The sequence below is a fragment of the Eurosta solidaginis genome, chromosome 5 (assembly GCF_040869045.1).
Source record: "Eurosta solidaginis isolate ZX-2024a chromosome 5, ASM4086904v1, whole genome shotgun sequence".
NCBI lineage: Eukaryota > Metazoa > Arthropoda > Insecta > Diptera > Tephritidae > Eurosta > Eurosta solidaginis.
Window position 1 is genome coordinate 172,746,540 of NC_090323.1, and position 121,896 is coordinate 172,868,435.

At 38.1% G+C, this 121,896-nt stretch overlaps 1 protein-coding gene across 1 annotated transcript; it reads right to left on the reverse strand.

Moving 5' to 3' along the window:
- Nucleotides 1-84,297: 84,297 nt before the first annotated feature.
- ppk26 (pickpocket 26) lies at nucleotides 84,298-120,227 on the reverse strand. Its single transcript, XM_067791085.1, has 9 exons — nucleotides 120,076-120,227; nucleotides 119,653-119,862; nucleotides 106,086-106,346; nucleotides 105,732-105,995; nucleotides 87,926-88,130; nucleotides 87,717-87,856; nucleotides 85,495-85,625; nucleotides 85,160-85,418; nucleotides 84,298-85,033 (listed from the first exon to the last, which is right to left on the reverse strand). The coding sequence occupies exons 1-9, from the start codon at nucleotides 120,147-120,149 to the stop codon at nucleotides 84,781-84,783; spliced, it is 1,797 nt and encodes a 598-aa protein (XP_067647186.1). The 5' UTR covers nucleotides 120,150-120,227; the 3' UTR covers nucleotides 84,298-84,780.
- Nucleotides 120,228-121,896: the final 1,669 nt, after the last annotated feature.

Genomic DNA, 121,896 nt, shown 5'->3' on the forward strand with positions numbered 1-121,896 from the left:
GTATTTCTTGCACCATGTTGCCTCGATTATTTTTGAGCTACTCATATAGATTTTAGTTACACTATCATTGTCGAAGTTGTTGTTGTTGTATTAACGATAAAGACACTCCTCGAAGGTTTTGGGGGATTGTTATCTATGTTGATGGCCCTTTGCCGGATATAGATCCGGTACGTTCCGGTAACAAATCACCATTATGGTACTAGCCCGACCATTTCGGCAACGATTAATATGAACAAATTAAACCTTCTAGGCCAAACCCGCCCTCCCCACCTCCTAGCCAGAGCCTCGCCTGCTAGATATGTGTATGACACATTCATATTTGCAGCAGGATTCCCCTCGGGTAGGTGAGGTTGACAATTAGGTTGCGGAAGTTTTGAAGCTATATAGCTTTGTATTGCACTTATCAACCCTTTGAGTCCCATTATTGTCGAAGTCGTTCTCTCACTCTACCCAGATGTTAATTTACATTCCGCACATAGAAATCGATTATTAATGTTACATAGTCCTTCTCAGATTTTAGGTCAGTTTAGTACCATTTAGTCGAACCCTTGTCATGTCGTATAATATCCTTGGGAGTCCGTAATAAGCTGATTTCTACATGTTGGTTTCTTTCAACATAACAACACATTTATCTCCGTCGAATAATGCAAGGAGCGAACTAACTCCTAATCGTAAAGACAAACTAAATTCCTTCATATATTCGCCTCTCCATTTTTAATATTTGAACAATTAAAACTGTACAGTTTTGCTTTATTTCAAGTGCCATTTACATACTAAAAACTTACGAAACACTACAACGTTAGGCTTCAGATTTTCAGTGAACTCTTCAAGTCATCGACACTCATAAATCGAAGTGAATTTAAATCCGTGCCACTATGACTACAAAAACAACAGTAATAACTTTTCTAACAATGACATATAACAACAATGCGCAGAATGTCAATCATTTGCAAGAAATACCACAAAACGTATAATGAAGAAGCAGCAGTACAAAATAAAAACCCTCTCAAACGAAGAAAAATAAAATTAAAAAACTACTTAATAGTTGGCAAAAAAATCACTGTCAAACCGCCAACAATGACAACTGAAACCACTGACACCACTCTGACGGTCGTACACGACAATCGATAGCAGATACGGCCAACTGAGTTAAGTGCAATCGCATTGGGTATTTGTATGGGTTAAACGATTGGTAGAGAGGCTCGAATTGAAATCGAGTCCTCAGCAGGGCCCGCGCAGGAAAAATATGCAGCGTGGGCATATCAAGTCATACAACAGTCGCTACTTCCACCCACATTTTTTACTTACCGAGTATGTTGCTGTATATATATATATGTGTTTGTGTGCAGATTTTCTGAGTTTTTGCTACAAAAAGGTATCGAGAACAACGAAAAAAATTGGGAGTCATGAATCCCTTTATGCACACATAAATATGTACGTATTTATGTGAATATAGCATGCATTGTTTCTGCTTTTGCCCTTTGTGTTCATTGTTTCACATTTGCTCTGTTGTTGCCAACAACAGCAATCACTATCGATATCAGCAATTGCTTTTGGTGTATATTAAGTGACAGCAATTGACACTTTCCAATGAATTTTTAATTTTCATATATGCTTTGCCGCGCACTGTGAATGAAGGACGTTCTTTACGCAGAGGCGATTTTTGCAGGGAAAGATTTTGCTTCCAGGTCAAACAATTTATTGACGTAGTTTTTTTAGGCAACACGTCACTACACCCTGAATTAAAAATTTTCGCTGAAACAAAAAAAGAAAATACATAGGCTGATAGAGGTTAACAACATTTAACTGCCACCAAATTAATCACTCCTTCGAATGCTCCACGATCCCTGGTAATCGAACTGAAATGGCAGTCCTGACTGTAGAATTTGAGGTCTACTGCAACCGTCGGTGAATATACCGACACAATCTACTTTCCGTTACCAGACGTTTTCACATCAGGGGAGCTACCAACGGTCGGCATTTTTCTGGTACATTTCTTAAGGCTATCCTAGTTCGTTTTCAATCTTTAATACTCTAGTTAACGATTTTGTCCCTTTTTTATATCAGGCAAACTATATATGTATATAGCGAGTTCGCAAAATAATTTCGCGCTGCCTCAAAAAATGGAAGTTGCTGATAAGGCCCTGCTGGGTATGGACGTGGCAACGCGCGATATAATGGAGCGCTATTGCTAAGCAAAGAAGGATGTGAAACCTATTAGGAAGAAAAAAAAGTGAAGAAGAACGACGTGAGTGAGGGGAGCATCAGATGCTGGCTGAGGAATAATGCGCAAAAAAATCGGAACGATGAAGGAAGTTTTCAGCACCAGGGCAGATTACTGTAGGAATTATAAAGCCGACTTAAGTTGTACAGGGAGCATTTATCCTTATCATCCTTATCCAGCTCGCGAGGGATAAGGCCAACCCTATACCCTTTTGCTGAAGCAAATTCCAGTACCCGACTATTATGAAGTGAGAATGGCATCATCCCGGCTAAAAAAAAAATAACAAGATGCCGTGCTGTCACGAACTCCCTGCTGAACTGTTCAGAGACGGAAACGAAGACTTCGAAAATGGCAAGTATTAGGTTAGGTTGGGGTGGCTGCCCGAGGGCACACTTAGGCCAGTAGTACTAGGCCCGTTGTGATACCACGAAAAACACCGTTACCTCTCCTCTTCGAACCATTTTGAGGACCTGATGAAATCTACCAGGTCCTTGACGTAATGCTCCACAACCTGACTCATAGTATCAAGAACTGGAGCTCCCAGAAAGCGCTGCCGTGCTCCGCTTAGCGCTGGGCAGTTGCAAATGAGGTGAACCACCGTTTCCTCCTCCTCATCTTCTTTACAACTCCTACAGCAAAGACGGTAAGGCGCTCCTAGCCTTTCTGCATGCCTACCTATGAGGCAATGACCCGTTAGTGCCCCTACAAGTGTGGAAATTGTATCTCTTGTTAGGTTGTAAACGTGACGGGACCTTTTAGGATCCCATTTAGGCCAGGTTTCTTTCGACGTTCGACATCCCGGTGTTTGTAGCCATCTTTCGTCGGCTTGACGGTAGATGTGCTCTTTTAGCATTAGCTTGCATGTGGACAGGGGAATACCTAAGCGTTCTTGTCCAGGAAGAACCTGCTTGGTTGTACCCTGCCTAGCGAGTTCATCTGCAATACAGTTTTCCTCGATATCCCTATGTCCATGGACCCATGTGAGGTGTACACGGTTCTGTTGAGCCATCTCTTGAAGAGATCGGCGACAGTTTAGTGCTAGTTCAGAACTGAACGAGTGGGAGCCCAGAGATTTTATGGCAGCTTGGCTGTCGCTGAAGATAAAAATTTCTTTGCCGACAATGTATGTCCCTATCCTAGCTGCGGCTTCTATTATGGCTGCAACTTCTGCCTGAAATACACTGCAGTGGTCGGGTAGTCTGAATGAGAGCTGGAGGTCAAGGTCCCTTGAGTATACTCCACCCCCAACTCTCCCGTTTAGCTTGGAGCCGTCTGTGTATATGGAAATGCTGTTGCCCATAGCAAAGCACTTGTCCGACTCCGTCCAGTCATCCCTGCTGGGTATGTTTATCTTAAAGTTGGTTTCCGCAACTGTTGTGGTCGCACAGCGATCCGTGCTAGGAGGGAGAAAACTGTATTTGTTTAGTATACTTGAGTGTCCTGTGGTCCTGTTGTTCCAGCACGACAACTCCCTTAGACGCAGGGCTGACGTTGCCGCTGCTCGATGACCAACCAGATCCAGTGGAAAGATGTCAAGAATGACCTGAAGAGCTTCGCTAGGCGTTGTTCTTAGAGCCCCGCTTATGCTTATCATGCTGGATCTGTGAACTTTACCCAACAAGTTTAGGTTTGACGCCTTGCTCAAGGCTGGCCACCATACGACTACCCCATACAGCAGTATGGGTCTGATAATCGCGGTATAAATCCATCTGCATATGTTGGGGGTGAGTCCCCATTTTTTGCCAATGGCTCTTTTACACGTATATAATGCAATGTACGCTTTCTTTTGTCGCTGGATAACGTTGTCCTTCCAGTTCAGCTTTTTGTCTAAAACTACGCCTAAAAATTTGGCTTTATCTGCCAGGCTTAGGCGCACCCCATTTAGTTCAGGTAGGTTCAACGATGGTATTTTGTATCGTTTGGTATATAAGACAAGCTCTACTTTATCGGAGTTGACGCTGAGTCCACATCGGGAAGCCCACAAGGAAACAAGTCGCACAAAGTTTGAGGAAACTTGCCTCTGTAGATAATCGCTAGGTCATCAGCATATGCCACGACCTTCCCGCTCCCCCAACTAGTATCTCTTAATAGCGAGTTTACCGTTAGGTTCCATAGTAAGGGGGAAAGGACACCACCCTGGTGCGTGCCCCTTGCGACAAATCGTGTTACCTCAACCTTCCCCAGTGAGGAGAGCACTTTCCTTCCCCTGAGCAGTTGATCAATTAGTCCCACTAGGGGTCTATTTACGTCCAGATCAGTTAAAGCAATGTTAACGGCGTCTGGACTTATGTTGTTGAACGCTCCTTCAATGTCTAGGAAGGCCACAAGACAAAAATCCTTTTCGAACAAGGATGTTTCTATAGTAGAGACTAGGCTGTGTAGCGCAGTCTCCGTAGATTTACCTTTGGTGTACGCGTGTTGATAGTCCGAAATGAGATTCCTATCAATGCTTGTAGTGAGAAAATCGCTAACTATTCTCTCTAGGGTCTTGAGTACGAAGGATGAAAGACTGATAGGTCTATAGTCCTTCGGCTCGTAATGAGAGGCTTTGCCTGCCTTAGGAATGAATATGACCGTGGCGCTCCTCCATGCACACGGAATATAGTTCATAGCCAAAGAAGCGGTATATATGTGCCGCAGCCAGTTGGCTGATACCTCCAAAGAGTAGATAAGTTGAGCGGGTACAATCCCGTCTGGTCCAGCAGCCTTAAAAGGTTTAAATCTTTTGACTGCCCTCCTCACTCTCTCCTCAGTGATGGGTATATTCAAAGCTTGGTTTGCTGCAGGTACTTCCGGTGCGTTTCTCATATTTCCCGGGAAATATGTGTCCAGGAGCAGCTCTAGAGTTTCCCCTTCTGTGCTGGTCCAGGTACCATTCGGTCTCCGCAGAAAGCTAATAGCTGTTTGCGTCTTAGAAAGCACGCACCGTAGCCTGGATGTGTCCACGACACTTTCGACTCCAGTGCAGAAGTTTCTCCATGAAGTTCTCTTCGCTTGTCTCAGGACTTTTTTGTAGGTTCTTAGTTTGTCCTTGTATTCTAGCCATTGTGACCCGTTATCAAAGAATTTGGCTTTGTTAAACTGTTCTCTACAGGATTTACGAAGTAGGTCCAGATCATGGGACCACCAGTGAGGTTTACGCTTACCGCGCGGTTTTGGCAATGGACAGGCCTGTTCTAAGGCTTTTGAGAAAGCCGATGTGAAGGTTTCTACCAGACCCTCTAGCTCCATCGTTGATGAGAGGCTTTGTGGGGGCAGTTCTGGTAGTTCTCTTGCTAACAGCTCATTATGTAGTTTCCAGTTTGTATTACGTGGGTTACGTCTCGCAATGGGCTGATCGACGAAGAACTCTAACATTACTTCAATATAGCGGTGGTCTGAAAAGGAATGTTCCTCAAGAACACGCCATTTTTTAACCCACCCATAAACGCTTTCGCTACAAATAGTGAGGTCAATAACCTCTCTACGGTTTTTAGTAATAAAAGTTGGTTCATTACCTACATTGCAAACTACAAGGTTAGTTGTTAAAAGGTACTCAAAAAGTGACTCACCCCGAGTGTTTATGTCGGAACTACCCCACTGCTCGTGGTGGGCGTTTGCGTCTGTCCCAATTAACAGATGGCCTTTGCTTGAGTCGGCCACCAAATCCTTTACCGTCTTTTGCGGAGGAGGTTCCTCTGCGTCGTACGGCATATAAACGGAGGCTAGCGTTAATTGGGTGCCTCCGCTTGACAAACTGGCCGCTGTGACGTCACCATTGCTATAATTAGGCAACAGAAAGATATTTAGCTCAGACTTTACTAAAATGCATGTTCTCACTTTACCTTCATCTGCAGCTCGGATGAGCTTAAACCCAGTGGCCCCCAATCCGCAAATCCTTGAGTTGTTCACCCAGGGTTCTTGGATAAGGACCACTTCGACGTCGCCTTTAGAAAGGCGACTGATGAGAGCAGTCGAGGCTGCCTTACTTTTGTGCAGGTTTATCTGGAGCAACCTCAGCATGAGCTTGCTCAGACTCCCCTGCCTCCATCACCGTGATGTTGGGATCCTCTCCGTCGCTATCCAGCAGAGCATCCTCCATCGACAAATTGCCCAGAGCCCCTGCGCAATTTGACGTGGCGGAAACCAGGCTTTCGGCGTCGGAGATTTCCGCTTCCACTTCGGGTGCCTCAATGTCCGTGTCCAAAGAGGCACTCGAAAGGGATGCGCGCTGTGCGTCCCCACGATATACGTGAATTACGACCTCCCCGAGGCCGTAAAACACTCTTCCTTTGCTCCGTCTAAGGGGCTCGAGAGCTTCCTTATTCAGGGCTAACACGACCTGTCTCCTAGGTCCTACAGCGTCCTCGACTTGGATGACACTCCAGTCCTGCGTTGGGAGAGCCGGGTTCATCAGTTGCAGCATCCTGAGAATTCTCTCAGGTTCTGCTGGAACCGCTGGAACCCATGCCCTGGCCCTTGGCCGAGCCGGAATGTCCTTCCAGTCAACGACCTCGATAATCGCCCCGGGATAAACTTGTCCCAGCTTTGCGGCTGCTGCCTTGTACAGCGCAATAGACTTTGCGTCCTCGCAAGCGAGTACCTTGATTTGGCCCTGGTACCATCCGGCATCAGAACCTCGCGGCGGACTACCCGGAGACTCCATCAGCACGTCGAGAACGGCGTTGCCGATTTCATTCCGGACGTACGGCCATTGGTCTTTAGGGATTGCACCACGGTCATTCCCTCGGTCCAGGATTCCTATAAGGATCCGGCCCTTGGCTACCTCGGCAAAGCTGGGTTTGGCTACCGCGGGGTGATTCTGGTGCCTTTTCGGCGGTGGTTTGATATCCTCATCGGACCTTTGACGTTTATATGGGGTTGCGCTTGTTGGCAGAGAACCCCGAAAATTCGGCAGTAGAGCTCGCGCCCTTTACACCGAATTCCTGGCGTTCTCTGACAGCGTTTCCAGCGGAACACCCTCATACCTTGACAGGACTTTTGCAGCCCTTCTTTTGTTCCTGTGGAACGATCCCTTGTGGGAATCTTCTTGAGAAGGGGTCCGACCCGTAGTTGCCCTCGCGGTCGTACCCCCGGATGATGTCTTCATTATGGCTCCTTTCTCCTTTGACTCAGTGTGACCAGATCGTGGGACCCCTGTCACAGCCGTGGGGAGAATAGTCGCCATACCGGCGTCAGACGGGCGCCCAGCATCAGCAGGCGCGTCAGTGTTCGCCGTTGCCAGCGCAACTACCTTCGCCGCCATACTGGTGCTTGCCCCCGTCCGATCACCTAAGACTGTGTTGACTGAGGTTGCCCTCTTTTCGTCCATGGGGAGCCGACCAGTCGTTTCCAACGCAGTCGCTCCCCCGGTTAAAATAGCTGTTGCGGCCCCGTTTTCCCTTGGCTCGGAGTGGCCAGGTCCAGAGACCCCTGCCACAGCCGTGGGAAAAAAGGTTGCTGTTCCGGCGCTTGGTCGGTGTCCGACAACAGCAGGCGCGTCAGGGTTCGCCGTTACCAGCGCAACTCCCTTCGCCGCCATACTATTGCCGCCCCCCACCAAGTCGCTCTTCACTTTAGCGTTGGTAGCATTGGTAGCCCTCCCTCGTTCACTAGGGCGTATGGATGCCAATGCTGTTGTCCTTCTCCCTGTGGAGGAGAACGGATTTTCATTTACTTGTTTTTTTTTTTATTTTTGTTGTTCATCTTGTTCGTACGACCCCTTGCTAGACGAGGCCAGCTTAGGGTCACCTTATTGAAAGGGGGAAAAGTGTCGTCCGCCGCGGCAGAGGCCCTTACCGCGGTAAGACCATTTTTACTCTCTGAGGCGGCCCGGTGTCAGAGAGGCTCCGTACAAATACAGCCAGATTAACCTCCCGGCTGCAAACCATCCAATGGGCACGGTGCCGCATAACACCCTGGATTGGGAGGGGACAGATCTTGGTCATCGCTCACCCCAGGACTAGGCCACCGCAGCCATGGAGATCCATGTGAACCTGCATCCTACTGGGTGGCATAGTCCCGTGGTCAGCGACTAAGCCCTCGCATCGCGGCAAGATGTCTGCCCTTCGCGAGGGTGGCAAGTATTAAATCCTATACAAAATATGGTCAGACGAGCGCATGCCTCCAGATTTTGACTTAAATGTGCTTTCCCAATCTACGAAAGAAGCAATGCCGCGAATCACTCTAACAGCGGAATCAGCCTGCTTAACGAAATAATTGGAACTTATCAGTATGATTTCAGACCTGGTAAATATACTTTCGATCTGATCTTCACGCCAGATGCTGGAGAAGTCTCTCGATAAGGGAATCGAAAAACATCATCTTATTATACACTTGAAAGTGGCCTTTGAAAGCGCGAAAATAAGTACGCTGCTGCATTTGAATTTAAGCTATCTTCAAAGTTAATATCTAAGGCTTTGCCAAATTGGGATGAGCAACACCGCCAGCTCCATAAGGATTGGGACGGACCTCTCTATGCCATTCGAAACTAAACGAGGCATTAGACAAGGCCTTATGCTGGAGAAGATAACTTTAGCAACAGAACTACACCATGATAGCACAATATATTATAAGAACGTACATTTAATGACATATGATGATAATATTGATAAAATCGGTATGAAGTTCTGCCCCTCTTTATTGGATAAAAAGGCAAAAAAGTGGGTCTTGCGGTAGATGAGGACAAGCAAAGTACTTGCTGTCATCCAACAAAGAATTGGCACATGTGCGATTTGGCAGTCACGCCGCTGTGAGATTAATTCGATACCGTGAATGACTTTATCTATATAGAAGCCAGCATTAACTTGACTCTCGACAACAAGTGGTTTCTCGGACTAAGTAATAAATTGAAAATAAAAACCTCTATCGATTAATAGGGAACAAGCCCTACAACTCCTTTTATATGACTCGGAATCATGAACAGCGCCGAGAGAAGTTCACATGGCTCTTAGAGTAATCGAGAGAAAATTTCTCGGAAAGATTTATGGTCCTGCCCAGCCTCCACACTTTCCAATGGATTGAGGTTGATCAACTATGCCGCGGATCGAGATATGGCCATCTGTTGTAAAAGGTTCTAGCGTAAAAAAATTCGCTAATCTTTCTTCTCTCCGAAGGAAATAGAATCATATAAATTGTATTTATTTTATTTACGAGTATACATCTATTTACTAAACCTGTTGGGTGTTTGGGTTTGTTTTTCACGTGAAGTCAGAACAAATAAGCTTTCATGCCTAAAATATCCACGACTAAAATATCCAAGTGATTCAAGAAGTTATGTAGCGTAGCCTTTCAAGGGGTTGCCAGCGCAATTTGTAGTTTCTTCAACTCAATTGTCAACCTCACCTACCCGTGGCGAATCCCGTTTCCGTAGCAACCTTGGCTCTGACCACCCCAAGTTCCATGAAACTAGAGCGTGGGGGAAGAGATGGCCTAAAAGGTTCAATGTGGTCATATTAAATCGTTACCGAGATGCTCGGGGTTGAACCTTAATGGTGCTTTGTTGCCGGAACGTACTGGATCTATATCCGGTAATTGACCATCAACATCGTTAATACTCACCAAAACCTTCGAACAACAACAACCTTAAGGGAGGAAAAATCCTTTACCTTTTGATGTTATTTATACCGGTAATTGATGATTACCTCGAAATCATGGCGGCCAATACTTCTTCAGGCTTGCGAGTCATTTGTTTTGTGTTATTTCTCGAGCTTGAAGCTGAGGAGAATGGTAAAAGGAACGATCTAATGCGAGAGCATGTTATTGTTGTCATACTTGCCCTCCCTTTGAAGAAGCCAAAATTTCTTAGGCGGATGTTCTAGGCACATAGGTGTCCTAAAGTAAAATTATAATAAATAAGATTGCGGCTTTCACTCAGACCCCCTTACCGTAAGCCACTGATCACCTATACACTAAGATATGCCACAAGTGTATACGAGAGCGAGTTTGAAGGAGACTTCACTTAGATGTATGCTAAACACTGTACCTTACAGATTCCTATGACATATTTTTTGTTTTTTTGGAACAATGAATCGTAGTACTTGCTAAGTAAAAAAAGATTTTGTCCCTATATTATCTACTCAAAACTGCAATTTCTCTCTGTGTTAAGTTGTAACTCTGCCTTTGAACATTTCCAACTTCACTTCCACGCTATGAGTTCTTTAGCCATATATTGATAAATGATTCTCTTCTTACAAAATTGATCAAATGAAATTAACCTTGTTAGCTTGTTGAACAGAAATGTCAGCTCGTTTGCTCAATTTATTTGCAATATTTCTATGTCGCGCAGTCGCCTGCTGCATCCAAACTGACTCATGTACTCGCATACCCACCAAACAAGTCATTAATTTATGTTTTTTTTTCACTGAAGCTGAAAGAACACGTCAATAAATCTGTTTCGCTGAATGAAATTACATACATCAGCGTAGATACGTCAGGGTACACATGTATTAGATTTGCTAAGCAATTTATTACGCTCTGCGAGTTCTTCAATTTTATTTTATTGCGCTTGCCAAAGCTACGACTTCGAGAACGAGCTTAGCAACCTTACAAAAAGTTAAGAAAAGAAGACACATTTAGTCCTTCAGACGCGCAAGGCATCCCACTGAAGATGCTTCGTGAGCATTCTTACAAAACTTGACTTCGTACCAGACAAGACAGATTTTTGCAACTCCCCCACTGTGCAGGCTTCACAATATCATCCTTTGCAGAGAGGAGTATGAAAAGGAACTAAAACGCAACAGTGAACTGGTAAACTGGTTTTCAAATTGAAAGAAGTTGGACGGAAAGGCAGGGTGATTAGCTTTCTATCATGAGCTCGCTTTAGGCAACAAGTTTAACTTGTCCGATCATTGCATCGCCTTACAAGCAGAGGTTGCCGCAATTAAGGATGGGGGGATAGGATACTGTTCAGTAATACTACTTTTACAGAATTCGACATCTGATCCGATAGCGGCTATCAAAGTCCAAGGTCAACTGCGGTGGTACGAGGGTACTATGGGAATGTTTGGCCTCACTTGCGGTTGCGTCGAACTTTTTTTAATAACAATAGAATCTGAATCTCATCTGTAAATCGTGAAGGGTTTTTGTTGTTGTTGAAGCGCTGTTAACACAACAGCAGCAACAACAAAAGGGGTTTCACAGGTCTTTGTCTAATGGGAGTTATGAGATTTGTTTCGACATGCTGTAAAACCCCTTTTGCTGCAGCTGCATCGATAATGACGTAGTAGAATCACCACTACTTGCTTGACTGACGAGATTTTGCCAGAACTAAGCGCATGTATTTCGGTCTCGACTCACAAGAATATCCGAAGGAATTATCTATCTTATTGAAGATTAATTTGTATAACCGTCAACACTTGTGGTAACGTCTACCCTCTTGATCCTGCCTTTGCTAAAGAGGTCAATATCATACCTTGGCTTCGCGGGAATTACCTCAACTTCCCGCCTTTTACCTTACATTTTAGGCTTGAAACAGCTCCGACTATCCACACTATCAACTAACCCCCTTTATATCAACCAGCTTAATAGAAGGATTATCAGTTTTCTCACAACATCCTCATAATGACGCTAAAAGTCTTTCTAGAGATCTCCACCTTCGGCAGATGCTTGCTTACAGGTATTGCTGGTATTAATTAACGCCACGTGCAGGGACTGATACCTCTTATTGTTGTTGTTGTATTAAGGATAAAGACACTCCCCAAAGGTTTTGGGGGGTGTTATCGATGTTGAAGGTCCTTTGCCGCACATAGATCGGTACGTTCTGGTAAGTAACAAACCACACTTAAGGAACTAGCCCCACCATCTCGGGACCGGTTAATATGAAGACATTAAACCTTCTAGGCCATCCCGCCTCCCGCCCCCTAGTTCCATGAGGAATTTGGGGTTGCCAGAGCCTCGCCTGCTAAATATGTGTATGATACATTCATATTTGTAACAGGATTCCCCTCGCGTAGGTGTGGTTGAAAATTGGGTTGCGTAAGCTTTAAAGTTATAAAATTTTGTATTTCGCTTATCAACCCCTTGAATCTCTGATACCCCTTGTCATTCATCTTTTCGGAGATAATCAGAGTCAGAGCATTACATCCCTTTATCATCTCCCAGAAAGCCGGGCTTTGAATTAAGCTTCATTTTGCTTATCATTCACCTCACTATTCTCTGCTGTTGGCATATCAGCACTATTTCCAGCTCCTTCTTACATACAAATTTCGGGGTTGTTGTTTTTTCTTCATTGAACTCTTTGCCGATGCATCTGGCTGGCCTCTCAGCCTGGAGACTGAGTTATATACCGATTACTGCCTCTTCTTTTTTATTGAATTTTGTGGTTGGTGAGTGAGACTCATTTGTGTTGCAATGGATTTGATTGCATTGCGCAATGACCTTGAAACAGTAGGTCACAGCATGCCGGGTTGGTTGATGAACTGTTGTGGTAGGTACCGCGTGATACTAATTAGAGCAGCTGCGTAGTTTTGATACCGCAGTTCGTCAAAAAGTCAATAAGCGCTTGCCGTACAAAAGAAAAAAAAAACAGGTTAAGTAAAGCTAGCAAGATCTTGGAAACAGGGCAAACAAGCTGTTAAAAAGAAATTCAAATATTTGATGTGTGCGTAGCTCAAACAAATACAAGCTGAATAATCACTTCGGAATAACAATAAAACAAACGTTATATTTATCACACACTTCGAGTATAATGCCCATTGTGCCCTTAACCAGGGAACGTAGAGTTTAAGACTTTTATTGATAAAGTCAAGATTCAGCATATATTTTTCTGTTACAAAGTAAAATTTCTTTACTTGTTGTCATATGTAATGTAAGGCGCGATAAACTCCTATGGGAATTTAGGCCGAGCTTCTCTTGTTATCATATTCGTAGCTAACATATTTATTGTTCACAAAACACTGACATTTGCATCTTTTGCTTTAGAACAGAGGTGCACTCGAGAGCATCGTAGGATTTCGAAAAACTATTGAGCGTTCACCTGCATATCATTTGATAGAGTTTCAGTAAAGCAAGCCACCAATCAGTTTAAGCTTGCATTTCAAACAGTAAGCATCTCATGCGTGAGTTCTGAGTTCAGAAATTCTTCATGTAAACACATACTACTACAAAAATTTGTGTTTGTTTTCGAAGCTCTGTTTGGCGTTATGAGCCATTGCCTCAGAAGTAAAGTCTTACCTCGTTTGCTTTGTAAGTCCTCTGCTTAAATCGAACATGCAAATCTGCTTGTTTACAATATGTTTTACCAATCAACCAATACACAAACCAGCTTCTGTCCCAACCCTCACACTTCTGCCACATTTTATGCTGCATTCAATCGACATTTTTCTCTTTTTTTTTTTTTTGAAACGCGATCTTCATTCTTTACCTTGGAAATTCGGCAATTGCAACTGCTTTTCAACTACAAAGTGCATTTGACCATAAAACAATTTGATTTTTTGTTATTCTGTTTTTATTTGTTTTTTTTTTTTTTCAAAAATTTTTCTATTGGCATCTTTAAACTTGTTTGTTAGTCAACAATCCAACGAATTTGAATATCAATAAACACTTCAATTGGAACAAATAAACGTTGAGGTAATAAGAATGAATATGCAGAACAAACAGGAAAAAGTTTAACTCAACTTTTGGGTAGGAGGTAATGTGTGATATTTAAAGGGTAAACCGGTTGATACTTTATACCAGTCATCAACAAAATTTAAGTTGAGACTGTATTGGTGAGAGTACAACCATCGTAGTAGCGGTGTTTGATACGCTGATTAACGTGCAATGTGGTAAGACATATAAACGTATATTTGTAAACTTTGAACGCAAATAAACAGCAGACTCATACATTTATATCGGGTCCCAGGGCATATGGGGATAGAAGGGAATGAAAAAGCGGATGAACTAGCTAAAAAGGGCGCATCCCTTGAAGCATGCTCCGTAGACGTCCCTATTAGATTCGGCGAGATTAAGCGAAGGCGAGAGGTGCACATGATAGACCAAGCAGGAAAGGCGTGAGTTCAAGCGCGGGGCTATAAAGTGTCGAAGATTATGTGTAGGTCTTACAACCTATGAATAACAAAGTTGTTTCTATCATTAAAAAGAGAGGACTGTAGACTCATGACGGGTATTCTGACTTGACACTGCCTTCTGGCGTCACATGCCTTTAAATTAGGCTTGGTCAGTGATAGCAGATGTAGGAAGTGCGGGTTGGAGGAGGAAACGATGGAGCATGTTCTGTGCTCGTGCCTTGCGTTTGCCAGGCTAAGACTCCAGCTATTAGGAGTGATACAGCTGTCAGATGTAGGAGCAGCAAGTGGCTTAAGTCATAGGAAGCTTCTAGTATTTGCCAAGATGACGGAGTTATTTTATAACACAGGTCCTGGTTTTTGATAGGGGTTTTCAGTTTGGTCGTTAAAACAAACTTCTGGTAACACTACGGACTTATTCAGCCTATGTGAGGTCCTCATGGACCGGCCAGTTCAACCTAACCTTCCACTCTTACTTAAGCTCATCAGAAAAGTGCTTATTGCTGTCGTTCTTTGCAGGTTCCCTTCATGTTCCTACGACGTTTACTCAGCGACTAGTTAACGAAAGAGAATATTAATATTTGTAAAGGGAGTGAGAGTAATTATTTCACTAGCTGACGACCTCTGTTCTAAAGAAACCTATGATAATGTTGACCTAATAAACAAATTATGATGTACTTTTGTTATATTCTCTAGACAAGATCTTTTCTATGAAGATTCTAGAGAGACTCGAATGGAATGAGATCGCTACTCTAGCCCCATGTTCCACGGCCGCTATTGCAGTAGGTAGTGTGGCAGCTGTTCAGTAAGGCACATCACATATGTTGGTCCATGGTGTTACCACATGTCATTAACCGAATCGCTGCGTGGCATAGAAAAGACAAGAAAAAAATCACAGTTTTATCTTGTACACCGAGATATTTACGCCTCGATTTCGCAAAAACTGGTTAGCCTAGCATTAACTGCCTGCTAGATTCCAGCTCGTCATCCTTACACACACAGCTCGGTATTACAAAGTCTCCACTGCCAGACGGGATGATTTTGCCAGTACGCTATTGTGCCTATAGTTCGGTATGGTAGTTGGCAGGGATATCTTTATGCACTAGCACTCAGATAATTTTTATCATAAAGTAGTTAGATGCCACCAAAGGTGAGGTAAAGCAATCTCTAATAGACCTTTCATGATGGCGCACAATAGTCTGTTCTGCCAGAGATGAAGTCTAAGTCAGTCATAATAATAAATAAATAGAGTGCTATGTAGAGGTGTTTAGTGCTCATTGCCACACAAGGATGCCTTTGAAGAGGTTCGGCTCGCCCAAAGAGAGAGCCCCCAGCATTTGTCAACTGCCCACGACAGAAGCATTAGCCAACAGCTTGCTGTCAAGAAAACTCTCAAGGTTCTTAATCCTGAAAGACAGCACCAGCAGTACTCCCTCATAGAGGGTGGTCTAAATACAGAAATTTTCGTGTTAAAAAAGCGAGCTTCATTCTTCTAGGAACGATAGTTCATCTGCATGATTCAGACCACCATGTCATGAGGCTCAGGGTACCGCGTTGAACGACCCGCAGTTTATTCACAATTTCGACCCTGACAAGAATTTCCAGGTCATCGGAAAAGCCACCACTTAGCAGCCCCTTTCCCCCTCCGGCCCTCGGCACTCCACCCTTTCACACCTTTATCTGAGCCGTCATCAATTAGGTTTCTTTGATCAGTAGAAAGTACAATACCTTGATTGAGTTTTTTAAGTTTTAACCCGGTACTACAGGTGACATATATGTATATGCAAATTGAGAAATGTTGACCAAATGAAGGACCTAATGCTCTATCCCTGCTCACTAAGGCAGTAAATGGTAAAATTATGATATTAATGTCATGGCGTAGGCAACCATCATATCTTTCTTCAAATTTATTATAAAACAAATAAGGAATACTGAGTTCGGATGTAACCGAACATTATATACTCAGCGTGAGCTTCAATTGTACATTTCATTTCTTCTTACAATAAAAATTGATAAGTGACATATCATTGATTCAAAACTATTTTTTGCTAAGTTATAGCTTATTATTCTGCTCTACGACACTTTTAAACTTATTTTATTTCTAATTTGCCGTGGCCTTTAACCGATCCCGTCCATTTTTACAAGAAAAATTTTCTGTTATAAGGAAAATATGTGTACACAATTTTGTTATGATATGTAAATTTTTCGTCGAGATCCCGAAATATAGAAAATTGCTTAGTCATAAAAGGGGCGGTGCCACACCCATTTTCAAAAATTTTAGTGTTTTCCAATTTAATGTTATAATTTAATTTAGAAAGTAAAATTCTATTGATACGAAGCTCTTTTTCGTAAAGATATAGCTTATAATTTTCGTCTGCGACCCTTTTAAAATTCTTTTATATAAGAGTGGGCGTGGTCTTTAACCGAGTTCGCTAATTTTTCTTCAAAGCATTCCTTATAGTTCAGGAAACCTCTCTGCCAAACTTTGTTACGATAGGTTAAACGATTTTTGATTTATGATTAATAGATTTTATCACAAGAGGGCGGTGCCACGACCATTTTTTTAATTTTTTTCAAATTTGTATTAAGAGTCTCAATATCAGTCCACACGTCAAATTGCAACATTCTAGGTGTATTATTTACTAAATTATCAGGGTTTCTGTGTCTTCCAAAATTTTATATATATAAAAAGTGGGCGTGGTTATCATCCCATTTCGCTCATTTTCAATACCAATCTATCCTGGGTCCAGATAAACTCGTGTACCAACTTTGGTGAAAATAGCTATCATCTGGTGGCAAAATCCTGAGCCAGATAAATAATTTTGCACGTAAATGCAACAACAACGATTTGAGCCAGATAAATAGGTCTCTTAAGCTAGCCCAACCTTTTCAGCCCAATCAAAAAACGAGACCGTACTAAATTGCACAACATTTATTACTAATTTAGTACCGATTAATTAAATTTATTACCCTTGTATTTTAAAAAATATCGAGGTTTGGGCTAGCTTAAGTTTAAGCCAGCCCAACCCATATGCACAATCAAAAAACGAGACCGTAATAAACTGCAAAACATTTATTACTAATTTAGTACCGGTTAATTAAATTTATTACCCTTGTATTTTAAAAAATATCGAGGGTTGGGCTAGCTTAAATTTAAGCCAGCCCAACCCATATGCACAATCAAAAAACGAGACCGTACTAAATTGCACAACATATATTACTAATTTAGTACCGATTAATTAAATTTATTACCCTTGTATTTTAAAAAATATCGAGGGTTGGGCTAGCTTAAGTTTAAGCCAACCCAACCCATATGCACAATCAAAAAACGAGACCGTACTAAACTGCAAAACATTTATTACTAATTTAGTACCGGCTAATTAAATTTATTACCTTTGTATTTTAAAAAATATCGAGGGTTGGGCTAGCTTAAGTTTAAGCCAACCCAACTAATATGCACAATCAAAAAACGAGACCGTACTTAACTGCAAAACATTTATTACTAATTTAGTACCGGTTAATTAAATTTATTACCCTTGTATTTTAAAAAATATCGAGGGTTGGGCTAGCTTAAGTTTAAGCCAACCCAACCCATATGCACAATCAAAAAACGAGGCCGTACTAAACTGCAAAACATTTATTACTAATTTAGTACCGGTTAATTAAATTTATTACCCTTGTATTTTAAAAAATATCAAAAAACGAGGCCGTACTAAACTGCAAAACATTTATTACTAATTTAGTACCGGTTAATTAAATTTATTACCCTTGTATTTTAAAAAATATCGAGGGTTGGGCTAGCTTAAGTTTAAGCCAACCCAACCCATATGCACAATCAAAAAACGAGACCGTACTAAACTGCAAAACATTTATTACTAATTTAGTACCGGTTAATTAAATTTATTACCCTTGTATTTTAAAAAATATCGATGCTTAAACTTAAGCTAGCCCAACCCTCGATATTTTTTAAAATACAAGGGTAATAAATTTAATTAATCGGTACTAAATTAGTAATAAATGTTGTGCAATTTAGTACGGTCTCGTTTTTTGATTGGGCTGAAAAGGTTGGGCTAGCTTAAGAGACCTCAGATAAATCCAGATAGAAGTCTAGTTCAATTTGTGAGCCAGATAATTTGTTAATTACTTCTTTTTAGGTTGGCAACGCGGCCTTTAATATACTTACTTTTTCAGAAATAGATGTCGCTGCTTCGCCTTCCGCCGTATGAGTTAAAAGAAAAACAGCGGCGACATCTGCCTATAACATTTCACGTGTGCGAAAATTTCACGACTTCTGATTCTTAAGTCTCTCAATGATCCAGAGCATTCCCGTGAGAATTGAGAGTGAGCCGGAGCTGTAAAACTCACTTAAAGACGGCAAATATCTCAATATTTACTCAAGTTATCGTGTTAACGGACGGACGGACGTACGTACATGGCTCAATCAAACTTTTTTTCGATACTGATGATTTTGATATATGGAAGTCTATATCTATCTCGATTCCTTTATACCTGTACAACCAACCGTAGCCCTCGTGAATTTTCGGTCCCGAACTCTAGGCAATTATGTGTTTCCGGACTTGAGGGCGGTGTCAAACTGCCGAATCAAGGACATCGGTGGGTTTATTGATCTAACCAAGTAGTTTGAGTAAAACTGTAGCAGGGTACATCAATCCAAAACGTAATTGGTTCCAGGAGGAAGTGCATCAAAATGGCGCCTAGAGCGCTACTTGCGCCCGGCTCTATAGCCGGGCAGCACAGCAACCAACCAGCCAACAACCAACCGTTATCCAATCAACGTTAATACACTCTGTGTGCAAATCACGCTGAGTATAAAAAAAGAGTCTCTATCCACTGCAGGCGCGTCTTCTGTAGCTGCATCGGCACATATAAAACGTATGCAAAAAAATCCCTTTGATGTGAATACCTGCGAGATGTTCGTTCATAGGCACGAGTGATAGTGATTTTTTTGAAGTCTATATTCCAGCACAAATCTGAAACAACGATTAAGCCTTCCCGAATTTTTCTCTCTGGCCACTGTAATAGGTATCACAGGGTCGTATTGTTTAAATGTCTTGCTCCATTCCCTTCATTTCCAGCACGGCTGCTTGGGGATAGCAACCACAGGTGCGGTGGTAATTGCGGCAGTTGCACAGCTCAAAACCAGCACACAATCCAGATATGGTATTGGTAATAATTCCATTATAAGCTCCCTATTGCAGCCGCGCCACATAAAGTTCAGACGCTGTAAAGTTTAGTGAGTAGAGTACAGCGGCGTACTTAAAAAAAAATAAAATAACTGTAAGGCGCGATAATCTCCGAATAGATCTAAGGCCGAGCTTCTCTCCAATTTGCGTCGTGCTCCTCTTGATTTTCCTACAAATTGGCCGGACGGGACCTACATGTTTTATGCCGGCTCCGAACGGCATCTGCAAGGCAGATGAGTTTTCACTGAGAGCTTTTCATGGCAGAAATACAGCCGGAGCGCTTGCCAAACACTGCCGAGGGGCGACCCCACTTAGAAAAATTGTCTTCTAATTTAAAAACTTTATTTCTAAAATTTTGATGTTGCTTTGTCCGGGATGTGAACCCAAGGCATACGGTGTGGTAGGCGGAGCACGCTACCATCACACCACGGTGGCCGCCGCTTACCTTAACTTTAGCTTCATTGCTCACACAGTTCACCGTTTCTTAGAGCTGAACTCGCACTGGCTTCCCAGCGACACGACTACAGATCATTAATTTCTTTCTACAAGGAAAATATATCTAGTTCAGTGTTCAAATGAGACGAATCATTGCAAAAATAATTTAAATAAAAAAAGGAGGAGTCACCCTGTATTTTCAATATATAATCCGATAAGTGAAAGGCAGCGACAGCATGCAAAACTAGAACGTTATTGCGAAAAATAAAAATAGCAAAAATATAGAAATAAATATAAATCAGCTAGAATTGCAATTGAAATTCGACTTGAAGTTGAGCAAAGTGTGAGACACAGCAAGCAACAAAGAAATAGAATATTCGAAGGCGAAGGATTATAATGTTTTATAGCTGTCTGTTCTCTACAATTCAAAGTCTACATAACCAGTATAAAGGATATGTGCGCTATGGTTATTATATTGAATGTAGGTGTATGTGCTTGTGTGCTTGCTTTTGAGCAAATTGGATAAATATTCAAGGACATTTGCATACTTTCACAACACATGGTATGTCCAGTCAACTTTAACAACTAGAGTTAGCTCAGCAATAGATTTTTTTCAGACCATACCGCTTTACATATCTACAAATTATACAAAAAACATATTTTTGTTCATATGCATATTTTCTGTTAGAGATATATGGGCAATTCCATTGAGATGTAAGTCTAAGATATGCATTTCGTATAGTCAAATATGAGCTTGCATACAGGGCTTGGTAAACAGGTCTATCGGGAGAAAGTTCAGCTTTACCTCAAGGGCTGTTATAGTGGCGAAGTTGAATGGTCTTGATATAAGTATTGCGATTTACCGCTGTCCTTTGCTCATCCTACAGACAGTGCTAATTCTTTCGAGTGACCGTCATCGAACCGTAATGCTATGGAATAACGCGTATTTAATGACCGTGATGTATAACCAACGCTTTACGTTCAGCTTAAAGCTCTACATTCTTCCCACTACGGCTATAGAAACGAAAAGTATACTTAAGGTCATACCGGAACTGTTAGCAATGTATTTAATAAAAAAATGGCAATGTTTAACATAACTCCGATGTAATTAACCTCTGGAGAAAGAAAGATGAAAGAGGACGAAACGCTTCTCTTCGCAAAGTTATTTGGACTTGTGTGTAAACTCCGCTCACCTGTGAATGAAGACTATCTTTACTACGTTCAATCTTTTCTGACTGGGGTAAGGTTTAGATTCGGAAGTATGAGACAGATGGTTCAGTTAGGATAGATTTTATCAGAAACTTAAAGGAAGTGGTGGTTGAGCGGGCAGTGGCACCCGTATCGGGCTCTTTGATCCAGCCGCGAAAAAACGTGTCGTTTAAAACTTCCAACACTTCGCCACTAGAAGACGTCATAGATTGACTCGGCTTCTATATATGTGTATGTAGCTTGGTACATTTGAAAGTTTTGTGAAAGGGAGAGGAAAGGAAAGCAAGGGGAATTAAAAGAAAGGAAAAATTAGAAATTAAAACTGAAAGCGGGACTGAAATCGTGCGACGCGTTATTAATTTGTTATCGAATTGTTAGCGGTATATAATAAGTTATTGGTTTTTTATCGAAAACTTATGCACTTGTTATCAATTGATTACGACGATTTACGGTTTTGTAATCGGTGTGTTATCGACGAGGTATGGACGTGTTAAATGTTTCTTACAGAAATGTTATAAACTTGTATCGATAACCAAGTAACAAACTGGTTTCGACGATTTATCGGTTTTTTATAGAAAAACTATCGATATATCCTCAAAAAAAATGTATATGTTTTAAAAAAATTATCGAATTAGTATCAAAAGGTTATCGATTTGTTATCGCAATAACTTGGATTTTCATTTAAAAGTGAATGATTCGATATCAGAAAGCTAGCTATTTCTTATCAGAGTATTACAAATTTGTTTTGCGACGTTCTGTCGATTTGTAATCGACGACTTATCAGTAAGTTGTCAAGCAAATACTGACAGTACTTCAATATAGAATCAATGATACACCTGTAAAGTGTCTATAAAAGCAACTCGATAAAAAATAGTTTATACTTAATTAACGCTTATTCGTTCAAACGGTTATGTCCAGCACGGAGTTCCAGTTGCCTCTTCGCTGTACTAACTGGCGCCAATTTGTCACAACAAGGAAATATACATACTTTATACCTGGTCCTTCCAGCGGGATGAGGGTCGCCATGTTCCCCTGCTTTCGTAGGCAAGTTCCGATAAAACTTAATTATTAGCCGGAGCTTCATCTTTCATTCGCACAACATGGCCCTCCAGCGTAGCTGCTGTGTTTTAACGCGTTGGACTATGTTGATGTCTGCGTAATACTCGTATAGCTAATTATTCATCATCTTGTTCGGTACTCGCCGTCGCCATTGTGTAGAGGTTTGTAAATCTTTCGAAGAACCTTTCTTTCAAACACTTAGTGACATGTAGAACATGTTTCGCTTGCCGGAAGTCGATTTCAAAATTTTGCCTGCCAAGGCGCAAATGCGCTGACTCATTCACCATCGAACCCATCTTTTTCGCTTTTCAGTTTGCAGTAAGCAGAACTTACTGCGCAGGTATTCAGGCCGCTGATACTAATGTCGTCAGCGCAGGTATTCAGGCCGCTGATACTAATGTCGTCAGCATGTGCCAGTAATTGCACGCGTTTATGGATTATTGTTCCAGAGCGGTCAAGTTCTGCAGCTTGAAATGGGATCATCCTGTCTGAAACCTTGTTAAGTTTCGTACGGTTCCGAGAGATTCTTCCCAATTTTTTGAGCTGATGCTGTTGCTTAAGGTCATTTTGCACAGCCATATAAGTTTTGCTGGTAAACCATATAAGCAGCTCCTTTTGATACTGTCGAAGGCGGATTTAAAAGCGGCGCATGGGTGATGTGTGCCAATGCTTTATTCGCGGATTTTTTCCAAGATTTGGCGCATAGTGAAAATCTGGTCGATGATAGATTTGCTAGGTCTGAAGCACAACTGATAAGATCCAATCAGCTGATTCACAATGGGTTTCAATTTTTATATGCGATATAAAGAAAGTTGATTTTGCTATAGTTGCCGCAGTTTGCAGAATCCGCCTTCTTGTGGACTGTGCAAAGAACACAATCGTCAGCTATGCACTCGTCGGAATATATTTTATATGCAAAGAAGCTGATGCATGCATCAAACCAACTTCTCGCCGCCGTATATGAATAGCTTTGCAGGCAATGCATCAGCGCGTGTGGTTTTGTTGTGTCTTAATCCGGTTACTGCTATTCTTACCCCTGTGCGATACATAGTTGTCTCCATTTCGGAGAGTAGCTAAGTGTTCCCTCCAGTTAAAAATTTTGGTATATAATTTTAAGTCCTAGATTTCAAGCATGTAAATGTATACTTATGTGGAATTACCCATGAATAAAGTTGACCTTAAATTTGTGGTCATTTATACAAAATATAGCACATAGATATATATGTCCTTAAAACTTTGAAACTTCGAGCTTTCTACACTCTGTCGCCAAAAAATAAAATACGAAAAAAGATGGAAAAAATAATCCAAAAACTGTTGGTCAATTGTTTCATGCTTACCATAAAAAGGGTTATTTTGCCTCATTAAACTTTATGCAGCAATTTCCATTAGTCACTTCAACATTCTCCCAGCGCGTTGATGCTCTCCATCGGAAAGCAACAAAGCAAACCTTACACCACTTTTTGAAAGTTTTTCTAAATATTTTACCATTAAATTGTGTTAAATTGTAAAATAGAAACAAAAACACATTACATTACATGTCTTCACTCAAAAAAGGGGAAGGCGGGAGTATGCTCAAGTCGTCTTATTAGTCGCTCATCTTGTGCTATTTTTCACATCGAAATTCTGTCACCACATACGCCCCATTAAACGCTAAGTAAACTGTCGTTTTCCGCTTTTAGGTAAGAGCTAAACATTTATGCATGTGTGTGTGTATGTTGGTTCCTAGCAACCGCACCAACTTTCAACACCTTTTTCAATTACATATAAATTTATGGTTAAATGAATGTGCGTATGTTTCTGAAACCCTCTCTGCAACTTCTTGCACGTAAATTTTGAACTTTTTCAGTTAGTCTACATTTGGCTTTGTATTATTGTTGTTGGCTCATATTTTATTCCTCCATTTGCTGCTTCTACGCATTTCCATCTCATTTCAGTTGCTGTTTTGTGGTTTTGTTGTTGTTTTTTGTGGTACTAATGTATGCTCCCAAAAGTACCTAAGTGTTTTTTAGTTAACCATATATGAAATAAATTTGTTTGTTGTTGTTGTTGGGTTTATGATGTGCAATTGGAAACGTGCCAGTTGTACCACATATTACGTAAGTACGTACTTCTGAGTCTATTTAGTAACATACTTTCTTTTTATAAAAAATGTAGGTGTGCTTGAGTGGCTCTGTTGAAATGTTTCAACTTCATCATATTTATTATTTGGTTGAGCCCAAAAATTAAGATTCATGTTTGTTTACACTGCTCCCACGTCACAAAGGTTGGTATTTCTATGCCTACGTAATTACATACATTCAAGGATAAAAAATAAATATATTGAAATATTGTATATAATACCCATTGGGCATTACTCTATTTATATCTTGCAGACATTTGTACATTTATATGTGGGAAGGTGAAAGGTACCGCTGCCCGGCTTTCTGACGTCCTTGTGAATACCTTGTGACTTCTATCACGGTGGTTAGCATGTAGAAGATAGGAAGAATGTGAAAGAGTGAATACTCGGTGTTAACTTTGTGGCAGAAAAAAATATTGTGCTCATCGGCATCAAGTTAAATGACTGTCCCCCAATCGAAACACACGCAATCAGATCGAACACGTTGTGACAGAAAAACGGTATGCCAGTGATTTTGGTGACCGCAGGATTCGGAAACCTTATATCGACTCGGATTACTATCTGGGTGTAGCTACACTCAAAAAAAATTTTCCTAAAACTGAGGAAAATAGCTATCAAACTGAGAAAAAACAGGTATGATTTTGCGCCATTGAAAAGTTCTCCTCAATCAAGTTAAGTAATTTTCTTAAAAATGAAGATATTTTTTTTCCACGGTTTTAGGAAAATTATCTAAGGAAAGAAAAAATGTGTTAATAAAATAAGGACATAACTGTATAGAATTTATGAAAGTATTTTCCTTAAAATTAATAATAAATTAGTTAAAAATAGGAAAAAAGTATTTGTTTCATTGAAAAGCATTTCTTCAAAAGGAATAGGGATTATCGTAAGAAAGAGAAGAGGCTTTCTTACAATATGAAAATATTTGTATTGAATTTTTAGAAGTTTTTTCTTTAAAATGACTAATATTTTACTAAAAAATACTAAAAATTGCTCAGTTTCGAGAAAAAAAATCCTAAGAATGAGTTCTATTTTTCCGGTATTTGGAGAAAATATTTTTCAAAATGGGTAATGCTTTACTTGAAAGTAGCAAACATTTCTTACTTTCGAGAAAAAAAATCCTAAAAATTAGTTAAATTTTTCCAGCCTTTGGAGAAAATAGTTCTTTAAATCTGGGGTAGATTAAAAACAAAATATTTCCTCGGGTTTTCTTTAATTAGTTTTATTATTATATTTATTTCAGGATTAAACAAGACAGTAAAAATTACATAACTATGAAACATATGGTATATTTCAATTTTATTCGTGTACTAAATACCAAGTTTACTTTTTCTTTAACGCCTTTTTACATTTAAACGGAAACTGTTTAATATCTTTTGCACTTAATACTTTTTTAATGTAATACTAGGGTGCAATTTACAAAAAACGGTTTCCAGGTGAAATCATTGTTTAAATTGCCTTGGATATAACGGACAGCCCAAACAATCCATTTACATCCATAATTAATATTACACATAATAATATACATAGTAATTATAACAAAAATAAAAATTTATTTGTAAATATATATCGATATTAAAAGAACTGCTTTGGTCTCAAAAACATTCGATTTTGAACTGTTAAAGATGAATTGGTGGATTTTTTAAGTTATCTGCGTTAAAAAGTTTAAATTCTGACGATTTCCCACCAACCTCGTACGATAAAAAATGTGCATTATATGTTAGAATACTAATTTTTCCACAAAACATGAAAGTTTTATTATCCTTTATGAAAATCTCAAGTATTTGGCAAGCGGAAAAATTGGCATCATAAAAAAATATAATAAAATTCCGTTTATAAAATGTATTATACCTTTTGAAACTTAAATAACATACAAATTTTTCCAGTGTTTCATTATTAAACATACTCTGTAAATGCGTCCAATACAAAGAACATTGTAGCAAACCTATTTTTTTACCAAGTAAAATCTCAATATTTTCGAAATTATTTACAGTTTCCGAAAATACTATTGCAAACTTAATGGCTAAAGACCATGTTAAGTTTTTTCTTGATGTAATATTTTTAGCATATTCTTTCAACTGTATATGCTTTGATTCAAAAGGTAGTGTCTAAAGCAATTTCAAGGGACCCGAATGTTCAAGCACTCTACAGTAGTGGATGAGAAGATGATGCTTTGGTTTCAAAGTATCATAAAAAATGATTGGGTAATGCCTGTTATGAGTTTGTATATGAGATTTTAAATTTATCATATCTAAGCTCGTGTACTCAGACAATAACAACAAGTCCAATAGCTCTATAAAATTCAAAACAAATTTCCATACGATATCATCTCTTTCTACTACATCTCCAACAATCAAAGTAAAAAAATGAGCAAATGTTAGCATTTCTCGACCAGAAAGCTTCAAGTTAAATGATTTTATATGATGCAACTGCAGAGAAGGTGATTTGTTCCCATTTTCAGTTTCACCATAGTCAAAATTTTGTTTCCGAAGATTAAGAAATTCCAATTCAAAAGTTTTCGTATTGATATAATGTAGGATAATATTACAAAAACCATATTTCAATACGCCCTCTAGGATATCATGTAATATATCAACATAATAGTTTTCAGTAACATTAAAATTATGTATTTTATTAAAAATAAAATTTTCAGTAATCCCTGTGTTTCCGAAATCATTTTGTACAATATCCTGCTCATAACTAAGTTTATTTCGCAACTTGTCAAATTCTTCTGTAAATGCTGACTTTGTGTCTATTTTATTAGCTTTACAAAATCTACAAAAATAGTTTGAGGAAAATTATCTAGAAAACCCGAGAATATTATTTAATGCTAAGTTGTCTCCTTCTACTAAACCCAAGCAAGGAAAAATTGATAGCTGATCACAGTTGTAGATAATAATTTACGGTATTTCGATGTAAGATTTTGTTTGTTTTCGTAGAACTTTAGGATTTGTTTTCCACTAGCTGTTACATTGAAATATCTTCTACAGATTTCTGTTACAAGTTTTAAAAATGCTATACAAAACAGTTGTAAATACTGTATACAAATTAAGTGATCTGTTTAGGTGATCACCCCTGGTGCAGTCAAATAACGCCCGAAGGCTTTATTTTTTTTATACAATAAAATTAATAAAAGGAAAATGTATTTTTTGATTTAATTAAATTAAAATAATAAAATAATACTGATACTCCCAGTCCTACCACCCAATTACATTCCTAGTTCTACTTCCAATCCTAGTCCTACTACTATTCCAATTCCATTCCCATCCATACAACAACTCCTATCTTGTTCTTACTCCCACTTCCACTTCCATTCCTGCGCCTGCACCTGCTCCCATCCCTTTCTTACTACTACTACTCCAATCCCATTCCAACTTCCACTTCCACTCCCATTCCTCCCAGTCCTACTCCCAATCCTAGTACTACTCCTACTCCATTTCCATTCCCATTCATACTACCACTCCCATCTTGTTCTTACTCCCACTTCCACTTCCATTCCTGCGCCTGCACCTTCTCCCATCCCTTTCTTACTACTACTACTCCAATCCCATTCCTACTCCCACTCCCCCTCCCGCAAAGTCAAGACGAACTTGGCACTGATTTTCATTTTCTAGCAGCAAGTACACTTACATCCTAAAAACGTCTGATACCACTGTTGAAACTTGAGGCTGGTGGCATGGGTTCCGATAAACAATGTGTCTCTGTAGTACCTCCTTCACCCTGTGAACAAAAATTATTTTAAATATTTTATGATTAAAAATGTTATGTTTTATTACTTCTTCCGCTTTCCATTTTAAAAGATTTCTCTCAAATAATACGCGCTGTCCAAACATAGATTTGTCAATTAGGGTATCCAAATGATTTGGTTTCAAATGACGCAAGCTTTCAATTGTAAGGCCATTATCTTTTTTTTAAAGTCTTAAATAAGCATAACAACTATAGAATATAAAGCAATAAGTTACCTTTGAGAAATTCAAAAAATACTCCTCTTTGCAGTTTCTCCACTAGATTTTTTAATTATTCTGCCATTGCGCACACAATCGGATAAATGTATTTGTAAACACCCTAATGAAAAAATTAAACAATGCATCAATATGTAAAAGTTTAGCAAAGGATTAATATATGCTTTATTTACTTACAAATGCTTTATTTGCGACGATTTGACCGTGGATCGCAATTTTTCCGCTATTTTATTGGCAAAGAAACAGAACCTTTTTAAATCTTACCAAGAAGCGCAACTAACAGCTGATCGGTGAAAATTCGCACATTCACGCTGCTTGGCGTTGCGTTATTGCGCTCATACTGAGAGTGGCGCTGATACATAAATTCGGAACATATCGCAATGGCGCCAGTGATGCCAATAACACTTTTTACGTGTATTTTTTATAGACAGCTGTACTTGTACACAGGGTATTATAACTTTGATTGGATAACGAATGGTATAAAGAAATCGAGATAGATATACATCAATGTGTCAAATTTCAGTGTAGTCTCATAAAACGTCAATACAAAAAATTGCATCAGGAAGTATTCTATGCAAAGACACTATTAAAAAAATCTTTTCATGCGATTTCATTAAGACATTGCGCTGATATCAAACTTAATGTTACTTACTTACTTAATTGGCGCTTAACCGTCTAAACGGTTATGGCTGTTGGACGGCCAGTCGCTCCTTCGCTCCGCCAACTGGCGCCAATTGGTCACACCAAGGGAGTTTAAATCGTTTTCCACCTGGCCCTTCCAACGGAGTGGGGGCCCCCTCTACCTCTGCTTCCATAGGCGGGTTCCGATAGAAACACTTTCTTGGCCGGAGCATCATCTTTCATTCGCATAACATGGCCTAGCCAGCGCAGCCGCTGCGTTTTAATTCGCTGGACTATGTTGATGTCTGTGTATAGCTCGTACAGCTCATCATTAAATCTTCTTCGGTACTCGCCATCGCCAACGCGTAGAGGTCCATAAATCTTTCGAAGAACTTTTCTCTCGAACACTCCCAAAGCCGCTTCATCTGCTGTTGTCATGGTCCATGCTTCTGCCCCATATAGCAGGACGGGTACGATAAGTGACTTGTAGAGTATGATTTTCGTTCGCCGAGAGAGGACTTTACTTTTCAATTGCCTACCTAGTCCAAAGTAGCATTTATTGGCAAGATTGATTCTTCGCTGGATTTCAGTGCTGATGTTGTTGCTAGTGTTGATGCTGGTTCCCAAATAAACGAAGTCTTTTACTATTTCGAAATTATGGCTGCCAACAGTAGCATGGTTGCCAAGGCGCATATGCGCTGACTCTTTGCTCGATGACAGCAGGTACTTCGTTTTGTCCTCATTCACCATCAAACCCATCAAGCTTAATGTTGGCCTCAGGATATCAGCGCATGAAGATTGACGCCAATACTTACCCCTGCAAGTTTGCAGCAGATGCCACATTGTTACAAATTTAAATTAAGATATTTTTTTATTATTTTTGGTTATTTACCTACGACCGGAAAATGGCTCATTCGTACTGCATGCGTTGCTCCAGCTCAACTACGTAGCAGTATGCACGTGGCAACAAGCAATAACATTGCGTTCCTGGTACTTGCACCTGCTATCATACAAGTTTTCACGACTTTTGCTCAAAATAGCTAAAGTTTTTCATTTGCAACAAAATAATTTTTTGGTTTTGTTACCTATAATGATTTATCTGAATCAAACATTTTGGAAAAAATAGCCAAACTGGAAAACGCCTCAAAAATGTATTTGGCTCTTATTGCCTGTTGCATCAGATGTACTGCTAAAGGGCTTATTAATGGTGACTTAACCTTAATCACCAAGCTGATCGAACAAACTGTATGAAAATCAATGAAATCGATTAATGGTGACATACCATAACGCTAACGCCTTAACTATACCATATCCAACGAATTGTTTTTTGGTTTTCTGCCATATCCATAAACACCTGATTGCCATTTTTGTGTTATTGAACATTTTTGTGTTTGCTTGTATTTGGTTTTTCGAAATTAAAATTATATTTTTCGTGAAAAAGCGGAAAACAAAATATAAATGTCTCTCAAGAGATATTTGCAACAAACGCGAAATGAGGCATCGTTTAAGCTGTTTAAGGTTATGGCACCATTAATGGATCACATTGGAGACGGTTAAGGGGATGTTTAATAAAACTTTTGTGGCGCGTTGCGTGACATTTAATTTTTGACAGCTAAGATAAATGCTGGTAATTAAACGCAACATGTATCATAAATGATATTTTTGAAGAAAAATCCACGCAAGTGGGCGAAATGCGGTCGTGCTTTTATTACGCGCATATGCGTTTGCGCCTAAATTTTGTATGAAGAGATAAGCGCCCAAATCTCTCCATGCGAATATTAAGCGCAAACGCATATGCGTAAAAAACACGACCAAAGTTCGTTAACATATTTAGAAAGGGTGGCAGCATTTTATTTCGGTTTTCAGAAACAAAGATAAATCTCTCCTCAAATTAATGGCAGGTTTTATACAGAAATAGAAAAATTTAACTCAATTCATAGAATATTTCTTCAATCTATAGACATTTTTTTTAGGAAGTGATTTCCTCATTTTAGGGAAGAGCTTTTTTCTGAGTGTAAAACACCCGTCAAAAAGCTGCAATCGCAACACACTTCTCATGGTTTCGCAACTCGACACTCACACCTGCTCTCTGAGAGTACAATTGAAAGTGACGGAATACAGGAGCAGTGGGAGCGTAGCTCTAGAGTAATTTGCAACGCTGCCAAAGGAAAAAATTAATTACCGGCGACTTCGAAAAATAATGCTGTGCCGCAACCGAAAAAAAAGGCTGCCGACAGAGCTACTTGAAAAGCGAATCCAACAGGAAGAGTATGTGAACGTTACCGTGAGCTGTACAAGAAGGCGAAACACTTTTATAGGAAGAAAAAAATAGATGCAGAATGGTGTAAGTGCGAGCAGCTTCATCTTCCAGTCACCATGAATAAAGCCCTCAAATGTCACCAAACAATTTGACGATAAGAGGAAGATTGTAACCCCGAGGCAAACTCCTATAAGGTCGAAAGCGCCTACCTGGTAACCACTGTCCAGAGAGTACTTAAATTATGTAGGGAACACTTGTATGTGCTCCTAAAAAGAGATGGAAATAAAACGACTAGGGATGATGAAGAGCCCCAGCCCGCAGTCGATGATGATGACTTAAATGTACCCCACCCGAAGAGGGCGAATAGCAAAAATCAGACAAAAAAGGACCGAGGTCGTTGATGGATTGCTAGTTGAGTTGCTCAAATGCGGCATCGAGGAATTGAAAATGCACATGAATCAACTTACATGCGCAGCTCGGCAGCAAGAGTGCATACATGATGAATGGAATCTAAGTGCTCTTTGAACCGTGAAAATTTAACTGATATAAGTTCCTATTCGTAGTGTCGCTTAGACAGATTTTGAATTTCTCACAAAGCGTATACGGCCCATTCAAAATGACGCTCAGGAACACCATCAGTTCACGACATTGACATAAGCTGCCTGCTTACTCAAACTTGAGGAAGAAACAGAAAAGATGGGTCTAATGATCAAGGAAGACAAAAGGAACTAACAGCTGTTGTAAAGCAAAGAGTAAGCGTATTCGCGTTTTGGTAATCACATCGCTGTAGACGGATATAAAATCTTAGCTTTGAAGGATTTTGGCTATCGGAGAACTAGTATTAACATCGAAAACTATGTTAGCTTATAAGTCAAACGGAGAACAACTTTGATCAATAAATGCTACCTTAAAATGAATAGACAAGTGAAAAATAAGGTCCTCCCTAGATGAATGAAAACCATGGTCTACAAGTCCATCGGATCCATCTTGCTAAAAGGTGCAGAAGCAGGGATCATAACGATATCAGTGGGAGTGTTCGAGAGAAAAGTTCTTCGAATTATTCGTGGTCCTCTACGAGTCGGCGACTGCAAGTGCCGAAAACAAATTAATGACAAGTTGTACAAGCTTTATGCGGACATTAAAATAGCTCAGCCTAGGTGAACTAGAATCCGCATATATAACGAAATTCTACGTTAGGGAAATCGCTGGCTTAGCTTCATGAGTGTATGAACCACTTTCTGCAGGTAGGACACAATGGTTATCTTATGCGAATAAAAGATTATGCAAAGAAAATATGTCTACTACTAGTCTTACGTCAGAGTTTCAAGGAAAAGTCGCCCGTCAATAATTTTAGCATGAAACAGGCAGCTGACGAATTCTTGGTGATACAAGCAGTTGTAAGTGCGATGAATTTAAAATGTATTATAATAGCAACAATCGATAGGTATAACTGTTGCCAATTAGGAGAATATTGTAAAATCAAAAGCTCGACTCTTTCTTCGACACCCTCCTTTTTTATTACGAAATTCCGCTAACCAAACTGTACATACTCCGATGGCATCATAAGAAAGGCCACATACTTTCTCCCAAGGATTTCCTTTCGAGCTCCTCATGAGACACTGCATCTTCTTTTGATATCGTTTATAATGCAGATACATGTACTCCGGCTTGTTGACAGGCTTCGCAGTGGTGTGGGGGTAACGTGCTCTCCTATCACACCGAAACTCGTGGGTTCAAGTACGGACAAAAGGAACACTAAAATATTTCTTTAAGTAGACAAAGTGCTTCCAAGTGGGGTCGCCCCTAGCCAGTGGTTTGACAATCCTTTCGATTGTATTTGTGCCTTCAAGAGCTTCTCAACGAAAATTCATCTGCCATGCTTTTGCCATTCGGAGTTCTGTTTCGCCAATATGTGCTAACCTTTAAATAATAAAAAATTTGCAAAGAAGTTGTTTCAATATGGAAAGTGTTTTGTTAAGCGGCGTCGCCCTTCGGCAGGGATTTGGCAAATACTCCGAGTGTACTTCTGCCATGAAAACTTATCTGAATGGAGTTCCATTCCGCAATACCAACATTCACTTTGTGCAATTGCGTAAATTAGATGAGTAGCTCGCCTTAAATGTCCAATGTGGTATATCACCCAATAGAATAGTTATCGATGATTTATTGATTTATGTATATCGACGAGTGTTATCGATGAGCTGTCCATTTATATTGATGAGTTGTCGATTTATATCGATGAGTTATTTATTTATATCAAAGAATTATCTGTTTTTTCTCAAAACGTCATCGTTTTATTTTCAATTTGCTATCGAAAAATATCGATTTGTTATCAGAGTGTTATTAGTTTGTTATAGATTTCTTATCCAAAAGCTATCATTTTTTTAACAAAATTTATCAACTTGTTATCGAAGAAATTTCAGTTTGTTGCCGAAATACTCTCGATTTCTCATCCAAAATGTATGGGTTTGTTATAGATTTACTATCGAAAATATATCGACTAACTATCGAAAATGCATCTATGTGTTTGATGTAAGCTATCTATTTGTTATCGAGAAAGTTATCGATTTTTTGTTGGAGTTTTACAAATTTGTTATCGGCGTGTTATCGAAAAATTATCGAAAAGTTATCGATTTCGTATAGGACTATTACCAGTTTATGATCATGAAATTGTAAATAACGACTGATTGTATTTTTATGAAACAAATACCGTCAAAACTGCAATATAAAACTTATGGCACATAACAAACTGATTATCCGATGATAATAATTGGCTATCGATAATAAGCCGACGATGCTCCTCTCATAAAGCCCAAAATTGTTTGTTTCTGGTAAAGTTACCTCTCTTAAGCCCTGGGCGAGCTCTGGTTAATTTAAAAATATTAGTTTTTTTAACGCAAACCTGAATGTTTACACATCGAATTTGAAGAGTGCTTCGTACTCACACCTTTCTTTAACCTTCTTTTTCTATTTGTAAAAAAGAATTCATATTCATTAGTGCTAATTTCAGTAGCCTATTTTCTAATCTATCTTCCTCTGTTACCCATCTCTGTGTTTGGAAATTCTTATTCACTACCGCTGACGCTTTGTATATACATTAGGGTTGCCAGATTTTTATTTCGGTTTCCCGGCACAAACCTCAAATTTGAGCCATATTACCAGGATTTTTAAAACTTTCCCGGGACATTTGAAAAATAAGAAATCCCTATATATTTGTATGGGTTCCTCATTCGGCAAAATAATTTTTAGATAGAATTAAATTTTTAAACCCTTTTATTAACACGCTTTTATAAGCATGGCCTGTATGTAACGAATTCTTTGAGCTTAATTTTCACCGGTTTCTAGAAGTCTGATTAATTTGAAACTTTGCATACGTATCAACGACCTACGACAATGCATTAATGTTGTGGTGTGGTGACATAAGGTCAACGGCCATAAGGTCAATTGGCCTTATTACCACTTTGAATGGCCATAAGTTTGATTGAAACTTTGCACAAGTATCAAGGCTCGATGACAATGCATTAATGTGATGGTGTGGAGACATACGGTCAACGGCCATAAGGTCAATTGCCTTATTACCAATTTGAATGGCCATGAGTTTGATTAAAACTTTGCACACGTATCAAGGCTCGATGACAATGCATTAATGTGATGGTGTGGAGACATACGGTCAACGGCCATAAGGTCAATTGGCCTTATTACCACTTTGAATGGCCATAGGTTTGATTGAAACTTTGCACACGTATCAAGTTTCGATGACAATGCAATAATGTGATGGTGGGGTGACATAAGGTTAACGGACATAAGGTCAATTGAACTTGTGACCACCCCGAATGAACATAGATTTGAGACCTTGCACATAATGCGAAAAACGCATCCTTTCCTACTCTTTTCCTACGAAAGAGCATACTGGAGCTCTTTTTAACACGCTTTTATTAGCTTGGACTGTATCTATCTATGTATCTATGTATCCATGTATGTATGTAACGGAATCTGGAGTGGAGCGAGAGCCCCGGTAATGCAGAGCTCCGAACTCCGTTGCACCTTTTGAAGCATTTTAAGATAGGTACTTTTAGCTAGTGCAGGCCACCAGACCAAGGCACCATAAAGAAGAATCGGGCGCACAATGGCTGTGTAAATCCAGTAGGTCACCTTAGGGGAGAATCCCCAGGAGGCACCAATTGCCCTCTTGCAGGTGAAAAGCTCTGCTGCTGCCTTCTTGGAACGCTCCACTATATTGTCACTTCATAATAGCTTCCACTACCTTGAGGCGCGCGCCCGGATATACCACCCCTGTCAGCGTGACGGCGGCCCTATAGAGGTTTACCGACCTGGCGTCGTCACAGGAAATTAGCTTGATATTGCCCTGGAACCACCCTGCACCGGTGTAAGATGGCGGTTGACCAGGGTTGTCTTTCTTAACCTTAACGGCCACCGTTGCGAGCGCGGCCTCGATCCACTTCAACTGTTGTTTCAGGATCCTGCCATATTCGCTGCTCTCGTCCATAATGCCAATGATCTGCCGACCCTTGGCAATTTCGACGAAAGACCGCGTCCAGCCTCCCTGCGTCTTGGCCCTTTTCGGTACCGTGGGGTTGGATTCATCCCTGGAGCGCTGGCGTTTCGAGGTTTCATCACTCTCGACTAAAACTTTTAAAATTACTTGAACTAAAAAATTAAAAATAAATAATAGTTTAAAAAAACACACTTTATAGCTCAACGAACTAAAAAATAGAAAATAATTTTCAATTAAAAAGAGTTTATATAACAGTAGTAGAAGGTCAAACAATCATTTATAGTTAATCAACTCAAATAAAATTATAATAAAATTTAAGTTATTAACAGAATAATTTAATTCACAGTAAAAAGCGTGGGGTGCTTGATATTGAATGTTACAATCATTCTATTGGCAACTATCTGAGGGGAAAGATATGAAATGTAGTCAAATGCACCCCACGCTTTTTAATCTGAATTAAAGTATTCTGTTAATAACTTAAATTTTATTATAATTTTATTTTGAGGTGGTTAACTATAAATGCTTGTTTGACCTTGTACTACTGTTATATAAGCTCTTTTTAATTGAAAATTATTTTTTTTTTTTAGTTCGTTGAGCTATAAAGCGTGTTTTTTTTAGTTTTTTTAAACTATTATTTATTTATACCTAGCTTTATCCTGCGTACATTGTAACGTCCGAGATCGAATGGATGTTGTGTTATTTTTTCTGTTTTGTTTGTTGATAATTTAATTTATTGTTCTGTAAATTGAATTGAATTTTGTACGCATATTTGGTGAAATTTTCTGTTAAAACATTTTATTCTTGCATTTCATTTTAATGCATGTGGGTACATCATTTTTGGTTTTTTCGTTCGGTGCAAAGATAAACAAATTTTTTGGCGTTCCAACTCTAGAGCAAGCAACATATAGCTGGCCATGGGAAAATCACGAACTCTCTAAATTTAAGCCTGCAACAGTAAGCGATTGTTCTTGTGCTTTGTTGATTGTAATTGCAAAAGCAAGGCGTACAGGAAACTATGAGCGCTTAAAATTGAATGGCAAATCTGTAGGAATCATTTCAATTCGTGGTATGAGCACATCTTCACCTTTGCTTTTACCGCTCATGATTGTTACTTCGATTACATTCGGCATTAATTTCTTAACGCAAAGTCTGGTTCCATTGCACAATTTTGGTGGGTTTAAACTCCGAAGAAGCATGATTGGTGAGACAATTTTCAAAGTTGATATATGCGCAGGCATTCCTTTTGGTTCTAAGGAGTATAGAAATTCATGTGGATAATTCACAATTTCATCTTCATCTGTAACTGTTTCGATCGATTTATATTTCGTCACTTCACAAGGAAATTGGTTTTTAATGCGCTCATTGATTTTGTTAACATGATCATTTTTGGGAGCTAAGATAGTTCGTTCGCATAGCCAAAAAACAAAAACATTTAAATTTAAAATTCTGAAATATGAAAAATTTTCGCCTTAATTGAAGGAATCTAGAGCCAAAATTTGGTGATGATCGAAGTATGGCAAACACGTTTTCATAGGGAACACACACACAGAATTTGATTTTTATAGAAAATTTAGATAGACTGAAGCTAAACAATTTTTTAACAGCGCACAGTGTTTCGTGTAGAACAAGCTAGCTGGACAAAATTATTTTATGAGATTTTCCGTTTCATATGCAGTCATTTATTAAAACTACGTCATTTTTTTCAGCCATATGTTCTTTTTTTTATTTTTTTCCAAAATTTTACTTCATATGCATACATTTGCTAATTTCATATACAGTAACTCATGTGAATAAGTGACATAGATCCAAAAAAATTTAAAGGACTTAAGAATATTACTTTATTGTACTTAAATTGAATGGACTACAAATCTCAATACTCTAAAAAATTCTAGAAATTCGGAAAAATAATTAAAATTTTTTATGAAAATTCGTCGAATTTTTCAAACATTTTTTAAATATAATTTAGTTTTTGTTATAGATCGTGACAAATTAGAAATTAGGGAAATTAGTTAAAATAAATTTGCGAAAGCGAAAATTGTAAGAATTGTCCAAAAAGGGGTGTCTACTTATTTATGTGAGTGACTGTACATATGTACATACATATTTTGTATTTATTTGAGTATTTATCCTGGCACTAAAATTTTTACAAAATTATTTTATAGTACCAGTCAGGAATGTAAAAGTGAATTACAATAATAATAATAACAATGTAAATAATTAAATTAATTATGTGAAAATTACTTATTACAAAAACTTAAAAGTAAAGTATCATACACAGTAGAAAAGACTATAGATTTAAATTAAATAAAACCTGATCCAACAAAAAGTTATAGGGTAGGTTATCTTTTTATGTTAGTATTCGCTATCATAACTTTCATTCGATGAGTCACTTGTGGAATAGTCATGAGCATCAGCAACACTACTGTGAAACCTTGAAACAACTGGGGTATTTACTGTCTCCTCAAGATTATCGGGGGACAGTAAATTTAAGACTTAGACTTCAGAAGTCAGACTTTAAAATTTTTTCTTAGGTATCTCCCTAAAACTGTTAACTAAAGGATCCGATGTTATAAGCAACATATTCATAAGATCTCTATTCGTGGCTTCACGCGACTGCTTTTGTGTGTTATCATCCCTGAATCGTCTCAAATCTTTGTTATGGGCTTCCCCAGAAAGTTGACCAATAGGTAAAATTGCTGATTTTATTATATCAGTACTATGCACTAAGATTTTATGAACTGTTATGTTATGAACTGTAACAGGCATATTAAACCATGGATAGAGATAGTTTTTTAGTCTCGACCGCAAATTTTTCAAATCTTTGGATATTTATATTGTACCCAGATGCTAATGCGCGAAAGAGAGTGTCGAATCTTTTGATGAGCGTAACATCCAATCCCACAATCTCAGCACTAGCCTCAGAATTTTCGAAAAACCTACGAGCAGTGTTGCCGTCATTGGTATTGCCGAAACCTGGTTTTGGTTTATCTACTATCAATCCAAGTTGTGCAGTATTTATATTACATTCAGGTATTGGCGTAGATGCTACCAAATGGGGTTGTTTTGTGTAGCGTTCCTGTGTGGTTATACCTGCATTAGAATTGCTTTGTATGTACCTGTTGTTATGCCTTGGTGATTGGTGCGGTAGGTTGTGGCAGGTTAAAGTCAGTGATCTTCGCCGTTTTTGCTTTTGGTGTGCTCTTGTTGACCTTTCGCGTTTTATTTTTGTGCGTTTTATGGCTATGTGTTTGTTCTCTGTACCTAGGAATTGGTTTTGCCGTTTGTAGATCAGCTTTAATGGTTCAAATATCTCGTCGGAGCTGGTACGTACATACATCGTATTTGATTTGTAGAGATAACTAAATCTGCAAAAAAAATTAAAAATAGATGTGCAAAGAATTCGCAATAGTTTTTTCTTTCGACTATTAGAGAATACTTGCGACTATAACACATGTAAAATTTAGCCCGGATGTCTGCGGATGTATGTAACTTTTTTGTCCCTAAATTTAAAAATATAGAGAAAAAAAAGGCTTTCTTCTTAATAACGGAATATTAAATATATTGAAAATACTCTAATTGTGAAAGAATTACTATTAAAAAATTTTACTTACCTTCGAGCTTAGAATCCATCAAAAAACTTATATAAAAGTGTTCACTTAAAATAAATATGAAGCTTGATATTCAACAAGAATTTTGCAAATTAATCAATGCATTTTACGGCCACTCCTACCTTCTTACTTCAACTATTCAATATATATGAGCAAAAAATCAAAAGAAAGCAAAATTCCCGTTATTTTGTTTGTTTTCTTTCATTTCTCATTACACTTTTCTTGGAATAAGAACTTTGTTTTTGTCCAGCTAGCTTGTTCTACACGAAACACTGTGCAGCGGCAGATTACTAAACGTCCAAAAGGCATAACAGCCAAACTCAACAATACAGTCAAACTTTAGGTGTTAAAATAACTTTAGTTTGTACGACAGCCATAGTTTTTCCCCATTCCAAATTTTACTGGAGGTGTTAGGATTTAACGTCATATAGCTCCTTGCCAATTTTAATTAGCCTACCATTACGACATCCAGATATATGTAGTATTATATATTCCATTTGTGTGGGAGGTGCCACGCCCCATTTTTCCCAATTCCATATTTTCTTGGTGGTGTTAAGGATTGACCTCATATAACTCCTTACTGAATTTCTATGTTCTGGCCTTTATACCTTCAAAGTTATGGAGTACCAAAGATTCCATTTGTATGGGAGGTACCACGTCCCCTCTTTCCCAATTCCGCGTTTTCTTGGTGGTGTTAGGGATTGACCTCATATAACTCCTTACCGAATTTCAATGTTCTGGCATTTATACCTTCAAAGTTTTGCAGGAACAAAGATTCCATTTGTATGGGAGGTGCTACGCCCCTTTCATATATCGAAATTATTTGTAGCCTAAAATCTTCCCGTTGATCGAAGGAACCCAAAACCAAAATTTGGTGATGATTGAAGTGTGGGAAATACGTTTCCATAGCGAACACACACACACAGAATTTGATTTTAATACATATATATATAGATGTAGTTAGACTGAAGCTAAACAAATTTTTTAACAGCGGCAGATTACTAAATGTCCAAAAGGCATAACTCAACAATGCAGTCAAACTTTAAGTGTTAAAATAACTTAAGTTTGTACGACAGCCATAGTTTTTCCCCATTCCAAATTTTACTGGAGGTGTTAGGACTTAACGTCACATAGCTCCTTGCCAATTTTAATTAGCCTACCATTACGACATCTATATTATATGCAGTATAATATATTCCATTTGTATGGGAGGTGCCACACCCCATTTTCCCAATTCCATATTTTCTTGGTGGTATTAGGGATTGATCTCATATAACTCCTTACTAAATTTCTGTGTTCTGGCATTTATACCTTCAAAGTTATGCAGTACCAAAGATTCCATTTGTATGGGAGGTGCCACGCCCCTTTTATATATCGAAATTATTTTTAGCCTAAAACCTTGCGGTTGATCGAAGGAACCCATAACCAAAATTTGGTGATGATTGAAGTGTGGGAAATACGTTTCCATAGCGAACACACACACACATAGAATTTGATTTTTATATATAAAGACTAATATTTTTATGAAATAGGCTAATAGTTAATACGTTTACTGTGTTTAATGCGAATTCAATATTCTATGGATTCATTTTCCAAACGTTATTTTAAAACACAACACTTCCCCATGCAAAATGAATATTTAGGTGTGCGAAATGTCAAACATTGGCAATATTCAGAACCACAGTAGGGATGAATTTTTTTTCTTTACAGAGTAGCATACAATATGAAAATGAGCTGAATAAAACCGAAGCCGCAAATATGGCCATGTTTCGTAGCAGATTATAATTTATTAATTTTGATATTGTGAAAATGCCGGGACATATCATTTCCCGGCGGGACACTTTAAAATTTGTGAAAATACGGGATGTCCCGGCAAATACGGGACATTTGGAAATGCTAATATACATATATGTTTGTATGTGTTTATGTTGTCATCGTGATTTTATTTCTATGACCACGCACGAGGATTATGATAAAAAAAAAACAAATGCTCGTCCACATACTAAGCATTAGCTGCTAAATACTTGCCGTAAAAAATTTGCAGTGCAAAAAACCGTTGGAGTTTGATCACACTTTTAATTAATTAAAACGTAAGTTCATTAAGGGAGAACACTTAACCGCCAACTGACATGAATGGATTTGTTAAGCAAAGTCTAAAGACCCGCCCCTGCAAACTTGGCGTTGTATGACGCATTGTGACATTTTTTATGATAATTGCTAGGAAAGTTTAAGCTTTTGTTGAGTACGGTGGGTTAGAGTTTACAAACTGCGAGGTATTTAAAAAAGTAAGTCATGACAAACGGTGCCTGGCAAAGGAAATGTGCTTGCCTAATATACCGAAGGCCCAGAGGCCAAAGTAGCGGGTGTCCTTATGTCTTCATAGTAAGTGCTAACATTTCTCTTTCCGACACATTTAATTCGTCAGAAAATAAGTAACGTCCGGCGGGTCTGGGATCTTGTACTAGTATATTTCTTGAAAAATAATGTTTTTAGGTTAACTAGAGGTCGCCCAGGGATAGAGTTTGAACCACAACCGAGGTAAATTTATCAGATACAAATAAGCTCGAACTTTTTTAGAAGAGCTGCGTCTGCTCCTTATTGGTAATCCAATATAGCTACAAGGCATTGTTTCATTATCGGTTTTTTATAGCTAACGAATTATCAACATCAAGTGACCCGATTCATATCGGTTTGTTTTTTACGGTCTACTGAGAAGTCATTATCGACTTAATATTGAAGTTATATCAGTATCATTTTCATAAGAAACGGACTTGTTGTCGAAAACAAATCGATATTTTGCTAATAAAAAATTGTTGGCACTCCGATAGGAAGTCTATACTTTTTCGATAGCAAATTGATTACATTTTTATAATAAAACTATAGAAAGTCGAGCAAATCGATAATATGCCGATAACAAATTAGTCACACTCCGATTACAAATCGCTTACATTTTAATAAAATATCGATAAATTTACGACAAAAAACGATATTTTTTCGATTACTTTTTGATACAATATCGATAACTGTTTGATAATAAACAAAACATCTTTACGTTGTGTCCTCCTTTTTAGATGTGTATTTGTCTGGCTGGACAAATGGGCCCTACGATGCATGTGCCACACTCAAATATTATAAGTTTGCAGACCAGAAGTAATAAACTGTTCTACATCTATCAACAAGGTTAATTGAGCGTCAGAACTTACGACGTTGCGGGGTCCAGGTGGAGTCAATGGTCGGCTTAGTTATCGCACCGTCGTACATAGAACAATTTCGGCACGCACCCCTAAAATGGGTCAAACCACTTATCAAAAAAATAACAATTAAGGGGAAACTCCGCAAAGGCTGTGAAGCGATAACATCTCAAAAAGAAATAGCTAATACGGGGAGACTCCTCTTGCGCTAGGACGCGACCAACGGGTGTGCGAACTGACTCCTAAAACGTTTCCGCGAGGAAGGAGGTGTGTGCCAAAATAAGGAATGAATGATAAATCTACAGCATAGATATCCAAGAATACGAATATCTTAGAGCCTATTCGACAAGACAGTCGATGATGGAATCTGTAGAAACAAGACAGCCGTGCAATCTAAACGACCGCGCTAGGTGTTAGAGAAAATTGAAAGATACCGTACAATGTTACATGTCCAAACTCTAGGAACAAAAGGCAAAGCTCACATTGGTAAGGTATAAACTTTAGCAAATTCAGGTCAAATCACGCAGACTCAGGCCACTAAGCAGTCAGCACGGCTTGAAAGGATTACTAATTTTGAACTTCGCTCTGCTGATAAGGCCTCTGATGTCCTTATATACATATAGTTGCCGGACGATCCCGGGAAGATAGAGCAAACAGCTGAAATGGATCATCAGGAAGCATCCGGCGTGCTTATTGAAAATATTTAAGCAGACAAAAATTTATTTCTTGTACATATCGAGGAAACGGAGTAGATGTACTCTCTACATAACCTTGCCAAAGACCCAGAAATTTTTTGTTAAGAAAGAAATATACACTGCAAGCTTATTCCATCCCAAAATCAGGCCAAGTATTTCAGGTCAATACATCTTTCGTTTGAAAAAAAAAGCGGTAGTGACTTCTCGGCATACATGTAAGGAATATACGTACAAAAATAGCTTCTCTTTTCCACCGTTCTTCATATTAAGAAGTGCGTCCATAGAAAATGTCCTACTGGAAAAGGTGCGAACAGTGGATACGTCTTTTCTAAAGATAAATTTTATCTGGCAACGTTTGTTTATGTGGAAGTAGCTTTCATCAAAGTAAAATTAGACGCGATAGGTATAAGGGGAAGGGGTGGCGGAGTAAATAGGGAATGGGATCTCGCACATACTTTCTAACCACGAGATATAGGCTAAGGTAGGGGAGCAATATTTGTCAAGCAGATATATTAAAGTATAGCGCAAGGTTGGGATATATTCTTCTTCTTCTTCCTCTTTTAATGATAAAGACACTCCACGAAGGTTTTGGAGAGTGTTTTCGATATTGATGGTCCTTTGTCAGTCCTCCGGTAACAATCACCATTAAGGTACTAGCCCAACCCCTACCCCCTAGTTTCATGAGAAATCTGATCACTCTGCTGTGGATTATTGCTTTAAATTATTTAGAAGAAGAATTCAACACAATCGGTGTGAATGTTTTCGCGCGTTATGGCGATGTAACGATTTTAATTTGTGATCCCTTCTCTTCCCTGATGACTCAAATAAAGTTGGCAAAACTCAATAAGTTGGCACAGTAATGTAACAAAAGTCTGTTTAGTGAGCTTTTATACTCATTTAGAGGAAGTAAAAGCCACCGTTCTTTGATCCTTCAAGACTTAATGGTCAGAAACGAACCTTATTACCTACTTAGTGGCATAGAAGGTTCAATGTGGTCATGTTAATCGTTTTCGAGGTGGTCGGACTTGTACCTTAATGGTGCTTGCGACCAGAGTGTTAAGTTAGGTTAGGTGGTAGCTGCCCTGATAAGGAAAACTCACTTGGGCAACACAAAGGCCCGTTGTGATACCACATACAACAAAAATAACGGTGACGTAGATCTATCTGCTTAGAGAATGGTTGAGTAGCAACGATAAAGTTCCGAATGATACCGATTTCACCCTTGGATAAATCCTCGGGAGAGCAGAGTTAAATGAATCTATATCCGGCAAAGGACCACCAATTTCTATAACATTTCCCAAAACAACAACAAGAACATTACCTTCCTATTATAAAATATCTGTTACCACCTATCGATTGGAAATTAAAGCGCGCATTTAAAAGAAAGTGCGGTAAGACTTCAACACTTTTCAATCAATATTGGGTGAGAAGCGTGATCTCAAGTATTACGTAAGGACGACTTCTCTCAGCCTCAGGATCTATGCGTAGCGTCTTCACGCTTCCATATTTTGTTGAAATCCCGCGGATGACGTCTCGTATTCAGATTTCAATTGCATTAAGATAGTTCAGAATCAAAGCGTAAAGCTTGCGGATATAAGGTTTAGGCCTGTCTATAATGATGAGCCTCGTCTGGAGAGATTCTTAAAGCTAAGTACTTTTTATATTTTACTGTTTATTATAAGGATTTTTTTATATGAACTTGGCTGAATTTAAAAATATATGTCGGTTAGACTTTAGTCATTGAACCGCCACACATTAAGTAAGCAATCAAAAATTTGTTTGTGCAAACTTTTCTTACACACACCAAAATAGCCAAATCAGACCCCCTCCGCCAGTTCAAAACTATTTAATCTTTATCTGCATCATACGAAAAACTCCATCAAAACTGCGGAATTTTTTAATTTTTCCAAAACATTAGCTAAAACAATATTCAACACAAATATGGCGCGAAAAAGGCAAATTTTTCAACACCAAAACAAATTCACACAAATACATACGGATATAGAAAGAACCCTGCAAAATATGCGATAAGTCTAGGATGAATCCGGGATGAGTCGCAAAGGAGTATGCGATCAATGCCAGTTTTGATCTATCTGTATGAGTTGAACTGTTCCCTTTTATTTGAGCATGTCCTATGAAGAGACTAATTGTACTCATTCATACTCGAAAGGGATCGATAGGACCAATCGCCTTTGTACCCATATGGCAACATAAGAAGTCCCTTTTCAGTTCCATAAGGACCCAGACGCATTTTTCATGACAGAAACACAATCGAAGGTTTTGCCAAGCCATAAAATCTATTTGAGCGGGCGGAACAGATTTTCGAAATGAAATAAGAAATATTCTCCGAAAATTTAACCCTGACTCGGGCGTATTCGTTAAGCCCTAGTAATTTAGGTTTGGTATAGGGCTCCGCATTTTTCTTAAATAACTCGATTCAATCACTGGTAATATTTTTTATTTTACTTCGTTGCTGTTTTTTTAATATTTCTTAAACTGGGCTACATATATACCAAACGGACTAATCTCAACTGTACCCGAAAGGGACTATAGAGGATCAATTATGCCCAAATGTAGATAAAAGAGATCAATCGGAGACCAATCTCTTTAGGGATTAATCGCACAAGTAAATAAATACAGAATGGAATAAAGCAATAATCTGTGTGTGTAGTTTGTAAACGTAATAATGCGGGCAATCGTAAAATTTGTGCGGTTAAACGTCAAATAGTCATATGCGAATTGGTTACGGATAGCTGGCGAGGCATTTGAAAGGACTCAGCTGTCCAGCTGCCGGAAGTGAGTGAGTATCTACGCGGTTACAGTTAAATGTGTGAAATTTGAAAAACTTGCCGTCATGCTCAGTGTGAACTCTAGTGGCCGCAAGGAAAGAGAATGAAAGACTGCAACATATTTATGTAAGTTTGAATGTTTGTTGAAGCGCATAGTTGTATTACCCAAATATGCAAGTTCCATACTGTATGACTCATATATACAATTTCTTTATTATATTTGAAATACTATAGTAGGACGGATCAGCTTGGTGTTTGTGGTCTAGAGAAATTTTTTGATATCACTCACTGAAGTTTTTTCAAAAACATTCAACATTGCCAACTTAAAACCTCATTATATCCGAATCAGCAGCTGACTTCAATTTGTACGAATGAACTCCATGTAATACCATAATGGGATAAGATTTTCTCTATGCAGCTACAATCCTCAGGGTTGGAACCAGTGGTGATGGACTTAGGGTTAAAATTGTATAATGTTTTTGATCGGGAGTCTTACGAACTACTGTAATGAATCAAGTAATTTCCGTCCCATATTTGATAGTATTAATGCGGATCGAGCTACCTCTACGTAGATAGGGTACATGTGAAACTTGTAGTCTATAATTCAACCTCAAATATAACAAAACTATATTTTTGGAAATTATTTGAAATATAAAATGTTGGGGATCGTTAAAAACCTATTCCGCCCATTTTTGGTAGAAATATCTAAGTGGTCAGAAAAAATTCGTCACAATTTCTTTATATAAATGGATTTTACTTAAAAAAAAAAGACATGTGAGAATAAACCTTTGGACAATTAAAACGACGATCATAGCCTCCGCGACCCAATTGTCAAATATGCATGTATTATGCACATATTTAGCAGGCGAGGCTTTGGCGACCCCAAGCTCCTAATGGAGCTAGCGGGTTGGGCGGAATGGTCAAGAAAAAAATGTTTCCAAGATGGTCGGGCTAGTACCTTAATGGTGATTGTTACCGGAACGTACAGGACCATCAACATCGATAACACTACAACAACAACATCTTTGCTAAATTTAAAATTTTTTTTTGTGAAAGCTCCTTATTTTCGGTTGAGGCAGCGTTCGTTTTAGGTATCGTCTTCCAAATATGTCCAGTGTGAATATGAAGTTATTCTTGACGTTGTTTCAAAAGACAACACGTAGTCCCATATCTATTGTACTGATCCCGAATCAGTTTCGAATTGGTACCGAAAACAATTGTCTAATTATCAAAAAAAAAAAAATCGAATATCATCCATAGTCTCGAAATGGGCCCCAAAACCATCTCAAATAAAAACAAGCGTGGCTTCGAAATCTTTCTGAAATAGTAGCGAAATTATCTGGGAAGAATGTCCCAGAGAATGTCCGAAATGAGCCCGAAAATTTATTTTAAATCATCTCGATATCATCCCAAAATTAACTACACTGTGTAATCTCATTTGTGATCCCCAAATTATTTAATCCCGAAATATCCCCTAAGAGTTCCCTAAACAACTACTCTTCCTAAATGACCCCGAGAAATTTCATAAACTTAGAAGACCCTGGTATGATCCCGAAGTTATGCCTAAATTGGCCTGAAATGATGACGAAATAAAATCTTGAACATTTCTTAAGTGCTCGCGATATTATTTAAATAGTGCCGAATACCATCCCTAAATATTTCTAAAATCGTCCAGGAAATAATCAAGAACTGGGCTTAAAATGATCCGGAAAGGCTGACGAAATAACCGCAAATAGTCCGGAAATTATCCCAAGAGGGTAGGATAAGGATGTTTGCACCGCCCTCGAATTATCCAGAAGGTCCTAAACAACATCATCTGAGTTTATTTTGGGCTAAGTACCTTTGTACTTTTTGCTTCGTTCGGTAATGGTACCAAACTAAACCTGCGAAAACTTCCGAGTGATCCAAATTTGACCTGAAGCCCAGAGAACTTTAAAAAATACTACTAAGCTTTATGCACACATATTTCGCAGTTTTTATATTGAACTTTCCGGCGAAAAGCAACAGCAATTTTTACACTAGAATAATTGAAAAAAAAATGTGTCTCTCAAAAATTCCAAATTAATATATTTTTAGTTTTTATTTAAACCATTTTTCATTTCAAAGAAACCCAACTATAGGAGGAACTGAGCGTGGAAAAGTTCTGATAAAACACCACTTGAACCGTTCCACTCTAGAGCGTAATTAAGGAAGGACTTCCGTCAGGATCATAATTTCGATACGATACTTCACCATATCGATACCTTTGACATTCGATTCCGATACTTCGTACTCGATACGTTTCTCTCTTTCTCATTTGTTTCGCGAATCGGAACAAATTTTGCACTGAAGAAATTTCAGTTATGTTATTTAGAAAAAGCAGGCAGCTAATTTTACTAGCAAAGGTGCTATTGATCATTCCTGTGCCGGATTTACATAGAACGTTTTGCTCAGTGCTTCGCTTTGACAGATGAGCTCTCAGGCGCAGTATTGCTACACAAAAATTTTGGAACGCAAAACGCTGGGAAAAGTTGAGACCTTTTCTGGCCGAGTGTTCTTTGTAAATCCGGGCTTATTGAAACAATAATTTTACACAGCCAAATATATGTTGAGATCTCACTCTTCTTGATTCGATAATATCGGGTACCCTATACTTATAGAGCGATATTTCATAAGAATATTATGCCGATACTTTGCATTCGATATCGTGTCCATAGTCACAATATTCCTGGTACCTTACTTTGGGTCTTATTTGAGCCGATCTCTCACAATTTTTGTTTTCCGCCAAGCACTTCTGCTTGTCGGCACTTGTCTATTCTTCTTTTACAGTTCCATACTCATTAGTTAAACAATGTTGGAAGAATATCGACCCACCTTTCTAGTCATATATTCCTATGCAGTAGAACACCGGATATTTGGCAGACCGTTCACGGCAAGTTTTGAGTTTATTTTGTTTTCTACTAAATTGCTAAACTTCAATTTTTACTGGGACGATATCTATATGCAGAGTTGGTAGAGGCAACCTATACAATATGCTCTTTGGTTTTTCGTATATTTACTAAATTTGGCAAATAAATACAGCAAAAAAAAAAATATGTATGAAGCTGTAGGTCCAACCAGGCAGAGCCAACTAAGCTTGGTAGCCCAAAGTAATTTTTCGCTTCACAATAAATATTCACATTCATTTTGACGCTTTGGCATTTGGGCTTTCCATTTCGGATTGTTATATTTGTATTTGTGTGAATATATATGAGTATGTGTGATTACGTGCTTGCATTTCTTTGTATGACTAGTCTGTTTATTCTCTTACTATAAATGAAGGTATAATATACAATAGACTGGGTCGAAAAAAAGTAAAAGCTTTGTAGAAGAAAATTTTTTTTATTGTAAGTTGATTTTTCCCTTTTTTTATGTCCTTTTGAACGCTGAAGTTACTTTCATAATTTTTTTTATGTTTTCCAGTTGTTGCTCCTTAAAGTATGCTCCTTGGTTTACCAAACTATAAAGAAACAGATGTCAAATAACTAAGTAACATAGGGTTAGCTGTCATACCGTGAATTGGCCTTATGACCACTTCAAATGACCACGAAATCAATTGAAATTATGTCCATATGAAATGGTTATAATGGCTAAATGTTGGCGATATTGACATAATGACAATCCTGCTTTTCCGAAATGGTCACAAAGGCGACTTTTTGTCACGGGGCAATAAGTTCAATTATATTATTTCGCACAACCGCATATTAAAATGTTAACACCTGTTCAATTACAAATACCTTTTACTGTTTTTGCTATATTTTTGTTCAATCGAATGAAAAAGGCAAGTACTTTTATTTCAAACTTTCGCATACGGCGCTCATTTTTCTATATTTCAAACATTCGGATACGCTAAATATTTTCCTATATTTCGAACCCTTTCTATAAGGTTCTCTCTGAGATAAGACGAACTTATTCAACTTAAAGGTTACAGTTGGGAACCCGACTGCAAAAAAATATTGCATGTTGTATTCAAATGGGACCAGTATAACTCATTTACTGGTATTTGGGGCAACTTCAAACCGTGGACTTGCCAGATCCTAACTTGGCAGGATCGTGGTAATTCGTCGATGAAAAGTCAATTTTCGGCGAAAATAGGTTGCATAGTGTATTCAAATAAAATGTTCAAATTATGAGAGCTGGCCGACCACAAAAGTACCGACTTGCCACCTCCTATCCAGGAAGAAACCCTTGGCAAGTCGGTTCAAAGGAGGAGCAATTGCACCAAAATATGTTGCATAGTGTATTCAAATAAAATATTCAAATTATGAAAGCAGGCAACTTCCCGACCCCAAAAGTACCGACTTGCCACCTCCTGTCCTGGAAGAAACCCTTGGCAAGTCGGTTCAAAGGACACGGTATGCTTGAACCATGTTTTATTCCGAAGTCATACTATCTCGGTTTTTTTTGCGGATTCCTTCTTTGTAGGTTAAATTAAGCTCAGCAATAAAAGTTTACGAAAATTCCCCGAGCGCTTTTTGAAAAATTGCATTTTAGTGCATCATAATCTAATATATAAAATTCTTCTGTCACGGTTTTAGAGGCTTAACTCCTCCGAAACGGCTGAACCGATGCTCATGAAATTTTGTGAGCATATTGGGTAGGTCTGAGAATCGGCCAGCGTCTACCTTTTTTTTCACTACGTGCCTGGGGTTTTGAGATCAAAACGTGGACCCGGGTACCCCTAGAATGTGTTTATACAATATGGATATCAAATGAAAGCTGTTGATGAGTGTTATAGTACAGGATAATTTTCATACAACTGGGAGGCTAGGGTCTCGAGATATAGGCCAAAACATGGACCCGGATACCCCTAGAATGTGTGTGTATTATGGATATCAAATGAAAGCTGTTGATGAATGTTATAGTACAGGATAATTTTCATACAACTGGGAGGCTAGGGTCTCGAGATATAGGCCAAAACATGGACCCGGATACCCCTAGAATGTTTGTGTATTATGGATATCAAATGAAAGCTGTTGATGAGTGTTATAGTACAGGATAATTTTCATACAACTGGGACGCTAGGGTCTCGAGATATAGGCCAAAACATGGACCCGGATACCCCTAGAATGTTTGTGTATTATGGATATCAAATGAAAGCTGTTGATGAGTGTTATAGTACAGGATAATTTTCATACAACTGGGAGGCTAGGGTCTCGAGATATAGGCCAAAACATGGACCCGGATACCCCTAGAATGTTTGTGTATTATGGATATCAAATGAAAGCTGTTGATGAGTGTTATAGTACAGGATAATTTGCATACAACTGGGAGGCTAGGGTCTCGAGATATAGCCCAAAACGTGGACTCGGGTACCCCTAGAATGTGTTTATACAAAATGGATATCAAATGAAAGCTGTTGATAAGTGTTATAGTACAGGATAATTTTCATACAACTGGGAGGCTAGGGTCTCGAGATATAGGCCAAAACATGGACCCGGATACCCCTAGAATGTGTGTGTATTATGGATATCAAATGAAAGCTGTTGATGAGTGTTATAGTACAGGATAATTTTCATACAACTGGGAGGCTAGGGTCTCGAGATATAGGCCAAAACATGGACCCGGATACCCCTAGAATGTTTGTGTATTATGGATATCAAATGAAAGCTGCTGCTGAGAGCTTTAAAGTAATTTTCATTGTGATATTCGATTTAGTCGCATCAACCTGGCAAAACTGATAAATATGCATGCGAAGCCGAAATAAAGACATGAATTAATAATACCCACATACCTATTTCCATACGTCCTATTCGATTTGACTGAAATTTGGTATATAAATTTGCTTATATTAGTATTTACGATGCTTTCTTCCGGGAAGTATACCAGAGATGAACTGGGACTGGGATTAGGACTAGGACTGGGACTGAGACTGAGACTCGGAGTGGGACTGGGACTGAGACTCGGAATGGGACTGGAACAAAATACATACCACCCTCTGGGACTGGCAATAAGAGATGAAGAAGAAGGAGAAAAACTTGAGAGAAGAGAAAAGAGAGAAGGAGATGGAGAAAGAGATAGAATGAGACGAAGGTGGAGATGAAGCAAAAAAGATGGGGGGAGGAGTGAATAAAAAGATTGGGAAAAAGTGTAGAGGGGTAGGGCAAAGTTAGACAGAAAAAGCTTACTAAAATGTATGCAGATAGGCCAAATTTACGGCAGAACAACGTCTGCCGGGTCTGCTAGTGTAATATGAATTACACTGTTTGGCAGTGAAAATATTCTTTTGGCGAGATATACCTCAGTTTGCACCACAGTCGGGCACATAAAACCTGCGTACTTAAAGTTTCTAATAAACCCCCAAATTTTAAAGTTAGGGGTCAAAACCCCTTTTTCATAGGTTGATTCATATAATAGTCTACATACACAACAACAGTGTACAAACTGTTAATTTGTAAAATGTCATATAAATCATTCAAAATATATTGGAAATCTAAATTACTGCATTACTTCTTCAATTTGTATAACGGGTTTCTAGACTACTTTCTCTCTCACTATATATGAAAGAGTATTTTTTAAGAAGCCGCTATTATCATGTAATTTGCAGAGCTGAACTTGGCAGGATAAAAACTTCAATATATCCACTGTTAGAGCAACTTCGTCTGAAGTTGCAGACTTCCTTCTAAACGTCATGTCACTGGTGAAAAAACAGAAGGTAACTTTTGTGGAAAATGCTTCTGCGGTATCTGGTAGTTTTGAAAAACCGATTAAGTGGAAAAAACGAAAGTTTGGAAAGATGGAAGCAAAACGGCTTTGCTTAAGATGGAATGAGATGTTTTTGGAAGGATTTTGGGTATAGCTGCCGAAAAAAAAGTAGATATTGAATTTTGCCTCACTTTTCCACTAGCAGCAGTACCTCCAGCATTATTTCAGTATACGCCAGAAAAGAATAGTACCGAAAAATCAGCGTTGACAAAACTTTTGACATCTAGCGTCAACTCAGTGTGTCCCCTTCTGTTAATGTGGATCGACGGTTTCACTTTTTTATATCATCCTGGACCCTCATTCCCACAAACATGCGGAAAGTTGGCCGAATCCATCTTGCAAAGGGTATGTAGCACTTCGTCAACAGAAATTCATCTAGTCTTCGAAAGATACTTTCATCCATCTATCCAAGATCTTCAAAGGTAGACGCGTAAAGAATTTGACGTCCCATTCCCTATACATGGTCCACTTCAACCACGTGCAAATGACTTTGTAGGAAGTTTGAAAATTTTTCGTTTTAAAGAGTGCTTCATGAGATTCTTAGCAACTCTTTGGGAGAATGACGAAATGGCGGTTGTTCTACAAGACAAGAAAGTTTTCATAACAGTTCAACAACCGTTTCAGACAACCATGTTTTTTAAAAAGTGGAAGGAAATTTAGAATGCCAGCACGAAGAGGCTGATACAAGAATAGTGTTTCATATATCGAAATTGCGCCCAACTCAAAAGTTCTCGTAAAAGCATCGGACACTGATGTTCTGATTATTTTACTAAGTAATTTATATAAAGTTCCTGACAAACAAATTTGGCTGACTTGTCCTCAATCAAGGAAAAAAATCGCATCCTAGATCAAGAGTGGATATATTGTTCGGAACTAGCGTCCATCCTTGGTTATACATTGCGCTTAAATCTGTCAGCATATCATGCTTTCACTGGATGTGATTATACAGCGTCGTTTTTTAATCGAGGGAAAGCGAGGCCTTTTAAAATTTTGGAAGGTAATAAACTATTTCAACAAACGTTCGCTTCTCTGACTGATCCAGCCGATGTATGTGATGAAAAAAAGATGGAAGTTCTACAAGAATTCAGTTGTAATATGTATAATGTGAAATGCTGCGCCAGTGTCAACAATGCAAGGTTACAAATTTTCCAAAGGATGTACGGAACAACAAAAGATAATGAAAAAATTATGAAGCGAATTAAGGGCTTTAACTCAATTACTATTCCACCATGCTGAAAATCCCTTAAGCAAAAATTACTAAGGACAGCTTACTTTAGTTCCATGTGGCTAAACGCGACTGAATTAACTTGTGGTAAATTTCCTGCGGAAGAATGTGGTTGGTTTAATGATCACGGAATTTTTAAACCACGCTGGTTCGACGGTGAGTCAGTACCTCTTCATGTTGATGAGTTTTTGAGATTTTCTATAAACAGTTCGGAAGAAAATGTGGAGACTGAAGACCTCGATGAAATAATGTTGTCCGGATATGAATCTGATATAGAATAAGTACTTTTTGCACAGGTAAAATAAAATAATAAATATATTCACTTTGACCTAAATGAGACTGAAAACTATTTAGAGAAAACATGCATTATGGTGCTCCTTATTTCGCAAATGTGATCTTTATTGGCATTGCAGCTCGGTAGTGGAAACATTTTTTTCATATGCATATATACAACAAAGGCGCAGACTAATGTAAACATTTTGTCTTGAATTTATGAATATAGCCATGTTGGTTATTTCATCATGTTTGAAATATGCATTAATAAATAATCTCTAAACCGGATGCGAATATAATCCCTAGTATTAAATATTTTTGAAATAGTGCAAACAACTTACTTACTTAATTGGCGCTTCACCGTTTATACGGTTATGGCCGTACAACAAGGCGCGCCAATCGCTCCTTCTCCCTTGCCAACCGGCGCCAATTGGTCACACCAAGGGAGTTTAAATCGTTTTCCACCTGGTTCTTCCAACGGAGTGGAGGCCGCTCTCTACCTCTGCTTCCATAGGCGGGTTCCAATAGAAACACTTTCTTGGCCCCATCGTCATATTTCATTCCCATAACTTGACCTAGCCAGCGCAGCAGCTGCGTTTTAATTCGCTGGACTATGTTGATGCCTGCGTATAGCTCGTACAGCTCATCGTTAAATCTTCTTCGGTACTCGCCATCGCTAACGCGTAGAGGTCCATAAATCTTCCCAAGAACTTTTCTCTCGAACACTCTCAGAGCCGCTCCATCAGATGTTGTCATGGTCCATGCTTCTGCACCATATAGCAGGACGGGAACGATAAGTGACTTGTAGAGTATGATTTTCGTTTGTCGAGAGAGGACTTTATTTTTCAATTGCCTACCTAGCCCAAAGTAGCATTTATTCTCACGAGTGATTCTTCGCTGGATTTCAGAGCTGATGTTGTTGCTAGCGTTGATTATGATCCCCAAATAAACAAAGTCTTTTACTATTTCGAAATTATCGCTGTCAACAGTAGCGTGGTTGCCAAGGCGCATATGCGCTGACTCTTTGCTCGATGACAACAGGTACTTCGTTGGGTCATTCACCACCAAACCCATCTTGCAAACAACTGTGAACTTAAAACCTGCTATTTTTTTCCTGTCACGTGTCTGAGAAAATAAGATTACCCTTAATGCAAAAATTCAGATCGGTAAAAGATGTAACATATAGTGCACCACCTTTGAACCGACTTGCCAAGGGTTTCTTCCAGGATAAGAGGTGGCAAGTCGGTACTTTTGGGGTCAGGGCGATGCCTGCTTTCATAATTTGAATATTTTATTTGAATACACTATGCAACATATTTTGGTGCAATTGCTCCTTCTTTGAACAGACTTGCCAAGAGTTTCTTCCAGGATAGGAGGTGGAAAGTCGGTACTTTTGGGGTCGGGGCGTTGCCAGCTCTCATAATTTGAACATTTTATTTGAATACACTATGCAACATATTTTCGTCGAAAATTGACTTTTCATCGACGAATTACCACGATCATGCCAAGTTAAGATCTGACAAGTCCACGGTTTGAAGTTGCCACAAATAACAGTAAATGAGTTATACTGGTCCCATTTGAATACAGTATGACACATGTTTTTTGCAATCGGCTCCTGGACTATTATGAAAATTTTGTACAAAAAAATCGCCCGAATTTTTATTACAAGTTTTTGACTGCGGTGCTATTTGTTCTAAATCTCGTTCTTGTTATGGTACAGTTGAAAATGGGTTGTAAATCTGTGTCGGTAAGAATTCCTTTGATATAAGAAGAACATATTTACCCAACGTCTAGCCCATCCTGCATAAGTTTTCTGCTTTTGTGTTGGGTTTGGTCCCGAAATGGTAAAAAGTTCAAACGGAAGTTTCCTAAGTGGACACAAAGTCACATTAAGAAAGGTTATAAAGGCACTTGATCTTGTGTCCATGTGAAGTGTTTATAAGCCTAAATAGTCTTATGGCCACTTTTTTTAATGGACGTTGAGACAGCGCTCTACCCTCAAGTGGCCCAATGAAACCAGGCTAATTCTGTTCTATGTGTATTTTTTTGTTTTGTTTTTTTTTTTTTTTGAAATTATAATTATTTGCTATTGGTATATATTATGGTGAATGTTAGGAATTTCGATGCGCCACTGTTTTGTTAGTAAATAAATACTGTACAACAACAGTAAGCCACATACACACATGAAAAGAAGGCAAAGAAGAATATTTAACACACATATAACCAGCAGCTAACAGTGGAGAGAAGCAATAAAGCATATGGTAAGGCCATAAATTATAGATGCTAAATAACCAAGCGTGAGATACAACTGTTCTAGAAGACATGTTCGTGAAACGTCTAGACCTTAGGAGAAATGGGCGAACGAGATAGCCGAGGGTATAAAAGCAGCGCAAGCTGAGGAATCAGGAATGAGTTTGATTTTAACACGCTATACGTTAAGAACGCGAGTATTGTAATTGAGAAGTACTACTAAGTACCCAACTAGTGTAAGTAAAGAACATCTTGCCATACTGAATATTTTAGTTATTTATTCGACAGTTCAAAGATTCGTATGTGAGCAAAAGGTGCATAATAATCAGGAATCCTGCAAAATTCGAGACAATATATTATATTAACATTTTTTTCTTTTGTGTTTTTTATTTTTATTTTTTTGCCGAGTCGTTGATGGTCAGCGGTTTGTCAAGCAGCGATATTTTAAACTGCCCAGCTACAGAAGAGATATCATCAGCTGCGTGTAATACTTTAATAAATATAGAAGAAATATTAGAAACATACAAATAATACATTAAATATTAAGTGAGGTAAGCACAGTCTTTTTATAGAAAAAAGGGAGTCCGAGTTCTCAAATGTGTTTCAGTGAGAGTTGTAATTCTGGCACAAACACCGAATAGGTTCATTGAGATCAAAGTTCGTTCTACATTGTTTCAAAGGAAGAAGTTGGTAGTGTCTCGTAGTTCGAGAGGGAACACTAAAATTCATTTCGTTCAGAAGAAATAGGCTTAAAATCATTTTGAAGTGGTTTTAAGTCAATTGAATTTTTGTCCGTTGACCTTTTGTCACCCCACCAACAATAAATAACTGACTTCCCCTGTATTTAAAAGCACCAAAGAAAAACTTAAAATTTAGGGGCTTCCTTTGCCAACTTTTTTATTTTATGTGGAAATCGACTCAGTCTAATGTATACACAAACATACTTGTGTGCCATGAAAAGGCTTTCAACTTCCTACGCTAGTCATCATCATCATTTCTTCTTAATTTTTTCATTTTCCATTTTCTTTATTTTCCATTGCATTTCATTTCATTCGCTTCTTTGTGTAAATATTTGATTTTTGCATTAAAGTCAATTTGCTTTCATGATTCTGTAATTCATTATTTGTACAATTCACACAACAAAGCGAAAACCGCAGACACATACATACATACGCCCATATAGCGGGATACCTGTCGTACTTCACATATTCCTTTTTTGTAGCTGAGTTGAACGAAATGGCTCTCTAGCAACTGTACTTTTTTTCCTTTATTTTTTTCTTACCTCTTTTATTTCGTTCTTATTTCAATTCAACGCTTTATTTGTTTGAGTTTGTACTTTTAATTGTAATGTTTGTTTATCTTTCTGCATTAGTTTCTTCTCACTTCATATTATACAATTCAACTTTGAGTGAACTTACATTTTGGATTGAGGTGTCAATACGTTTTGCACATTCTATATTGTTGAACACTGGATTGGTTGGAACACTTTGTACACAACTCTTTCTTTGGCATTATTATTTGATGTTCAAATTATACAATATAGATATTTTTACTATTTACACACAGTAGAATAGTATTAACCACCTGAACCGAACCGTTTTTTTCTTAACTCCAAAAACCGAACCGAGAACCACTCAAAAAAATGGTTCGATTCGGTTCAAAAGAAAGTTTAAACAAAAATCATTTAACGTATTTAATTCACCACTTTGCTTGAAAATACAACTCTTAAGATAAAATTGAATAAATTTTTTCTCGATGGCAACGCCGTGAGTTGTCACTTTTGATAGTAATACCGTCTACTGTTTGCGCCTGTCGTCAAAAGCTTGTGAAAAAATAAACAAGTTTACAAAATAACAACTTTGTATACGAAAGAACTTTTTCATTTTTCATTTATAACATAGTCACACAAACTACATACATATGTATAATTATAAAAAATTTAGAGTTAAATTAATAAAATTTTTAACAATTTTCGAAACTTATTATTAACAGTTTTTAGAAAATTGTTTTGAAGCATATTCAATTTTAGTGTAATAGTGTGCAAGTTTCAAGCAGATGAGAATTACCGTTAATTTTTTAAAAAATTTTCCCTGAGGGTGTTGCTCATATTTTCCATATAAAAACTAATTTTGTTGATACGGTGAATGGAAAAAAATGCGAACACCCTCTTGAAACTTGCACATTATTACACTACAGTTAGGTGAGCTACAAAAATGCACACTCAGAAATTTTTTGAAACTTTTTAATAAGTCTGGAAAACTGATGAAAATTTTATTAATTGTTGCGAGCTTTGTGTAACCTTTGAAATGTATATATATGTGACCCGGTCTATGAAAAGGTGGTTTATGGCTCAAAGAAGAAATTGCGATAAACAGCTGTTAAAGATAAACAATGCATTTCTTCGTTTTCTTAGTAGTTTTTTTTTTTTGCATTATGAACAGTCATGCCCAAAAGGCAAAGCACAAACCAGTTTCTCACCGATATTTTGGCCCCATTGCCATCGAAAAAAATGCTATCAAAAAAATCTGAGGATGCTTCACAAGCCAACAAAGTGGCATCGACGGAACCAAAGGCTTCATCGTTTTTCATTTGTGCTCTTCTTTCTCTACATTTTTAGTACACTCCTAAGCAAGTTAGGACTTTCTAGTTTTCACTACGGGAAAGAGCATTATAAAAACTATCGAAACTAGACAAAAAGTCGAAACATTTTTTTTTAGTTATAAGCCATCTTTTCATAGACCGGGTCACATGTATAGTTTGTGTTATAATTGGAACGATGTTTTAAATTGGAATTATTAAAAACTAATAAATAAACATAGTTTGGGACGACCAATACCGTTTTAAAGGGAGGCCATATTATTTTTCACTAACTGTATATTGTGACAAATATTAGTGACACTAAGTGATACTCCCATCACTAATCTGATACTAAGTAAATAAAGCCACAACAACAATGAAGCAAGCTGCTACACTTGTATGTAAGTAAACGAATAAATTATTGTCACGGATATTAACATCACTAAGTTATACCATCACTAAGGCGATGCCAAGGACACGATACGCAGTATTTACGTCAATAATCAAATCATGTATACACATATATAAGGCAGCCGAAAGATGTCACACACAGTTGCATTTACTTATACGCCTATGGGAGCGCGAGAGACTGTAAACTACAAACATTCACATCAATAATTCAATCATTATGTATCTCCATAAACGAATAAATAATTGCGTCTACACATATGTACGTATACGAGCAGCGGAGCGGCAATGCACAAACACATGCATATATCTTATGTGGCTGGCGATTTTGTAGCCGAAACTAACTAGTAACTTCTGGAAATCGAAGAGCCTAGAAGTATGCAGCGTAAACTATAAAAGCGGGGCAGGCGAGTAAGAATTAATTCAGTTTGATTAAGCACGCGATCTGGCCGCCAATAGTAGAGTTATCAATCAGTTTGGTTATTAAGCCAGCGAGTAGCAAAGTATAAGTGTTATTGTGAAGTACTTTAATAAAGGCCATTTTTCCATTGTTCAATATTGGAGTTATTTATTCAACAGTTTAGTGATTCGAACTTAGCGGAGGATTGCAAATAAGAGGATTTGCAAGTAAAATTCGTTACATTATTATGTCTACACATATGTACGTACACGCAGCAGAGAAGAGATGCACGAACACATGCAGATATGTTATCTGAGATGCTCCGAAAAGTATGCAATTATAATTGTGGAAGTGTCGCTTACAAATACACGCATATGAGAAGCTATATACGTGCATCTGTAGTTATAATTATATGGCGGTAACTAAGTAAATTCTGGAAGCTCCTAGAAGATGCCACGAGGAAATCACAGAGTATAAAAGCACCAGCGGTAGAGGCGCTACGAGCAGTTTCGATTAAGACCCTATCTAGCGAGCAATAGCAGTATAATTTGAAAATAGTAGAGTTATATATTGTAAAGTACTTTAATAAAGGCCATTTTGCATTATTAAATATTGGAGTTATTTATTCAACAGTTTAGTGATTCGAACTAGGAGAAGGTTGCAAATAAGAGGATTTGCAACAAATTCGTTACAATTGGTGTTAGAAGATGAATTGTTGAATAAATTTCGAAGATTGGGAATACAACTTGGAAATGGCAAAGTTGAGTGAATTGAGGATCCAGCAACTGAAAAAGGAGTTGGAGAACCGTGGATTGAATACAACCGGCAATAAGTTTGAACTTCAAGCACGGCTACGAGAGGTAATGGAGTCGCAAGGAATTGATGTGGACGAGTATGTCTTTTATCCTGATGGGGACGAGACAACAACAAAAATTGAAGAGCAAAACGAAACATCGCAGACAGTTACCAGCACAGACTTGAACATGATTTTGGCTGCAATATCTGCACAAACATCGACAGTAACATCAATGTCGTCGCAAATGTCAGAAATTTCGTCAGAAATAACATCGAAGATTGAAGCACAAGAAACGCGTATGTCAGAAATGTCGACACAGATTACATCCAAGATGGAAACTCAACTGGAAGAGCAAAAGACATATATGACATCTCAGTTGGCTGAGCAGTAGAAAGCACAGGAAGCCCGCATATCCTCGCAGCTGGAGGCACAGGAGATTAGGGTAACATCAAAGCTGGAAGCACAGGATACAAAAATTATACAGCTCGAGGACAAAATTGATGCCGAGATAGAAGCTTTGAGAGGTCGTATACAGGAGTTGCAAATGAATCGCCCAGCTGTTTCAGCAAGTAATCCAAAGGTAAAAACACCATCCTTTGACGGTTCTGTTCCTTTCCAGGTGTTTAAGATTCAGTGTGAGAAGACCGCAGCAGTGAACAACTGGAATGCTGAAGATAAAGTTGCTGCACTGTTCATGGCGTTGAAAGGGCCTGCAGCTGAGATTTTACAAACCATTCCAGAGGGCGAACGGAACTGTTATGGAGCATTGATCAGCGCTCTAGAGAGACGATACGGAACTGAGCATAGGAGACAGATATACGAAATGGAGTTGCTGAACCGCTTCCAGAGGCCCGGTGAAACACTGCAAGAGTTTGCGACGGATATTGAAAGGCTAGTACATTTAGCGAATGCGGACGCACCCGTGGAATACACTGAAAGGGTAAAGATTCAGAGCTTTATAAATGGCATACGGTACGTCGAAACAAAGCGAGCTACATACGCAAACCCAAAGCCAACATTCGCAGAAATGGTATCACATGCTCTGATTCAGGAAACAGCGTCGCTTCTGTGTAAGCCAGTTTTCAGAGCACGCCGTGTGGAAGTAGAAAGGCCAGAGTAGGTATACGCAATATTGGAGGCACTGAAAGGATCGCAAAAGCGGAGTGAAATAGTTATCAAATGCTTCAAATGCGGGAAGCCCGGTCACATTGCACGTCATTGCGATCTTGGTCCTAATAGTTCCAGCAATGTGGGTGGCCGGTAACGCAAAGCTGGAGGAAATGAGCAATAGCGTGTCAGATGTAAAGAACGAAAACTTGCGCCAGCTATGGAATGCCCTGCGATATCTGTGTCGCAAATTGGAAGAAAATCGAGCCCTCTCGCCATCGAAAGAAAGCTGGATGGCAAGGAGCGTTTACAGACTGTAGATACGGGCGCATCCCATTCCTTAATCCGATCTGACTTGGTCAACAGGAGATTAAAACCGTTACCTGGAGCAAGGTTGCGTACGGTCACTGGCGAGTATAACCAAGTCCGGGGAGAAGTGATCTGTAAAGTCTTAATTGGGAAGGTCATGGTTCTACACAAATTCGTTGTGGCGGAGATCGTTGATGAAGTCATATTGGGAGTGGACTTCTTAGTTGACCATGACATCAGGATCGAAGCGGAGAAGGTTTCTTGGAGGGAGATCTGGTACTGCTATACAACCCTCACTGGCGGAAAGGTGTTCCATCCAAATTTCGGCGCAGTTGGAAAGGCCCGTACAAAGTTGTGAAGAAGATCAGTGACACCATCTAAAAATAATTTTTGAGCCTGCAAAAAAAAATCGATTTTTTGACCAAAATTCTTTTAAATCTCCATAAAAGAAATTTGTTCTTTCTGCATTTACCAATTTTGCATTTGCCAATTGACACAAAAAAAAAAAAAATACATAACAAATGATTTGGAGCCTTGAAAATGAAAAAATCGTTGAAATTTTGCAGGCTCAAAAAATAATTTTTTGGGTATGCGTAGTGGAACTCTTTTTCCTGAGCCCAAATTCTATCCAAAAATCGATGGCGCGATATCTTAATATATAAAAAACACGTGTCACACAATTGAGGCCAATGGACTCCTAAACTACTGAACCGATTTTGAATTTGTTTTGCACCCCGTGTGTAGTTTGATCTAACTTGAAATATAGGATAGGTGACTGGGTGACTAGGGTCTCGAGATAGAGGCCAAAACGTGGAACCGGGTACCCCTAGAGTGTGTTTATAGAATATGGATATGAAATGAAAGCTGCTGATGAGTGCTTTAGTAGAGGGTAATCTTCATACCCCTGGGTGATTAGGGTCTCGAGATATAGGCCAAAACGAGGACCCGGTCCCCTAGAGTGTGTTTATAGAATATGGATATCAAATGAAAGCCGTTGATCAGTGCTTTAGTAGAGGGAAATTTTCATACCCCTGGGTGACTAGGGTCTCGATATATAGGCCAAAACGTGGACCCGGTTACCCCTAGAAAGTGTTTAAAGAATATGGATATCAAATGAAAGCTGTTGATGAGTGCTTTAGAAAAGGATAATTTTCATACCCCTGGGTGACTAGGATCTCGAGCTATAGGCCAAAACGTGGACCCGGGTACCCCTAGAATGTGTTTATAGAATGTGGATATCAAATGAAAACTGTTGATGAGTGCTTTATTAGAGGGTAATTTTCATACCCCTGGGTGACTAGGGTCTCGAGATATAGGCCAAAACGTGGACCCGGGTACCCCTAGAATGTGTTTATAGAATATAGACATCAAATGAAAGCTGTGGATTAGTGCTTTAGCAGAGGGTAATTTTCATACCCCTGGGTGACTAGGGTCTCGAGTTATAGGCCAAAACGTGGGCCAGTGAATGCCTAGACAGTGTTGATACAATATGGATATCAAATGAAAGCTGTTGCTTTAGTACAGAGTAATACATTATCCAGAGACGGACTGGGACTGGGATTAGGACTAGGACTGGGACTGAGACACGGAGTGGGACTGGGACTGTGAGAAGAATAAAATACATACCACCTTCTGGGACAGGCAATAAGGGATGCAGAAGAATGAGAAGTAATTGAGTGAAAAGAGAGAAGGAGATTGAGAAAGAGATAGAATGACACGAAGATGGCGATAGATGAAGCGAAAAAGACGGAGGAAGTAGTGAATAAAAGGATTAGGAAAAAGTGAAGAGGGGGGAGGGCAGAGTCAGACGGAGAAAGCTTATTAAAATGTATGCAGATTGGCCAAATTTATGGCAGGACAACATCTGCCGGGTTTTCTATTAGGTTAATAAATCGACCCAGTCTAAGGTACATATCAATGGTTGGTTGCACACAGATCCCAAGTGACGAATTTTAAATTTTGTAAATTATCAAAATTTAGTATTAAACGTTCGAACCACTTGAACTGAACCTGTTCGGCGGTTCAGAGATAGCCGCGAACCGGTTTACGAACCGGTATAAGTTTTGCCTAAGTGGTTCCAACCACTGAACCGAACCACTTCGATTTTCGAGGCGGTTTGCAGCCCTGGTATTAACTACCCTACACAGTTTCTATATTATTGTACGAAAAAGATTTGCAACTTAAATATGAAGTTCTAATTGGGATTGACTAATTGCCACAATAAGGAGACTTTGTTGGGTTGGAAGATCTGTTTCTTTAACGATGGGCCCAGAATATCATCCTTACCCTTACCCTAATCTTTATCCTTATTCTTATCCTTATTCTTATTCTTATTCTTATTCTTATCCTTATACTTATCCTTATCCTTATCCTTATTCTTATCCCTATCCTTAGCCCTATTCTTTTCCTTATCCTTATAATTATCCTTATGCTTATCCTTATCCTTATAATTATCGTTATCCTTACCCTTATCCTTATCTTTATCTTTATATTTATCTTTATCTTTATCTTTATCCTTATCCTTATCCTTATCCTTATCCTTATCCTTATAATTATCCTTATCTTTATCTTCATCTTTATCTTTATCATTATCTTTATCTTTATCCTTATCCTTATCCTTATCCTTATCATTATCCTTATATCCTTATCCTTATACTTACACTTATCCTTATCTTTATCTTTATATTTATCTTTATCTTTATCTTTATCTTTATCCTTATCCTTATCCTTATCCTTATCCTTATCCTTATAATTATCCTTATCTTTATCTTTATCTTTATCTTTATCTTTATCTTCATCTTTATCTTTATCATTATCTTTATCTTTATCTTTATCCTTATCCTTATCCTTATCCTTATCATTATCCTTATATCCTTATCCTTATACTTATCCTTATCCTTACCCTTATCGTTATCCTTATGCTTATCCGTATCCTTATAATTATCCCTATAGAACTTTTTCTCACATAAAAACCCAGTGCTGTAAAATCTAAAATGCGACATCGCTCCAAAAACCACAAATTATTAACTGTGTTCTTAAACCCACATTAAGTTTCAAACATGCAATGAGTTGTCGTGTTAGAATAAACACCACCACCTTTTCCGTATGAAACCAACATCAACTAATTATCAATATTTCGCCATCAGCTATGACATTTTCAATTTTAACGAGATTATCCGAATTGTCGCATGCGTGCGTGTCTGCATTCTGCGAATTTTATGCACTAAATTGCGTTCAATAAATTTTAATCGAAGTCGATTGGCGGCGTGAATCCTTAACCATTGATTGTCATAGCGAGCAACATCAAACTCCTCAATAGGGCCGAAGGAAAGTTCAAAAGCAAGAACAAACAAAATAAGCAAGCCATTAGCAGTCACATCATTATTATGAAACCATCAATAGTGTATTATGGGGCGCTCATTTTTTGCTCTCAAGCATTGTTGTTGTACTGTGCAAGATCGTGTGAAAGAAAGGGCGTGAGGTAAAAAATCAACATCTAATTTGGTTCGCGGTTTGCATACAAATTTTAGGCAAGCTTGTTTTATTAAAACACATCCTGACGCCAGTCTATTTCAACTACCAGTGATATGAGTAGATACAGCAAAATATTTGCGATGGAGTCACCCACAAACCAACGCACAAACTTGTATGCAAGCTAAGACTAGTGTGGTGCATGTGAGTCCTGTGTAGTCACGCTTCTTTTCATTATTATCGTCACGATATGCATTGATTTCATTTCATTGCATGAATTTATTATTAATAGCATGATTTTATGATGCTGGTGATGCAATGTTCTTGATTTAAATTTTGCATTGATATGGAGACGCGATTACAAGAAATAGAAATTACTTACAGCAGCGAACAGAAAATTAACAAGGCTAAACTTTCCGAATGTTGTCATTAAACTGTCTTTTTTATTTTCGATATCTTAAGGAAACCCCTCTATGGATATTGTAACTGAAGCAATTCAAACCAATCAAAAAAACGTTATCAAAAAAGTGAAATTCAGAAACATGTCCTAGTAACCATCGCCGTTTGTAAACTTACAATTTTTCTCTAATATCAATTACAAAAACCATTGTATAAAGCAATATGAGCGAAGCTCGCTAATTAAATACATGTTATCAAAAAAGTTTAAAATTTGTGAAAATTTTACGAAAGTTTGGAAATTTTTATTTGGAGTTCTCTAAATTTTTTAGATGTTTTTAGTGCAATCAATTTTAGTCCCACAAAACACAAGTTATAGGTCTTTGAAAATTCGCATTCATTTTCTACAATTCTTTTTTCAAATACCCTTTCAGATTTTCTTCCATATACGAATAAATTATCAACCAACATAAAGTCAGCAATGGAATGCTCTCTCAATAAGATGATGGTCCAGCCCTTCAATAATAGCCAATATGTGTACCGGGCCACGAGGATAATAAAGGCAACTGTAGAGCTCATCAGGAAGCTGGTATTGTAAGACCGTCCATATCCTTACATTTAGGCAAGTTTAATGATATTATCCTCATAGCTGTCGTCCCTGGTAAGGGTTCTCACTTTCACACACTGTTTTGATCTACCAATATTATTGTGTGTCTGGCACTAACTAGATTAGGTATCGAGGACGAGCATGAGAGCTTCCCATATTTCCGCTTTAGGGCAAATTTTTGGGATCCCTCTATGAGCGCGGTGGCATTTTCGTCCAACCAGATAACTTCGAAGTAGCCCTTAACCAACCACTTGCTTCTTCTGACTCACTAAAGCCGGACTGCCGAAAAACCGTGCACCAAGAAATCTGCGTCGTTTGTTTGCAGTCCTGAACACTAGCAGAGAAAGCGATAAATTGATTACTCCTCCTCCTCATCGTGACAGCTTCCACAGTGGAAGCTGGCTGTTATGCAACACCATCTGTGCGTCAGGCATAAGCGCAATGAGCTGTGATGACACCCATAAGTACTTTCACTGTGATTTGCTTAGCTTGATGAGAAGGATAGTTCCAATCCACCACAAACATGGCCATAAGGACCGTGAGACCGTTTCCCTAATCTCATTTTCTTCGTTTTACCTCTAGAAAATGCTTAGCAGTGAACGTACAAAACTATCCTCCACGCTTCTAACCATTTCGGAACCTTCCCTGGCCATATTATCTGCAAGTTCACTCCCTTCTATATCACTGTGCCCAGGAACCTTGCAAAGATATTAGAATGTCTTATTCACGCCAGCAAGGCACCTTCGCTCGATGTATGACTTTATCATTCATGATTAGGGTTCAGGGATAGTGCGACCAGACTCTCGACATTTATGTCTCAGAATTAACTGTTCTGGAGCTATTTACCCCTTTCCCTTAATAGAAGGTGTTCAGCGATCCTCGGCCAATCGCTTCTCGGTGATCACACGGAGCTAGCTAAACTTAATATTTATAAGGACCAGAGCCCTTGTGTATGTTTAGCCGCAGAAGCCTATTTCTTCTTTGTTTCCCGGTTTCTGGTAAGGTGTCATGGTTCTATGTTCCGTTTCCGGAAACAAACTATTTCGGTAGAATTACGACTAAACCTTGCCCAAAAAACTCTTTACATATGGTATCAAGGTTGTGCCTATGAAGTGTGAGAGTATTCGTGTCCTAAAATTCAAGTAAAATGTGCTCAGTTGAAATGTCTATATATTCATAGCTAACTTACGCTTTGATTATCCCATATCATTCGTTTGACTTAATGATGACTTTTTTGAGTAACTCGAACGTTTCGCGACATATTGCCTGCCATAAAGTACTTTTATCTGTGTAGCAGCAGATCGTGAAAGCCACATGCAAAGCAGCACAATAATCCATTCTCGATCTTGATCAGTGAAACGTCACATACGAGGAAATCGATGATTCATGCTTAGTTGAAACACAGAAGAAAGATGAGCAAAGCTCAAACGGATCATGATACAAACTAAAGAGTGGTTATACTAGCGAAGAGTCCAAATGCACTGTGCACATGAGTACTTCCAAAAACAAGATTTTTCATTTCATTTCTTTATTGAGTCAATGGTAACATACTTACTGACTAGATTACAGGTTTAGTTATAACTAATTATTAATTTAAGTATGACTTATTGTGATAAATAGTAAGACTAAATGTATGCCTTGAAGAGAGACCTAGGCTGAACTGGCCGGTCCATGAGGACCTCACATAGACTGATTGAGTCCGTAGTGTTTCTGGCAAAGTCAAGATCTAGACTCATAGATAAGTGATTTAATTCTACAAGTCCTCTTAGAAGAGGAGCAAAGTTGAAATAATTAGAACGCAACACTTCAATACGGAATGTATTGTGTAAGCGGAGGGCTCTGTTAGGGACATTGAAAGTTACCTGACCCAGATGTTCAGAACAGTCAATAGCACCAGATATTATATAAAAAATAAACATTAAGCCTTGAACAGAACGCCTGACTTCAAGTGGCAAGACATTGATTGTAGGGTCGCTCGCGGATTTCCAAAGTGTAGAGGTTGAAGAGCAAGCCGTACGAATTTGCGCTGAACTCTTTCAATCCTTAAAGAGTGTGAAGAGTATATCGGATTCCAAATGACTGAGGCATATTATAACTTTGAACGTACTAAGGAATTAAACAAAATTTTTCTTGGATACGGGTCCTTGAAATCCTTCGCATATCGTCGTAAGAAAGCTTAGTTGGTATAATCTTTTGGTATAAGAAAGTTAACATGATTAGAAAAGGTACAAGACGAATCAAAAGTTACCCCAAGATCACGAAACTCGTCAACTGAGGCAAGAGTTACGTTTGAGATCGAATACACGGACGAAAGGATATTCATTGACTTAGTAAACGTTATGTGACAGCATTTACTAATGTTGAGTCGCAGATTATTTAGTGAAGCCCAATCGTTAATAGGATTCAGAATTTCCTGCAGACGCAAAGCATCCTTAAATACTTGCGACGGACCAGATTCGACAAATTTTTGTCTATGATGTTATGCTGACCGACCGAATAATTTATAAAAAATCTAAAAATTAGTATAAACCATTATCAGAAGACACAAAACGGTACCTGGATTCAGGATAAACAGAGAGTTCTTGATAATATTTATGGAACCATATATTAAAGCAATGCGAAAGGTATACCGGGATGGGCGGCGGTTCCAAAAAAAGGAATTTTTTTTAGTCCCACTCCCAGAAATGCAAAGAAACTGTACGTCCCTTGTTAATTCATTGACTAAAGCAAGAAAAGTTCCACTGTTTCTAGGAGGTGTCAAACGAGGAAAGCTTAACCCGCCCGTAATATGCTATTTCTTTCACCTAGAAATTATAAAAATATGGGTATTTTTAGACGCACTTAGAAAAAAAATTTTTTGAACCGGGCCCTCCCTGTACAGTAATTTTGCAAGCCCACCAATATTTTTGTATAAATCTATATTTTTCCGCGGTTTTATAAATTTTAATTTAACTCACTTAAGCAAAAGGCACAACTTCAATTCATGTTCTCTGAATTACTCTAAAAATTCAATCGAATTTCTCAAATGCCTCTAAATTGCAATAAACTACTTTGCAAACTTCTTAATGACTTTTAAACTATGTGATCGCATATCTGTTTTTGTGTTTTATTTGTTCTTTGTTGTTGCTGTTGTTGCAAGGTGCGCTTAGAATGTCTCAACAAACTTTGCTGCCCACACCAGTAGTACAGTTGTTACGCAAAATAGTTACTTTTGAAGTGAATGCTGAAAATTTTTGAGCGAAAGTAAACCCAGTAATAATTTTGATTGTGGATCGTAGGTAGGTTGTTGAAAGTCTGGGCTCCAGATCGGCCAAGTTGCTATTTACTTGGAAACCAAATCCTATTAAAAGTCGAATTTCCCAAAAAAGGTCGTACATTTCAAAAAAGAAAGAGGCGCATACTTACGAATTATCTCTCCGAAAACGGATTTTCTGTTTTTTTTTTCATTGTAATATAGGCGGTAAGATCCAGACAATGACAGATAAAATAAGTAAGGAAGTCTAAGTTTGGGTGTGAAACCGAACATTACATACTCAGCTGTACACTTGAAATGCTGTTGTTGTTTGATTTGTGTGCTTAATAGTGTTACAAGGCTGTGAAATAATACATATACATACATATGGCTCTATTCAGACCTAATTTTTCCTCGAGTGATGGCTCCCGAAACATAGTAAATTTCTTAGTCATAAAAGGGGAGGTGCCACTCCTACTTTTTAAAATTTGAATTTTTTACTATTTATTGTTATAAATCCACTTGGGAAATGAAATACCATTGATATAAAGCTCTTTTTGCAAAGATATAGCTTATTTTATTCGTTCACGACCCTTTTCAAAATTTTTTATATAAAAGTGGGCATGGTCCGCAACCGATTTCGTTAATTTTTCTTCAAAGCATTGCTAAAGGCAACCTTTCTGCCGAATTTTGTTACGATATGTTTAACGATTTTTGATTTATGATTAATAATATTTGTAAAATTGATTTTATCATAAGTGGGCGGTGCCAGCCCCTTTTTAAAAAATGTTTTCAAATTTTTATCAAGAGTCCCAAGATCAGTCCACACGTCCAATTTCAACATTCTAGGTGTATTATCTACTAAATAATCAGGTTTTTTTGTGTTTTCCATAATGTTATATATATACAAAGTGGGCATGGTTATCATCCGATTTCGCTCATTTTCAGCACCAATCTACTCTTGTAAGCTCGTGTACCAAATGTGGTGAAGATATCTCAATATTTAATCAAGTTATCATGTTAATGGACGACGGATGGACGGACATGGCTCAATCAAATTTTTTTTTGATACTGATGATTTTTATATATGGAAGTCTATATCTATCTCGATTCCTTTACACCTGTACAACCAACCGTTGTCCAATCAAAGTTATAATACCCTGTGTACAAGTACAGCTGGGTTTAAAAATAAAGCTAAGGAATGGGGAGTGACCATCACACAAAAATTAATGAAAAGGGATTCTACCAAGAATCGAATGTAGAGCCAAAGTCAAGAACACTAAAACTAACCTTCATAAACTCCATTATATTCACTACTGGGTTATTATGCACTCTTGATGCTGTGTCAGTTTTGTAGGACATTTCATTTCAAACTTCATGGCTGCTACCTCCAACTGCCGCTGCAAGTGACATTTAACTTGGCGCGTTGGCAAATCTAATTGCGTTATAAGTAATCTGACTTGTTGCAAGCGCCATCCGTACACACGCCTAATCACAATATCAGACACCGCTTGCGCTAAAATCTTGCTGCTCTATTACATAAACTTGTGTGTGAGCCATAACTAGACCAACGATTGTGCATTCCCTGTAGGGAAAACCAAACAAACTTAGAAGAATATTTTGTTTTATTACTACATATAAAATGCCTCGATATTTTATTTTCGAACATCATTATCATCATCATTAGTTGGCGCTTAACCTGCTAGGCGATTTTAACCATTTGCGACGACAATTGGTAGTACAAAGGAAGGTGTAGACGTGTTCCATCTGCCTCTCACAACTCAGTGGAGCCCTACACTCCTTTCTGCTGATTTTCAAACTACGGTGTCGCTTGACATACTTTCTTGGCTGGAGCGTCTCCTCCAATTTGCAGGACATGGCCTAGCCAGGAAATATTTGATGCGCTGTCTTTAAAGCTGCGTATAGCTCATACATCTCATCATTACACCTTCTTTTATAGTCGGCGTCAACATCACGAACGGGACTCCCCATATTTCGAAGGAACACTTGTGGGCAGGAGTTAGTCTTCATTTGATTTCTAAGCTTACATGGGTTTTCGATAGACGAAGTTCTCACAGTTTGGAATTAATATCCATCAACAGTTATCCGGCTGCCAAGTCGCAAATGTGCCGATTTTTTCTTAGATGACAGTATATAGTTCGTATTGTCTTTATAATCGAATCTAGAAAAGGCAGAGCTCACGACGCGGTCGTTAAGCATTTTTCCGTCACGTTTTAGCTTTTCTGATAGAACTATCTTCTTCAGCGTTAGGTTTAAGAAACTGCCTGGTTTCGAATGGCTCGGGTTGGTCCTCCCCAATTCTTATGTATCTAGTTGTGTTGCTCAAGGTTGTTTTCGGGAGCCTTATTAGCTTTGCAAAGAGCTTAAAACATTGCAGCCTGCATGCAACTTCTTTCGTCGCTGTGAGAAACTGCTTTAAAGCCAACAATAAGAAGGTGAGTATCAATTCGCTTAAAACTAGTCTTCCCCAGTATCTAGCACATCGTGATTTACCAAGCCTGAAACCGCATTGATAAAGTTCAATCAGTTCGTGGACTTTGGGCTTCCGTATTTGGAACAGTACGCTCGAAAGAACCTAAAACGCGATATTAAGCAGACTGATTCCGCGGCAATAAGCGCGGCTAGCACGGTCGTGCTTCTTTTATATTTGTGAAAACGATCAACTTAAAAGAAAACAAGTAAGGAAGGTTAAGTTCGGGTGTAACCGAACATTACATACTCAGTTGAGAGCTATGGTGACAACATAAGGGAAAATAACCATGTAGGAAAATGAACCTAGGGAAACCCTGGAATGTGTTTGTATGACATGTGTATCAAATGAAAGGTGTTAAAGAGTATTTTATGACGGAGTGGGCCACAGTTCTATAGGTGGACGCCAAAAGGGATATCGCCACAAAGGTGGATCAGGGTTGACCCTAGAATTTCTTTGTACAATATGGGTATCAAAAGAAAGGTGTTGATGAGTATTTTAAAAGGGAGTGATGCTTAGTTCCACAGGTGGACGCCGTTTCGAGATAACGCCATAAAGGTGGACCAGGTGTGACCCTAGAATTTGTTTGTACGATATGGGTATCAAATTTTGTATTAATGAGGGTTTCAAAAGGGAGTGGTGGTAGTTGTGTAGGTGGTTGCCTATTCGAGATATCGCCATAAAGGTGGACCAGGGGTGACTATAGAATGCGTTTGTACGATATGGGTATCAAATGAAAGGTGTTAATGAGTATTTTAAAAAGGAGTGGGCCTTAGTTCTATAGGTGGAAGCCGTTTCGAAATATCGCCATAAAGGTGGACCAGGGGTGACTCTAGAATGTGTTTGTACGATATGGGTATCAAATTAAAGGTATTAATGATAGTGGCGGCCACCGTGGTGTGATGGTAGCGTGCTCCGCCTATCACACCGTATGCCCTGGGTTCACTTCCTGGGCAAAGCAACATCAAAATTTTAGAAATAAGATTTTTCAATTAGAAGAAAATTTTTCTAAGTGGGGTCGCCCCTCGGCAGTGTCTGGCAAGCGCTCCGATTGTATTTCTGCCATGAAAAGCTCTCAGTGAAAACTCATCTGCCTTGCAGATGCCGTTCGGAGTCGGCATAAAACATGTAGGTCCCGTCCGGCCAATTTGTAGGGAAAAATCAAGAGGAGCACGACGCAAATTGGAAAAGAAGCTCGGCCTTAGATCTCTTCGGAGGTTATCGCGCCTTACACTTACTTAATGAGAGTTTTAAAAGGGAGTGGTGGTAGTTGTATATGTGAAGGCGTTTTCCAGATATCGACCAAAATGTGGACCAGGGTGACCCAGAACATCATCTGTTGGATACCGCTAATTTATTTATATATGTAATACCTGCCAAGATTTTAAGGGTTTTTATTTCGCCCTGCAGAATTTTTTCATTTTCTTCTACTTAATATGGTAGGTGTCACAACCATTTTATAAAGTTTTTTCTAAAGTTATATTTCGCGTCAATAAACCAATCCAATTACCTCACCATGTTTCATCCCTTTTTTCGTATTTGGTATAGAATTATGGCATTTTTTTCAGTTTTCGTAATTTTCAATATCGAAAAAGTGGGCGTGGTCATTGTCGGATTTCGTTCATTTTTCATACCAAGATAAAGTGAGTTCAAGTAAGCACGTGAACTAAGTTCATTAAAGATATGTCGATTTTTGCACAAGTTATCGTGTTAACGGCCACGCGGAAGGACAGACGAACGACTGTGTATAAAAACTGGGCGTGGCATCAACCGATTTCGTCCGTTTTCACAGAAAACAGTTAAATTAATAAAATCTATGCCTCTACCAAATTTCAAAAGGATTTGTTAATTTTTGTTCGACTTATGGCGTTAAAAGTGTCTTAGACAAATTAAATGAAAAAGGGCGTAGTCACGCCCATTTTGAAATTTTCTTTTATTTTTGTATTTTGTTGCACCATATCAGTACTGGAGTTGAATGTTGACATAATTTACTTATAAACTGTAAAAAACTTATAAACTGTTAAAATTTTACTTTAAAAATTTTTTTTTTTAAAGTGGGAGTGGTCCTTCTCCGATCTTGCTAATTTTTATTGCGCGTACATATAGTAATAGGAGTAACGTCCCTGCCAAATTTTATCATGATATCTTCAACGACTGACAAATTACAGCTTGCAAAATTTTAAATTACCTTCTTTTAAAAGTGGGCGGTGCCACGCCCATTGTCCAAAATTTTAATAATTTTCTATTCTGCGTCATAAATTCAACTCATCCACCAAGCTTCGTCACTTTATCTGTCTTTGGTAATGAATTATCGCACTTTATGGTTATATTCCGATATCGTTCATTTTAAATAGCGATCTGAGATGAGTGCTCAGGAACCGACATACTAAATTTCATCAAGATACCTCAAAATTTACTCAAGTTATCGTGTTAACGGACGGACGGACGGACGGACGGACATGGCTCAATCAAATTTTTTTTCGATCCTGATTATTTTGATATATGGAAGTCTATATCTATCTCGATTCCTTTATATATGTACAACCAACCGTTATCCAATCAAACTTAATATACTCTGTGAGCTCTGCTCAACTGAGTATAAAAAATCAGGTATCAGCTATAAGATCGGTCGAGACACGTGTTAGAAATAAAGAGGATACCGGTTAAGTATATTAGTTCGTCCGCTTCAGGGCTAGTTTCGGGAACTGCTACATAAAAAATATATTGTTTTTCAAGGAATGGTCTGCAGATGTATTCGTGATCGATTAGTACACTTTATATTTTACGCACTTAATATACAGTTTCATTAGAATATGGATGCTCCCACAAAGCGTTTGACTAATGCATTAAAAGCAGTTTACTTAAGCATTTAATTATTTATTTACATTTATTTATTTAATACTCTTGCTATTTAAATATTCTTTAACACCGTGGTTCCCAAGGATACAGAAACTCTTTGTGAAAGCAATTCACAACATCTGCGTGCAACAGTTTTTAAAAGTCATTGATGCCTCAAACCACCAAACCACATGTCACATGGTCACAGCCGAATATTCACAAACATACATTTGCACGAATCCCCATGTCAATTCGGATTTTCATTATATATGTGCATTAAAGCGCATCCACATTTCACACGAGTACTTTGATTATTATGCGGCAACAAGTGTTCGCTGTTTAACACAAAACGCTTTTATCGTTGATGCACACAGTGCACATATGTATGTGTGCGTATGCAAGTGTGCTGACAGAAGGTGTGTGACAATGAAAAAAAACCTTAAAACTCAACCTGTCACATTTGCATAGCTAATAAAATTTTCATGTAATTTTTGCGCTTTCACTACACAAATGCACATCACACACACACATATGAGTTCGCACACACCCATACACTCTCAATTTCTCATATTTCAACATTGACACATCAGTTATTTATAAACTTTTCATTTCATTGGTATTTTGTATGAAATTATTGCCTTTTTTTCTGTCGCTCTCTCTGCCTTCCTCTTTCAATTTATGCATTATGCCGCAACGAAACTCCCAAAGTGCCAGACACTGCATTGCTTACCACATATTTCCTCTCCCCTCAGGCAAATGCATTTATCCCTACATATATGTAGTTGTAACGGGCTGTAAAGTGCTTGGCCGTGCGCCGCTAAGGGTCCCTTGGCTTAAGTTCCTTTGCTACACTTGTACCACACCCAACACCCCAACCATCACGAGCTTTACATTGCTGGCACTTTAACACCGCTTCGGCATTCGTGCATATCAATTTGATATAAAAATGAATTTATGACAATTTTATTGATGGCTTGTTACGCCGCTTGTGCATGCACTTTACTTCGATTCATTTCAGCGCTTATTTGCTGTGATGATGATGATGTCCTTTGAGTTTGTAGCACTTGACGCCGTTCCCATTATTGTTTTCACACGTATATGTGTGTGTATAATTTTGTATGTAGGCCTGAATGTATCTGTATGTTTAATGAAAGGTTGTGTGCTATCATGTGCGGATTAAGAGTGTACACTCCAAGCGTTGCTCATGCCGCTTTTAAAGTCCTTACCACAGCTTGCTTTAGAGTTCTACTGTACGCAGTTAAAAGGAAATTTTTATATCTCACTATATTTTGGCTTGATTTTAATAAAGTTCACTTATCTATTTTTTTTTTTTTATACAACACACCTCTACCACAATATGCGTCAAATAGCATATGAAATATCAAAAATAAAAAAAAAATGTTCACTTATTTCTCTTTGTTGGCTTTTTTATGGTAAATACGATGCGCTTCCGGCATGTGAAGTGCCACTTAAAAGTATTCAAGTTTTATAAATTTAGCATTGTTTTTTGTAGTGAGAGCCAAAGAATCATTAATGTTAAAAATTTTAAATTATATTAAATATTATATTGTGACGAATATTAGCAACGCTAAGGGATACTATCATCTCCAAGCCAATACTAAGCAGTGACTTGTATGCACATCAACAACTCAATCATTATGTCTATACATATGTCCATACAAGCAGCGGAGAGCACAAACACAGGCATATATCTGAGATACTCCCAAAAGTAGGCAATCATCTGTGGAAGTATCACTCACATATACACGCGCATATGAGAAGCTATAACGTGCATCTGAGTTATAGCTGGTGAGTTTATAGCTGGTAAACAAGTAGCAAATTCTAGAAATAGAAACGCTTAGAAATATGTCAAAGAGGAAACTAAAGAGCATAAAAGTAGCAGCTGAGGCACGACGAATCAGTTTGATTTAAGCACGCTATTTGTCGAGAAGTAGAAGTGTTATTGTGATGTACTTTAATAAAGGCCATTTTGCATTATTGAATAGTGGATTTATTTATTCAAGAGTTTAGTGATTCGAACGTTAGTAGAAGGTTGCAAATAAGAGGAATTGCACTAAATTCGTAAAAATATATAAATAAGTAAATCGAATTTACTAAGCTATTTCACTTTTCAAGTCTACTGGGGCTGTTATCAGCTTAGATAGTTAGCGAAACAAATGCTTTCTCAAAAGGCAAAGTGTTACTTCGAAACCCTGAAGGTGCTCGGCATAAAAGAGTCATGAGGATATCTTTTTTAAGTGAATTTTGAGTAACTTTGTTTTCAATCTGTGGATTGATGAACATCATTATGGCGGTGCTGAAATCGGTACAGTTGTGAGCATACTCGAAAATTCAGAGGACACGTTACACGCGGCGTTTGGTGTATTAAGTGCTGGAGAGACGAGGAAGCTTTTCTGAGTGATATAACTCATATCTCTTTCATTATTTTAGCAAAATTTGGGGAGAGAAAATTTGTATTAAAGACCATCGAGGGAAATTTATACTTCCAAAAGCAAACAGATTGAGTATAATTGTGACCGAAAACCTTCTCATACATTGACTTTTTACTCTCGAAAAGTCTGGAAACCTTTTTTATTAGACAGTGACTCCAGTTATCACATGTTTATTAGTTGACTCTTACTAAATTACTTAATTGGCGCTTAAACGCTTAAATGGTTATGGCCGTCCAACAAGGTGCACCAGTCGCTTTCCCGCTGAGTAAGCTGGCGCCAATTGTTCATACCATGGGCATTCTAATCGTTTTCAACCTGGTCCTTCCAGCGGAGTGGGGGCCGCCTTCTTATTCTGCTTCCATAGGCGGGATCCGATAAAAATACGGAGTACCACATTTCATTCGCATCATATGGCCTAGCCAGTGTCGCCGCTGCGTTCTTTTTCGCGGTACTCATCATTTCCCACGCGAAGAGGTCTGCTAGATATTTTCTGCTAAATTTCAGAGTTGATGTTGTTGGTTCCCAAATAAACGAAGTGTTTTACTGTTTTGAAGTTATGGCTGCCAATAGTGGCGTGGTTGTCAAAACGCTGACTCTTTACTCGATGACGGCAGGTACTTCGTCTTGTCTTCATTCACCATCAACCCTACCTTCACCGCTTCTTTTCACAGTTTGGAGTAAGCAGAGCTAACGGCGTTGGTGTTCAAGGCGATGATATACTCTCTTTTCATATTTCTTTTTTCTCCCTTTCTGCATTTCTTGCTCTCACAATTCCTCACTTACTTTTATCGCCTTCTTTTTCACCTGAATATTCCACTTACTGTTATAATTATTACTGTAATAATTATTATTGACCTTTCGACCTGTTACAACATGCGGAGGCTTTAAATGTATTTGAGTACCTCTACAAGCTTTTCACACCATATCACGAAGGGAATAAGGGTTAAGCCATCTAGATGAGGGAGTCTCTGTCTTGCCAGACCAACGTATTGGCAGAGTATGTAAACCGGCGTTTCATTCTCTAGCTCAAAAAAGCAAAAGACTTATATACTTACTTACTTAATTGTCGCTCCTTCGCTCCGCCAACCGGCGCCAATTGGTCACATCAAGGGAGTTTAAATCGTTTTCCACCTGGTCCCTCCAACGGAGTGGGGGCCGCCCTCTACCTATGCTTCCATAGGCGAGTTCCGATAGAAACACTTTCTTGGCCGGAGCATCATCTTTCATTCGCATAACATGGCCTAGCCAACGCAGCCGCTGCGTTTTAATTCGCTGGACTATGTTGATGTCTGCGTATAGCTCGTACAGCTCATCATTAAATCTTCTTCGGTACTCGCCATCGCCAACGCGTCGAGGTCCATAAATCTTTCGAAGAACTTTTCTCTCGAACACTCCCAAAGCCGCTTCATCTGCTGTTGTCATGGTCCATGCTTCTGCCCCATATAGCAGGACGGGTACTATAAGTGACTTGTAGAGTATGATCTTCGTTCGCCTAGAGAGGACTTTACTTTTCAATTGCCTACCTAGTCCAAAGTAGCATTTACTGGCAAGATTGATTGAAAGATTTATATATTGGATGGATTTAACTTACATAGGTGATATTGTACTAAAGTGTCGCGTATAGTACTCAGTGAGAGTCCTCACCGCTTAGTTTAATGAGTTTGGCTGAAAGTCACGTTGCTGGGAGAACAACAAATTTCGGTCTGTCTCTGTCCTTGCCATTTAATCCAGTGTTATCTGAAATGCTTTGTTTCTCAGTTACACATGATTTTTCTAATGGGTACCTTTGTGAGTCCACAGAAGGGCTCCGGACAATAAAATGCAACTATAGCATCATGCTTGGCTAGGTAGTCTGCCTCTTTATTACCTTAATGTCGCTGATGCCCGGAAACAGATGCTAACAACACTTGGTTTTTGGCTCCCATATCATTTAGAACTCGAATGCATTAATCCATCAGCTTAGAAGTAGTTGTGTAATGGCGCTTTTTTACTGAAAACAATGTCGCCCTGTTGGGGTTTCTCAGCTCTCTCGTAAGTTTGTGTGTTTCTTCCCTAAAATATTTCCAAATGAAAGAAACCTAAGAATTTTTGCAGAGCACCAAGTGGCCTACTTCAAAAGTTAGAAACTAAACAGCATTGCAGTAATATAAATACAGAAATCTATGGAAATTATTTCTTATGGAAAATTTAAAAAAAAAAAAATATCAGAGTGCCAAAACCATTTGAAGCTTGTAAAGTATATGAAAATAAAAATAGCTTTTCATCTAGCATAGGTTACAGCGAGCACTCTGCGTCGGCCTAAGGGTACAACATGAGGGTAGCATTATTTCAAGATAAGAAAACGCCATAAGACTGCAAGGCACGTAAGGCATAATGAGCATACTCCTCTAGGATAACCCTCGTCGTAGACACTCTCTACCGCAAATTCTTTTGCATAGATTTTTTCCCGAAAAATAGTGGGGAAGCATCCCATTGGCAGCTTCCTTTTTTTCGTCATCAAATTTAGATGCCAGGCTTCTGTGTAAGGGTCAGTGTATAGATCCCTGCTTCCCAAAGAGCTCTGTTTATAATGGACAATTCAAATTCCTTGAGATTCTGTGAGTGGGGGCGATTGCATCACGTAGTTGCAATACGTGATTTCCTGCGAATTCTTATTAATAATCCACTTTATTTTCTTTTCGCTTGTATAAAGAAAAACATAAGCTAGGTAGTGGATTAATATAAATTATTATAGTACCTACCTAACTAATTCGTTTTACAAATTTTTATGCGATTTTGATCTTTCACCGACCATATGTATAGTAGAGTTAAGCATATTTTCTCACATATGCCATTCAAGTTATCTTAATTAATCTATTTTAAAATCGATGCAACATGCTGGTGTTTGCGTAACTTGCGTTGGCATTGTTTAAATATTTGCTTACATAATTAACTTAATTCATTTTGATTTCAATATGACGATGTGTTTGAAAAAGCCAATAATGAACTCAAGAACTAAATCAGATGTTGATAACATACTTACATATTCCAAACATACAAAGGTATGCATTATCTAAATCAATGATACCTACAGAAATCCTAGAGAGACAGGTCTCGGATATGCTGTGTGATAATTGTTTACACAAGTAAAAGCAAACAAATTGTAGACATCTAAGAGTTTATGATGAAGACAATGACGATGATGAATCAATACGATACGACCACAATACAATACCATATCTAAATTGCAGTGGGAGTGCGTATATCCAGCTGTAAATGGGTAGGCGAAAATGCTTGAAAGGAGTTTGTTAGATTTAGTTTGTGTTTGGTTGTTGCTGTATTAACCAAAGCGAAGTTTAGACGAACACTTATTTACGTAAATGGCAATGAAATAATTTTGTAACAATTTTGAAAGCATTTCATTACATACAGATAAAAGTTAACATATCATTATAGTGCGATAGGTAGACATTTGATTCGATTGCGATTTTTATAAGAAGCTGATAAGAATATCCCTTTATTGCAGGAATTATCTCTCCAGAAAACAAAATAACACTCCATAAATCTCTCACACATTGGTAATTTGCTGGGATTCATGGACGGTGTCGAGAACATGGGTATTCGAGAGAAACGTTGTCCGGAATATTTGTTGGTTCGAAACTGAGGAACGAAGAAAAATGGAGCAGTGCAGTAGAAGATAAGTGATCGCGGTATATTCGCTGCCGGCAAAGGTAGTGAAAAATTGTTAATTTTTGACCAATAAGCTCAGCAACTTTTGGAGGAAACTTAAACTGTCCATAAAGTGAACTTTTTCTTCTTAAGTGGCCATAAATTCAATAACTTTATCTGTATTTAATTAGCGATACTATATATATTCCTTTATACAATTGTTTTTGGTATTGATATTAGAGAAAAATCATAAATAAAATAAAAATAAATGTAAAGCGCGATAACCTCTGAAAAGATTTTAGGCCGAGATTCTCTTGCAATTTGCGTCGTGCTCCTTTTTTAATTCTCCCTACGAATTGGTAGAACGGGGCCTACTTGTTTTTATGCCGATTCCGAACGGTATCTACGAGACAGATGAGTTTTCACAGAGAAGCTTTTCATGGCAGAAGTACACTCGATGTGCTTGCCAAACACTGCCGAGGGGAGACCCCGCTTAGAAAAATTTTCTTCTAATTGAAAAAACTTGCCTCTAAAATGTTGATGTTGCTTTGCCTGGGGCTTGAACCCAGGATTTTCGGTGTGGTAGGCGGAGCACGCTACCACCACACCACCGGGGCCGCCAACAAAAAAATTACAAAGCCATGCTATAAACCCAATGTTATTAAGCTTTTGGAGCGCACCTGTAATTATTCCACACATTTAGGATTAAAAGGCATATAGAATAAGTATGTACTTAAATGGTGAATAAAGGAATATCAACATAAAGGCAACACTTAGACACGAATTGCAAAGCGAGCGGCGGGCATTGATATAGCTGAGTAGATAATGGCATCTGCCTTTACACTAGTATAAAGTATGAATGTTGGAGATTTCGAGTTCAATACTCAGCATCCGCGAAGGTAGCTGATGAAGAATTGAAATTCAGGAATATGTCCTAGTAACCATCGCCGTCTGTAAACTTTGTAATTTTTCTCTGATATTAATAACAAAGTCAATAACTTTGTTTCGCACTTCCAGGTGATAAAAAGTTATCTACGTTTGAACTAAAGTTACGTTTTATTGTTTTCGCTATATTTTTGTTCCTTCGAATGAAGATAATTTTTTTATCTAAACTTTTTCGATACGCCGCTCCTTTTCCTATATATGTTTTGATCAAATCTTCCTCTTCCCACATCTCCCGATTCTTTTGTGTTCTCTAGCTTCTTCTGCTTCCAAATACGGGTTCCGATTGAAATACTTTCTTGTCCAGAGCATCGATGTCCATTTGCATAACATGAGCAAACCAGTGATACCTTTGAATTTTTATTCGTTGCATCGATTACATCCCGACCGAGGTATTTCGAGCTGTTCTTGTAAAAGCTGATCCTCTGTGCATGACTAGACCATTTCGCTACTACAGTCGAAATTATTTATGTCAACTTTACTGAGACGTGCATTATCTATTCCCCAATAACCAAATATAGATGATCCTAAGGGCGAATGTGAGCTTTGCATCAACAGAAGGTCCAATCGGCCATGAGGCAAGCCAAAAAGTTACATTAGTTGAGCTGGCTCGACATTGCTGAGCCGCACATTACTTTACCAGTAGACTTTAACCCACATGAGTTTGATTTCAAAATAGTCAGCCCCTACCACTACACTTTGGATAATATCAAGCCTTCTGAATTTTTGAAAGCGGTGACCTCTGCCGTAAATAAGTTTCTTTTGGAATAAGGCAGCCAATGTGTTCTACAGGCCTCGAGCTCCTGGCAGCGTATTCTTTTGACCACCACTTCTTCACATGAGTCCACTACTCCACTACCCCATCCATTTGTATGGTATAGAGTTAAGTTCTTAGTAGGGGCTGGTTTTAAACGGTTATAATTTCAGTTTTTGAAAAATGAATCGTTTTTACACGCCAAAGGTTCCGTTTTTTATTTTGAAAAAAAAAAAGGACAGTATTACGCGCAAGGGTTACGGTTTGGGCTTTGACATATGAAGTAGAGCTAAATGATTAAAGTTGCTGTTACGGTTTTAAAAAACTCTTAAACGGTTAAGAATTTGGTTTTGAAGAATGAAACGGTACTAAACCGTTAGGTATTTGGTTTAGCAAATTGAAACGGTTTTAAACATTCGTGGTTTTTACGAGGAAAAATTTAATAGTTTTGGACGATTACAGACCTGTAGTGGAATTCACTAACTTTTTTAACCACATTTGCCATCGCTTTATTTGCGAATCGATAACTATAACGATTTCGTTATTCAGGAACTATTTTGTATCGATTTTTGTTTATCGACGATCAGCTGTGTTGTTAAATAAACGGCAAGTAAATTGGCTGCGTTAAAAATCACGAAATTAATATTTCTGGCAATTTTAGTTAAAAAATAAAATCGGAACTTTAATTAAATACTTTTAAACACGAAAAGCTGCTTTATTTATAAATCAAATGGGATTTGAGTATGTGGCGAACGTTTTATCACAAGTGGACGGACACCTTCATAGAGAAATAGATAACCCATTCCACTTGAATGCAGCGGAGTTTCGAAAGCTGTACCGACTAACCCCAGACTTGGCTCATGATATTATTTCTCAACTTGATCGTCAATTAAGGGGTACAAGAATAACTGTGATATCAACAGAGAAAAGAAAAAGAAAAAACAAAAACTTACGTTTTGTTAAAATATGTAAAAGCTTGCACAATAATGACTTTTAAAAGCATTTAGTATACGGAATTTATTTATTTTTGGCATTTCTTTTGACCTTTTCGCATTTTTTAGGTTTCGTTAAGCTGTGCTGCCACCTTTCTACTATTAAAACGAAATTTAAATGTCATTTATTTCGAGTCGTTAAAACTAAGTTAGTGAACAGTACAATCGATAAGGCAAGCGACAAAAGCGTTAACTAAAATCTCGACAAATCGCATCGTTATAAGTTAGTGAATTCCACTACTGGTTTTGAAAAATTAAACAGTTTGAAACGCTTAAGGTTGCAACACTGGTTTTAAAAAACTAAACTTCACAGTTTTGGTTTTAGAAAATAAAACGGTATTAAACTGTTTTGGTTTTGGTTAGAAAAGACTAAATGGTTTTATTTAAGTGGTTACGGTTATGGCTTTGAGAAACAAACGGGGTTTAACGCTTACGGTTTTGTTTTTAAAAATTGAAACGATTTTAAACGGTTACGGGTTTGGTTTTGGAAAATGAAACAGTTTTAAATGGTTAAGTGTTTGGTTTAAAAAAATTTAAAAATTTAAAACGGTTAGGGCTCAGGTTCAGCAACATGTAACGGTTTAGAAGGATACGGTTTTAAAACGTGAAAAATTTTAGTTTTTTAAAAATTAAACTATTGCAAATAGTTACACTTTCAATTCTGAAAAACCGATCGAATTTTAACGGCTATGATGACTTTAAGAAATGAAACGGTTTTCAATGATTATGCTTTCGGTTGGGAAAAACGAAGATGCTTCAAAAAGTGACACTTTTGCTTTAAAAAAAGAAACGGTTTCAAATGCTTAAGGTTGCATTGCTTAAACATTTGATGTCTGCCATTTTCCGCCAATAACTCGTTATTCTTAAATTTTTTTTATTTTTTTTTTTGTCAACTTGAGTTTTTTACGATTTACTTGTAATAAATCCTGAGATGGTGCTATTTATTAAAGATAAGTTAAGTAAATTTTTGTCACTTCTAAGAGGTAAAAATTTTCACTAAAACCACATGCAGCCCCTAAGCCTCCTTCGTGGTTTCGCTCCCATTTTCCAATTCTTTACGTTTCGCGTGCCGCATACGCAAATTCGTGCAAAGACGTACAGAGCAAAAGTATGCAATTTCAACGATACTCAATATGGATACGCCCATAAATAGGCCCAATAAACCGCCACAATTGGCAAGAAAGTCAGTGGTGCCATATAACTCAGAACGTCTGGATGTTAAAAATTGTGATTCCTTGAAAAATATAGAGACACGTGACATTTTGTTGCTGTAAAAAGACAAGATTGAAATAAAGTTATCTTCAAATAATATCAAGACAGTTTATTTAGACACACATTTTATGATAGTTTAAGCCAGCTTTCAGCATTTTAATTTTACGCGTTTGTGTACTTACTTTGCCATGAAACTAGTCGTATCCTCGTCTTCTTCCTTAAACGTATTCGCCACTAATTTGTAGTCAAAATCTGATTGTGAAATTTCAGCTTCATAAGCAATTGAGGTGCAAGAGGGTAAACAATCGCATTCGGTACGTCCACGCACATTTTCTTCAGCAGTTTCGGCGCTTTGATTGAACTCTTTGAGCGATAGCTCATCCTCTGCTTTACTTATACAACTCACATTCAAAGCGCCACAAACTGGTGTTTCCGGTGTATCTTCAAAATGTAGTGCGATAGCAATAAAAATATATTATTTCTTGATAGATTAAGTAATAAAATGAAATAGACCTACGCGGCATTGAAAACTTAACACACTGACATCTGCTTAGTGTAAAATTCGATAAGCATTCAAGTTCACAATTACTTTGCGTATAGATTTGGAAGTAGCGCAAGTGACGTTCCTTTTGAAAGTAGCATTGTCGTCTAGAGAAAAAATATTTATTAGGCCGAAACCGTTGATTATATATAAATCGCCATTGACTGTTACAATAACAATATCGTACATAAAAATTGTGGCAAGATTACCTGGTGATAATAGAGATTGACCTCAGCGTTAGGTTTGTGTGGAAAGAAAACATACATATATTCGATATCAACTACCTCAGCCGGTTAGGGGGCTTAGAAAATGCAAGCAGCAGCTATACATGTCGTATAAGGCGATTAAAATACCCAAATGATTCAAGGGTTTGTGTAGCGCAATCCTTTCATGGAATTGCCACTGTAATTTATAGATTCTCCAGCTCAATTGTCAACCTCACCTATCTGTAGTGGGTCCTGTTTCTTAAGCAGCCGAGGCTCTGGCGATCGCAAGTTCTATTGAACTAGGCGGTGGGGAGAGGGATGGCTTAGAAAGTTCAATGTCGTCACATTAAATCATTCCCGAGATGGTCGAGCTTATACCGTAATAGTGCTTTTTACCGGAACTTGCCGGATCTAAATCCCGCAAAGGACCATTGCCATCGATAAAACTCCCCGCAAGCTTCGGGAGTGTCTTTGCTGTTGTTAAAACAACAACAATAACAAAAACAACGATTTCAACTGTAATGCGGAGATATTGTTGTCATACAAGCACAGGAAAAATGGATCAGGCGCTAGCAGCACTAGGATTGCTGGGAAGTAAACATAAGATTCAATTAATTGCCGACCACGTCGAGAGGTCGACTTTTACTAAACCATATCCGAAGTCGGTAACTACCATAAATATATCTTCAGAATTGGAAATGTTGAAACTCCGAACCGCCTATACTACCTTTGTTTCTTCGGATGCGAAAAATTCCCCCCACAGGGGGGAGGGTAACAGCGACAGATATTCGGCAACAAATCCTCGAGCAGTGTCATCAATAACAATATCTGCGAAAGTGACAGTTGGAACACAATCAGCGGATAAGTTAGTCCGTTGTTTGTAATAAAAGGAAAACACGGTTGCTTTGTCCATTAGCGTAAAAGCAGCTCAATAACTCCGTACCCGGAATAAGGCTGAATGCACCTCAATATAGAAAGAATTGCGCAGGGCGCTGGACATTAACTTTTAAAAGCTAGGCCTACCAAAGAAGAATAGAGGCCAACAATAAAATGAGAGAGCGTTGTAGTGTCTTAGATATAGTCAGTGAGTACATACAGCATTGTAACAGACAAACTAGATGCTCAGAAGATAGGGAAAAGTTCAAGAGAGTGAACATAAATAAAATCATAATAAACAAATAATAAAAGTTAGAGAAACCGGAAATTATGGAGACCTGGAGAGGAATAAAAAAATAAAAATGTAAATACAAAAAGCAATTGAAATGGAAAAAAGAAAACATAGGGAGAAGCATATAGTGAAGAGCAACGAGTGGGGTAGGGAAGGATACAAGAAATTCTAAAGTGAACCCGGGAAAAAGAGACGAAAAGATAAAGAAAAAGGGAAAATTAATGGAATTAAAAGTGGATTAGGAAAAGAAAAAAAACCTACAGAGAAACATAAAGGGAAGAGCAAGGAATGGGAAAGGGAAGGATAAAAGAAATACAAAACTGGAACCAAGGAAAGGTGGCGAAATGAGAAAGAAACCTTTTACATTACACGGGCAATCTGTGGGCAGGAGTGGGCAAATACGTCTTACAAATAAAAAATTAAGTAAATTTTGGAAAATAGGAGACGCCACGAAATACGTCGAGAAAAAGATGGAGAAGTAGAAGAAGAAAAATACGAATAAGAATAAGACTAATAGCTCTGGTACGGTTTTATACAAATACGTGACAAATGGAGAGACATTGAAGCGATGGAAAGTCTGCTAGCAAGTTCTAATAATTAAATAATTGGCCGGCAAAAGGGATTAACGAATTAAAGGTTAAAGCTGACCTGCAGTGTATTTGACAGCAAAGGCTATGCGTCTCTTTTAAGTGTTTGTTATTGTTATAGCTGCCGTTGCTGCTACTGCAGCTTAGAATTCAGTCGCAGTTACGGTAATGAAGCATATTCAAATACCCCAAAAATTGTTGGAATGGATTGACCGTAATAAAATAATAACCACTTACCTATGCGGCTCATAATGACGCAAACCCTCCGATGTGGTTATAATTTTCGGTTTTATAGAAATGAGCACTTCCTGATCGAAAGGTATGCGAAAGTATTGTTTGGATATTTGAGCAACCTCACCTGGTGTATGCAATATTATCTACAAACAAAAAAAAAAACGTTAAATAAAACGTTAGATAAATTAATAACAAAAGTTTGCCACACACACCTTAAATCCTTGCACTGGTCCACGACATAAATTATCAAAATCTTGTTCGAAGCCGTTCAGAACTATATACAAACCAGCGCGTGCACCTGGACCAAGCACGCGTTCAGGGTAGGTCTCCGGACCGGTATTCGAGCCATAGCCATCCTCCACATTCCAGTCAGATAGCGTACGTTTATCAGTTTGGAATATCATTTCTTTATTCATGCTGAATAAGAAAAGTAAAAAAATATTACAGAAAACCCATTTAGTATCAAACCCGTAAGAAAGTCTAAGTTTGGGTGAAACCAGCATTACATACCCAGCTGTTCACTCGAAATGCTGTTGTTGTTTGCTTATGGTTAATAGTGTTATAAGGCTGTGGGTACCCCAAATTGGGAGGCATACTAACAACAAATATTTAATATATTTATGTGAGTGAATTTTTGATTTTGTTTTGTTGGCTTAATATTCGTTAAATATAGCTTTTCGAATTTTACAGACACATTTCAAGAGCAATTATAACAAGTAAGGAAGGCTAAGTTCGGGTGTAACCGAACATTACATACTCAGTTGAGAGCTGTGGAGACAAAATAAGGGAAAATCACCATGTTGTAAAAGGAACCTAGGGTAACCCTGGAATTTGTTTGTATGACATATGTATCAAATGGAAGGTATTAAAGAGTATTTTAAGAGGAAGTGGGCCATAGTTCTATAGATGGACGCCATTTAGGGATATCGCCATAAAGGTGGACCAGGCTTGACTCTAGAATGCGTTTGTACGATATGGGCATCGAATGAAAGGTGTTAATGAGTATTTTAAAAAGGAGTTGGCCTTAGTTCTATAGGTGGATGCCTTTTCGAGATATCGCCATAAACGTGGATCAGGGGTGACTCTAGAATTTGTTTGTACGATATGGGTATCGAATGAAAGGTGTTAATGAGTATTTTAAAAAGGAGTTGGCCTTAGTTCTATAGGTGGACGCCTTTTCGAGATATCGCCATAAAGGTGGATCAGGGGTGACTCTAGAATTTGTTTGTACGATATGGGTATCGAATGAAAGGTGTTAATGAGTATTTTAAAAAGGAGTTGGCCTTAGTTCTATAGGTGGACGCCTTTTCGAGATATCGCCATAAAGGTGGACCAGGGGTGACTTTAGAATTTGTTTGTACGATATGGGTATCAAATGAAAGGTGTTAAAGAGTATTTTAAAAGTGAGTGGGCCTTAGTTCTATAGGTGGATGCCTTTTTGAAATATCGCCATAAAGGTGGGCCAGGGGTGACTCTAGAATGTTTTTGTACGGTATGCGTATCAAATGAAAGGTGCTAATGAGTATTTTTAAAGGGCGTGGGCCTTACTTCTATAGGTGGACGCCTTTTCGAGATATCGCCATAAAGATGGACCAGGGGTGACTCTAGAATTTGTTTGTACGATACGGGTATCGAATGAAAGGTGTTAATGAGTATTTTAAAAAGGAGTTGGCCTTAGTTCTATAGGTGGACGCCTTTTCGAGATATCGCCATAAGGATGGACCAGGGGTGACTCTAGAATTTGTTTGTACGATATGGGTATCAAATGAAAGGTGTTAATGAGTATTTTAAAAAGGAGTTGGCCTTAGTTCTATAGGTGGACGCCTTTTCGAGATATCGCCATAAAGATGGACCAGGGGTGACTCTAGAATTTGTTTGTACGATATGGGTATCAAATGAAAGGTGTTAATGAGTATTTTAAAAAGGAGTTGGTCTTAGTTCTATAGGTGGACGCCTTTTCGAGATATCGCCATAAAGGTGGACCAGGGGTGACTCTAGAATTTGTTTGTACGATATGGGTATCGAATGAAAGGTGTTAATGAGTATTTTAAAAAGGAGTTGGCCTTAGTTCTATAGGTGGACGCCTTTTCGAGATATCGCCATAAGGATGGACCAGGGGTGACTCTAGAATTTGTTTGTACGATATGGGTATCGAATGAAAGGTGTTAATGAGTATTTTAAAAAGGAGTTGGCCTTAGTTCTATAGGTGGACGCCTTTTCGAGATATCGCCATAAAGATGGACCAGGGGTGACTCTAGAATTTGTTTGTACGATATGGGTATCAAATGAAAGGTGTTAATGAGTATTTTAAAAAGGAGTTGGTCTTAGTTCTATAGGTGGACGCCTTTTCGAGATATCGCCATAAAGGTGGACCAGGGGTGACTCTAGAATTTGTTTGTACGATATGGGTATCGAATGAAAGGTGTTAATGAGTATTTTAAAAAGGAGTTGGCCTTAGTTCTATAGGTGGACGCCTTTTCGAGATACCGCCATAAAGGTGGATCAGGGGTGACTCTAGAATTTGTTTGTACGATATGGGTATCGAATGAAAGGTGTTAATGAGTATTTTAAAAAGGAGTTGGCCTTAGTTCTATAGGTGGACGCCTTTTCGAGATACCGCCATAAAGGTGGATCAGGGGTGACTCTAGAATTTGTTTGTACGATATGGGTATCGAATGAAAGGTGTTAATGAGTATTTTAAAAAGGAGTTGGCCTTAGTTCTATAGGTGGACGCCTTTTCGAGATACCGCCATAAAGGTGGATCAGGGGTGACTCTAGAATTTGTTTGTACGATATGGGTATCGAATGAAAGGTGTTAATGAGTATTTTAAAAAGGAGTTGGCCTTAGTTCTATAGGTGGACGCCTTTTCGAGATACCGCCATAAAGGTGGATCAGGGGTGACTCTAGAATTTGTTTGTACGATATGGGTATCGAATGAAAGGTGTTAATGAGTATTTTAAAAAGGAGTTGGCCTTAGTTCTATAGGTGGACGCCTTTTCGAGATACCGCCATAAAGGTGGATCAGGGGTGACTCTAGAATTTGTTTGTACGATATGGGTATCGAATGAAAGGTGTTAATGAGTATTTTAAAAAGGAGTTGGCCTTAGTTCTATAGGTGGACGCCTTTTCGAGATACCGCCATAAAGGTGGATCAAGGGTGACTCTAGAATTTGTTTGTACGATATGGGTATCGAATGAAAGGTGTTAATGAGTATTTTAAAAAGGAGTTGGCCTTAGTTCTATAGGTGGACGCCTTTTCGAGATATCGCCATAAAGATGGACCAGGGGTGACTCTAGAATTTGTTTGTACGATATGGGTATCAAATGAAAGGTGTTAATGAGTATTTTAAAAAGGAGTTGGTCTTAGTTCTATAGGTGGACGCCTTTTCGAGATATCGCCATAAAGGTGGACCAGGGGTGACTCTAGAATTTGTTTGTACGATATGGGTATCGAATGAAAGGTGTTAATGAGTATTTTAAAAAGGAGTTGGCCTTAGTTCTATAGGTGGACGCCTTTTCGAGATACCGCCATAAAGGTGGATCAGGGGTGACTCTAGAATTTGTTTGTACGATATGGGTATCGAATGAAAGGTGTTAATGAGTATTTTAAAAAGGAGTTGGCCTTAGTTCTATAGGTGGACGCCTTTTCGAGATATCGCCATAAAGGTGGACCAGGGGTGACTCTAGAATTTGTTTGTACGATATGGGTATCGAATGAAAGGTGTTAATGAGTATTTTAAAAAGGAGTTGGCCTTAGTTCTATAGGTGGACGCCTTTTCGAGATATCGCCATAAAGGTGGACCAGGGGTGACTCTAGAATTTGTTTGTACGATATGGGTATCGAATGAAAGGTGTTAATGAGTATTTTAAAAAGGAGTTGGCCTTAGTTCTATAGGTGGACGCCTTTTCGAGATATCGCCATAAAGATGGACCAGGCGTGACTCTAGAATTTGTTTGTACGATATGGGTATCAAATGAAAGGTGTTAATGAGTATTTTATAAGGGCGTGGGCCTTAGTTCTATAGGTGGACGCCTTTTCCAGATATTGCCATAAAGGTGGACCAGGGGTGACTCTAGAATTTGTTTGTACGATATGGGTATCGAATGAAAGGTGTTAATGAGTATTTTAAAAAGGAGTTGGCCTTAGTTCTATAGGTGGACGCCTTTTCGAGATATCGCCATAAAGGTGGACCAGGGGTGACTCTAGAATTTGTTTGTACGATATGGGTATCGAATGAAAGGTGTTAATGAGTATTTTAAAAAGGAGTTGGCCTTAGTTCTATAGGTGGACGCCTTTTCGAGATATCGCCATAAAGGTGGACCAGGGGTGACTCTAGAATTTGTTTGTACGATATGGGTATCGAATGAAAGGTGTTAATGAGTATTTTAAAAAGGAGTTGGCCTTAGTTCTATAGGTGGACGCCTTTTCGAGATATCGCCATAAAGGTGGATCAGGGGTGACTCTAGAATTTGTTTGTACGATATGGGTATCGAATGAAAGGTGTTAATGAGTATTTTAAAAAGGAGTTGGCCTTAGTTCTATAGGTGGACGCCTTTTCGAGATATCGCCATAAAGGTGGACCAGGGGTGACTCTAGAATTTGTTTGTACGATATGGGTATCGAATGAAAGGTGTTAATGAGTATTTTAAAAAGGAGTTGGCCTTAGTTCTATAGGTGGACGCCTTTTCGAGATATCGCCATAAAGGTGGATCAGGGGTGACTCTAGAATTTGTTTGTACGATATGGGTATCAAATGAAAGGTGTTAATGAGTATTTTATAAGGGCGTGGGCCTTAGTTCTATAGGTGGGCGCCTTTTCGAGATATCGCCATAAAGGTGGACCAGGGGTGACTTTAGAATTTGTTTGTACGATATGGGTATCAAATGAAAGGTGTTAATGAGTATTTTATAAGGGCGTGGGCCTTAGTTCTATAGGTGGGCGCCTTTTCGAGATATCGCCATAAAGGTGGACCAGGGGTGACTTTAGAATTTGTTTGTACGATATGGGTATCAAATGAAAGGTGTTAAAGAGTATTTTAAAAGGGAGTGGGCCTTAGTTCTATAGGTGGACGCCTTTTCGAGATATCGCCATAAAGGTGGACCAGGGGTGACTTTAGAATTTGTTTGTACGATATGGGTATCAAATGAAAGGTGTTAAAGAGTATTTTAAAAGTGAGTGGGCCTTAGTTCTATAGGTGGATGCCTTTTTGAAATATCGCCATAAAGGTGGGCCAGGGGTGACTCTAGAATGTTTTTGTACGGTATGCGTATCAAATGAAAGGTGCTAATGAGTATTTTTAAAGGGCGTGGGCCTTACTTCTATAGGTGGACGCCTTTTCGAGATATCGCCATAAAGATGGACCAGGGGTGACTCTAGATTTGTTTGTACGATATGGGTATCGAATGAAAGGTGTTAATGAGTATTTTAAAAAGGAGTTGGCCTTAGTTCTATAGGTGGACGCCTTTTCGAGATATCGCCATAAAGATGGACCAGGGGTGACTCTAGAATTTGTTTGTACGATATGGGTATCAAATGAAAGGTGTTAATGAGTATTTTAAAAAGGAGTTGGCCTTAGTTCTATAGGAGGACGCCTTTTCGAGATATCGCCATAAAGGTGGACCAGGGGTGACTCTAGAATTTGTTTGTACGATATGGGTATCGAATGAAAGGTGTTAATGAGTATTTTAAAAAGGAGTTGGCCTTAGTTCTATAGGTGGACGCCTTTTCGAGATATCGCCATAAAGGTGGATCAGGGGTGACTCTAGAATTTGTTTGTACGATATGGGTATCGAATGAAAGGTGTTAATGAGTATTTTAAAAAGGAGTTGGCCTTAGTTCTATAGGTGGACGCCTTTTCGAGATATCGCCATAAAGATGGACCAGGGGTGACTCTAGAATTTGTTTGTACGATATGGGTATCAAATGAAAGGTGTTAATGAGTATTTTGTAAGGGCGTGGGCCTTAGTTCTATAGGTGGACGCCTTTTCCAGATATTGCCATAAAGGTGGACCAGGGGTGACTCTAGAATTTGTTTGTACTATACGGGTATCAAATGAAAGATGTTAATGAGTATTTTAAAAAGGAGTTGGCCTTAGTTCTATAGGTGGACGCCTTTTCGAAATATCGCCATAAAGGTGGACCAGGGGTGACTCTAGAATTTGTTTGTACGATATGGGTATCGAATGAAAGGTGTTAATGAGTATTTTAAAAAGGAGTTGGCCTTAGTTCTATAGGTGGACGCCTTTTCGAGATATCGCCATAAAGATGGACCAGGGGTGACTCTAGAATTTGTTTGTACGATATGGGTATCAAATGAAAGGTGTTAGTGAGTATTTTATAAGGGCGTGGGCCTTAGTTCTATAGGTGGACGCCTTTTCCAGATATTGCCATAAAGGTGGACCAGGGGTGACTCTAGAATTTGTTTGTACTATACGGGTATCAAATGAAAGATGTTAATGAGTATTTTAAAAAGGAGTTGGCCTTAGTTCTATAGGTGGACGCCTTTTCGAGATATCGCCATAAAGGTGGACCAGGGGTGACTCTAGAATTTGTTTGTACGATATGGGTATCAAATGAAAGGTGTTAAAGAGTATTTTAAAAGGGAGTGGGCCTTAGTTCTATAGGTGGATGCCTTTTTGAAATATCGTCATAAAGGTGGGCCAGGGGTGACTCTAGAATGTTTTTGTACGATATGCGTATCAAATGAAAGGTGCTAATGAGTATTTTTAAAGGGCGTGAGCCTTACTTCTATAGGTGGACGCGTTTTCGAGATATCGCCATAAAGATGGACCAGGGGTGACTCTAGAATTTGTTTGTACGATATGGGTATCGAATGAAAGGTGTTAATGAGTATTTTATAAGGGCGTGGGCCTTAGTTCTATAGGTGGACGCCTTTTCGAGATATCGCCATAAAGATGGACCAGGGGTGACTCTAGAATTTGTTTGTACGATATGGGTTTCAAATGAAAGGTGTTAATGAGTATTTTAAAAGGGCGTGGGCCTTAGTTCTATAGGTGGACGCCTTTTCGAGATATCGCCATAAAGGTGCACCAGGGGTGACTCTAGAATGTGTTTGTACGATATGGGTATCAAATTAAAGGTATTAATGAGGGTTTTAAAAGGGAGTGGCCCTTAGTTGTATATGTGAAGGCGTTTTCGAGATATCGACCAAAATGTGGACCAGGGTGATCCAGAACATCATCTGTCGGGTACGGCTAATTTATTTATATATGTAATACCACGAAGACTGTTCCTTCCAAGATTCCAAGGGCTTTTGGTTTCGCCCTGCAAAACTTTTTCATTTTCTTCTACTTAATATGGTAGGTGTCACACCCATTTTAACAAGTTTTTTTCTAAAGTTATATTTTGCGTCAATAAACCAAAACAATTACCATGTTTCATCCCTTTTTTCGTATTTGGTATATAATTATGGCATTTTTTTCTTTTTTCGTAATATTCGATATCGAAAAAGTGGGCGTGGTCATAGTCGGATTTCGGCCATTTTTTACACCAATATAAAATGAGTTCAGATAAGTACGTGAACTAAGTTTAGTAAAGATACATCGATTTTTGCTCAAGTTATCGTGTTAACAGCCGAGCGGAAGGACAGACGGTCGACTGTGTATAAAAACTGGGCGTGGCTTCAAACCAATTTCGCCCTTTTTCACAGAAACCAGTTACTGTCCTAGAATCTAAGCCTCTACCAAATTTCACTGGGATTGGTAAATTTTTGTTCGACTTATGGCATTAAAAGCATCCTAGACAAATTAAATGAAAAAGGGCGGAGCCACGCCCATTTTGAAATTTTCTTTTATTTTTGTAATTTATTTCACCATATCAGTACTGGAGTTGAATGTCGACATAATTTACTTATATGCTGTAAAGATATTAACTTTTCTTTTAAAATTTGAATTTAAAAAAAAAATTTTTTTAAAAGTGGGCGTGGTCGTTCTCCGATTTTGCTAATTTTCATTGAGCAGACACACAGTAATAAGAGTAACGTTCCTGCCAAATTTCATCATGATATCTTCAACGACTGCCAAATTACAGCTTGCAAAACTTTCAAATTACCTTCTTTTAAAAGTGGGCGGTGCCACGCCCATTGTCCAAAATTTTACTAGTTTTCTATTCTACGTTATAAATACAACTCACCTACCAAGTTTCATCGCTTAATCCGTATTTGGCAATGAATTATCGCACTTTTTCGATTTTTCGAAATTTTCGATATCGAAAAAGTGGGCGTGGTTATTGTCCGATATCGTTAATTTTAAATAGCGATCTGAGATGAGTGCCCACGAACCTACGTGCAAAATTTCATCAAGATATCTCAAAATTTACTCAAGTTATCGTGTTAACGGACGGACGGACATGGCTCAATCGAATTTTTTTTCGATACTGATGATTTTGATATATGGAATTCTATATCTATCTCGATTCCTTTATACCTGTACAACCAACCGTTATCCAATCAAAGTTAATTTACTCTGTGAGCTCTGCTCGACTGAGTATAAACAAGTAAGGAAGGCTAAGTTCGGGTGTAACCGAACATTACATACTCAGTTGAGAGCTGTGGAGACAAAGTAAGGGAAAATCACCATGTTATAAAAAGAACCTAGGGTAACCCTGGAATGTGTTTGTATGACATGTGTATCAAATGGAAGTGGGCCATAGTTCTATAGATGGAAGCCATTTAGGGATATCGCCATAAAGGTGGACCAGGGGTGACTCTAGAATTTATTTTGTACGATATGGGTATCAAATGAAATGTGTTAATGATAATTTTAAAAGGGAGTGGGCCTAAGTTCTTTAGGTGGACGCCTTTTCGAGATATCGCCATAAAGGTGGACCAGGGGTGACTCTAGAATTTGTTTGTACGATATGGGTATCAAATTAAATGTGTTAATGATAATTTTAAAAGGGAGTGGGCCTAAGTTCTATAAGTGGACGCCTTTTCGAGATATCGCCATAAAGGTGGACCAGGGGTGACTCTAGAAGTTGTTTGTACGATATGGGTATCCAATGAAATGTGTTAATGATAATTTTAAAAGGGAGTGGGCCTAAGTTCTACAGGTGGATGCCTTTTCGAGATATCGCCATAAAGGTGGACCAGGGGTGACTCTAGAATTTGTTTGTACGATATGGGTATCAAATGAAATGTGTTAATGATAATTTTAAAAGGGAGTGGGCCTAAGTTCTACAGGTGGATGCCTTTTCGAGATATCGCCATAAACGTGGACCAGGGGTGACTCTAGAATTTGTTTGTACGATATGGGTATCAAATGAAATGTGTTAATGATAATTTTAAAAGGGAGTGGGCCTAAGTTCTATAGGTGGACGCCTTTTCGAGATATCGCCATAAAGGTGGACCAGGGGTGACTCTAGAATTTGTTTGTACGATATGTGTATCAAATGAAATGTGTTAATGATAATTTTAAAAGGGAGTGGGCCTAAGTTCTACAGGTGGATGCCTTTTCGAGATATCGCCATAAAGGTGGACCAGGGGTGACTCTAGAATTTGTTTGTACGATATGGGTATCAAATGAAATGTGTTAATGATAATTTTAAAAGGGAGTGGGCCTAAGTTCTTTAGGTGGACGCCTTTTCGAGATATCGCCATAAAGGTGGACCAGGGGTGACTCTAGAATTTATTTTGTACGATATGGGTATCAAATGAAATGTGTTAATGATAATTTTAAAAGGGAGTGGGCCTAAGTTCTATAGGTGGACGCCTTTTCGAGATATCGCCATAAAGGTGGACCAGGGGTGACTCTAGAATTTGTTTGTACGATATGGGTATCAAATTAAATGTGTTAATGATAATTTTAAAAGGGAGTGGGCCTAAGTTCTATAAGTGGACGCCTTTTCGAGATATCGCCATAAAGGTGGACCAGGGGTGACTCTAGAAGTTGTTTGTACGATATGGGTATCCAATGAAATGTGTTAATGATAATTTTAAAAGGGAGTGGGCCTAAGTTCTACAGGTGGATGCCTTTTCGAGATATCGCCATAAAGGTGGTCCAGGGGTGACTCTAGAATTTGTTTGTACGATATGGGTATCAAATGAAATGTGTTAATGATAATTTTAAAAGGGAGTGGGCCTAAGTTCTACAGGTGATGCCTTTTCGAGATATCGCCATAAACGTGGACCAGGGGTGACTCTAGAATTTGTTTGTACGATATGGGTATCAAACGAAATGTGTTAATGATAATTTTAAAAGGGAGTGGGCCTAAGTTCTATAGGTGGACGCCTTTTCGAGATATCGCCATAAAGGTGGACCAGGGGTGACTCTAGAATTTGTTTGTACGATATGGGTATCAAATGAAATGTGTTAATGATAATTTTAAAAGGGAGTGGGCCTAAGTTCTACATGTGGATGCCTTTTCGAGATATCGCCATAAAGGTGGACCAGGGGTGACTCTAGAATTTGTTTGTACGATATGGGTATCAAATGAAATGTGTTAATGATAATTTTAAAAGGGAGTGGGCCTAAGTTCTACAGGTGGATGCCTTTTCGAGATATCGCCAGAAAGGTGGACCAGGGGTGACTCTAGAATTTGTTTGTACGATATGGGTATCAAATGAAATGTGTTAATGATAATTTTAAAAGGGAGTGGGCCTAAGTTCTACAGGTGGATGCCTTTTCGAGATATCGCCATAAAGGTGGACCAGGGGTGACTCTAGAATTTGTTTGTACGATATGGGTATCAAATGAAATGTGTTAATGATAATTTTAAAAGGGAGTGGGCCTAAGTTCTACAGGTGGATGCCTTTTCGAGATATCGCCATAAACGTGGACCAGGGGTGACTCTAGAATTTGTTTGTACGATATGGGTATCAAATGAAATGTGTTAATGATAATTTTAAAAGGGAGTGGGCCTAAGTTCTATAAGTGGACGCCTTTTCGAGATATCGCCATAAAGGTGGACCAGGGGTGACTCTAGAATTTGTTTGTACGATATGGGTATCAAATTAAATGTGTTAATGATAATTTTAAAAGGGAGTGGGCCTAAGTTCTATAAGTGGACGCCTTTTCGAGATATCGCCATAAAGGTGGACCAGGGGTGACTCTAGAATTTGTTTGTACGATATGGGTATCAAATTAAATGTGTTAATGATAATTTTAAAAGGGAGTGGGCCTAAGTTCTATAGGTGGACGCCTTTTCGAGATATCGCCATAAAGGTGGACCAGGGGTGACTCTAGAATTTGTTTGTACGATATGGGTATCAAATGAAATGTTTTAATGATAATTTTAAAAGGGAGTGGGCCTAAGTTCTACAGGTGGATGCCTTTTCGAGATATCGCCATAAACGTGGACCAGGGGTAACTCTAGAATTTGTTTGTACGATATGGGTATCAAATGAAATGTGTTAATGATAATTTTAAAAGGGAGTGGGCCTAAGTTCTATAAGTGGACGCCTTTTCGAGATATCGCCATAAAGGTGGACCAGGGGTGACTCTAGAATTTGTTTGTACGATATGGGTATAAAATGAAATGTGTTAATGATAATTTTAAAAGGGAGTGGGCCTAAGTTCTATAAGTGGACGCCTTTTCGAGATATCGCCATAAAGGTGGACCAGGGGTGACTCTAGAATTTGTTTGTACGATATGGGTATCAAATGAAATGTTTTAATGATAATTTTAAAAGGGAGTGGGCCTAAGTTCTACAGGTGGATGCCTTTTCGAGATATCGCCATAAACGTGGACCAGGGATAACCCTAGAATTTGTTTGTACGATATGGGTATCAAATGAAATGTGTTAATGATAATTTTAAAAGGGAGTGGGCTTAAGTTCTATAAGTGGACGCCTTTTCGAGATATCGCCATAAAGGTGGACCAGGGGTGACTCTAGAATTTGTTTGTACGATATGGGTATCAAATTAAATGTTTTAATGATAATTTTAAAAGGGAGTGGGCCTAAGTTCTATAAGTGGACGCCTTTTCGAGATATCGCCATAAAGGTGGACCAGGGGTGACTCTAGAATTTGTTTGTACGATATGGGTATCAAATGAAATGTTTTAATGATAATTTTAAAAGGGAGTGGGCCTAAGTTCTACAGGTGGATGCCTTTTCGAGATATCGCCATAAACGTGGACCAGGGGTAACTCTAGAATTTGTTTGTACGATATGGGTATCAAATGAAATGTGTTAATGATAATTTTAAAAGGGAGTGGGCCTAAGTTCTATAAGTGGACGCCTTTTGGAGATATCGCCATAAAGGTGGACCAGGGTGACTCTACAATTTGTTTGTACGATATGGGTATAAAATGAAATGTGTTAATGATAATTTTAAAAGGTAGTGGGCCTAAGTTCTATAGGTGGACGCCTTTTCGAGATATCGCCATAAAGGTGGACCAGGGGTGACTCTAGAATTTTTTTGTACGATATGGGTATCAAATGAAATGTGTTAATGATAATTTTAAAAGGGAGTGGGCCTAAGTTCTATAGGTGGACGCCTTTTCGAGATATCGCCATAAAGGTGGACCAGGGGTGACTCTAGAATTTGTTTGTACGATATGGGTATCAAATTAAATGTGTTAATGATAATTTTAAAAGGGAGTGGGCCTAAGTTCTATAAGTGGACGCCTTTTCGAGATATCGCCATAAAGGTGGACCAGGGGTGACTCTAGAATTTGTTTGTACGATATGGGTATCACATGAAATGTGTTAATGATAATTTTAAAAGGGAGTGGGCCCAAGTTCTACAGGTGGATGCCTTTTCAAGATATCGCCATAAAGGTGGACCAGGGGTGACTCTAGAATTTATTTTGTACGATATGGGTATCAAATCAAATGTGGTAGTGATAATTTTAAAAGGGAGTGGGCCTAAGTTCTATACGTGGACGCCTTTTCGAGATAACGCCATAAAGGTGGACCAGGGGTGACTCTAGAATTTATTTTGTACGATATGGGTATCAAATGAAATGTGGTAATGATAATTTAAAAAGGGAGTGGGCCTAAGTTCTATAGGTGGACGCCTTTTCGAGATATCGCCATAAAGGTGGACCAGGGGTGACTCTAGAATTTATTTTGTACGATATGGGTATCAAATGAAATGTGGTAGTGATAATTTTAAAAGGGAGTGGGCCTAAGTTCTATAGGTGGACGCCTTTTCGAGATATCGCCATAAAGGTGGACCAGGGGTGACTCTAGAATTTGTTTGTACGATATGGGTATCACATGAAATGTGTTAATGATAATTTTAAAAGGGAGTGGGCCTAAGTTCTACAGGTGGATGCCTTTTCGAGATATCGCCATAATCGTGGACCAGGGGTGACTCTAGAATTTGTTTGTACGATATGGGTATAAAATGAAATGTGTTAATGATAATTTTAAAAGGGAGTGGTCCTAAGTTCTATAGGTGGACGCCTTTTCGAGATATCGCCATAAAGGTGGACCAGGGGTGACTCTAGAATATATTTTGTACGATATGGGTATCAAATGAAATGTGGTAATGATAATTTTAAAAGGGAGTGGGCCTAAGTTCTATAGGTGGACGCCTTTTCGAGATATCGCCATAAAGGTGGACCAGGGGTGACTCTAGAATTTGTTTGTACGATATGGGTATCACATGAAATGTGTTAATGATAATTTTAAAAGGGAGTGGGCCCAAGTTCTACAGGTGGATGCCTTTTCAAGATATCGCCATAAAGGTGGACCAGGGGTGACTCTAGAATTTGTTTGTACGATATGGGTATCAAATTAAATGTGTTAATGATAATTTTAAAAGGGAGTGGGCCTAAGTTCTATAAGTGGACGCCTTTTCGAGATATCGCCATAAAGGTGGACCAGGGGTGACTCTAGAATTTGTTTGTACGATATGGGTATCACATGAAATGTGTTAATGATAATTTTAAAAGGGAGTGGGCCCAAGTTCTACAGGTGGATGCCTTTTCAAGATATCGCCATAAAGGTGGACCAGGGGTGACTCTAGAATTTGTTTGTACGATATGGGTATCAAATTAAATGTGTTAATGATAATTTTAAAAGGGAGTGGGCCTAAGTTCTATAAGTGGACGCCTTTTCGAGATATCGCCATAAAGGTGGACCAGGGGTGACTCTAGAATTTGTTTGTACGATATGGGTATCACATGAAATGTGTTAATGATAATTTTAAAAGGGAGTGGGCCTAAGTTCTATAGGTGGACGCCTTTTCGAGATATCGCCATAAAGGTGGACCAGGGGTGACTCTAGAATTTGTTTGTACGATATGGGTATCAAATTAAATGTGTTAATGATAATTTTAAAAGGGAGTGGGCCTAAGTTCTATAAGTGGACGCCTTTTCGAGATATCGCCATAAAGGTGGACCAGGGGTGACTCTAGAATTTGTTTGTACGATATGGGTATCACATGAAATGTGTTAATGATAATTTTAAAAGGGAGTGGGCCCAAGTTCTACAGGTGGATGCCTTTTCAAGATATCGCCATAAAGGTGGACCAGGGGTGACTCTAGAATTTATTTTGTACGATATGGGTATCAAATCAAATGTGGTAGTGATAATTTTAAAAGGGAGTGGGCCTAAGTTCTATACGTGGACGCCTTTTCGAGATAACGCCATAAAGGTGGACCAGGGGTGACTCTAGAATTTATTTTGTACGATATGGGTATCAAATGAAATGTGGTAATGATAATTTAAAAAGGGAGTGGGCCTAAGTTCTATAGGTGGACGCCTTTTCGAGATATCGCCATAAAGGTGGACCAGGGGTGACTCTAGAATTTATTTTGTACGATATGGGTATCAAATGAAATGTGGTAGTGATAATTTTAAAAGGGAGTGGGCCTAAGTTCTATAGGTGTACGCCTTTTCGAGATATCGCCATAAAGGTGGACCAGGGGTGACTCTAGAATTTGTTTGTACGATATGGGTATCACATGAAATGTGTTAATGATAATTTTAAAAGGGAGTGGGCCTAAGTTCTACAGGTGGATGCCTTTTCGAGATATCGCCATAATCGTGGACCAGGGGTGACTCTAGAATTTGTTTGTACGATATGGGTATAAAATGAAATGTGTTAATGATAATTTTAAAAGGGAGTGGTCCTAAGTTCTATAGGTGGACGCCTTTTCGAGATATCGCCATAAAGGTGGACCAGGGGTGACTCTAGAATATATTTTGTACGATATGGGTATCAAATGAAATGTGGTAATGATAATTTTAAAAGGGAGTGGGCCTAAGTTCTATAGGTGGACGCCTTTTCGAGATATCGCCATAAAGGTGGACCAGGGGTGACTCTAGAATTTGTTTGTACGATATGGGTATCAAATTAAATGTGTTAATGATAATTGTAAAAGGGAGTGGGCCTAAGTTCTATAAGTGGACGCCTTTTCGAGATATCGCCATAAAGGTGGACCAGGGGTGACTCTAGAATTTGTTTGTACGATATGGGTATCAAACGAAATGTGCTAATGATAATTTTAAAAGGGAGTGGGCCTAAGTTCTATAGGTGGACGCCTTTTCGAGATATCGCCATAAAGGTGGACCAGGGGTGACTCTAGAATTTATTTTGTACGATATGGGTATCAAATGAAATGTGTTAATGATAATTTTAAAAGGGAGTGGGCCTAAGTTCTATAGGTGTACGCCTTTTCGAGATATCGCCATAAAGGTGGACCAGGGGTGACTCTAGAATTTGTTTGTACGATATGGGTATCACATGAAATGTGTTAATGATAATTTTAAAAGGGAGTGGGCCTAAGTTCTATAGGTGGACGCCTTTTCGAGATATCGCCATAAACGTGGACCAGGGGTGACTCTAGAATTTGTTTGTACGATATGGGTATCAAATGAAAGGTGTTAATAAGTATTTTAAAAGGGGGTGGGCCTTACTTCTATAGGTGGATGCCTTTTCGAGATATCGCCATAAACGTGGACCAGGGGTGACTCTAGAATTTGTTTGTACGATATGGGTATCAAATTAAAGGTATTAATGAGGGTTTTAAAAGGGAGTGGCCCTTAGTTGTATATGTGAAGGCGTTTTCGAGATATCGACCAAAATGTGGAACAGAGTGATCCAGAACACCATCTGTCGGGTACCGCTAAGTTATTTATATATGTAATACCACGAAGAGTATTCCTTCCATGATTCCAAGGGCTTTTGATTTCGCCCTGCAGAACTTTTTCATTTTCTTCTACTTAATATGGTAGGTGTCACACCCATTTTACCAAGTTTTTTTCTAAAGTTATATTTTGCGTCAATAGACCAATACAATTACCATGTTTCATCCCTTTTTTCGTATTTGGTATATAATTATGGCATTTTTTTCATTTTTCGTAATTTTCGATATCGAAAAAGTGGGCGTGGTTATAGTCGGATTTCGGCCATTTTTTACACCAATACAAAGTGAGTTCAGATAAGTACGTGAGCTGAGTTTAGTAAAGATATATCGATTTGTGCTCAAGTTATCGTGTTAACGGCCGAGCGGAAGGACATGCGACCGACTGTGTATAAAAACTGGGCGTGGCTTCAACCGATTTTGCCCTTTTTCACAGAAAACAGTTATCGTCCCAGAGTCTAAGCCTCTACCAAATTTCACAAGGATTGGTAAATTTTTGTTCGACTTATGGCATTAAAAGTATCCTAGACCAATTAGATGAAAAAGGGCGGAGCCACGCCCATTTTGAAATTTTCTTTTATTTTTGAATTTTGTTGCAACATGTCATTACTGGGGTTGAATGTTGACATAATTTACTTATATACTGTAAAGATATTAACTTTTCTTTTAAAATTTGAATTAAAAAAAAAATTTTTTTAAAAAGTGGGCGTGATCGTTCTCCGATTTTGCTAGTTTTTTTTAGACAGACATATAGTAATAAGCGTAACGTTCCTGCCAAATTTCATCATGACATCTTCAACGACTGCCAAATTACAGCTTGCAAAACTTCTAAATTACCTTCTTTTAAAAGTGGGCGGTGCCACGCCCGTTGTCCAAAATTTTACTAGTTTTCTACTCTGCGTCATAAGTTCAACTCATGTGCCTAGTTTCATCGCTTAATCCTTATTTGGTAATGAATTATCGCACTTTTTCGATTTTTCGAAATTTTCGATATCGAAAAAGTGGGCGTGGTTATTGTCCGATATCGTTCATTTTAAATAGCGGTCTGAGATGAGTGCCCAGGAACCTACATACCAAATTTCATCAAGATACCTCAAAATTTACTCAAGTTATCGTGTTAACGGACAGACGGACGGACAGACGGACGGACGGACGGACATGGCTCAATCGAATTTTTTTTCGATACTGATGATTTTGATATATGGAAGTCTATATCTATCTCGATTCTTTTATACCTGTACAACCAACCGTTATCCAATCAAAGTTAATATACTCTGTGAGCTCTGCTCAACTGAGTATAAAAAAGGGGCTGGTCACGCCGATTTTCAAAACTGTTTCAAGATTTGTTCTTAGCTCAACCATACAACTACTGAATTAGAACATCAGTCAAATGCAGTTAAATACCATAAAGTTATTGCCAACTTTGTTAAGGTTATCCTTTAGGAAAAGAGGCCGTGGACTTTAACCGATTTTGATTATCTTCACTCAGCCTATATTATTTGGCAAGGATAGTGTCTCTGCGAAATATCAATGTAATATCTTTAACGGATTTTTATTCACGGCTTGTTAAACTTCCAAATTTTCTTCTTCTAAATATGGGTGGTGCCACGTTCCAAAATTTTTTTGAATTTATTTTTTTGCGTCATAAAAACACTCCATTTACCAAATTTTAATTAGTTTATTCGTATTCCTTTTTGGATTATCTAATTTTTTCCTTTTTTCTAAATTTTCGATATCGAAAAAGTTGTCGTGGTTATTGTCCGATTTCGCTCATTTTCAGTAACAATCTATCCTGGATATCCAGATAAACCTGTATATCCAATTTAGTGAAGATATCTCAATATTTGCTCAAGTTATCGTTATATGGAAGTCTATATCTATCTCGATTTATAATACCCTGTGTACAAGTACAGCTGTGTATAAAAAGAGTTTCAAAAGACATAAACCGCCAGTTATTTACCCTTCAGGTCTAAAGATCTCCGCAGCGCTCAACGAATTAAAACTATAGCAAACACCTTCTTCAGTGATAAATTTCTGAAACATTTTTTGACATTTTTCAAGAGAATTACGCCATCTACAATTTAAATAAGTATCATTAAATTGGGGTGTAATTGCACCGAGTGCGTTCATAATCGCAGCTGCCGAAATTATTTCTTGTCCAAATTTGGAACTTTCCATTAAATGTGGATCGCACACCTGCGCCATTGCTTCCATGCGCACAGTTCTGTCAAGAAATTTATATAAATAAGTCACACACATTGGTTACGAATAAATTAACTATGGATTATCAATAAAAAAAATATATGTAACTTACTCCTCATCGGTCAACACATCGTCTGTGATATTATTGAGTTTATCTAAAATTTTCCAATATACTTCTGTAAAATTAAAAACTGTTTGTCTTCCTTTTGTTTCGGTGCAAACTGTGACTGTTGGAAATGGAATCTGCCAGACAGGTGTCGATTTCTCGGCAAAGGATACAATTACCGGATTATTATTCCATTTATCCCAAATATTCATTATTAGTGTGGCACAAGTGTATATTGAGAAAATTAGCACAAATACCCAGAAAAATCTGAAAAAGTTATTAAAGCACTTTTGTATTAACTTTTTAAGGTAAATTTGGTATCGTTTATAAAAATGTATTACTTTATACAATTTATCTAACATATCATATTTGATTGATCAAGCCATTGCAGATTTTATTTCTTGTTACTTATAGTTGTTACAAATGTGAAAGTTCCCTGCCGAGAAAAAAGGAGACAGTCGGGTATATCGACAATTTGACACTACCGGCTCCGAGGTGATGCAGCGGCTATCTCTGAGTCATCTACGACTAAAGTAGCTAAGAACGGGTAGTAATAGAACTATTAGAAAAGGTATCGTTACTTTTACTCATATAAAATACTCGGATCAAAGTATCGATGCTCGTACACATACTCAGCCAAAGGTATCGAATATACTCGATCCAAGTGTCGAAGTGCACACCAACAGTGAAGAAACTTTTATTTTAAATAAGATTGTAAGTTTTTAATTTAGTAGAAAACAAGTAAGGAAGTTTTAGTTGGGACCAAATCGAACATTATATACCCATTTGTGTGATCTTACATATTGTAACGAATTTACTGCAAATCCTCTTATTTGCAACCTTCTGCTAAGTTCGAATCACTAAACTGTTGAATAAATAACTCCAATATTGAATAATGGAAAAATTGCCTTTATTAAAATACTTCACAATAACACTTATACTTTGCAACTAGCTTGCTTAATAACCAAACTGACTGATAGCTTAAATAAAACTGACTCTCGCCTCTACTGTTGTCGCCTTTTTTACTGTCTGATTTCCTCGTTGCATATTTCTAGGCTTTTCTAATTCCAGAACTTACTAGTTATAAATTTCTCAGCTACAACTACAGATGTATAATTTTTTTAGCTTCTCTCATACCCCATGCGCTTGTATGTGTGAGCGACACTTCCACAACTATAATTGCATACCCTTAGGAGCATCTCAGATAAGATATCTGCGTGTATTTGTGCATCTCTTCTCCACTGCGTGTACGCGTATGTGTAGACATAATGATTGAATTATTGATGCGAATTCACATCACTACTTAGCATCGGCCTAGAGATGGCAGTACTCCTTAGTGCCGCCAACATTCGTAACAATATATTTTAAGGAAACTGTTAAAGACAAATGTCACGAATATTAAATGACTTAGGAGATTTTGGTCGACTTAAGGCATTCAAAAAAAGTGTTTACAGTCAGAAGAAGCAAGCACTCCGAGTGTATTTCTCCATTACCATATCTCTACTGGCAGTATTGTTACGTACCATAACATGTATATTTGAAATTTTGTTAAAACTTAAATTGTAAGCCCATTTCTTTTAAAGCAGGATCTATATACATATATACGGACCCCCTATAAAAAGTCCACTAATACATTTGATTAACTTGAATTAATAACGTCTCATTCATGAGTCTTTATTTATGGATTACATCAAACAAATTTTTGACATCAACTAAAAGATTTTTGGACTAATAGCTGAAAATAAAATTAACACAGAATATTTACTATTTATATTAGGGGGACTCATGTAACCGTATAAATGCCTTATAAAGTGTGTAAACGTATAAATTTATCTAGTGCGTAAACGAGCTGTCAAATGTTGTATGAAAAATCATTTACACTATTTGTATAAATTTACGCGCACATTTCATTGTGTAAACGCGGTAAACTCAAAGGAATGCAACCTTGCAGACATTACAGCAGGCATTTTCATCAGAAATCTCCAACATCAGCAAGTAAAGGCGTTTTAGTTTTGATATTTCACTTAATCTTGTCATTTTTTAATTTTTATAACAATCAAAAAAATTTTGTTTGGCAATAATACAGCTGATAACCAATCAAGTTTATCAAGAGTATTACTAGGTGCGTTCATATAACAGCGTGTGTAAATGGATATAATTTTACACCTTATAAGTTTATATGCTTTCATGGGTCCCCCTACTGTTTTATTGTAACTTAGAAAAAAAAATTTCTTTTAAAAACCACATATTGTTTCAAATAATCTTTTCTAGTTACTTGGTCACATTTTGATACATTTCTGATTAACTTAATGATGATTATAAATTATGGACGAGGAAGAGTATGTCTTTCATCTTGATGTCGACGAGACAACAAAAATTGAAGAGAAAAATAAAACATCACAGGCAGTTACGAGCACATACTTGAACATGATTTTAGCTGCAATATCTGCTCAAACATCGACGGTGTCATCTCAACTGGCAGAACAGGAGACATATATGGTATCTCAACTAGAATTCCAGGAGGACCATATATAACACACAGATTACATATAAGATGGAAATGCAGTTAGAAGAACAGAAGACATATATGGCTGATCAGTTGAAAGCACAAGAAGCTCGCATATCGTCGCAACTGTCAGAACAGGAAGCAAGGGTTTCATCAAAACTGGAAGCGCAGGATGCAAAAACCGCTCAGTTTCAGGCAAAAGTCGATAATTTGAAGGTCCGTATGGAGCAATTGCAACTAAATCGCCCAGCAGTTTCAGCAAGCAATCCAAAGGTAAAAACATCATCCTTTGACGGTTCTGTTCCTTGACCGCAGCAGTGAACAACTGGAATGCTGAAGATAAAGTTGCAGCTCTGTTTATGGCATTGAAAGAGCCTGCAGCTGAGATTTTACAAACCATTGCAGAGGGCGAATGGAACTATTATGAAGCATTGATAAGTGCTCTAGAGAGACGATACGGAACTGAGCATAGGAGACATATATACCAAATGGAGTTACTGAACCGCTTCCAGAGGCCTGGTGAAACATTGCAAGAGTTTGCGTCAGATGTTGAAAGGCTGGCACATCTTGCAAATGCGGACGCACCCGTGGAATACACTGAAAATATTCAGATCTTTATAAATGGCATACGGGACATTGAAACAAAGCGAGATACATACGCAAACCCAAACCCAACATTCGCAAAAACGGTGTCACAAGCTGTGATTCAGGAAACAGCGCCGCTTCTGTGAAAGCCAGTTTTCAAAGCACGCCGAGTAGAAGTAGAAAGGCCAGAGTGGGTAGACGCAATATTGGAGGCGCTGAAAGGATCGCAAAAGCGGAGTGAAAGAGTTATCAAATGCTTCAAATGCGGGAAGCCCGGTCACATTGCACGTCATTGCGATCTTGGTCCTAATAGTTCCAACAATGTGGATGGCCGTAAATGCAAAGTTGGAGGAGATGAGCAAGAGTGTGTCAGATATAAAGAACGAAAACTTGCAACAGCTAGTGAATGCCCTGTGATATCTGTGTCACAAATTGGAAGAAAATCGAGCCGTCTCGCCATCGAAAGAAAGCTGGATGGCAAGGAGCGTGTACCGACTGTATATACGGGCACATCTCATTCCTTAATCCGATTTGACTTGGTCAACAGGAGAGTAAACCCGTTACCTGGAGCAGGGTTGCGTACGGTCACTGGCGACTATTACTAAGTCCAAGGAGAAGTGGTATGTGAGGTATTAATTGGAAAGGTCATGGTTCTACACAAATTCATTGTGGCGGAGATTGTTGATGAAGTCATATTGGGAGTGGACTTCTTGGTTGACCATGACATCAGGATCGATATGCGGAGAAGGATAATGCGGTATAAGAACCAGGATATACCACTTAACTTTAGTTTGGAGAACGGGTTCAGCAGTAATCTGGTACTGGTGGAGAAGGCTCGACAAAGACCACGAAAGTCAAAAGTAAAGGTTGATGGATCGAATGGGCCAAATAAAGCGAAATCAAAAGTACCTACGAGAGAAACACTGGCATTAACAAACTTTAATTGACGCACAAAAACGAGGGAACGAGTTTCCCAGAAAGAATGGGAGAGTAGTTTCAAGCCGGCACACTACTGTTATGAAACCTGGGAACGATACTGATTATGCGAAGCCAATCCGTCAAGCGTAAGCTCTACGAAGTAGTTCATTGGCCCTACAACAGAGTGCGAGGGAACGATCGAGGATAATGAGTAGTAAGATGAAACACAGGTACGACAAGGAAAATAATTCGGAAGGTTTCCGGGAGGGCGATTTGGTACTGCTATACAACCCTCACCGGCGGAAAGGTGTTCCATCCAAGATTCGGTGCAGTTGGGAAGGTCCGTACAAAGTTGTGAAGAAGATCAGTGATACCATCTACCGCATACAAATCACTGGGAAACCACGGAGTAGGAGAGTGGTATATTTGGAGATAATAGCGGCGTTTAGATCGGGAGATTTGCGGAGGACAGTGTGTCCAATATGAGTGACACTAAGTGATACTCACATCCCTAGTCTGATGCTAAGTAAATAAAGTCACAACAACAACAAAGCAGACAGTCACTTCTACATAACGAATCTACATAAACGAATCAATTATTACGTCTACACATATGTACGTATACGCAGCTGAGAAGCAACGCACAACCACATGCATATATCTGAGATACTCCCGAAAGTATGCAATGAGAGAAGCTATAAAATTGTGTAATTGTAGTTACAGCTGAGAAATTTGGTAGCTGATGGCCAACGAGTAGATTCTGGAAACGGAAGCGCCTAGAAGATGCGAACGAGGAAATCAAAGAGTATAAAAGGCAGCGACAGATAGAGGCGCTAGAGTCAGTTTCATTTAAGCACGCTATCTGTCGGGCAATAGTAGAGTTATTTATTGCGAATTACTTTAATAAAGGCCATTTTGCATTATTAAATATTAGAGTTATTTATTCAACAGTTTAGTGATTCGAACTTAGCATAAGGTTGCAAATAAGAGGATTTTCAAGTAAATTTGTTACAATAATATCAAAATTTAACTGTCTTGCCAAAACGGATGCAACACAAAGCGTGGCAAGTCCTGAAATTCGCTCTTGAGATGAACACGATCCATGAAAGTTTTTGATTCTTGAAAGGACGCTGAAGGAACGATCTGCACTAGCTACAATGACAGTTATAGTGCGAAAGATACGTAAAGCAACACAAATGTTGGGGAAAATTGTATACATATTTTGAAAATAAATGGCATTTAGCAATTCCAATGATGACAGACCTTTATTGTAAATGTGTTTCAAGTGAATTATTTCGCATTCTAAGCTATGAGAAATGTCCGACTTGTATGTCCCTGTCTTCAAATTGCCACAAAAAGGAAAACGTCCAGCTCAAATTTCTCATAGCTGCAAATCGTTTAGTAATGCCAGTGATTACCCAATCAACGATCACCAGGAATGTATTGTTTTTAAAATCAGACTCTGGATCATCCGTAATCATCTCATTTAAATGATCTTCAGAACGTCTTTTGGGTTTTCTCTTTCAAATTTCCGGAAACTTTGGCGAGATGTTCAATTGAAAAGCAACTGTTTTGCATTCGTTAAAAATTGTTTCCCATTGGTTCCTGATCAACTTCAAATCAGCTAATAAGGCATCTAGATGTCTTACCTCAACATCTATGGTGGCATCTCTAGCTTTGATAACCACCATCATTAATGCTACTCAGTATTTTGAACCAAATTGAGGTCAGCAAGATACGTAAGTACTTGTTGATATACTTGAGAATGCCGGTAACATCTCCGTATGCTTGCGCAGTCAAATATGGCTTTTGGCTGAAAGACTATGAAGAGAGGTCGGTACATTTTTTTTTTGAGGATGTCCCATCGTTGTGGAGTGTTGCTGAACATAGTAAAACATTTTTGTACAACTCCGAAGAAAGTAATTGCAGCCGTACAACATTCTGCTGCATCAACACCACATAAATTGAGACTGTGGGTTGCACAAGGCGAGTAATCAGCATTCGAGTTTTTGCCGAGAATGTGCCTCAGTGCTCCGTTGTAAGCTCCTTTCATATTGGCGCCGTTATCGTACCCTTGCGCACGGCAATCTTTGAATGGGATTTCATGTTTACCTAGAGTATGGCAAATTAGATCAGCGATTTTCTGACCCGTTTTTTGTTTACAATTCATGAAAGCCAAAAACCATTATTGAACTGTAAAATTTGTTGCTTTCGAATTGAAATGGAGTTAGCGCAAAGTGAACGTAGTCAACGGGACCAGCATGAGGCATAGCATCAACGATAATAGCAAAATACTTGGCTTTCTTGCCTTGATCTAATATAATTTCCCTCACGTGTTTTGCATAAATTTCTATAAACTCGTTCTGAATGTCTAGGGAAAGATGGTGAACTTGTAAACGTTTGTGCTGCTGTTGTGAAATCCTAACTTTCTTCAAGTGATCTCTAAGTATCGGATCATAATGGTTTATGAGATCTTACATGCCCAAAAAATGTCCATTATTTCGTTCACCAAGATATATACTTTCGCCTTTGAAAGCTAGGCCTCTTTGACCCAAAAATAAAATAGTATCCAAAATTCTATATACAATTTCTTTCCACCTTTGAGTTTCTGTGATTAGCTGTTCATTGACAAGTGTATCAATTGTAGCCTCCTTTTGAATTTGATTTTGTAAAAATCGCCATTGAATATAACAGTTAATGTGATCTTGAGTATTTTTCTGTGATGACAGTTTATCGTATAGCTTCTTCCATACCTGGAATTTCGAATATCTGCCAGGACAACAAATTTTAGGTCGATTTAAAGTATTGGTGCTTAATAGGCGACATGGTAGGAAATAAAAAGCATTGCTATTGGCATTCCACATTAACCAGTCACTATCCACTTTCTCTCTAATTGGCAAGATTCTATTTAACAACGAGGTAGGAAATGCCTCGTCATAACGATCACGTGGAAAAATAACAGGACACTTTTGATGACCTCGACGAATTATTTCGTTGACTTCTTCAGATCGCAAAAACTCATTATTCACGGTACCGATGTCGAAGTTGTTTAAATAATCTGGACTTTGATGCAGTGTCACCACGAAACTTTACGATTTCGGATTCATGCAAACATACATTTTTATTTGATGTTTTTATTGTCTCCTCCTTGTTCGAAGATCCAGGCAAAAAATTATTATCAATATTCGTTGCTTTTGAAATTCGGCTTAAAATTTGCACATGGAACAACTAAAGACCTTCCTGAATTAAAAAAATGTCTTAGTACCTCTAAATCGCAGGGCCCCTGAGAAACGCCTGGCCCGGGGGAAACCCCCCATCCACCGCCCCCTCTCGTCGGGCCTGCTAAGGTCTATATTTCCGCCAAACTACAAGGTCATATCAAGGAGTTTCGGTTTACGGCTTCCAAAATATTTAAATTATTTTCTGCCCAATATGGGCGGCGCCACGCACATTTTACGCAATTGTTGTAAATTTATATTGTACATGGTAAAATTTTTGTATTCACTCGTCAAGTTGCACCACTTCATTAGTATTTGTTATACCATTTTTGAAAGTGGGCGTGGATATAATCTGATATCGACCATTTTCAATACTATCCACCACAATTTCACAGTAGAACGAAAAAAATGTATTGCATGACAGGTTAAAATGTATTGAAATTTTATGGAGTTGCCAGCTTTTCATAACTTTTTTGGAGTTAATTATTCTTAACAATAAACACATACTTTTCTTTTACCACGATAAGCAGAAGTCGTCTATCATTCCACCATTATAAAAAGTCGGTTTAAGTCAAATGCGGAACTTTTACCGCATCGTCGACGATCTGAGTTTATGCTCAAGTTATTGTGCTAATGGACTGAACTTTGTTGATATTAAAAATGTAGACCATCGGCACCTGGTAAAGTATTGGGGAAAATTATCGACACCAGTACTTGGCAAAAGGCATCGAGTACGAATTAAAAAAAGTAAATGTAAGGCGCGATAACCTCCGAAGAGATTTAAGGCCGAGCTTCTCTTCCAATTTGCGTCGTGCTCCTCTTATTTTTACCTACAACTAGGCTGGGTGGGATCTACTTGTTTTATGCCGACTCCGAACGACATCTGCAAGGCAGATGAGTTTTCACTGAGAGCTTTTCATGACAGAAATATACTCGGAGTGCTTGCCAAACACTGCCGAGGGGCGACTCCGCTTAGAACAATTTTCTTCTAATTGAAAAAACTTGTTTCTAAAATTTTTGATGTAGCCTTTCCCGGGGCGTGAACCCAGGATCTCCGGTGTGGTAGACGGAGCACGTTATCATCACACTATGGCGGCCGGCAATCGAATACGAATTACTCAAGTATTTTTAGGAAAAGTAACGATACTACTCACTGAGTACTCGTATGGTTCTATCTCTAAAAACGAGCCATTGCCATTTCGTAAGACATTGTTAAAAGTGTTAGTTGAAAGCACTGCGAGGGGACAAAATTGTTCCATTTTTTGAGTTTCGTGGAAGCAGGAAATGCTTTATGCATTTATCAAAACATCTAAGCCGCACTGCGAGACTCTCCGGGACTCCTTTCTTTCATTTCTTTTATGAAGAGCTACCCCTTTAAACCCAGCCCACCACAGAACGCGCAACTTTCCGTACCTGACCGCGTTTAGCATTACTCTGGCGCGCTACAGGAGCTCCAAAGCGGCTTTCATGCTAATGTGATAGGCGCCCATTTTCTCGTTTGCTGAAAAGTACATATATGCCACACATATGTGCTGACCGTATCCCATCTATAACCTTGATCGGTTATGTTTTTGACGACTCTGCATGGAAATATGTCAAGTATCTCTTTTATCCGCCTTGGGGCTGTTCGGCCAAGTGCTCGCTTACGAAGAAGGTGTGACGAATATCATCCAATTTTCCACAGTATTGGCCTTTCGTCTTTTCAACCACTCCCATTCTTTTGGGAGTTTTTGCGGGAGTAACCGTGAGTCAGGTAAAAGTCGACCTATCCATGCAGTCGCTTCAACGATGGGATAAGTTCAGGAATTAGTTCCTTGGTGCCCTTTCCTTCTGTGCGGTTGCTATACTGTTTTATATATAGTTTTACTGTATAGCAGCTCTGCTTGCTTCCGATCTGCTGTCGTATATTGCTATTCTTTCCTCAGCGGGAAACATAATAGTATGGTTACCGGAACGACCACGATCGAGACCGTGCGGTGGGCCGAAGCTATTCGTCGTGTCCGTCTTCGTTTATCAGTATTTTATTATGCCCGTCAATACTTCTGCACCATATAAGATCATAGAACCTAAGGCTGATGCAAGCAGCTTCCTTGTACATGGCTTCCTTGTATTGGCATTGATCTACTTAAATTTACTAGTGCATCCGCAGCCATTTCATGGGCTTGTATATGCTCCAGGAAATGAGCTCCGCAAATAATATCGTTGAAGAGCGTGTTCTAATGTCATAATAAATGTAATATAATATAAATGTAATAACACAATTTTTATAATTTTAATGTAATTTATTTAAAAAAATATTTTTTACTTAGAATTGACCATTTTAACGTATTTTTCAAAATAAAAGTAATGTTATGTTATTATTTTTTAAAATCTTTTATGCACTCCATTCGTGGTTGTTTTTCACGACTTTCTACTGTAAAATCCCTAACACCTTCACGTTTTTTATACTCAGCTGAGCACAGCTCACAGAGTATATTAACTTTGTTCGCATAACGGCAATCCGTAACAGCATAAACTAATCGAGATAGATATATACTCAGATATATCAAAATGATCTGGGCGAAAAAAGGAATTTATTTAGCCATGTCCGTCCACCCTCCGTCCATCCGTCCGCCGTAAACACGATAACTTGAGTAAATTTTGAGGTATCTTGATGAAATTTGGTATGTAGGTTCCTGGGCACTCATCTCAGACCGCTATTTAAAATAAACGAAATCGGACTATAACCACGCCCACTTTTTCGATATCGAAAATTTCGAAAAATTCAAAAAGTGCGATAATTCATTACCAAAGACGGATAAAGCGGTAAAACTTGGTAGGTGGGTTGACCTTATGACATAGAATAGAAAATTAGAATAGTTTTGGACAATGGGCGTGGCACCGCCCACTTTTGAATGAAGGTAATTTGAAAGTTTTACAAGCCGTAATTTGGCAGTCGTTGAAGATATCACGATGAAATGCAGGAACGTTACTATTATTACTATGTAAGTGCTGAATAAAATTTAGCTAAATCGGACGAAGAACACGCCCACTTTTTTAAAAAAAAATTTTAAGTCAAATTTTAACAAAAAATTGATTATATTTACAGTATATACGTAAATTGTGTCAACATTCAACTCCAGTAATGATATGGTGCAACAAAATACAAAAATAAAACAAAATTTCAAAATGGGCGTGGCTGCGCCCTTTTTCATTTAATTTGTCTAGAATACGTTTAATGCCATTAGTCAAACAAAAATTAACCAATCCTTGTGAAATAGGAGCATAGATTCTATGACGATAATTTTTTCCTGTGAAAATGGGCTAAAGTCGACTTCTGTCCTTCCGCTCGGCCCTTAACACGATAACTTGACCAAAAATCGATATATCTTTACTAAACTTACTTCACGTACTTATCTGATTTAACTTTATCTTGGCACAAAAATGGCCGAAATCCGACTATGACCACGCCTACTTTTTCGATATCTAAAATTACGAAAAATGAAAAAAAATTCCATAATTCTAAACCAAATATGAAAAAAGGGATGAAACATTGTAATTCGATTGGTTTATTGACGCAAAATATAACTTTAGAAAAAAACTTGGTAAAATGGGTGTGACACCTCCCATATTAAGTAGAATAAAATGAAAAAGTTCTGCAGGGCGAAATCAAGAGCGCTTGGAATCTTGGCAGGAATACTGTTCGTGGTATTACATATACAAATAAATTAGCGGTACCCGACAGATGATGTTCTGGGTCACCCTGGTCCACATTTTGGTCGATATCTCGAAAACGCCTTCACACGTACAACTAAGGATCACTCCCTTTTAAAACTATCATTAATACCTTTAATTTGATACCCATATCGTACAAACACATTCTAAAGTCACCACTGTTCCAACTTTATGGCGATATCCCGACATGGCGTCCACCTATAGAACTATGGCCCACTCCCTTTTAAAATACTCTTTAATACCTTCCATTTGATACCAATGTCATACAAATACATTCCAGGGTTACCCTAGGTTTATTTTCCTACATGATGATTTTCGCTTATTTTGTCTCCAAAGCTCTCAGCTGAGTATGTAATGTTCGGTTACACCCGAACTTAGCCTTCCTTACTTGTTTTTCTATAACACGTTTAAAAACATATGTTAACTACTATACATATCTTTCTGTTCCTTGTATATGCATTGGAATATTAGGATCATCTAGTGTTGGCTCATCATAATCTAAGAATTGTAACTGGTGATCGTATGGAATATTTCTTCTGAATGCCGGTTCAGATAGTAAATTATCGTCATTCAGATCAATCATATCAGTATAATCGGAAGCATTAAAATTGATATTATATTTTTTGTAAACTCTGAGTTCAGTTGGATCAAGTATTTTTTCTTGATAGCTCTATCACATACGGATTTTCTATCATCAAATAACATTGCTAATAAAATGTTTTCTGGATGAGCGTAATATGAATTATTTTGGATTACACCATCTACAATATTAAGTAAATTACGTGGTAGGTATCCATCCATACAATTTGACCCGCTCTAATACACATGTATCATGATTCAATTACTAGAATTTTGTTCTCCAAAATTTCAAAATCTGAACGGGTTGCTTTTACGAAATAAGGAAAACGATGAATAATTTCATCCAACTCAGCGAAAATAGTAGAAGAAAAGTACCTTTGTATTCGTAGTGATAATAAATTTGTAAATGCCCAAAGGTTTTGGGGGAAATTATTAATTTTCTATTAAATATTTCGCGAATTGAGAAAGAGATGTTCGTTTTGTCATTCCTTCAGAATTTGTTTGAAGAATGCCGAACGTCAGAATTTTATTCAAAAGCACACTTTCTCAAAATTTGTATCAAAAACTCCCTACCTGAGCATAAGTTCGATGCATTTTGACATAAGAGGGAGTTAATGAAAAGCATTCTGAGATAGGTCGTTTTTGTGACAAATCCTGAAATGGGAAATTTTTGAAAAATATTTTGAGGTAGAACTGTTTCGAACTGGAAGCCGAGGTTTTGTGACATTCTTCTAAAAATATAAAAGAAATTGGCGTATTGTCTTAGAACTTTATATTCCGGCCTTGACAGAAGAATTAAGCTTTTGTGCAGTCCAGCTACACAGGGAGTGTTCACCTTTTTATTCCTAAATTTCGGAAAGCTCTTTTCCGTGAAGTGTTCCGGATAAGCCGTTAATATAGAATGTTCGGAACACGTTTTTGATACTACATAATATTCCAAATATAAACCGAATCCACAAATTCTTAACTGGAGATGAATGTTACGACGATACGCAATGAATAAATTAACATGCACAATGAGTACATTTCGTTATGGCAACTCCATTATTTACTAATGACATTTTTTACGGGAATCGATTACTAGTCGAATTTTTGACGTTCAACGATGAATTTCGAATCGGTTTAGGTTTCGTATGTTCATAGGTTTACGAAAGTGTATGTCACCTTGTTGACCGTGCTTTTCATAAATTTACCTATGAGCGGCCATATCGTGGCATAGTTAATAAATCCATCATAAAAGTAAAAAATTGTTCTGAGAAATTATACAGGTAAGTACTTATCGGGTATTTATAAATGGATTGTTTGCTATTTCTACTACTAATATTTTTCGAAAAATCTCAGAGAAGCAGCACAGTTAACGGATGTGAACTCGATTTGGTAGGAAAACGGATGCAATTGTCAAAAAAATTGTCAGCCGAGCAAACCTCTTTTTATTGAATTATGCATATGTATGCAGTTGAAAGTTTAAATTTTTTTTTTTCATTGCGGAAAAACGCCAATAATGTCACAAACGGTATCTTGTAGGTGCTTCTATCAAGCACTAATCAATTTTAGTCCAACAAAGTTAAAGATATAGGCCACTCAAAATTTGCATTTATTTTTGACAGATTTATTTCCAAATTGGTTTTTAGATTTTCCGCCATCAAACAAATTTTAACTTTGTATGGAGGAAAATCTAAAACACGTTTCGTAAAGAAATTATCAAAGCTCAATGCTAATTTCGAGAGACCTATAAATTGTGCTTCAGCAGACTAAAAATGATTAAGCTACAACATTGCGTACTCAAAAATATTCATAGAACTCCAACCAAAAAGTACAAAAGTTTCGCAAAATCTTCTCGAAAATTAGAATATTACGCTGCAGATTTTCAGTTACAAAATTTATCGGATTTTTTTTTTTTAATTTCAAAAATAAAAAAAATGAGAATAAATTGACGAAATTTAATAAAATTTTCACTGCTGGTTTTCTGCTTGCTTTGAATTTTGCCTAATTTATTTCTTTCAATTTCTTATATAAAATTAAACACTAAAATTTCTAGTGAAACTCTATTCACCTTTCCCAATAGGGTCGCTTCGTTTCGCCCAAATATCGAAAACCATGTATTGTACTATAATCACAATATTCTTTCAAAATTCCGCATGTCGCTTGACATGTATTGCCATACTTAATTTGTTGTTTTGTATCAACATCTTCGCCATCACTGTCATCGGCGAGAGTTTCCTTAGAATCTGCAGCTGATTTTGCCATTACAGCAGCACGTTTCCTATGTGCAAAGGAATTGTGCGAAAAATAGAATTTTTAGAAAAACATTTTTTTAGGTTTATTATATTTATAAAATTTTTTCTTTGTAATTTTATATCTTATGTATTTGAATTTTTTAGTTTGAAATTTTCTTTTTTTGTCGCATTCCGCCTCAGACAAACAGCAAACACTTAACACCAAAACATTTTCAATCACATGATTTTAAAAAATTTACCACTGTACAGCAGCAGGAATGCTACTTATTGATGCAACTTTTTGCATTTCATCCTTTTTTTCATTCGATTCCATATTTTATTTTATTATTTTTTGTTTATTTCTCAAATTTATTTCTTAATTAGCGTTATTTCGCAGCGCGTTGACTTATCGACCGTTGAATTTTGAAAACTGACTAGAATTTATGCATTTGTCAACGGCTTTTATACCGTTAGATGACAAAACTATACGATAAAAAGTTTTGGGTGTGCTTAACAACACTTCGTCATTAATGTGTGCAAACAAGGCAATTGGGAATGCGAGTTTTCAGTATGAGTTAGAGATGGAAATTAGTTTTGGGACTCAATGACAATACTAAGTACGTAGCCAAAACTCCCAATTGAGCATAGGCATACTTATTTTTGGTAAAAATGATGAACTTACGTACCCTTTGAGCACTTTTGCCACACATCACGCTTTATATTTACCTAGTAATAAACTAAACTTTCGATTTCATTGCATTGCTCTACTACACTGTGCAACAATTAGAGCATGATTTTATCAGGCGGCGTAAAAATCAAGAATAATTGTTATACTCAGTTGAGTAGAGCTCACAGAGTATATTAAGTTTGATTGGATAACGGTTGGTTGTACAGGTATAAAGGAATCGAGATAGATACAGACCTCAATATATCAAAATCATCAGGATCGAAAAAAAATTTTATTGAGCCATGTCCGTCCGTCCATCCGTTAACACGATAACTTGAGTAAATTTTGGCGTATCTTGATGAAATTTGGTACGTAGGTTCCTAAGCACTCATCTCAGATCGCTATTTAAAATGAACGATATCGGACTATAACCACGCCCACTTTTTCGATATCAAAAATTTCGAAAAACCGAAAAAGTGCGATAATTCATTACCAAAGACAGATAAAGCGATGAAACTTGGTATGTGAGTTGAACTTATGACGCAGAATATAAAATTAAGGTAATTTAAAAATTTTGCAAGCTGTAATTTGGCAGTCGTTGAAGATATCATGATGAAATTTGGCAGGAACCTTACTCCTATTACTATATGTATGCTTAATAGAAATTAGCAAAATCGGAGAAGGAACACGCCCACTTAAAAAAAAAATTTTTTTAAAGTAAAATTTTAACAAAAAATTTAATATCTTTACAGTATATGAGTAAATTATGTCAACATTCAACTCCAGTAATGATATGGTGCAACCAAATACAAAAATAAAAGAAAATTTCAAAATGGGCGTGGCTCCGTCCTTTTTCATTTAATTTTTCTAGGACACTTTTAATGCCATAAGTCGAACAAAAATTTACCAATCCTTTTGAAATTTTGTAGGGGCATAGACTTTATGACGCTTACTGTTTTCGCCCAGTTTTTATACACAGTCGACTATGACCACGCCCACTTTTTCGATATCGAAAATTACGAAAAATGAAAAAAATGCCATAATTCTGTAGGAAATACGAAAAAAGGGATGAAACATGGTAATTGGATTGGTTTTTTGACGCGAAATATAACTTTAGAAAAAACGTTGTAAAATGGTTGTGATACTTACCATATTAAGTAGAAGAAAATGAAAAAGTTCTGTAGGGCGAAATAAAAAACCCTTGAAATCTTGGCAGGTATTAGATATATAAATAAATTAGCGGTATCCAACAGATGATGTTCTAGGTCACCCTGGTCCACATTTCGGTCGATATCTGGAAAACGCCTTCACATATACAACTACCACCACCCCTTTTAAAACTCTCATTAATACCTTTAATTTGATACCAATATCGTACAAACACATTCTAGAGTCACCCCTGGTCCACCTTTAT

What these genes read in the sequence shown, in the direction of transcription:
- ppk26 (XM_067791085.1), bottom strand. Translation starts at nt 120,149, where the DNA reads ATGGAATCGAATGAAAAAAAGGATGAAATGCAAAAAGTTGCATCAATA. An exon ending in AAGCGACCCTATTGGGAAAG is followed by an intron (nt 106,347 to 119,652) that starts GTGAATAGAGTT and finishes TAACTTTTTCAG; the next exon opens with ATTTTTCTGGGTATTTGTGC. An exon ending in CGTCATTATGAGCCGCATAG is followed by an intron (nt 85,626 to 87,716) that starts GTAAGTGGTTAT and finishes TTTTTTCTCTAG; the next exon opens with ACGACAATGCTACTTTCAAA.